Source organism: Sander vitreus, chromosome 10 (assembly GCF_031162955.1).
Source record: "Sander vitreus isolate 19-12246 chromosome 10, sanVit1, whole genome shotgun sequence".
Lineage (NCBI taxonomy): Eukaryota > Metazoa > Chordata > Actinopteri > Perciformes > Percidae > Sander > Sander vitreus.
In genome coordinates, this window is record NC_135864.1 from 14,636,917 (window position 1) to 14,759,576 (window position 122,660).

Genomic DNA, 122,660 nt, shown 5'->3' on the forward strand with positions numbered 1-122,660 from the left:
ATAGTAGGTCCAAGCTACAGTACGTTAATACTTCGGTTTTGAATTTCAATTAGAAAATGTTTCAAAACCGTATTGGGGACACAGAAAAAAAAATGATGACTCATGCTGCTTCTACTCAGTTTTATTAATTTAAGTTATCAAGAGTCATAAAGGAAGATACTGTTTTTTTGGTCAGAGCTATAGCTACCATTGAGGACACCAAGGACACATTTTCAGTATAGATTCTGGGAATAATGAGGTTTTATTACTTTAGGAGAAGTTTAAATCCTACAATTACACAGAAAGGACAAATAGTTGGTTTTGAAGGCTTTTTACATTCAACTTTGGGGGTTTATGGGCAAAAAAATGATTTAATCCATTTATTAAATTAAAATCCAATATATGAATGTAGTATTTCTCCACAATTTCTCCAGTTATATTCCTGGCAGCCTTTAGTTAACTGTAACCAGTCACCTCAGGCCTGTCAAACTGTGTATTTCTCCGCATGATGAATGCATGGGGCGAGTGAGAGCGATAAGTAGCATTTAAAGAGGTTTTTTTGCCTTTCCAAAACAAAACAAAATGTGCAGAAATCATGGATCATTGTGTTTGTCTTTTCTAACATTAGCTGCAATCGTTAGCATGTCTGGCTAACTAGCCTACAGCTTTACTTCAGGGCTGAGGCGCATTTCACATGACATTATTTTGTGGGGTTACAGGTTAAAAAATAAAAGCCCCATTCATGACCAGGACTGTTATATTTTCCCACTGTCTGGAAGCTAACATTCATCCAGGTTATCAGAGTTTATGGTAATTTTAGCAGCTCTGTGCTGCTCTTAATAGGATTAAAGTAAGTTTAACCAGCCAGCGTTAACCAAGAAAGCACTACGTTTACCAAACACAAGCTGCAGTCAAAGAGGGGTATGTAAAAATGTACAGTTTGATGTTACGTTATTCGTCATTATTCTTATAATATAGGACTAACTAGGTCTATACTGTAATACAAGAACAATGCTGTTTATTAAATGTTAGGTCTTATACATCAGTCATCAATTACTATGAATTTTGATGGGTTGGAACACGGTGACTTATTGGGACTTTGTCTTATTCACCGTGTCCCCCAGAGTTGGATAAGTCCATACATACCCTTCTCATCTCCGTGCGTGTCGTAAGTCTGTCTGACACCCCCACTGCTAGCCTAGCTTAGCACAGATCCTGGAAGCTTAGCACAGATCCTGGAGGTAACCGGCTCCATCTAGCCTACTGCTCCCAATAAGTGACAAAATAAGGCCAACATTTTCCTATTTACAAGTTGTGATTTGTATAGTCACAGCGTGTACAAATAACGTCACATGAGACGCAGCCATCTTCTAACCGTATACATACTGGGAACTATATTCTCAGAAGGTGAAACCTGCTACTTCTGCTACTTGGGTGGAGTGATTTGCTAGCGACACCTTAGAAGCCCCATGGTGAGGAGCAGAGAGTAACATCGGTGCTTTTCAGATATGGGTGCTAATCAGTCCGCCCAAGTAGCAGTGCTTCGCCTTCTGAGAATAGTTCCCAGTATGTATACGGTTAGAAGATGGCTGCGTCTCATGTGACCTTGTTATTTGTACACGCTGTGACTATACAAATCACAACATGTAAATAGGAAAATGTTGGTGTTATTTTGTCACTTATTGGGAGCAGTAGGCTAGATGGAGCCGGTTACCTCTAGGATCTGTGTTGAACTAGGCTAGCGGTGGGGGCGTCAGACAGTTACGACACGCACGGAGATGAGAAGGCTATGTATGGACTTATCTAACTCTGGGGGTTACGGTGAATAAGCTAAAGTCTCAATAACAGCACGTTCCTTCAATCTGCCAACATTGTCATTGTAAACTGCATATGTGTTGAGCAGAACAGAAAGTTTGACAGGGGTAGCAACAGTAACTAAGGGAGGTGGGGCTTAGTGAACAGTCAAATTGAATGAATAAATAAATTAATGAATGAATAAATAAATGTGAACAAAAGAACAATTTATAGATATCTGAATCCTAGCTACAGCCTGTTTCTGGCCCACATTTGATCAGAGGTTTTAATTTAGATTCTTCTGTCTCCTCAGCCCGACAGAACCTATGACCTGAAGATTGGCCAGCCCACAGTGTCTTACTTTCTCAAGCAAGCAGCCGGCATTGCGAAAGGGGCCAGCAAGACAGGTGAGATGTGCTGCTGCACTGATGTATCTGCTCTCACTGCCATCTGCACCCGCTGAGCCCATCCTGTAACGGACACACGTCTCTCCCTGGGCTCGGTTTTTAGCTTTGCTGTGATTGATGTTATATTCATGACATGCGGGGGAACTGCAGCAGAGGAAGGAAGCAGCAAAGGTGGCGTGTTAAGAAAAGAGAACTATGGATTTCCAACTTTTATGCTCCAAGCTATCTCCAACCTTGTTTCAGCAGTTGACTCGTAATACCACCTCTACACTGTCTCCAACACACACACACACACACACACACACACACACACACACACCCCACTTTGTCCTCTTTGGTGCCAAACTGTATTTTGTACAGTTATTGAATTTTTTTGAATTTAGTTTTTTTCTTCTTAATTTACACCCTAAACTCTATTTGTGTGTGTGTGAAGGCCACGAGACAGCGGGGATGGTGTCGGTGAGAGCGGTGTATGAGATTGCCCAGGTGAAAGCAGAGGACGAGTGCTTCAAAATGAGGAACTCCTCCCTTGAGACCGTCGTCAAAAGCATCATCGGCTCGGCTCGTTCACTGGGCATCAAGATCGTCAGCGAGTAAGTCTCGATTCTGCGCTCGGTGCACTTTTTATATTATTATTGTATTGACCTGAGATGCCATGAACCCACCTGTGTGCACGCAAGCAATGCTGTCAGAAGCTAGTCCTGTCCTGGACTTGTTTGTCGGTCTAAGTAGATTGTTATTATCATTTTGTATTAAGTTCTTTAAATGAACAAATAAAATGAACAAAGAAACACAGAAGATACGTAAAACGTCACACATTTTCCTGCAGAGTTACAAGGCAGCAGCAGGTGGCGTCCTCTGAAGATGCTGCTATGCCTCCTAACGGCCACTAGAGGTCAGATAAGATAATAGTGAAGTGACCACAGTGGCCACAATAACATGAACACCTACAGTAGCTTCAGTATATAATCAAATTCAATAAAATGGCCCTGCAGCAATAACTGTTGTAGAGTCAAAGGGCTCAGACAGAAATTGTGATGTCCCCATCACATTTATCTGTTCATGCTCTTGATCCCGTTCTGAGTCCTTTGTAGGGGTCGGTATGGAGCGCTCAAATCTACTCGAGGATCTATGACACACACCCGAGACCCCTTACAATACAATGGGACCCTACCTCTTTATGAGGAACCGAGTGGACCCGGGAAGAACCTCTAGTCCTTTTAATATTGAGCATCTTTCCAGACAGAGTCCTATTCAATATTTATCTTTGTAATATTTACGTTGATTTTTTTCCAATGTAATACAGCTTCATAGTGCTTATTTAGGTTAGAGTAAGCAAATAAAGTACAAAATGAATGTCAGTGTTATGAGCATTCTCGTAATCCAAACAATGTAATAAAGCTTTGACAACTTAGGCTGGGGGTGGGTGTTTAGGGTTTTAAAATGTGGTGGGTGCAAGGTATGAGGAGGGCCCTATTTATGTGTCTGTGCCCAGGGGCCCAGGGTCATCATTTCTCCATGAAAATAATTAATTGGACAGCTAATGTTTCTATTAATCTTTGCAGGTCCTATACAGTACCTTACCCATACTAATACATCATATTATACAATATCTTCTTTACTTGTACTGCACCAGTGTACCTTGAACAATCTGGAATTATTCAGTGTATATTTAGATTTGTTTATGGTGCAAGTTTAGTTTTTGTTTTATAGACTTATACAAGTTGTTATTCAAACGTCACAGTTTGATTGACGTGCTTCGATGCACATGTTGCATAATGTCCTGTTAGTATAAACCTGTTAAGTATGTTGACTTTTTTGATATGTACATACTGCAAAAACTTGTACTAAGACCCTGACAGTATATACTGTATACAATCAGTATGCAGTTTGGATTTGGGTTGACTAAGATGAATGCTATAAGCTTCACAAAGATTGCACATCTTGCTTTTATATCAGAATTCTTTAGATTTTACAGAAACTCCCCCCACTCCTCCTCCAACTTACTTGCGTACCCTTGAGGGGCTTTGCATCTTAACACCCACCTGTGTTTTCATTCCGATATTTATCATGCATTACGTGCACAGCATGAGCTGTGTTACAGTATTCATGCACAATCACAATCCCTCAACCTGCCGCATCTATTTCTTCTTCACATAATGATATTGTACTTTTCCCAGAATCCCTTTCCCCTACTTAAAGCTCAACATGTCTTGCAGCTGCAGTGCATTATGATTTATTGAGAGTACTGTCAGTGAAGAAATTGGTATCTCTGGCTCTTTTACAATGGATTTCTCCCTGGATGGTTGTTGAACACTGCTGCACTGTGCTGAGTCCAGAGAGAAGAGCGTGGTAGTTAATATTGCAGATAGCTGAAGGAACAAGTAGAAATGTCCGTTATTCAATATCACCATCTCCAACTAAATATAATTTACCTTCCCTCTCTCTCTCTCTTCCTCCTTTCTCCTCTTCAGTCTCTCAGCTGATGAGTACAAACTCTTCTTGGAGCAGAGGGAGGAGAAGTTGAAAACTGATGCAGCAGCAGCCGCAGCCGCCGCAGCTGAAGCTTTGACAAGCAAAAAGAAATGAAGACCTGCAACATTTTTAATTTTAACCCCCGCATTCCTATTTGTATTGACTCCATACATAAACCACAGTCATACAAAAACACTGTTAATGTTGTCTGTCAGTTAATAAACAGTTAGTTTGTAATTTCTTTTCTTCTGTGTCCTTATTCACGTCTGATATTTAGATTCATTACAGCAAATTGCTTCTGGTTTCAGTATTTAAGAATGATTTAAAAGATTTAATATCTAATCATTTTAACAACAAAAACATCCACTCAAATATTGAAAATATTTATGACCCCGAGTGTTTTATTTCCGCTGAGTCGAGCTAATGAAACTGTAATTGCTCTATTTTGGAAAGATTTGTATGTTTAGTCTCTTTGATGTTATTATCTATTATTAACACTTCTCGGAGCGGTTTGGCTTCTTGTCAGGTTGTGCAGATGGTTTCTTGTACATTTCATACACCTTATCAACTTAACTTTTTGTTTTGCACAAATAAAGAGTTTGGTTTCATGTACCACCAAACCAATGCTGAAACAATTCATTAACCAACAACTATTATGAAGTCATTTATCCACCAAAGTAGCAAGCGTGAACTGGTTATAGCCTGTCAAATGTGAGGATTTGCTGTTTTTTTTTTTAACATTGTAGGTTTTGACTGTTGGTCAGACAAAACAAGCAATTTGGAGATGTCACTTTGCACTCTGGGATCTTTGGTTGGCCATTTTTCAATATTTTGTGATATTTAAAGTAATAATCGCAAAGATTTTTATTCATAAATGTTAAGTCACTATCCATCGCCGAATGATGTAACACAATGGTGATTGAGCCTAGGGCCCACTGACGCTCTTGCATTTGCTGTTGAGACTTTCAACAATCACTGCTTATAGCTATAGGTGGCACCAAAGAGAATGAAACAGAGCTCTTCAAGATTGTAACAAAATTGTAAAACAAATAATTGACTGACTGAAAATATTCATTCGTTGCAGCCCTAAATAGAACATCACACTATTTTATGTGTTTTCCTGCATTTGCCATGTATCAATATATTAATATCAGAAAATATTTTTATTAAAGGTTAGATTCAATTTTTTCAAATCTGTCTTAAAACAATACTCACATGCCCATACATACATTCAAAGTGTTATTGTTCGCTGTAATTGTTCCTTCATGCCATACTGGCTGTGAAGATAATCCTTCCTAAGGTGATTTCAATGTCAGTCTTTTTTTTTTTTAAGATTATTTTTTGGGCTTTTCCCTTTATTAGAAAGTGGATAGATATGAAAGGGAGAGAGAGATGGGAAATGACATGCAGCAGGTCAGATTTGAACCCTGCGCCGCTGCAGGACTCAGCCAACATGAGGCGAACGCTCTTACTGGGTGAGTTAGAGGCTGCCGCTCAATGTCACAGTCTTCATTCTGTGCGAACTTCTAAAGTTCAGCTGACTCAGGGAATCATCCAGCATCAAAGGCTGGGGTGGCTGTGGCTCAGGAGGTAGACGTCGTCTATTAATCCGAAGTTTAGTGGTCCCCCTCCTAACTCATCTTGTGTGAACGTGTATTTGTATAAATTACAAATTTATTACAAAGATAAAAGCACAAATGTCCATCTTTGTGTTACTATTCCTTCTTCTGAGAAAATAGGACATGGACAGGAGGAACAATATCACCAACCAATAACAGTGTGCATGTGAGTATTGTTTTGTCAGATTAAAAATGTGAACCTATCCTTTACTCTAATGATCTCTGCCATATCCTCCAGCCCTACATGGACTTTACCCTTATGTAAGCTTTTAATAGTGTTATTTATCACAACTGTAATAATATTTGGTCCAGCAAGCATGAAGTATAAAAATATGTCCTCACCCCTGCCCTCTTCATAACCTTTTCCTAACATGGCCTCTTGCACAACACACACTATGCTCCTCTCTGGTGCAGTACTTGTCTTTGCCATAAGATGGCAGCATTCAGCTGAGCACACTTCCTCCACTGCACCTCCATCTTCACTCCATCACAGACACTGCAGCAGCAGCTAGTGATGGAACAAAATGTTTGCTTGCAAAAAAACAGTGTAATGTTTAAAGCTTTGCCTCCGTTAAATGTAATACATTCTGTATTATCTGTTATGTGGCACAGGTGATGAGATCTGGCAGAAAATTATCCATAAAACACATCTTCTATATTTTCTATTTTTGTTTTATCTATCATGATGTAGAGAATTATGTTATATTATATATTATATTAATCTATTTTTTCCCTTTGATTTTAATTATGTTCACCTCTCCATCCTGTGGCTACATAGCATCAGATTGTCCCACATCCCTCTTTACTGTACCTCTAATTTTAGCCTCCTCTCACTCCTTCTCTGTCTCCCCTCTCTCCCCAGCCCTCCCCTCTCTGATCCTTCTGAATGGAGGCTGAGAATAGACGAGAGGCTCTTTCAGTCAGAGCTCTTGAGCAGGAATGCCTATATATGGAGTCTTACACCACTGCGTGCGCTAATAGAGTCACAGGTACATCAAGTGAATGTGGGCTACTGTGATTTGTAAAGAGGGGTGGCTGGGGGGGGGTCACATGCCTACTATTATGTGTGTGTGCATCATCATAAGTGGGAGGCTCACTGTGTGTGCCTGTGTGCACATGCTCGCACGCAAAAACCTCGATGCCAAGAGTGCGTCAGTCTGAGTCAGATAGTGTCTCATTCTGTCTCGTCATGTGTGTGCGTCAGTGCTGTTGCTGAGCGAACCGAGGAAGAAATGGAGGAGAGTGTATGGGAGGGCGGAAAAGAGGCAGGGATGGTGGGATGATGATGATGAGGATGATGAGGCTGAGGGAGAAACAAGGGGCTTGACTATGACGACACAAATGCATCAGCTGCATTAAGTGCACTTTTAATATAAATGCATTTGTATGACAATCAAATACACTTATAAGCAACACAATAGAACACTGGTCCACAATGTCCATTCTGCAGGAAGTAAGATGTCTAGAATATATTCCATCTTATGCAATAAAAATCTCTTTCTTATATACACAGACCAATATTGTTCAACTGTACAAATGTACAAATGTGTACAACCTTTCTGAAAAGAACATATGCCTATATCCACAGACATAATGCATATGTAATAACAGCTTTTTCAAATATCACACATACAATACAGTAATTTTACACATGTATATTAACTTAGCCTTTAATAGCTAGAACGTAGGAATCAATCCTTTACTTGACCGTAGACAACTCTACGTGAGCATGTCGACACCATGGGAATAGTACCATTCTCAACCCGTGTCGCTTGGTAACTGAATAGAAATAGCACCCCATCCCTATTTTCATTTTTTTAAAACAAAACTTTTGTAATCTAACCCCTCTCAAAAAAGAAGAATCGCTCATTCACATAGTCAATTGTGCCTCACTACACCGCACTCCAGTGGAGCAACGATGTAAATGTCCATGTTGAATGGACATGATAAAGAGTTCAGAGTTCAGCAGGTCAGGGCCGTTTCAGGCACACAGGAGCCGCTATAAGCTGCCAGCATTGCAAATATTGATGCTGCAACAATATCCAGCCGACTGCCGTCAGGTCAGCAGGGACCTGAAGAGCCCACATTCAGAGTCTAATGTACAATACAACGTAGCAGTGGATTTGTGGCATGATCAGAGCTCCGGCAAACTTCCAGACAATTTCTTGTTTGGTGTTATATCTCGTAAAGCAATGGACGTCTTCAACATTCTTGAGATCTTCACATGCCAGGATCTCTTCATGTTTCCTTTTTTGTTTGCACATCACATTGATACACAAGATTTTAGATGGAGAGATAAATATGAAATGTTAAAGGTTTAAAGCTGCAAACTCAAAGCTCAAAGTATCTCTGGTTAAAAGTGAATTACTATTTTTGAGTTTTGATGTTGCCTTTAAGGCAAGAGTGCTATCGAATCAGAGCGGTACTGGCTCTGAAGACCGGATAGAAGAGCTATTGGCAGGAACTTATTTGGATGTACTGATAGTGGTCATCCTAAGGATGTAAAATATTTGTAAACATTTGACTTCCAATACATTTGAGGTTTGGGTTTGCGTTGCTGCATGTCAGGCAAAAAAGTGCTATAATTCATCTCTCTATTGAAATAGCAAGAAATGTTCTTTTTTTGTTCACAACAGATTTTTCACTACGAGTGAATACAAATGCGCATCTGGAAGTTAAACAGCGCTTCCAAGTTCAGAGAGGTTTCTCTGTCTGATCATATCTGAAGCTTGTGTTACAGAGAAGCTGAAAGACACCACATAGACTCAAAACCAAGTCAGTTATGGGTCCATGTGGTTTAACCATCATGTAAATGTTGCACCAGTTTTGTAAAGTATACAGATAAATAACTGAACAAAAATATAAAGCCAATCTTTGTTCTTAGGAGACATGTAGGAGTTAAAGTCCTTAAGTTGTATATACATTATGTATATTTATACACTTAATAATTTTTTACTTTTCAGTAAAAGGGGCTCCACAAAATATGACAATATGCCATACTTAATGAAGTAAGTCACAGACTTATTTTAGAACGGAGGAACACTTCCACTCCCATCTGAAAGACAAAAAAGGGAAAAGAGAGAAAGAGGACGTTAGTGATGTATTTTCAGAAATGTTTTTTCATCTCTTTTAACAAGACTAAGATAAAAGAAAAGAGACAGATTCTTACCTTTGTGGAAGCACTGTGGCGATGGATGACATTGGAGTTGATACAACTCAGGTTGTTGCCCTAAGCCAGGGGCGATCGAGGCACCTGCCCCAAACATGGGTTCCAGGACAGCCAGTTCCTCTAGGAGGGACTGATTGCAAGACACAGCAGGCATGGGCGAGACGATGGGCGTGGAGGTGGCAGGGCTGGGGGAGGCAGTGAGGATGAGGGGAGGGGAAGCTGGGATGGAGGAGCAAGAGGACACAGGAGATGACACCACCTCAATCTCCATTGCTTCCTCCGCTAGCCCCTCTCCTTCTGCCATTGCCCCGGCCTCAGCAGCCACAGTCACCCCGCACCCAACCATGGAGTTACATTGCGCCGATTGGACGCTACAGAAGTGGCCCACTCCCTCAAACTGGGAGGGTTGGCGCCAGCACACTGGGGTTTGAGGAGAGATTGGGCTGGAGGGATTGGGCATAGGGGAGGGGGAGGGGGAGCAGAGGCCGGGGGACTGAGGAGGAATGAAGTTGTCTTGGAGGAGGGTTTCTAGGATACTCTCTTCAAACAGAGAGTCATCATCGTCGAGGAACATGGGAATGTCCAGACCTCTCCATGCTTTGATGGGATAAAACTCCCTAAGCATGTGGACTGAATCATCATCAGCAGTTTCAACGGCGGGAGACAGGAAGGGGGAGGGAGGGGAGGATGAAGGTGACATGGAGGGAGGAGAGAGTTTGGACAGGAGTGGATCCAGGTAGAATCCCTCTGCCAGTGAGCTGATGTGCTGAGCTAAGAGGGATATTTCTGCCCTCTCCTTCTCCCTCTCTCTTTCCAGGGAGAAGAAGGAGAGACAGGGCTGTTTGCCGGGTGAAGCCTCAGGGGTGAGGAGGCCCTCAGGGGGATACTGGAGGTGCCCCATTGGTACATCTACATACAGTGGACCCCGAACCTCGGGCAGGGTCATCACTGTGCAGTCGCCGTCTCCAGGGCTGTCAGGTGTGGGGGGCAGTTTCTCATAAAGAGCTCCACTGCCATGCTCGACAGAGAAGAGGAAGTCAGTGGATAGAGTCGGTAGCTTGAGCGGGAGCTTGGTGGACAGGGTGGTGGGGGGGGAGGGGCTGGAGGTGGTAGTTGGTGGAGCTGAGGAGGAAGCTGAAGGGGCCATTGAGGTGGTGGTGGCGGTGGCTGTTGTAGCAGAGGGCGGAGGAGTGGTAGTGCCAGCAGGGTCGAAGCTGAAGAGGGGTTCACCGAATGGGAAGCTAGAACCAGCAACATGGGGAGTGTAGGGTGGCGTGCACACAAACTCTTTGGTCTGCTGAGCTTGTGAGGTGGGGACAGGGGGGAGAGGCAGAGGGAGAGCTGGCAGTGGAGGGTCAAGCTGGAAGGATGGCGGCAGAAGAATGTTCTGGGTCAAAAAGTCTAAGTCTGCTACTGTTTCAACAGTGACTGGAGTGGGAGAGGAGGCAGCTGAGGGGCTCTCAGTGGGATGTTGCTGAAAGAAGCTGTCTTCCTCAAGAGAGGAGATACTGGAGCGAGGGTCACCCTCCACCTGCATGGCCTCAGCAGCAGAGCTTCCTGGTTCATCAGAGGAGCCCACACTGCAGCCAGCAGTGCTGAAGTCAAAGGACTGGGCTGACAAGCCACTGCTGCCTGGGGTGAAGACTTGGTCTGGGCTGGACAGGGTTTCTGGAGACTGGAGGCTCAGACCCTCCTGCTGAGAGGTACCGCCACTTAGAACCAGGGTCAGCTGGGTGTGCTCTGAGCTGAGCTGCTGACGCACTGAACAGGCCTCAGACTCACTGAGAGAGAGAAGAAGAAACAAAGAAGAAACCGAAAGTTAGGATGGTATTTTTCTCAGTATTCATCATTCTTTTGTCCCCAAATTGATGATTGGTGTGTGGTTTGAAAAAAAGTCAGTAAATACCTGATGATATAGTTGTTGCTGATGATGGGGATTTCTCCAGGCTGCAGCTGAAGCACCATGTAGAGCCAAACCCACGATTGGTCCTGAGCTTGCACACGCACCACCATTTCAGCTCTGCCCTCTCCTCCTTCTCTTACTGTTGAACAACAGTCACAGCACAAGTTGGCATCTTGTATGTAATCATATTAATCATCATAGTGTTTTTCACTGTGTGGATGTGCCAGTGGGCACGATGTGTGTGTAATTGTGTGGGCATGGATGGTTGTAACTGGTAGGTATGTGTGAAGAGTACACTTACATAGGCTGCGGTGTTGAGCGGAGGCATGTGACAGATCCTGTGGGTGGAGGAGGCTGTACCAGGAGCAAGAGCGTAAAGCTGTCACATCAAAGCCGAGATAGGCGCTCACACTGTAGGAGAGAGTGGGTGGTGATATGTTAGGAGGATCATTTTTTAACCATTTAGTGATCTCATGAATAGACTAATATACCAGTAAATATTAAAGCAACAGGTGGAGGTGAGGATCAGCTATTTGTGTGAACTCACCTGTCCTGGGCAGTCTGCAGCCTCATGTCCCGGCTATGCTGGGAGTGGAAGCAGGCCAGAAACAAGTTGGCCTCAGCAAGAGGAGGGGTGGAGGTTGACTCCCTCTCTGCCCCAGGGCTGGAGCGGGCCGGGTGGGGCTCCAGAGGGGAGCAGAAACACACCCATACAGGGTTGGATGTCCAGTAGGACCCAGCAGCAGTAGAGGCAGCGGGGGGAGAGAGGCAGCGAGCTCGGATCAAAACCAGCTTGTTCCCAGCACTCTGCCTCCGCACGGACTTGGAGGTGTTAAAACGGCAGCGGAAGAGACGGTCTGTGGAGGAGGAGAAGATGAGAGGGGGGTTATTAAAAATCATATTCGGTAGTCAGTCCACATTAGACTTGTGAATTTAATGTTTGTCTTACCCATCTCAAGTGACGTGGTGCTTGACAGGTTGGTCCTCATGTTAAAGTGGTCTGAGGCGTCGATAATATCATACACACTGTCCCCCTGTGCCACAAGATCCACCTAAAAATTACAAACAGAAACGTTATTTATTAAGCCCAAAGTAGAGCTTGAATAGTACTACTGAACTACGAATGGAATCGGTTCCGTGTAGACTCACCATGGAGTGTCCGAGGTGGTCGGAGACGCTATCTGACAGGTACAGGAGCTTCCCTTCCCCAGTCAGCAGCATCAAAAAACCCGGCAGCGACTGCATCAACTCCGACAGTTCGAGGAAAGACAGAAACCCAGCGCTCTCCTCAGCAGTTTCCGCTTCTAGAGAGAAAAAATGGGACAGGAAAGATATTTGTTAATAAACCTGAACCTAATAAGAATGAACACAACATACCTGATCTCCGCAATAAGAAAAACAGTGGCCGCAGTGTGTTTCAGCACCATGGACAGCGACGCGGCTGTATTTATGGTGCTAAAGCATTTCAGCACCACGGACAGCGACAAACTTCTATTAAACGCGTTAACGACCTTGTATATCGACTATTTGCGAATAATGAATGACCCACAGCTCGAGATATGTATCAAGTCAATTGCCTGCGATGCCACTAAAACACTTGTTGATTCCACCACTGAGAGATTTCAGTCTGTCAATGCAGCACATGACATTCATCAACAGGTCGTTTTATTCAGAGTAAATTCATTCTTACCTTGAGTGAAGAAGACGGAGTTCCTGGTGTACATGCAGGCAAGTGACATGATGTGCAGGTATGAGAGCCGCGCTTTATCTGCATCGGATATGGGCAACAAGTCCTTCAGGCTCCGGATCTCCGCGTTGATCTGGTCCCGTCGAGCCTTGGATGCTCCTTTGGTTGAGCGGTACATTGTGGCCGGTTGTTGCGGTGAACTATCGAAATTCTTCCAGATGTGCGTTGGAGAGTTGAGAGCGGAGTGTTGTTTAACGCCGTGCCTCGGCTGGAGTCGGGGTGCCCTGTCTCCGAGATGTGTTAAGAGACAGGTTGTAAAAGTGGAAAAGCTCTGAGGTGTGTTATTGGACTTTCATCTCAGCTAGGTTTGTTTTTCAGAGAAAGGTTATAAAACCTTCTCCTGCCCTGTCTCTGTCTGCTTTAGCTCCGCCACAGCGTCCAGCTTGGATGCTGGCAGGCTGCTGGATGTCTGTCCACCCTCTCAGAGTGCAGGTGAATCGGCGGCTGTGGTAGCCGTCTCTCGCACAGAAGTCCGTAACCCGTAAATCTGGTTGAGGGACTCTGCTCGCCAGTCACTTATATAGTCTGGGACTCCACCGGAGCAGGGGGGCTCCCAACACACCGACACCGACGTAAAACGAAGGGAGGGGGTGGAGAAGAAGGGGGGGAGGGCGAGGCGAGGGTGATAGATATGTCTCATATCAGTGTAGCAATGGTGAAATTCTCCCCCTCCCTTTCCCGTGCCCTCTCCTTTCGGTGACACTTCATCGACGTCAGCGCTTCCCTCTCCTCGGTGATGACGTCGGTCTGAAATCGGGAGCTCCGGCGACGCAAAAAGCCCGATTTGGACAAAACCGAGTAAGGGGCGGAGCAAGCGTAAAACGTAAACGGAGTCACCGGACTCCGGTGTACTGGAGCAGGAGGAGGGATGATGGGAAGACTTGGTTGCATACGAAAGAAGTCTCTGTGTTTATATGTCTGGCACTTGGTAGGCTACCCGTCACTGCCTGTTTGCCCCGGACCTGTCAGTAAACACGGCAGGTGCTTGTTAGGTGCGATTCGATCATTTCACTTTGACCACATTTACTGTCAACATTTTAAACATGTGAGATTGATGATGCAGAGCTGAACACAACATGCTCATTCACCTTACAGGAGACGGACATGGATGCTGAGGCTGTTTCACATCGCTTCGTCTCTCCGTCGCCTTTTCTGAATGAAAATCATTCTTGAGCAGCTGAAAACACTAATGGATGCATAATCCTACACAGAATGTGCCTCCATTTTTAAAATGTTAGACATGAATGCTGCGCTTGTCCCGTGCCTTCATTGCAATTTCACATTTGTCTTGTTAAGAGGCAATCTTTAGCATTTTGTGAGCATTTTTTTCTTCTCAATACTGTCGATAAGAAATAAACTGAAACACTACATGTAAGGTTTGTTTTTATATATGCAGTGTGATCCACGTCAGAGCTAAATCTCCATTGCATTGTGATGGACAGTAACGTTTTTAGGGTTTAATAATTAACAGGCGAGAATAGACCAACTCTGAGTGACCGTGGATTTGCGTTGGAGGTTGTGGTTTTGATTGTAGAATAAAAACATGGACTCGCAGAAACAATCAGAGCATGATCAAATGCAAATCACTGAAATAAACAAACCAAACAGCTGGCCAGTTTGACTAGTAAGGCGCTCAAAAACCAGTTTAGACCATCAAACACCAGCAACGATCTTATTATAATTCTCTCTTATAACTGTTTAACGAACGACGTTTATGTGTGGTTTGGCGCTTTGGTCTCTTCCTCCGTTTAAAACTTACAAGGACGATCTTCATAATGAAAAGTGAAGTCATTTTAATGAATGACATTCATGAATAATGTGACGCGCGCGCAAATAGCAGCCGGCATTGAGCAACCTGCAAACCTGTCACCAGTCGCATGTGAGGTAAACCGTGCTGTTTCTAAAAATAGGTTTGGTGACCAACACAAGGACTGCGAGGCGCGCCCCCGCATCCCGCTCTGATCGTCCTATTTATAGATAAGATTTCACTTTTAACCTAAAATAGATCTGTAGTATGTGCTTCACATGTGGATCCGAGCAGACACACACCTGGATCTGTGTCGCTGCCCACACTGTTCATCCGGACAAATTACGATGCTGTGTGTGTGTGTGTGTGTGTGTGTGTGTGTGTGTGTGTGTGTGTGTGTGTGTGTGTGTGTGTGTGTGTGTGTGTGTGTGTGTGTGTCCATTTCTAATGGAATACAGAACCTGGTCTACATCTACTTCAGATTAATAAAGATAAATGTAGAGTCAAGAGGATGAGGCCTATTTGTCAAAAGGTATTGCTTACTTTGGCCCACTGTTTACCTACTTTGACAGTTTTGAATATGCAAAAGATAGCTCATTGATGAATCATCCTGCTTCTTGCTTTACTTGATTCAGTACCTGTGTGTGTCTTTTCTCCTTTGGAGTTTGTTTTGGTCTCATATTTCTTATTGGATGACTAAGCCATCTCTGCCTTTTCTCCTATAGTTGTATTTCCATCAGTGCTTCCTGTTCAATAATGACCCAAAAGTACCAGATTGTTACCAGACGATCAAAGAAGAATGGCGGATTTGCACATAGAGGTACTGATTAATTTACTTTTTCCACTAAAATGACCCATAGTCCTCACTTTCAATGTGTACAGGTTAAATTAGCTTCACTTGAGCTCTTGAAGCCGTACAAATGAGAAAAATGAGTTTGTCTTCTCTGCTCCACATCACATGGACGAGCAGCGCCTCCAGAGCAGACACACCAGTCTGTTTCTAGTGGGAACTATAATGTGTCATGACAGTGACATCAGTTTTCCTTTTGGCTATTCTGGATGCAGCGTTACACACATTCATTAGAGCAGTTTACTCAGAGAAGACATCAATGTACAGAGGTTGTGCAAATCTATTTTCTTTTTTAAAGAGCCCGACTAAAATGACTGAAATTGATTCATGCTTTTTCTTTCAGGTGCATCTAATAACCTTTCACTTGGTTTGATGTTGGCCCTGTTGTATGTTTATAGGTAAAAATCATCCAGATGTAATTCCTTCTCCTGGACTTAATGAACACAACAGGTGCCACATGTGAGTCCCCTAACCAGGAAAACGCAGTGAGAGTATGAGTAAGTGTGAGATATCTTGAGTTTAGAGTCTATTGTTCTCTCTGCCTTCAGAACCATTTTCAATTTCCAGCTAGAAAGTACAGACTAAAAAATAGTTGTTTTTAAATTAATATCAACACAAATATGCCAATGGATATTCATATATCAAGTCTACTACTACTACTACTACTACTACTACTACTACTGTGGACTGACAGTCACAGAAAATTAAATAATTCTCTCTAGAAAAAAATGCCAAGATTCCCTGGTTCTATATTCTTCGTTGTGAGGATTTGCTGCTGTACTAATAATGATCATAAACTGAAGGCTTCATCGTGGGCTTGGGAAATGGTGATGGACATTTCACACTATTTTATGACATTTTATTGAACAAACAAACTAATCAAGAAAATAATTAGTTGATTAAGCAATAATGACAAGAGTTGTTAGTTGTGGTCCTCATCTCCATACACTCCAACTGTAACAGCCTAGTTTAAAGGTGGGGTATGCAGTTTTTGGGAAAAGTCAAACAAACACACCAGAATTTGAAAATATAGCTCTCCTCCTGATGCTCTCCCCTCTATCTCCTAATCCCCTCCAACCAGACGAGCGCAGCCATATGTACACAATTTATACAGTAACCTATACGAGTCCTAGTCATTCATTTCAATCATCCTGATTGTGATTGTGTTCCCAATGTCATTATATAGCGGCAATTCTATGAGAATTATTGCCTGTTTTTTTTACAAACTTGTGGGCCTGTAAAGCCCTTTGAGATGCTGTGATTTAGGTTGTGTCAGTATTGGCAAAGTAATTCAGAGATTGAGAGAAAATGTTGTAGTTTAGCTTTCTGCTAACCGTAGCTGTGAGCTTTAGCCTCAGCTGTGAGCTTTTGGCTACGGTCAGCAGAAAGCTAAACTATTGTCAATGTTTTCTCTCTATCGCTAAGACACTTCTCAAATATTGTTTTATTGCGTTTATAGTCAGACACATTTTTAGACTCTCTCTCTTTGAGCAGTCTGTCTTTCTTTTGAGAGTTGCTTTGCAGTGTATTTAGTTGTCGCCAGTTACAACTTTTTCTGCAGGATTTTTCGCTATTGAATCAGGCTTTCACCATCTGAAGGCATGAGGACCCGCATCTAGAACAGCCAATAGGATCACCCTCTCTCTGAAATGGCATGTGATTGGCCAAAGTCCCCAGTCACAGGCTAGATATTCTAAAGCCTGAAAATGGAGCAAGGAGCAGGTGCAGCGCTCTAGTATTCTCTCAGACAACTTGAATTACAATATGTTAAAGGTTATTGTGGAATTTTTGTCCAATGATGCAAAACAAAACTGCCTACCCCAGCTTTAAGTCAGCAACTCCATGTGGACAAAACTGGAACATTTGTCAGCAGTGGCAATGTGTTCTTGTTGCTTAGGAATGATAATGAAAATATGATGTGTTCAGTTTGGTCTTGTGTAGCATATTCATAACTGTATCTTAGCAGTGTCTAGTCGCCACATATGCTTCAGTAGTGACAGTCTCAGCCCTTATTTTTACAGCATGGTGTCATATTTTATGGCTTTGTTTGTGCAAGTAATGATGTTGCATTACATTTGATACTTGCTACTGCAAAAAGGGTTGTTTATTATATCGACCCACACCACTTCCCATTCAGTAAAGCACTAAACTCTTATCCTGACATTCTCCTCAGGAATTACCTCATACTGCATTATGGCATTACCTTCCCCCAGAGTTTTCTTGTTTAAACAACCTCCCACCCTAACCAGTAGTCTGGCCGTTAAAATGCTTGTGTCCAAAAGTCTTCAGGTTATGGTCCTCTGCATCTTGGTGCCATTAGCAACATAACTACTCCAGCATTCTTGTTTAATGTAGAAAAAAAAACATAAAATTGAGCAGACAACACATTTAAGTCTGCTGCATCATTAACTAGCCTATGAGCAATTTGTGGCCTTGTCTTATATTGGCTATCATTACAGTAATTAATGATAGACAACAAACTATAAAAAAAGGATTATTTTCCAAATGACTGACTACAAAATTACTTTTTCCCTGGGTTTGACCTTGTAGGCTGTCACCATCAACCACAAATTAATTTGACAGTGAGTTATTTAGATTCCAACTCTCTCTTTATAGTGGACCATGCCAGTGTTTGAACACAATTTGTTTCATTTCCTAAACCACATATTCATTATTACTGACCATTTTCTAAGCCTTTTTTGTGATTTATGAATGTGTGAAACTTTCAGACTCTCAATCATATGTGCTTGGTGTTGTTGTCAACTGTGTTGCTCTCAAATGATGTCTCAGCTTTTAAATTATCATCTTGGAAAAGACATATTTTCCTAACAGGCATTAAAACTGCCAAAAATTGTTCTCTTTATGTAGGAAATCTCCGCACATGATTACAAAAGCCCAATCAATTAATACTTACCTTGATATGATTCATTTGGATCTTGGACACAAGGGTGCATGGTGCCAGGGAGGAAACCATTCTAGCCTGGCAATTTATGTGTTATAGTCATCATCTTTATCTGTGCGTTCTTTTTTGCTTTCTTATTGAATTCTGGTACATTTTTTCTGTAGAATTTAATATGAGATGCTCTGGATGATGAAGGGGGCAGGTTATTTATTCTTTCTTCATTCTTGTTGGTAACCAAAGTGCTTCACAGTTACTATTAAATACGATATGCTGATGACCTGAGAGGTCTAGATCTGGACCTGTATGGGATCAGCAACACACTGATTCAAACCAATTTGGAGTGCCCAGGACGCTGTGGAGTCTCTGTTCATAACTGTGCAGCTAATTTGAACTAATTGTTAACAGACATGCTACAGCTTCTTGGTCTAAACAAGAATATAGTGCATTACAATACTCAAGACATGAGAAGATAAAATAATGGAGGATTTGTTTGAGCTGTTAGCAACATAAGAAAGGACATAGTTTGGCAATATGTTTTAGCCATGCTAGCAGCGTGGATCAATGTCGTTCCACCACCTTAGTCCAGACTGAAATATCTCAACAACTACTCAATCAGCTGGCACAACATTTTGCACAAACATCCCATGGTTCCCAGGGGAAGCATCATAATGACTTTGGAGATCATCTGACTTTTCCTGTAGCACCACCATGACGTTGAGATTTATGGTTTTGAGTGAAATATATCAACTATTGGATGGTTTACTGTGAAATGTGGAACAGATAAACATGTCTGAGGAACATGATTTTTCATCTAGAAGCCAGGGAACCTAAAGTACTGTTGTAAAATTTCAGTTGTCCGATTTAGGGCATAATTTCAATGTTGTTGATTATGATTTCACTGCAGGCACTAATCTCTTGAAGACAATTATGTAAAATGGCCAAATTTGAAAGTTCCACAAATACATAAAACTATATTTAATAATTTCCATACCATATAAACCCCAGTGTATACACAGTGATTCATTATAACACAGCAACACAAATCCTCTTCACTCTAAGTAATATGAGCATTTCCAAGCAGATCAACGGGTAAAGTTGTTTGAATAGAGCACGACTATGAGTCTGCTGCGACACGTGAATCTCATTTTCACTGGATTTTTAACTAAGCACACATCACTTTCTTCAAGATGTGTTTTCAAAGATTGTCTTTTTTTATGGCGCTTGCAGACTTTCTCTGGGCAAAGATAGCACACATCTGTAGCCTATGCAGGAGCTTCCAGAACAAAAACACTCAAAGTTGTTTTTGTTTTTTTCCGTCCAGCAGTCTCGTAGGTACTTAGGCTGTCCTGGTGTCCCACACACTCTCTTGTCTCAAGCGCTGCCATTGTTGCAGTTGTCATGATAATCCCTGTCATTATGAGACAGGGTTGTGTTGGTATCATAGGTGGGTGGCAGAGAAGAACATGGCTGTGGAGAGGCGGATGGGTGAAGAGCGAGGGGTCGGAAGGATGAGTGCCTCGTCTCCCTGACAGCAAATGGACTCAAATGAATCCAATTAGTGGGCCGTCTTTGTGCCAGAAACTCCTGTTTGTCTCAGTATTCATGTGGAGGCTCATTTAGTCTTATAACACTCTTTAGCAAAATTATTCATCCTGGCACATTAAGCCGAGCACTCACTCATTCACTCACTCAGTAATTTTTCCGCTCAGTGAGTCATACATTTTTACACTCAATAACTCTTTTACTCAGTCACTCATTCACAGGGACATGTCTGGTACATTTTGAATGGCTGTCTGAGTTAGGTTTGGTTGTTTTCAAATGTAATTTATTATAAACTTTCAGACAGACAGAGATTAATTAATGCGTTGCATTAGCCCGACGAGCTAACGGTCAGTAATGGATGAACAAGATGCTAACAGCTCAGTGAGACTGTACTCAGGTACCGCTGTGCTTTGCTAACACGCTCATAATCGCAATGTTAGCATGCTGACATTTGGCAGATATAATGTTTACCATGTTCAACATCTTTTAATGTGTTAGTATACTAACATTTGCTATCAGCACTTAACACAGAGTACAACTGAAGCTGATGGGAATGTCACTTACTCACTCATTCACTCAGATTCACTTTCTTACTCCATTATGCTCACATTTATTCTTTCACTCACTGACAACACTTGGTCACTCATTCACTCAGATTTCTCACACATTCACACATTTTCTGTCCTATCCACACATTCACTCTGCCATTTACTTATTCACTAACTCACTCAGACACTGATTCATTTGCTCACTCACTCATACCTTGATCCATTCAATTAGATTTGTCACTAACTCACTCACTCATTTACTTGATTTCTCACAAAATCAGCCACTCTCTCTGTTATCCACCCATTTACTTTTTCACTCATTCATTCACCCGCTCACACCTTCACTTGCACACATTACTGTATCTCTGTTAGATACACATTCAAACACATTTCTCACACAATCACTCACTTTCTCTGTTATCCACATATTCACTTTTTTACTCACTTGCATCTTCACTCACTCACTCACATATTACCTTGCTCACCCTCAACATAACTCACTTTCTCTGTTATCCATACATTCAGTCTTTTAGTCACGTTAAAGCTGTGGTAGACAGTTTTTTTTGTGATATTGGGCAAAAACTTTATGATTATCTTTCAGCATATTGTAACTCAAGTGGTCTGAAAGAAAACTAGACCTCTACACCTCCTCTTGGCTCTGTTTTCAAGCTTTAGAATATCTAGCCCGTGACTGGGGGCTTTGGCCAATCACAGGTTATTTCAGAGGGTGTTCCTATTGGCTGTTCTACAAATGCAGATGCATATGTACACATGCCTTCAGATGGTGAAAGCCTGATTCAATAGCAGAAAATCCTGCAGAAAAAGTTGCTATTGCAGCACTTGCAACAACTGCAAAGCTACCCAACAAAGGTAGACGGACTTCTCAAAGAGAGAGTGTCTAAAGAGCGTCTAACAATAAACGCGATAAAACACGCTTCAATATCGGCAAAGCGTTTCAGAGATGGAGAGAAAATGTTGCTAAGTTCATGTTTATGTAGCAAGCTAGAGCCTTCGAATCACAGCATGTCATCTCAAAGGGCTTTACAGGCCCACAAGCAAAGAAAACAGGACAGTACAATGGCATCAGGATCACAATCAGGATGATTGAAATGATTGACTAGTACTCGTATAGGTCACTGTATAAAACGCGTACATATTCCCAAGCACGTCTGGTGGGAGAGGCTTTGGGCAGAGAGGAGAGCTGCAGGAGGAGGACTATATTTTCAAATTATGGTGTTTTTTTTGCCTTTTCCAGAAAACTGACTACACCCGCTTTAATTCACTCTGATATTCTATTATGCTCACTTACTTATTCCCTGTGTTTAACTTGCTTTCTCATTCACTCACCTTCACTCACTCATATTTTCTTGCTCAATCTCACTCATTCAATCTCACACAGGCCTCCTCACTCACTCACTCACTCAATTATTCACACGATTACACACTCACTTACCAACACTTCCATCACACACACACACACACACACACACACACACACACTCACACACACACACAAACACACACACACACACACTCTCACACACACACACACACACACACACACACACACACACACTGAGCAGATGTACAAAGCGCAGGAGTGTTCTGGCTCATTCTGTACACACACACACACACACACTCGTACAGTCGCCAACAGGTGTGACTTTCACAGCTTCGGCCGTTGGCATAGATTGAAACTGCGGATGAGGGACGAGCAGCATGTTCCTCCACAACCTTAGTCATCACATCACAGGGAACAGAGAGGATAGATCATCATTCTCTGCAGCAGCTCCATCTTTGTATGACTTATAAGAGTTTATTACAGATAAAATGTCAACACTTTACTGACAATGAGGGATAGATTGTGTTTATCTCAAATGTAAATGGGTTTAGAAAAAAGTTAATTATTTCTGGACCACTTCAGGGTGAAGTGTGGTATTAGATGGGGGGGGGGGATACTTCCAGGGTAAACAAACAAGAATGGATTTTAAGCCAAAGGTGAAAGATACTTGTCCTTTTTCCTCTAAGACTGTCTTTTCTTTTTTCTGTTTATTTTTACACCCAAAGAGTCAAGGTCTGTGCTTTGCTTCTTGAAAGGAAGGAGCTAATCTGTCGCCTAGCAACACCTCCCACTCCTGCATCGAAGCGGGAGCGAAAGAGAGAGAGAGGATCTGGAGTAAATAGGAGAGTTAAGAGATAGAAATGTAGAGACACAAAGAGGTAGAGGGGAACAGAAAGATGGACTTTAGTGTGTGTTATCTGAATCATAGAAGGAGATTGATTATCACATACAGTACATGTACCGCTCGATACTGCATTATGCTTACATATTCACACTCGTGCATCTATGTGTGAATACATACATAAATAAACAGACTGTTTCGTAGTTTTTTATCCTGAATCTGTTGTTTAACCTGAATTTGAAAGGCTGATCAGAGTTTGGAGACTGTACATTTGTTGTTGCTATATGTCTCATATACTGTGCATTACATCTGTTGCTCCCATGTAACAATGTTAACAAATAGATACATTTAAAAAAGGAGATTTCAATAGACAATTCTAGCATTGTCTTAGTTTTTGTACAAATGTAGAAGCTAAACCTTGATGGGAATGAAGGTTAACCCTAACCCTAACCCTAACCCATTATCATACAGTCTGCTGCATTGACAGTGAAAGGAAAAGACTTTACTTTTGGGTGTACATGCTGCCTTTTGTTAGCATTTTGCTTTTATTTGATAGTAAAGAAGCAGACACCAACACTAAACATGGCAAGAAAAAGAAGGTGCTATGACATGCTAAAAAGATCCTAGACTGGATCTAAACCAGTAATACTTTTAGTTGTTATGATAGTATGCAAGTCACCAGGATCCCTGTATATACTGCTTTTTGTGTATGAAATATCAGTTTTTTTTTTTCATTTTTTACATCATTACATCAGTTCATCAAATGGCTACAAGTATCCAGGGGGAAATCTGATCAAATAACTATTAATACAACCAAATACAGTGAAGTGGTACAGGAAATGATGGGGAAATAGAGAGGAAGGGACAACATGCAACAAAGATCCAGTTACGGTTACATGCTACACTTCTTAGACCTCTAGGCTTCCGTGATCCCCCAGCTTTTATGTCTTGCGGGAGATCAAAATGATTATGACAGGATCTGTTTTGGACTGAGAACCTTTTAAAAATGTATGCTTAAACAGCAAGTGGCCCTCTGGGTGCTTCTCCCACACTCTGGACACATCTGGGTCAAGTGAATTTGTAACTCTAGGTCAGTGGTGGTTGCCAATCTTTTTAAATAGTGACCCGTTACAACAAAGAAATATCTACTTGCAACCACCAAAGTAGGATTTCTTAGAGCTCCAAAGAAGTCTTAAAACTTAAAGCTCCCATATTATGCTCATTTTCAGGTTCATAATTGTATTTTAAAGTTGTACCAGAATAGGTTTACATGGTTTAATTTTCAAAAAACACCATATTTTTGTTGTACTGCACAGCTCTCTCTCACTGCTGCAGATCCTCTTTCCACCTGGTCTCTGTTTTAGCTACAGAGTGAGACCTCTTTTCTTCTTCTTCTTCTGTATTATCTTTGATTGCACATGCGCAGTAGCTCAGATGTAGATCATGTCAGCTAGCTAGCTCCATAGACAGTAAAAGAAAGGCTGTTTCTCCAACTTCGGTCAGTTACAAGGCAGGATTAGCTGGGAGACTTCTAAATGAGGGCGCACATGTAAGTAGTTTGTTTTTGTAGATTATGGTGAAGTTGTGTGTGTTGTAGCAGTGCTTTGCTATTGAGAATGAGGTAGCATGCTAGCGTTAGCATTAGCGTTAGCATGCTACGAGCTAACGGTTGCGGTTAGCCAGCTCGTTTCGGCTTGTGACGTCACAAGCCGTGCCAATTTTGAACAGCTCATCCGAAGACTGAAGGCAGGACACATTCAGAAACTGTATCTCACTAAAAACAGCATGGATGGATTTTTTTCAAAATTTGTATGCATGTGGAAGCACCAGAGACACAAAAGAACACCCCAAATCCCAGAAAAAGTGTTTTTTTCATAATATGGGCACTTTAAGAAAACCATTACAACAAGCATTTTCTTTCTGGTTTCCTTTTAATCACCTTGTGACCTCTCAAATGTATCTTGTGACCAGTTGTGAGGGTGCCGACGTCCCCAGGTTGGAACCACTGCTCAAGGTGAATCCTACCTCTTACCCAATGCATGCTGGGACAGGTTCCAGCCACCTCATGACCCAAGAACAGGATATGTGTTGTGGAAAAAGTAAGATTCATTAGTTTGGGCCTTAAATTGTGTCTCTAGACTCGGAAAATAACGTTTTAATGGCAGTAACTGTGAAATAAGTCTGTGGATGTAATGATTCAGTTCATTTCACATATGTGTAATCATAATGCCTACAATATCTTTGCAGTATTTGAGCGTATATGTTATCTGCTGCTCAGTTCACACACCAGCTCCTTCTGACTACATGTCACTCCTGTCAGATCTGTCAACAGACAGACGCAACCTGTGAATATAAAACATACAAACACCCACACATATCGCCGCCCACACTCCTGCTCCTCACCTCCCACCTGTATCCATCACTCCCTGCCTCCTTCTCTCGATATGGCTTTGTGAGCCACTAGCCTTGTACCTTTTCTCTTTGCCTTTCAATATCCAGTTTATTTTTAGCAGCCAGGGCATAGAACAGGGGGCAGAAGTTTTTCACTAGGGCTCTTTTGTGTGTTCAGAGTTCTATGTCTTCCCAAGGTCCCTCTGATTATACTTAGACTCGCAGGAGAACATGGGGACAATAACTCTGTAAATAGCCAAGATATTTCTGTTGAGGACAGAGTCTGCCGCAAGAGGCTTTATGATACCGCATAAGATTGAACATGTGTCTGTGCTCACAGATTAGGTCCGTATTAGAATACATTTAATAAAAACTATTTTAGCAAGTATTTATTTAACAGCTAATATTACTAATTATACATGTTTATATACAATTTGTTTACTGTAACATACCAGCACAGACACTGACTCTTTCTTCCCACAGTAAGTTGGTGCTGATGCGGGGTTGCCATGGTGACATGTAGATGTGTTACATCATGAGAGACCTCCTAGCAGCAGATCTTTTATTGAGACTCCCTCTCTACCTTTTCTCTCCCTGCTTCTCTTTGTGTGCGTCTTGCTCCCCTCAATTGACTCTCAGCCTCGATTTCAGACAAAAGGTCAAGAACAGATTAAAGACTAAAGAACAAAAGACCTGATATCTGCATTTTACATTTTACATTTTGGTGTTAGCTGAATTTAAACATGTGTCATCTAGACATATTTTCAAGATGAGCAGATAGAGTGAGTTGTTGCATAACAAAAGCAGAGAGTGGGTTGACGAGAATGAGGAAGGAACAGATGTGCTGAATGAGCTTCATATCAGCCAATAAACCATATTTGTACCTTGTTCTTTTCTTAGACTTGGCTCATTTGTCCTCTTTTCCCTCGATGTCCTCACTCAAAACACATCTCTACTGACCCGCGCTTTGATACTCCTCACATAACTATCATTACAGCTTACATTTTAGTTTTTTCCTCCCCTTCTATGTATGTATGTAATTTACTGATTCATTCATTTTGGGCTGATTCATGAATGGATGGGGTCAATTACTTGTCAGCTGTGGCTTGTTTATTTCTTCCCATTGAGGCCTGCTGTCTATCTATAGCGCTCCAAAAATACATTAAAACACAAACAAGACCTGTATGGTGTCAACAAGCTGGAAAATATGTAACAGGTTTTAGACTAATCTTTTTTCCAACCTTTTAAAATTAGCCTTTTATTGGCTATTATCATCACATTGGTTTGTTAATACAACACTGAATTAGAAATGCCTGTAAAAAGCAGGTTTGGAAATATTGTAATATTCTGGTCTCTTAATTGCCTGTTGAGAAGCCGGATTGTTGCAGGTATTAGAGGTCTGTTGGGTTTTTACTGGAAAGCGAGGTTTTATCCATTTTAGGAGAGGTTGTAAAAAAGTTATTGGGCAGATGTGAGGAGTCCATTTACTTGTTTACTCTCTGAAGCACCATTTTAAATTACTAGTATTTCTGCTACTATATATAATCATACACTGCATTTCAAAAGGAAATATTGTACTGTTTACACCACTACATCAAAAAGCTACTTTGCAGATTAGGATTTTACAGACATCAGGTTATAAAATGTAATGCACTGTTACAGATTTAACCACCTGACAGAATATAAAGTTGTTCCAATTAGCTCAACCTTAACCAGATGTTCATACATCAGTAATAATAATGTTATATTAGAATATAACTCTGACAGGGGCTATTCGGCTGCTTAACAAATATTTTTACTTTTGATATTTACACATTGGTATAATATGCTGATAATACTTGGGAAAATATAACTATATAATAATAATTGCAAAATCATCCTTTTTAAAAAAAAAAAAATGCATGTAAAGTATTGAAGTGGTAACCCTTCCTTTTGCCACAAACTGAGCTTGTACATTTGATCAAGGGTACAAAATATAGAAATTACCATAAAGTATTGTTATTACACCAATTAGGAAAATATTTCATGTTTTAAAAGTTATATTGACTATTCCTAAACAAACACATATTCCCTTTGTTTGCCAAAAAGTCATTCACAACTACAGTTACCGTACATAGTCACATTAGTTATGTTCAGAGTCAATACAACTCCATGTTAGATCTCTTTTAAGCAAAGGTTTAACAAAAGTTATGAGACTCCAAATAAATAAATTCTAATAGACTTGGGAGTTGTAATGTTATAGAAAAGGATACAAGAAGATACACAGATATAAAGCATATACATATCTATTGTATTTAACCATATTTTACAGCTGGGGTCTCTGAGTCCACAAACTTTTTCTGAAACATCAATCCCAAATCATGTTTAACCCTCTGGAGTCAAGGCTGATTTTAATTTTCCATGCATTCAGTACAAACTCAGCTATAAGTCTAGCATCTCATTTGTCAATTGAACAAAGAATAACGCTGCCAGGAACCCTAAAAATGTACATATCTTTAATGATCATTACTTAAAATATTATTATAGAACACTTGCAGGTTGTGAAAAACATTGTTTCACTATTTATACACACAAAGACAATAAAATGATGTGAGAAATCAAACCATGAAACTTATTTCTCCACATGATATGAAGTTGTGTTATTGATAATAAAAGTTAATGTATGAGTATCATGCTGATAAAACAAGGTTATGTATTTTAACATTGTTGTATTGATACTTAAGTAAAGGATCAGAATACTTCTTTCACCACTGTCTTCTCCTCAGATGAAAGTCACAGCCCAAAAAAGTTTGCGTTTTTGTGATTTACAAAAATCCTCTCCAGCTTCTGCTTTCTGCCGTTCACATACCATTCACTTTTTAATTTCTGTTTTTTTCTCAGGGCTGAATGTCTTTTCAGCATAGGTCCCTTTTGCCGCTATACACCCACACACCCATAGCAACACATTGTCGTTTCTTGGTAACCACATTTACGCAATGAGTAAAAAAATTAAAGGTAAAGTAGGCATGGGTTAGGTAAGGTCTATATACATATATATATATATATATATATATATATATATAAGGCTCTCATGTAATCCATACAGCTTAAGTTTTGTTTGTTTGAATGGCAAAGTTACATAAAGATGCTTTTCGGGGCCTCTGTGTCTTTGTTTGCAGAGTGCATTCTGTCATCCTCTCAGACACTTGCACAGTCATATCTTTAATTACATTGTTGTTAATCACTGACCCAATATCCTGCTTGCTGCACTAAATTCCCAGTGTGTTCGTAAGAGATTACTCTGACCCGAGGTAATGAACATGCCCAGCTACTGAACCTTTATTTGGACTGGACTGATAAGCTAATTATTTTACAGAGTAATAACAAGAAATGACTCCTGTTTGATTTCAGGCAGGGAATTTATAGAGCATATCACATGTAAGCTCCTGTGTGATATGTGGAGGTCTGGTTCTGATCTGACAAATGTTCAAATAATAATAAGAAAATCTCACAGGATTTATTTCTAAATTAACAAAAAAAAATTTGAAAATCATTAGGTTTGGAAAAAAAATTATACTGTTAAACATTTGAGTCCAAGTAGATTTAAATGACATTTTTGTAGCTTTGCTGGTGTCAGTTTGTTGGTCCACCATTTTGGTCCTGACAGAAATCTCTCAACAACTCTTGGATGGATTGGCATTTTGTGCGCACAGTCATGGTCCCCAGAGGATAAGCCTAATCACTTTGGTGATTCTGTGACTTTTAATATTGCACCATCATCCAATGCATGTCCAATACTTCAGTTTGTGGCCAAATACTTGCTAAACTAATGACATTCCCATCAGCCTCAGCTGTACTTTGTGTTTAGTGCTAATGAGCAGTGGTGGAAAGTAACTAAATACATTTACTCAAGCACAACTTGAGTATTATTTTTGCTTTATACTTCTACCCCACTACACATCAGAAGGAAATACTGTACAAATATAACTCTTTGAAAGGAGCCGTTCTGCATAATGAGTAGCCTACTTTTTCTTATGATACTGTAAGTGCATTTAGCTAATATTACTTCTGTACTTTTACTTCAGTAACATTTTGAATTCAGGGTTTTTACTTGTAATTAGGTATGTTTATATCAATGTATTAGTACTTTTACTTAAGTAAAGGAACTGAGTACTTCTTTCACCACTGCTAATTAGCAAGTGTTAGCATGCTAACATGCTAAACTAAGATGGTGAACATGGTAAACATTGTACCTGCGTAGCATCAGCATGTTAGCATTGTCACTGTGAGCATGCTGTTGTTAGCATTTAGCTCAAAGCACTCACAGAGCTGCTAGCATGTCTGTGGACTGTTAAATAGTTATTGCATCACAAGATGTAGGTTATACTGTAGAGTAGCCTTATACTGTAGGTTTTTCGCAGTGGTAATTAAGATGTAACACAATAAGATTCTCCTATTGGTTTCCTAGATTGGTGGTTAACAACCTTTTTTGTTTTGTCTGTACCACTCTCAGATGAGCTCAAGTACCCCATCAACACCAACCTGTTGTATTGCACAAATCTTTCAACTGATTTTAAACTGTTTTTATTAATACAATGAATTATATAAAAGTGGAAATTGTTAGAGTAATTTGTCACAGACACGGTAATCCTGGAATTGTTGTTTTTGGTCAAATTTATTTTCTTACTGCTACTATGTGAAGAGGCAGAGACGTCCATTACCATTTTTTGACTCTCAGGTTGGTGGAAGTGTGTTCTGTGCATTCAGTCTGTTACTGTAGCTGGTAGTTTATTGCTTATTGGAACAATAAATATTCAAGACCAACCTCACACCAATTTGCAATCCAAATTTTGTGTTTTTATTTTCCTTTTTAAAAAAAAGTGCAGTGTTTTCATTTTCTTATAGAGAGTCTACTAATAGTTTACATACTGAGATTAATGTATACTCTCCTCTATTTCTACTTAACAGTTTTTCTAAATTCATATTTAGAATCCTATTCCTATTTTTCTATGGGAAAACATAGTTTGAAACACATTTTTATTTATTTAATAATGTGTCTGTAAAAGCCAGTAGTGTCTTGTTTTGTTTAAATTAGTCCTTGATGTTTATGTAGTATTGTGTAATTGTCCTCCCCCTCTGATCACCCTCTCTCCATTTATCTGTATATACTGTATGCAAATATCCAGAAGAGAGAGCCATTTCCTGCCTCTTGCCCTCATTAATTTACACTCCCTGCTCACCTAGCCCTTACAGTATGTATTGTGCAGCCTGTTTTTGATGTTGCAAAGATTGCACTGCCCCCTCTTTTGGTTAATGAACTAATATCAGTGTTTGGGGGCTGTGGGTGTAGGGAAATGACACTCCACCTCGCTCTTTCATTCATAAATATAATACCTGTATTGTGGTATAGTGGAGGAGGTAGGCATTGAGAGCTTTGTGTAATGCAATAGGAGAAGATCAAAGCATTAGACCTGGGGAACAGATTGCTCCTCCTTCATGGCAGCATGTCTCAAACTGAGGGACAGAACCAAATTTATATAACATTGAAAGGTGTCTTTTCTGTCTACCATATTTGTTCCATCGTACTGGAATGGTTGGTGCACTCTGCCCCGCATGGGCCTTCGTTTCTCCGTTTCCGGTCCCACGCCATCCCCCACAGGGCACGGCTTGCCCAGAAATTAGATCATACTCCAGCAAAGGTGCCAAAAAAGAGGCCCAGGCGCTCCAGCACTCCCCTCTGCCACCCCTAACACTCCTCCCACCCGTCTGTGTGGGCAATGCCACTCTCAAACACATGCTCTCCTATGTAAACACCCACCCACACACACACACACACACACACACACACACACACACACACACACACACACACACACAAAAGCACAAACAAACAAACACAAACACAGACGCAGACCTACAGCACCAATGCACACTTTAAATACTTTATTTGAATCCTCCAATTACATTAATGCACACACACACACACACACACACACACACACACACACTCTCTCTCTCTCTCTCTCTCTCTCACTCTCTCCACTGTGTCCACTGTGCTAATCGGTGTCCATGGACGGATTTTGAGATAATGCACACCTGAGCACAGCTATGAAAAATGCCCCCCACCCCTCCTTTATACTAACAACACACCCAGACTGAAAACAACACAAAATGACGTCAAACGTTTGTGTCTCTTTCTGTTTGTCATGCATCCACATTTAGTAGTTTTGCGTAGATCTTTAGTCATTTTGTGTCTATTTTTAGTCGTATTGTATCTGTTTTCAGTAATTTGTCATTTAGCATCTTTTTGTGGTTATTTTAAATGCCTTTGTGGTCATTTTGCATCGTTTTGGTTGTGTGTGCGTCTCTTTGCGGTTATTTTGAGTGTCTTTGTGGTCGTTTGGAGTCTCTTTGAGGTTATTTTCTTTTCGTGGCCCGCTGACCCATTGGGCTCCTGGGCCTGTGCCTGGTAGGCCCATTGAGTAAGTCTTCCATGATAGTGTCATCCTGTTTCAGTCAGGTTTTTGTATTTTTATGTATTTGTATGCTGTAGTTGCTGTATTGGACATTATTTGTGAAAAGTAGACAAAGTTGCTTTCACTTTTTCCTCCCACAGGTGTATGAGTTCATGGAGAACTGGAGAAAATGTAGGCTCACTAGTCAATTAGGTTATAAAACCAACACTCTCCTTAGGTTGTTGCTATTCCTGGACTGCTGCTGTGGGAGATCTGTGTGGTCTGCTGCCCCCTTGTGGCTGAACGCTGTCTGCTCTGATTACACAACAGGGCTGTGTGTGTGAGTCATCACCCCCCAGTGAGGACAGATGGGAGGTGTGTGTTTGTGTGTAGGATTGGGCGGAGCAAACAGCAGTGGACTGTGAAATAAGGGCTTTTCCCTTTCTCTTTTTCTCCCTCTCTCTCTCTTTTTCCTTAGTTTTTTTTTTGTGGGTCAGGAGAATCAGTTAACACACAAGTGAAAAGCTGTGACAGTAGAAATAGAACAGAAGGCTGCAGAGCAACAGTCTTGTTTAATTTAAACTGCAGCCATTTTGCCTTTCCTCTCTAATTTCAGGATGTTAAGACGTTGATACAAGATTTTCCTCTGCTTCTTTCTGGCACAGCAATGAAACATTTTAGATTATTAGAGAAGAAGAAAGAAATCTAAATGGGGCCGTGATCTTTCTGTCTTTGTATTTTACTGATTAGCTGTGTAGCTTATAAGAGATTCCAAGCTGCAATTTAGGATTAGACAGAAACAGAAACTCCACAATTGGAGTTTTTACTTTACTGTACTTTTTATTGAACAATATAACAATATACACACGTTAAAATATACAAGTTTAGATGAAGTGTTAGATTGGAAATTTACATTTAATAAAAAAAATGTAAAAACTATAAAAAAAATATATATTTTGACTTTTCCCTCTTACTGGGTCCCCTAGTCGCAAATGGGCCCTAGGCAGGTGCCTAGAATGCCTATGCCTAAATCCGGGCCTGGATATAAAGCAGGGGCCTGGATAGGCAGGGTCACATCGCAGAGTATCTGCTCTTTAATTTGGTGGTGGAAGTTCGATTTAAAGGCAGCTTTAAGGTACATTAGGTCAGGGCTAGATATTGGTGTCGTCTATCAGAGAGCTCAGAATGGCGGCATACAGTCCCCGTTTTGGACTGTCTCATAGTCCTGGATTGTCCTGTAGATGAGCTCAGGGAAGCATCTGTGTGTTGCTCTTTAATGATGGTGAGGCACGATCCAAATTTTCTTCAAAGCCATTTTCTTGATCAACTTTTTAAAACCCAAATATTTTCAGTTTATAACAATAACAAACTGAGAAAAGCAGCAAATCCTCACATTGGAGAATGAGAAAAAAAAATACTTGAATAATAATAAGAATGACATTGTAATAACTTTCACTGTGACACAGAGGAAAAGGTATACTGTTTTATTTGGGTTTAAATCTTAGACAAAAAAAACAACACAATCAGCAATGTGACAAACCTACAAAAGGCAGTGATGAAGAGCTTGAACATAGGAATGAACAGTGGAGGGTGAAGGAGGAGCGTGGGATTGCTAAGGTTTTATCTTAGTGGTTACTGAATCACGTCTGTCAACAGGAAACAGGGATGACAAGAATAAAGTGACAAAACAGAGCAGAACCGAAGATAAGGATGTAAACTTGTGAAAACAGATTAATCTACTGCCACTGGGCGTGAATCACTCCACCTGAAGGCAGATGGAAAACATGTCACACAGATTTGTAATCCCCCTGAACAGATGTGAAGAAAAGAAAATCCCTGTTTTTACACATTGACCACAGAATGATGCTGTCAGATAGGTGATAAATAAAAAATGACAGTAAACATGATATTCAAGGAAACTGACACATTAAACCCAAGAGAACAACTGTAACTAGACTAATTATTTTAAGGCTCTTATGTATGTGTGAGACAGTACTGCTACGATGTATTTGTATACTGTACTGATTGCAGAAGTGTTGCTTTCTTTGGAAATACAAAAAGCTAAAGAGTAACATCACAGTGACTGGTTGAACTGCATCGACCACTTTTGTTTTACAGCTTTATTTTCCTTTTTTGCATCTGTGTTGCTCTCTCCCTCTTTCTCTGTGTCCCTCCACTCTTCTTCTTCTTCTACTTTAAAAGGTGTACGACCCGACATAGATGGAGAGTCTGAGGGCAGAGCTGGTCTGGTAGTTGCCCTGGTAGCTGAGCAGAGGGTTAACTGACACCATCTCCAGGTCCAACGTGTACTCTCTGGGCCCCGACACAGCACGGGCCAACACCAGCATGGCGCTGATATTATTGATTTGCTGGAGAAGACAAAAAATATATGACTGCACACATTTCTACATTCTTTTCACATGAAGAAATAATGTGACATTTTGGGAAATGCTGTATGCTTATTTCTTGCCCAGAGTTAAATGAAAAGATTTTCTCATCTAATTCTGCAAATAAGTGTATTTCCCAAAATGTTGAACTCTTTGTTTGACGGTATGAATTGTCCCACCCAAACATGTGATACAGGACAGTGAAGGAAATGTTAATCAAACAGTATGTACGCACAATCCTGAGAAGAGGTCCTAATACTTAGTCAAGGGGCTTTCTGTTTAAATTTATGTTTTAAGATAAAGGACAAATTCTCTGTTTTAATGCAAAAACCTTAAACACAGAAACACAGTTAGTGGGACCATGATTAATCTTGTTTTCAAAAATAGACAAATTAGATATTGAAGTTAATGTTTGGCGAGAAAGTAAATGGAAAGCATAGTTTATGATCCAATTTTTATCAGTTAAACATGTAAAGATGTCTGAGTATATCCTGTGAACCTCATGATTATAAAAAAGAAAGAAAATGTATTATGTTTAGAAAATCATTGCCCACTTTGACTGTGAGAAGATGCAACAGAGAGGTTAGTTTCTAAATTTTAAACCTATCAGTGTGGCTGAGCTATGAATGGTAGTAAACAACATTATTTTAGGTCTGCATTGTAAAACACTGTTGAACAACAGCATCTATAGCATCTTGTGACAATAAAACTCCTTTGACACTAACCAGCTTTTTTGGTAGTCTGACCTAAACACATATTTATTCAGGGGGAACAGAAAATGTAAGTATATTTGGCCCTCTTTTTTAGGAATTAGCTTGTTAAGGTGCACTGATATGAATGAATTAAATGTGGTGGGCGACGTTTCAAGTCAGGACAACACTACCTGAAAGATGTATTAATAAAACAAAAAGTTAGTCCGATATATCCATCAAACCCAAAACTAGACCTTTTTCTTACAGTCACTGCACTTTAAACTCCAAACAACCATCAATCATCAGTGATAAAATGTAACTAAGCTAAGATTTTCAGTTTATGCTACTTTATATTTCTCCACTAGATCTCAGAAGGAAAAACATTTTTTCCATTACTTTTATTTGACAACTAAAGTTACTAGTTACTTTGTGGATTTTGATTAATAATACAAAATATAAATCAGGTAATAAATTAGGATATATTATTATAGGTTAGTAAAGTAGTTGAAATGAGCTCCACATTTACAAGCTGCAACATTAAAGTGGTGTACACATTATTGCATCAATAATTATAGTTAATATAGTATACTTTAGGTATATTTTTATGCTAATACTTTTACTTAAGTAAGATTTGGAATGCTGGACTTTAACTTTTAACAGAATAGTTCCACACTGTAGTAGTATTACTACTTTTAGTTAAATAAAAGTTTTGAATACTATCCACAAATGGCAATCAAGCTCTGTAAGAGTTCTAACCCTGATGTAGAAGTCTCCATTTTCGTCTCCAGAGCGGATGCGGAAGGTGTTGTAAGCCCCCGGAGAGACGCTGGTGGCCTGAATCTGGAAGATGTCGGAGGGGACAGAACGCTCCGAGGTGATGCTCATGTAGCGGTGGACGATGGAGAAAGGCAGATCTCGACAGACGGGCTTGTTGACAGGACACACACAGCGACTGGATACATACACAGAGAAGTAAATCCACTTTAAGTACAATAACAGCAAATTGTAGTAATATTTGGTGCAGAAATTATTGACAGTAGTTCTTATATCAGCCAGCAGAGGGAGTAATATGATTGAAAAGAAAGTCCTAAAATCTAAAATATTCAAATATTGAACAGTAGCCATTTTTTCCCTCATGTTTTTCTGAAATCCATTTTATACTTCCAAATCATCTGGGATATGTTAGAAGTGACCTACACCTGTTACCAATCCAACACTTGTAACAGTGTAATGGTTTTCTTATTGCACTGGACCATGTTCAGAAGAAAAGGTTGTGAGTTGGACTCATATGTGGAAAAAGTAATTGGTGTAATCTTGCAGTTTGAGCCATACGCTATACAGGGGCTGATTATATTCTGAGCTGATGGCCAGCACATATTTTAGTAATTGGGAAAAGGTGTGTGAGTGTTTCACACACAGCTTTCATGAGGTGTCACTCACTTCTCAGACACCTGTACATAAGGCTCTTGGCACCGGTTTGAGTCCACACACTGGTATCGTCCGTGGATATTCACGCAGGTCTGTGTGTCGGTACACTGATGTTCACCTGTTTCACATTCATTTATATCTGCAGAAGAAAAACAGCTGCTGATGTTTGATTTGAACAAGAAACAGGACAAGAATAGAGCTGCTGTCCAAGAATGAATAAGTATTGACTCAGTGCAGCATTTGTGACTGTGAAAGCACAGAGAGGAAGGTGTTAGGAGGACGGAGGTAATGGAGGCGGGTGTGTTTACCCTGGCATAGTCTGGTGCCTTGCAGCTGGTATCCCTCTGGGCACACACAGGAGAACTTCCCTGGTTCGTTGACACACTGGTACTGGCACAGGTAACTGGAATAGCTGCACTCATCAATGTCTGTCAAGTTAAAAGTTCAGGTTTTATTCATTGTACGAAATTAAAGGTGGAACGGGGACAGAATACAGAGCGGATTGGCATCACTGAAACTGGGAAGTTTGTACTATCACTCATACTAATCCGTCTTTACAGACAGAGTGGGTAACTTACCGTTACAAGCAAAGCCATCAGGCCCCAATTCATAGCCCTGGTCACAGCGACAAAGGAAGGTGCCGTACGTGTTGTAACACCTCTGAGAACAAGGGGCACCCATATCACATTCATTCACATCTGAAGGGAGGAAAGGTAGATTTTATAGATAACCTTAAATCCTGTACGACAGAGTCAAAGAGCACACACATCCCAAAAATGTTTAGAGAAACTCGAAACTTAAGGCAGAAATCAGAATGATAGCTCCAAATATATTAAAGGCCCTGAAAACATATTTTCTCGATCAGCTTGTTTCTGTGAGAGATGGGGTCCAAAATTAACACATTAAACTGTTTTGTTTTCTTTCACACAATAGATTTCTGTCTGCTGTTTTTCTCACTGGTGTAAAGAGAGACAGGCTCTGTTGGAAAAAGGTAACGCACTGTACAGTCTGTGAACCAGTTAGAATTTATCAATATTGAATGACAGTTGTGGGATTGTTAGTATTGCCACTGTCACTGTCATCAAATGTGATCATTCCACAATTGATGAAGATCATTTTTTCCTTGAACTTTAACTGCTAACTATGTAGTCATGGACATCCAATGTAAAAGAGAAATGCTTAGAAGTGTACTCGACTAAATTAACATTGCACTGCTGTAACATAGTCAGACTCAAGATGGACAGGTTTTTTTTAAAAGATCAAAATTGATGCAGAAGCTATATCGTCTTTTTTCACACATTCTTCTTCCTTGCCAAAACTTGACGCCTACATTACCCATAATGCAACTCAACCGCTGACATCTCGTTGTATTATGCTAGTGGCAGCAGCTAATATAGTCCGTTGATGAGGCAGAGATGAGGAGCGGACTATAGAGGTCTCCCCACCCCTAGATTTTGGTTTCATTTCCAAACTTGTAGTCTTCAGCCTCACCCGGCACCAACTCACTTAAGGCAATTCATCAGACTTCACACAGCACCCTTTGAGCCACAAAAGGCTTCATACTACATGTTTCAAATATGCAGCAGCACTCCCCAAGACCTGTAAACAGACTTTGATGTGCAGAATCTGTTAAGTTGCCCTTTATTATTTTAAACCATATTTTCAAAGGCTTTAATTTTTGTCATTTGTGACAATGCCTGAGTAAGATGTAGGATCAAAATTGATTGAGGGTTATCAGTAAGATGTGCAGACCTTTTGCATGAGACATTGGCTGTAACTGTTGAGTCTTATAATCAGTTACAGAGGGTGTCACTCACCGATGCAAGATCGGTTGTTTCCTGCCAGCTGGAAACCAGGTTCACACTGACAGGAGAAGGACCCGGGGACATTAACACAGCGATGTTGGCAGTACCTGTACCTGCACTCATCGATATCTGAGAGAGAGAAATAGAGTCAGAAGAGGGATATTTTCATTCCTACATTTTTTTATTATTATTTAATATTTCCCCTAGGTCATGTAGCAAAAATACATTTAATTGCTATATTTAAACCTGCTTAGCTACACTAGTTAAAGGATAAATTCAGATTATCTCACCAATGCACTCTGTGCCAACCTTGCGGTAACCATCAGGACACTGACAGGTGAAGGCACCCAGTGTGTTGATACACTCCTGGCTGGGCTGGCAGTCATGTTCTTCTCGCTCACACTCATTGATATCTGTGTTTGTCGGTGATATGAAATACACATTGAAAAAAAATATGATTATTATTACATTATCATTGTTATTGTGAGCAAACACAGCAGCATTCATCATGACTGAAAGACACAGTGTGACTGTTGAAGAGCAGACGATGGTGACTCTGTTCCCCTCATTTGCACCCGACAGCTGAGAATATCATATCATGTTGAATCATGTTTGCTGTCTCAGATGAACACCTCGCTGTCCTCCAGCACAAATAGGTTTTAGCTGCAAGTCTGATTCTTAAAACACAGCAGCTGTCCTCGTGTGAAATCTTCCAAATTCCTACGCTGTCTGTCTGCACCCCATTGACTCATATTCACTCACACCCACACAATTTGCACCAACATGCAGCCTCCAGTCCCAACACCTGCTATGGCCACCTGTCCCTCGCAATCTGTGGCCACCGACAATAAACTTACACAATCACACACACACACACACACACACACACACACACACACACACACACAAACATGCTCAATGATCACTCATCCTGTGGCCACCTGTCCACCTTAAACCCAAAGACCTACAAACCAGACACCCACCCACACAGGTGTCTCCCTGCGGCTCGTAGCCCAGAGGGCAGGGGTTGGTTTCGGTGGGCGTGATGGGGGGCTCTGGGGCCGGGATGACTGACGCAGAGCGGGGAAGGCACAGGTAACCTCCATAGTGGTTGAAGCACTTCATTTCCCCTTTGCAGGCATCTGGAATGGTCTCACACTCGTTTATGTCTGATGGGAGACACAGAGACAAGACTTTAGGCACTAACCAAACTTGTTAGGAACAAATGAAATGGACAGGACAGAACATGAAGAGCAACAGGATGATCACAGCTGTTACTGTACATAAGAATTAGGTGGTGAAATGGAATAAATGCAGGAAAAAGAGTGCTTTACCTTTGCAGTGCTCAGTCTGATGGTCCCAATGATACCCATCTGTGCATTCCTACAAAAAGCACCAGAGAGAGAAAGAGAGTGTAAGAAAATTATGAAAAAAAAGATGTGAACAGGCCCTCTGAGCCAAGTAGTTGCATAATGTATTAATAATACACAATAAACCCCCAGTAGTGGGACTTTTAAAAAGAAGCAGAGTATAGATGTGTTTTCGTGAGTGCTTGGCCAAAAAGATGTTAATAAACTATTTTCCTTAAGCCAAATGTCACTTCAAAAACAAAGATTTTAAGGCCACTGTTTGGAAAAAGGGTCATTATCAGTCTGGAAAGAAATACGTTGCTGTGAGCTGCATGGAAAGAAAAAGTGAGGTCTGAAGAAACATGGAATTAAAGCTAAAATTACCCCCAGCTACGTCTACTATAAAATGTTGGAAAGGGAAGCTGCTGTGGAAGAAGATGAGGAAATAAGAAATGAAGCAAAGAGAGAAGAGGGTTTGAGGTCAACATTTCAACACAAAAAAATGTGTGACATATAATTGAAGAGAGGAAGATGGAAAGAAAGAAAAAGGAGTAAAAGAGGAAAAGCAGGCAGAGAGATTTGTCCATCCTTACCGTGTAGATGTCACTTTCTGTAGGTGGCTGTGAAATAGCACTGTGGAGGAGCACAGACACACATATGCACACGCACAAGATTGACACACAAGCACCCTGCATACTAATGCACATAAAACATGCACACACACACACACACACACTGCCACACACACACACACACTGCCACACAGGTAGCACTGCTTTAAAGATGAGAGAGGCAGCCAAGCGGTGGTATCTGTATTTCAGAGGGAAAGACATAAAAAAGCAGCATTAGAAACTCAGAAATCACAAAAAGGTTTGATCTGCTCCCACAGCTGAAATGGATATATCAACTCAAAGCAAAAAGCACTGGAGACAGTTTTTAAGTAGTCAGTCAGAACACAAACAGCGCCTCGGACTTCGTTCACTGTTTGTCAACCAAACAGTTCCCCGTTGATCGCAGCAGGAATAAATGGAATGAATCACTCTGCCAGGTTAAAACATAAACATTGTGACATACTCTATCCTTCAGCTGAAAATAAAAAAGTCAACATCACAGAAATACTTTAATATTAGCTGCTTACAGAAGGCACACTGTGTCTGCAGACTGGCAGACTACAACTCACTGGAATGATAGTCTTGCCGAGCGCTGCCTCCAGAGGTTCAGTTCACTGTGTATCAGAGCAGCATCAGTGGAGCACATACTGTAAATTATGGCTATTTGTTGCATATTTTACAACAGCATCTCCTGCTCATCTGCTTCCCTCTGTGAGATAAACTTCAATTTAATTAATAATCTTCTCTGTAGATACTGTGTTGTCTTTGCAATGTAAGAGGGCATCTGTCTTTGTCAGTGGTGGAAAGTAACTAAGTACTCAAGTGCTACTTAATTGTACAATAGGTATTGTAAAATACCTATTGAGCCTCCAAATAAACCAAACAACCTGTTAAACTAACTGGCCTGCTAAGCTAACTAGCATGCTAACACTGTGCTTAGCTAACAGCCACCAACTAGACCAAACAACAAACAGCATGTTTAACCCCAACTAGCATGCTAACCGCTAGTTAGCTTAGGGGAAAACATTATTTTTGTATCTGATGAAGACAGTGTGTGAAATTTGAGTCTGTTTGCACAATGAAAGGCTGCAAATCAATCAGTATTCTTCAGTCCCTTCTTTTCACTTGGAGGTTTGCTGTCCTTGAGCTGAGATGCACCTGGTTCAGCTGAACGCTGCTGGAAGATGCACAGACAACCCTGATTTAACAGAAATACTGTATTCTTTACTCCACTTTGTTGATCTGAGAACCCAAGTTAGTAGTTAAGCTACTTTGATTTTACATAATGTGATGGCAAATTTACATTTAAGCATGATTCTCTATATTATTTGTATAATTTCTGTATAATACTGGAAGGGAGTTTTTCTTATTCTCACATGTTGAAAGTAAGAGCCACAAAGTCTGGGAACGTAATGTGTACGCTGAACAGATAGGGGCTACAAGGTCACCCTAAACTATCTGTTATTTCTCCCTGAATAGTTGAGACTTCTCACATAATTAAGATAAACGGGATGTCTAAACCTTGGGGTAGAAAGTGGAACAGAGGGGAAGAAGTGAAGTGGCTTCTGAATGTCTGACTATGTTTGTAAGAAATGTTGAGTCATGTTTAGAAAGGGGGCATGTCTTTCTATCTCACTGGAGATGCATATATACTGTATGCTTTTTCTTATTCGTTGAACAGACCTTTCACTTAAGCGCTGCGTGTCTTTTGTGAACTGTGTGCTTCCTTGTAAACTTGCAAGTTTATAATAAAATACAAAAACCTAACTTGGTTTAGTCTTCGACTGTCCTTATTTTGTTTCACCTTCCTATTTTAAAACATCTACACCTGCTGTATCGAAAACTTCCACCACAATACAAAACGTGATAAAGTTGTAACTTGTCCTGCAACAAAACTAACAGAAGAGCCCCTTAAAATTTGACAAGATAATAACTTTATTATTACAGAAATATAATTTTGTGCTCGTAATCTTTCAGGACCTCATATTGAAAGTGTCCATTAGGCATAATGTGTACTTTCACTTTAGATACTATAAGTTCATTTTGCTGGTAATACATAAAGTACTTTTACTCAAGTAGAATTTTGAATGCAGGACGTACTTGCAATGGAGTTTACACTGTGTGTAAAGGAACTGAGTACTTTATTACAACGTTATATACAGTGTGTATTTTTTAGGCAGATTCGTAGCGTATTATGTTTGCTGAGTATTCTAAATATTCTGATGGACTGGGCTCTTCTCCCAGCAGAGACACAGCCACCCTTCAGTTAATGTTCCTGGAGAGCAGCTATAAGTGTTTAAGCTGACTCTAAACATAAACAAATCACCTTCTCCAGCTCCCGTAGACCAAAAAAAGTAGAAAAAACAGGCCAATTGAAGGAATGAAAGAAATTCTGAGCAAGTGCTGTTTGCAAAGTCAGTGAGCTCCAGTTAAAATATATGACAGGAAAGTTATAATCACTGCCTGTCTACGTGCAGAAACACACACTCTAATGTAAACTCCAGAGGCCACATTTGCAGGCAGTGCTTATTGTTGTATTTCATTTTGAGACAAACAGAAGGCCGCAGGGTGACGTGGACACCCTCAAATACTTGATGGATGACATCACAGGCCATTTGTGGCCTTTACGTGGTGAAAAGCAGCAAAACATGCCCCTCACCCTGTAAGCACTGACAGTAACACATACCACCATGCAATCAGACAGCCACAATACGTGACCTCTCTGAATTGGCCCAGCGGACACTTACAACCAGCAAGAATGTGAACCACAACCACCTAAAACAAACTGACCATCAGTCTGGGGTCCAGTCACTCACTGGCTACTAAGAGTGGGCAGCAGGGATGCATGGGTGTTGCCCTGATTCCGCTGGAAATCAAGTGGCGGTGGACCTCTGGAATGCCCGTGGAAAGGATGTGGGCGCCAGTTCCCAGATAGGATGCCCTGCCGTGGCAGTGGTTCCCAGAGTATCAAGTTCTGGGAAACCCCCCATGGTTCACATAAGAGAATTTCTAGTGCCAAACCTCCAGCCACTGCTCCCCTAACCTCTCATCTCTCCTCGCTATGTAGGAGGATGTCAGAGAATATGACCCAAGTGCAGAAATCATCGTCTTGGTTTTGACTGATGAGAGACGAACAGGTTGACTGTGATACCACATCACTATGAAAATAATCAGCAAGTATTTTGATTCATTGTTTTTGTCATTTTCCAATCAAAAATGCTAAACGTTTGTTGGTTCCAGCTTCACAAATATAAGGATTTGCTCATTTTTCTTGTTCAATATGATAGCAAATGAAATATCTTTGTGTTTTGGACTGCTGGTTTGACAAAACAACACATTTTAAGACATCACCTTGGACTCTGGGAACTTGTAATTGGCATTTTGTACTATTTTGACATTAACCATACAATATGATTAATAGAGAAAATCAGATCAGTCAGATCAATCAATAATAATAATAATCGTGAGTTGTAGCCATAGTAGAAACCTCCAAATATTACTGCTCTGACACCTGTTGTGTATCAACAATACCTCCAATATAATTACCATTTGGGGCTCGCCTTGGCCTCAGTAACAGCAGGCTGACCCATTTCTACATTTACAACAGTCAGCACAATTTAACAAGCAAGATGTCAGGGGGGTTATAAAAGTGACCACATAGGGACCAGGAAAAACACACGGTTGGACCACACACACACACACACACACACACACACACACACACACACACACACACACACACAGTGTAAACAATGTGTTGTAGTGTATACACAGCTAACTTTGTGTTGTTCTGCTCGGTTGTGCGTGGAGCAGCCTGAGAACATGGTGGCCCAGAGGTCTCAAGCTGCGCTCTGTTGCCACTGTGTCAGTGAACCTGCAAATCCACAACTAGGGGGTCACTATGACACACACACACACACACACACACACACACACACACACACACACACACACACACACACACACACACACAGCCTAACTCTTATTCTGGGAAACACTACAGTCAGTGATGAATAATGGCCTGTGGGAAAAATTTGCACTCTGTAACTGTAATAAATCCTTCTGAGGCAGTTCTGTTTTCCCAGTGGTGATACTGCTGTCTCCCTGTGTAAAGGGTGTTAAAGGGCTGTGATGTATGTATTAGTGTATGCATAAAATGTGGCACGAGATGATGGGTTGCTCTCATGAGAACAGTGCTTCCTTCATGTTGCCTTTATAATCCGACCTGAGTCATTACAGTGACGTTGGGCTGTCACATGTTGGCTATTAGGAGTATACTGTATAAACAGTTATAAAATACACTGTCAAATAGTAATCGGGCCGCATCCTACACTCTGTGATGTTATCCAAAGTGTTTTGTGTATATATTTATTTAGCTGCCACCTGTTTCTTCTTCTTGTTCAATAGAAGCTGCTGCTTTCTCTCAGAAATTCACCCAAATTTTGTTGCTGTACATAGTTTTACCCCTCGAGTGACTAAACCGAGATTGTGACACTGACTTTAAATGTTGTACAAGAGGGATGAGGTGGAAGAATTTTTGCAACATACTGTACAATAAAACATGATCTGTGACTCATTACCTCTCTTTCCGTCTATCCTCTTATTACAGTCTCTGAAACACTGAGACTATAATAGGAGCAAGAAGCAAACTACACAGACTGTCAGCCACATTATCTTGGCTCTGTTCAGAAGCAAAGTGTAGCTGGGAGAGCAGAGAGCAGAGCAGAGCAGAGCAGTGGTGCGATTGTGACGTGTATGGCCTGTACCAGAAAAGTGGGTAAGCGGTACATCTCACCTCCGATACTACTTCTTAAAACTCTTGCAAACATAAGTCATTTACCATTGTTTTTTTTAACACAAATCTCTTCTAACATGGATGTCAGACATTATAGAAACACAGGGAAACTCACAGATTTATCTTTTTGGATAGGTCCTCTCCCTCTGACCGCTGTGTCCTTCTGTTGACTGCAGTCGTCCCGGCTGAGTTGGCGTACAGAAGTGGTCCCTTAAACTCCTGCCTGTATGACCCTGAGAGAGTGAGTGGGGAGACCGACAGCTGGAGCAGCTGAACACATGCAAAGGGAGGGAGAGCGAGCAACAGACGGAGAAGGGAGAGAGAGAGGAGAGAGGGACAGCCCATTCTTTCCCCCCCCCACCCCACCCCTCTGGCCCCCTGCACTGCCATCCTTCACTCCCCAAACCCCCTCTCCCTGACCCCCCAGGATGCAAATTCCTCGTCTGCAGCCCAAATACCAAAATTCCAAATCCATCCAAATCGCAGGCAGAACAACAACTCACAGATTCACACACATGCCCCCACCCCTTTGCTGGTCCCACAACACACCTGGTTTCATTTAAAGTAAACCCCCGCAAAAGCCTCAAGCTCTCCCACCCTTTCCTCCCTCCCTTTTCCCATTTACCCCCCATCTATCTATACTTACCTCCCCCATCTTTTACTTTTTTTCTTTTTTCCATAAAGCAACTAAAGCCCTCGCTCTCGTCCAATCTGACATGAAGGATATTTATAGCCGGGGAGAGAGAAGTTAATGGAATGTGGACAAAAATTAGAGAGTGGAAGAGAGAGAGAGTGGAGACCTATTCGGAAAAAATCTGTTAACTTATTTCTCAGAATAGACTGTATTTTTTCTGGGGTGAAATAGAGAAAATATAAATACTATCATTATTCTTGACCAACTTTGCTGCGCTGTTTGTACATGATTTATCCATTATTGCACAATCGTTTTTCCGCAGTATTTTTCTTGCAAAATTAGCAGTCTTTTAAGTTGCTTAACCCACATTAGTTATTAGTTTAAGTCTGACTCATTAAACCCATTACAGAATGATTGCATGCATTTAAGTTTACAACCGAATATTTCATTTATTGACATACTAATCTTTATATTCTTAGAGTTCGCAAGTATTCTATTTTTAACAATATCGGAGCAAATCTCGTTTTTTTTCTCCTGATTTTTCAAAGTAAATCTTCTGTTTAAATATCTGTACTTCCCCTGAGATTGTTTATCTGTCCCATCTTTCTGGGTGGTGGCAGAGATGGCAGCTGTCTTTACGGGGAATGTTGTTAAAAGTCACACTGACAACCCCCGAGCTGGACCAACTGTGCCCCCCTGGCTGGTGCCTTATTCCCATGACCACACACAGACATGGGCAGAGGTCTCAATCCATGACGCATGTAATCTGCTGGTCATATTTAAAATTTAAAACACTAACACAGTTTAGAGTGATGAAACGGGGATTTACAGGTCTGCCATCTTTTTCACTTTTGCACATGATTTGTGTCTCTCTCTCTCTTTGTCTTTTATCTCCATCCAACTATCACAAGATCAGTAAATCTTGTCCCTGGAATGGGTTAATGATTCTTCCATATAAACACAACATAAAACAGAATGACATTTTGATGTAAATATGTTAATTTTATTTACAAACCAAATTTACAGACACTGCAGGGACAATGGGTGCAAACAGGGAGGCTGAAAGCAATAATGGGCCTTAAATGGCAGAATTTTTATCACCGCTGACTAAACGAAACAGAGGAAGCACAAAATGAAGGGTTAAGATAACGGCTTCAGCGGGGGGAACAGCCAGAAAACAAACCAAGGGAAGAGTGGGGAAAAATGAGGGACGAGCCGCAAAAAAATGCTTCAGTCGTGATACATTTTGAAGATACAGCTTTTGATGACGACCATGTATCTGTCCCACACAACCTGATGTCTGAGGGGCAGAAAACAGAGAGACAGAAAGAGAGCAAACCATAAGTAAATGGAGCAAGAGGTACTGTAAGAGTCATGACAAACTGTAATTGTGAAATCTGGGTGAAGAGATTAAATGAGGCAAACTTTGTCCACTCAGTGTAATGGGGGGGGGGGGTCTATCTTTTTATGAATATCTCTTTGTTACGCATGTAGTGGTGCAGGGCTGTGTAAACCCTTAACTACATTCCAGAGTGTTTGCATGAGAAACAAGGTAACTACAGTTTAAGAAATCAGGGGCGAGATAGGGTGACACCCACTGGTAGAACAGAGACGGCAATATTAGAGAGGATTTTAACATACAACTTTATGCTTGAGCAGCTTTAATGACTGCCAAAATGTATATAATATTCAGTCTATTGGTTAGTTTTCTCAAATAGATAAAAATAAAAGCACATTAACTCACTTGAATGTGTCAAGTATGTGTGCAGAGTTGTTGTAGTGAGTGAGGTAGAGTCTCATGTCTGCAGCTGTCCATCGGTCTGAACGACACGGCTCAATAAACTGGGGGAGAAAAAGGAGGGGAGGAGAGGTTACATCACACCGTCTCAAAGGCTGACTTTAAAACTAGCCTCAGAAAAATAGGTTGAATGATCTTCCTTTGCTTAAAACACCTGGAAAATATAGAAACTACATTGTGTAGAAGTACACACCTTCTCTACAAGATCAATGAAGAAATCTCTGACATCTTTTGTGTTGGTTAACTTTGCGGCGATGTTGACAAGGCCTCTGGAAAGATTCTACAAGAAGAAGAAAAGAATTATATTACTTTCATTGTAGAAGTTGGTGACATTTTACATTTCGGATATTATGAGGGCGTATCACCTTGAAATTAGCCTCCATCTCATTAAAAGCTTTAGTCTTTCCTCTGAGTGCTGTACAGACCAGACTGAACAGAGATGAGGGAAAGGAAAAAGAGAAATTGTCAATAAGAGTGTGGACTAAATTGTAATTAAAGGCTAGTTAAAAGTTCAGTAATTAGCAAAAATGTGTGTTTCTGTTACCTTTTGTGTTGATCCAGCAGATCTTTGTCAGTGATTAAAACCTTCAGTTCTTTCAGCTCTTGTAAAAACTCTTTATCGAGATCCACGTCCATGTCTTCCACCATGTTATCTACAAAGCAAACTCGAGTCAGACACTGTCAAATCCGTTCAAAGGATGTTCTTAACTATTATCCTTGCTTATTATATGTGTTACAATTATTATCCGACTCTGCCTAACCCAATTAAAAATGTTAACTTTACTAATTGGTAACTTACAAAGTTGAATTCATCTTCATTCTAATGAGGCTCTGCAAAACCTGAAGGACCTCTGGTGGTCAGTGGGCCTCACTGAAGGAGGCAATGCTCCAAATGTTCCTTATTGTATAATAACCAACATCAACAGCATACCTTTTGTTCTTATGTGAGAAATTTATTTTAAGCCCTTTGTATATTTTGTCTCACAGTTTCCAATGTGTTTTTTTTCTGTTTTTGTTGTTCTTGGATTTACCACTAATGCTTTATCTATCTGTAAGCCTCAAACTAAGACACAATAAGATAGTTCAAGATTAGAGATATATATGTCACATAGCTGATTTAAATGTTATACATGTCCCTAACATCTCAGATAAAAATGGCAGCAAACGGCCAAAGGAAACAAGACAAATGGCTCACCAACAGCCCCAACGGTCCAGTTGCTGATAAGCTGCCCAGCACAGAAAGCAAAGTCCTGGAATGTGAGATATTGCAGCTTTCTTTTCCCCGTCTCAAAGCGATGGTTGGCAAAAAAAACAATGGCAGCATAATCCCTGAAATAAGCAGAAGACGCATTATTGGAGCTAACAAAAAAAACGAGTTAAACAAAATACAAATCCATGTAGTAATTCATCATAAAAATTACAACAAAACACTATTGAAGCAATACCAATGCTTTGGAAAATAAATATTGTACTCTGCTCTTCACACAGATTACCTTGCAAGCTTGTCAGAAAGAAGAAAGTGGTGACGTATGTTCTCCACCAGGGGTCCCTTAAGCTCTTCCACAACTTTAAAAACACGTTTGAAGTTGTCAAACTGAAATTAAACACACAATGCAGGAGACTTACTAAAGTTACAACATGTCTTGTATAAAACCAGCACAAAAAATATATTAGACAATAACAGATGTTAATATAAAATGTTAAAAGTGCCAGAAATTCAGCTTGTCACTGAAACTCAAAACAAATATAAAGCAACTACAATAAAGTTACTTAGTCAATCAAGGCATCGCATACAATAGCCAGTACAAAACTGAAAGTCAGATTAGGACCAGGAATAAATCATGGTGGTTTCACAACTAAAATGATCTTTTAAAACTACTGCAGACTCCTCTAATACATAGTGAGCCCAGACCATTTAAAAACTAGATGAACAGTCGTGGTGTTCAGAATGCTCTTACCTGTCGTCTGCAGCTCTTCAGTGTCACACCTGTCTTGGCACCAATATCGTCCAAGTCTTTCTTGGTTCCTTTGGAGAGTTTCTTTCCCAGGACCTCACGGACAAATGCATCATCAAAGGCATAGTATCTAAACAAGAAGACAAAAGAGGAAACTTGTAAGTATAAAATATTCTCATCTACTATGCCAGGAAACAAAAATAAAGTAGTGGTGTTTAATAACAAATACATGCCATGGTAATATCTGCCTTGACAGGAGAATAACATGTTTCAAGGAAGGGGCATATTCCAAAGATAGAAAAACAATGAGATGTGTAATATACCTTCCCATCAGACACTGGAAACACGTCAGATAATTGAAGGAGAATTAATGAGAGCATCATTACTGCACCTCTCTATGAGCATGGCTTGTCGATTAGGTGGGATCTGGAACAGTAGCTGGTTGGCTAGTTTAGATGGACTGTGCAGCAGACGCTCACACATTTGGAAGGTCCTGTACTGGTCCATGGTGTCACTCAGCAGAACATCTGCACTCGCCTCACACTCCTCCATCACTCCTCCTTCCATTCGCACCTTCACTGCATCGTTCACTGTCAGATAAATCAGACATGCTTGGTGATCCAACCATGGCTGTAGTTATGTGTAACAACACGTACTAATAAAGCTACTGGATAGGTGTGACTTAGTCTATATCGACGACGGTTCATTTACAGGATAGTTCTGGTGCTGCCGGAAGTTTAACTTTCCTTGAGTTAACTTTAAACTCTGATCTGATCAAGCAGCATTAGCCGGAACATCTCAGCAATGTTACAGGCTGAAAATGGCAAGATTCAAGGAAAATTTGGATCGTGCACCAAGGCAGGCCTACTTGGCTCATTCGGGGAATGGTTGTAAAGATTTAAAAAGAATGTGTTTACGGCATTTACTCTCTAACTGGGACGTTTTAGGACCAATTGGTGGGGATGTCCTATGGACAAAATACACACGGCGATCCACTGGTAAGAGCAAATTACATTTAACCATCCAGCTATCCATAGCTCACGTTACTGTGTGAACAGTTAACTTCATTTAATATTGTATGTGGCGTTTTCTTTGCAGGGTGCAAATGTTTCATCTAAACAAGTTCCTTCCCGAGACCATTTTACAGAGCCACACTCGCTGCGTCCAGAGCTTAGTGCCGCCCAAGACAATTGTGAGTGGTTTAAAGAAATGCCAATAAACAAGAGCATGTTTTTCATCTATCCAGAAATGTTGTGTGGAAGGGCCAGACCTTCCTCCGCAGTGCTGTGGAGATAGGTCTGGCAATGCGAGGCTAGGTGTGAACATACAGCAGCATTGAATTGCCACTCCATCATTATGTGCAAGATGTGGACAAGATGCCAAATATGTGTGCAGCTCATTGTAGCTTGCATTATGTGTTTTCCAATTCTGTCACACACAACGAAAGTCAGTAAAAAATGAAATGTAACATTGTGTGGCAGCAATATGTGCTCTTCTTTATTTACAATGTTTTAATCATCTTACTGTACGAGCCCTCAGATTTATCTTGTGATCCCTTGGGTGGTCCTGACTCCCACTGCTTTTTTTGTATGGTGTTTTAACCAAACTCCAGTAAAACCAACACTGTGTGGATCTTTGTAAGATAACTCCAACAAATCAGGACTCAATAAAAGCACTCCTACTCATCAGTATGTCTCCTGGAGTACATTGTGACTCAGAGATCCATAAATATGTGGTGTGATTCATACCTGTGTATCCATCCAACCAGAGCTGGTAAACCTCCTCATCCATGATAGTGGTGTTACCCACGAACACATCCAGCTCCATTGCCATCTGCGTGGAAGCAAAGAAGTAAAAGCAAGTGTGTCAGGAGTTGTTTAACGTTTGTTTAGCCATCAACAATCAGCTGTCAGATTACCTCAACGCCATTTTATGTACCAACACACACATTATACCCTGATTATACCTTGTTTTGAGTGTTGTCCCAACCAGTTTCAAGCACCAAGCTACAATAAAAGCTGAAATGCAAATATACTGTTAAATTCTATTGGATTAACTTAAATCTTCTTTCCATGGCGTCCTAATTAGCCAACTAACGTTAACGTTACCTCTATTAAAGGCTAGCCTATTATGCTAGCTAGCTACGTCGCAAAGTTAGCAGCTTCAGCGGAGACGAAACTGACAACCAGACAACAAAACGGTAAATTAAGACCAAATTATCAAGACGGCAAAATCAGGTAATTAGCGCACGTGGTTTAAAACACGAACATCTACCAAATGTTAGCATTACTGTATTGCTATGGATGCTCAGTGTCAACAACAGCAGTCATGCTACTCTAACTTCCGGTTTGTTACGTCACAGAAGCAGCATAGACTGTAAAAAATAATTAATAAATTAAATATTGTTTTGATTAGCAGATGGCTAATGTTCAATATTTTGTCTCATACTTTGTCTGTTTTATTATTTTCATAATATGTGTAGCCTACCTCTGGCTATGTTGAACTTGTGTTATTCAGTGTTTACTTTTGTAATGTTCATTAACGTTTGACAACATGCTGTCATAGGTTTTATAATAAATGTGCATATATTGTTGAAGTGCAGACCAGAGCAAGTGCTCTCACACGCAGTATTTATTGTGCAGTAGCCTACCAATAAAAGACGCAGTGTGTGTGTAAACCAAAACCTGCATCCGTGCATACATTTAAAAAAGTTTATTACCACATAGCGTATTTCTCAGAATGCATAATGATTTTTGTGGGATTATGTGTTTCCCACAAAATGTAAGATTTTTTGTCAAGTAATCTATTTGTAGAAAGTATGCTTTTATTTTGAAACTATCATAGCGGTAGAGTCATCTTTGCTCTAGCATCCACTATCCACTTCCAGTACCTCCCCTGTCAGAGCTTCTTCAACATTATTTATCTGCGTTACTTTTCCGCTTTTGACGCCTTCGTACAACACTGAACGTTCCAACGTTCTATTATCGCAACTATTCTTCGTTCGACTGTTGCCATTCAGCTTGTTCCACTGCTTCAGGCACAGTAGAGCCAAAGCAGATGTCTCTCCTTTATGGGTAAAATGTGGCACAGAGACGAATAACGCCCATAAAGTATGAATACTGATATGTATTGATTATGCTAAAACTAGAAAGTGTTACGAGAAGGAGTGAATACGGTGCCGACCAAATTGCTGAAACATTTAACAGAACATCAATCAATAAAAGCATTAGGCCTAATGGACAGCATGTTGTTTCTATCAATGAAATGACATTGATTTTAATTAGGGATAATGTATTAATAATACAGTAATTTTTCAGAACTCCATTAGGGCCTAGGCTATCGAAAGAATGTTAACCAGTTTCATCATGTTGCTGAATTGATAGGGCTAGCCTACAGCTTGTTTTATTGGGGCCTACTCTGAACGTATAGGTCGTGAGTTACATCGCCGAGTGCGCCTGATGCATAGTAAATAAATAATATATAATATATATAATAAATAATGCACAGAAATCCTATTTCTTGCCAGCTGTATAGGCCTATACCCTTAAGTGACGGACGGTGCGATGCAAGGAGATCACTCAACATAATACCATTCATTACCATCATTTTAACTAAGACTCAGCGCATTTGTCATTTTTGCTCTTAGTTATTTTAAAATGTTGTCGGATCAGAAATAGGCCTCTGTGTGAGCACCAGGCGCTCGTGCTTTAGCTGCGTGTACACACTCTGCTCTCTTTTCCTCCGGCGATTAATCTTCATAAATCCCTGCAAATCCCTCAACTCGCCCTCCCTTTCTGTGTTTCTGCATGTGTCCTTCAAAATCACAACATAAGGGAAAACATGTCTTTTTGTCGGATCTCTCGCTGCACATCAATACTCTCATTTCTAACCCCACATGACACCCTGATTCCATTCCCAGCTCCCCCTTGCACGGTTAACACCCTACATTGTTATGGCCTCAATGAAACAATGGAGGTGGGACAGAGAGCGGAAGGATGTGGCTGAATGCCTCAGCATAAACCCATGGAAAAAAGCCTGCAGTCACACCCGCCAGTGTTCATTGAAAAGAAAGAAGTAGGCCTACAACCAGGAGTCACTTATGATAACTGCATTGTACTGTACATCTTCCTATGTAGTGAACTCCAAGCACGTAGAGCCTATTTAGACATCGTTCATGTTTTGCAAACGCTTGGCGAAAGATCTGGTCATGTCTTCAGTTTTGAGGATAAGGCCATTCAAATGAACAGAACCCCCCACCCCCAGGGGAAGTGTCTCCACACAGGCCTTTCCTACTCATTCCCTGTTTGGATTGTGCTTATCCATGTTGTTTCGGTTTCATAGCATGATAAAGGTAAAAGTATGTTTTTGAATCCAAATGGGGGTGCACACGTTCCTCACTGAGAGAGCACATGGAGCAGATCTTCACCCTCACATCTTAATGTTTTTCATAATGTAGCTGAGATGGCCAGAGTCAGTTGCTGGATCACTGAGCTGGTCGATTCTATGTTGCCATTTACTATCATGCCATAAGTAAGGTATGTGAATAGCCACTGTAAACCTCAGAGGAAACCACAAACAGGCTATGTCTGATTACTGTCAAACCGAAGTGTCAAGCCAGCAGTCATCATAAAAAGTGAGAAATCACCCAAAATAAAACCAATGTTGTTGAGGAACATGATTGCACTGAAACCCGAGGAAGACTCCATCAGTAAAAGTAAACACTGCGTAAAGTAACACATCTACATTGTAGTTAAATACAATAGGCTACTATCACTTCTTTCATTAAAATGTAACGAGTCAATGATTTTATTTTGAAGGCTGCAAAGACTGACTTTCGGTAATTCTCCAACTTGACACGCAGCTCGCTGCTCAGCGGAGTCACAGCCGTGAAAGTGGCGGAGGCGGACATTGTTGTGGTAACAGTCCAGCCCCAGTGGATGAGCAGAGATGATGCACTTATTTTGAACGGATAAAGGGCGAGATTGGATTTTGATTTATTTTGTTTGTTTTTTTTAATCTAAAGAATGAATCGTTTGTAAAAAGCTGCTGCACTGTACGGACTCATCCTCCAGCTAACTGGGAACGGTGTTCATTCAGCCAAGGCGATCGGAGCACAGCCTGATGAGACGATGCCAGCGACGTAAAATCTCAACATCTGCTGGGTGTGTATCCGAGGCTGCTGGATTAAGCCTCCGTGGATCGACCGGGCCTTTGTACATACAGTAGGCTACAGACGAGTCCACGGGGCTGATGTTGCCTTCAAAATACTGCGAGCGGAGGTAAAATAAGGACAGTTATATTCCTATAGGCCTTTGGAGAACACAGCCTGCTGTTGAGAGGATACCAGATTGACATTAATGGAGGTTTGCGCTGCATTTTCATACACGACCTCATTAAGGCATCTTCCACGGAGAACAGACACTGGGTTCAGCACAAATTAGGACTCAAGTCCATCTAAAGAAAGCCATCTAAATAAAGAAATCACATGTTTATGCAATGATTTGGCCTCCGGTGATTGCATAGACTACATGACATCTGGAAAACACTGTATGCAGAGGAAGAGGATGTGATGACTCTGTGTTGAGCATTGAAGCATCCAGCTACATCTCAGCGCTTTTAATAGATTCTCAGGTACCCTCTAGGTGTAGGCTAGGTGTTTAATAGAAAATGGGCAGCGAAGGTGAGATTATAAATAGAGAGCTGTCAAAGATGTCTGACGAGGATTTGCTGGCGTGCTCCAAAGAGGAGCTGGTGAGCCGGCTGCGTAAAGAGGAGTCGGAGAAAATCTCAGCTCTCATCCAGCGAGGACGGCTGATAAAAGAGGTAAATAAACAGCTGCAGGGACACCTCCTTGAAATCAGGGAACTGAAAGTCATCAACCAGCGCCTGCAGGAGGAAAACGGGGAGCTGCGGGACCTGTGCTGCTTCCTGGACGACGACCGACTCAAAGTGAAGAAGCTGGCCAGGGAATGGCAGCTATTTGGGCATCATGCGGCTAAAGTGATGCGGGAGGACCTGGGCGGTTACTTGAAAAAGCTCGCCGACCTGGAGCGCATGCAGGACGGGCTGGTGAAGGAGAATTTGGACCTGAAGGAGCTGTGCCTGGTCCTGGAGGAGGAGTGTGTCAGCAGGAGTGACTCCAGCCCCGGAGGGTCCACCGAGCTCAACCTGCCCTGCATGGTGGCCCGGGACCTGGGGGACGGAAGCTCCAGCACAGGCAGCGTGGGAAGCCCAGACCAGCTCCACCTGGTGTGCTCACCTGATGATTGATGGCAGGTTTATGTCAGCAGTCAGGGCTTCAAATAAGGAATCTGTAGACTAGGTGTGATGTGTTTGACAGAACTGAGACACAGAAGCTTTGTCAGACAAATCAATTTGGTGCAAAGCATTAGGGCTTTCTGAATGCTGCAAAGATGTGTGTCACTAGGTTTTGACTTGACAAAGAACCCGCCACTATAGACATTTTCAGGACTTTACAAAGACATTTAATAGATGTTTGCTAGATGAAAATGTATCTACATTTTACAGTGCTTTTTCTAATGATTCCTCTGTTTTGGGGAATTCTCTTTTTCAGTGGTCTGTTGTTGAAAAAAAAAAGAAATGGGACCAAAAAGGTGGGTCACATATATAAATTTATCTCATGCACTGGACTAGCCTACACTGGTAGAAGCCTTTTTTCTATTGCACTGGACAGTGCTACCATGGATCTTTAAATCACAGATATAAAGATTCATTTCAATCCAGTTTTGAGCCATATTTAGTCCACTGAATTCCAATAGCACTGAAGTAGACGAGTTGTGATAAAAGAAAAAAATGAAACTATTTGATATTTGCTTTTGCTAGATGCCCAATAATGTGTAATATTTTATGCACTCTCTTCCTCAGGACAGGATTGGAGTGCCATATGTGCATGATGATTGTCACAATTTGTACAGGCCTGTTAACTAGTCTGATGTCCCTTCAGGTTTACTTTAGGTGGGGCTGCTGTGCATAATGTACATGTGCGAGAGCCGGGGCAGAGCCAGCACACGTGTTAAGGTTTTGGATCAGACATGATAGATGTCCTTGGACCTCACTCAGAGCTGAACTAAACAAGTTATGTCACTTTTTTTTAAAATCCAACTGGAAACTCTTTGTATCAAACTGGAAGGTCTACACGTTTTAATGATTTCTGTTCTTTTTAAACCAAGCTGTTTAAATTCCCTTCTATTACATTTTTTATTACATTGTTGTTGATGTTCAATTAGCATATCACAGAGTTTGTTTAAGTTGGCAACTGTCAGCTTTGTCTTCTGTAACTCATGCTTTGTATTTACCCTGTAACATTAGGGATAATCTTAACTTTGACCCTTCTTTATCTTGATTTATCTGTATTAACTAGCATTACTAACCAATTTCAGTTTAAATCATAGATAATGCACATGGATTAGAAAAGACTTATTTTGTTGTTGGCTGTTTATTGGTGGGCTATGCTCGTAGTGCATTGAAGAGCTTTAAATACAGTGGGTATGACACTTTGTGCTGCTGTTCTGACCTTTCTTTGCATGTTTGACTTTGCAGAAATGAACATTTACACATTTACATGATGCAGAATGAAGGATTGATTTCTGCACTTGTTTTGACCTTCGTGTCTGAACCAACTGCGCTTGATTGATGCTCCCGTCATGTCACGCAGACTGACTTTATGGATGTTCATCAGTTTTATTTTTTATCCCTATTTGCACTGTCTGGAGAGCTGAAGAGAGCAGTAATGCTTTTAGCCACTTAGTGATGCACAGACAGCCTTTGACAGCAGCATACATACTGATTTTCTTCTCCCTCGTGCTCTCGAGCTCTCAATCTGACTCTCATTCATCTCTATTTCTCTCTCTAACCCCATTTTAGCGGAGCAATCTAATGCCCTCTGAGCCATGTATGTATTAGCAAGAGATTTGCTTCATTTTTGGGAAATGGAATAACGGTAACACAGTGTTCACAGTTGAGGGGTATAGAGCAGTCATAAGAGTGTGTCAGTATATATTGCAGCCATCCAACCCTTTGACTAAGTGACACTAAAAGGGTTGATTATTTTCATTATAAGTTATTTTCTTCATTAGTCGTTTTATGTATGAAATCTTTTATAGCCATTGTAATTTCCCAGGGTCAAAGGTTATGTCTTCAAATTGCTTGTTTTTTTCCCCCAACCATCAGTCCAAAACACAAAGATATTCTGTTTACAATTATATAAAAAACAAAGGCAATTCCTCACATTGAAGAAGCTGCAACCAAAAAATATTTAGCTTTATTTTTAGTCGATAAAACACAAAAAAATAATCAAATACTCTGTCAGTCCTACAGTATTTATGTTTCAGTTTGGGTTATTCTGGTGTCTCAGTGTTCACAAACATTTTTTAAATGATTTATGCTCAATTGAATCTGATTAATGTGTTGTTTTTAAGATGCATTTCAGTCTAATCATATCCTCCTGTTGTTTGTTTTTAATAATAATAATAATAATATTACACCATGACAAATTTCACATTGTTATGAACCTTTGCTCTTTATTGTCTGTGAAGTAGTACAGCTTTGACAAAAGATCAAAGTAAGGTACTGCCCACAAAAACTGTTTTTTTGTCAGAGACAATAAAAACGTTAACAGAAATATATTACACTCTTAACAAATAAATATGTGACGATATAATCTCTATTAACTCCTACGGCCCAGCCTTAGTGGTCAATAATTTCCATAGACAATATTAGGATTCTTAAAATATTCATAAAAAATAAAGACACTTTATTTATAAGTACTCTATTTCCCTTGGTGAGGACGTTTATAAAGTGTTACATAACATGACAATGTAACATAGTCATTAAATGAAATATACTATATTTTGACTTTGACTATATTTGACTATATTGGTATAAATATATTATTTGATGGAGTTATCAGTTATTTCTAGAAAGCTTGTAGAATTCTATAATTCTGCATGCAATGCTTTCATAATAAACCTCAAACATACTCATTCTACTTGATAGGTTTTAAAATGAGGAATATAAAAACTTTATATCATATCAATACTAAAAAGACATTCATATCCTTATAGTACCACTAATTTGCATATTATCTAAGTAAAGAATCAACTTTCTAAATAGAAAGTGAAGAGAAGAGAAGAACAAGAAGAAATGAAGCAGATGCACGCAGCTCCTTTTGAAATGGTTATCATCATCTTCATTTCTTTCATGTTTCCCACAGATTCTTTTGATCACACGTGATGAAATGAGCATTAGTGTTTGGCCAGGATGACATGGCCGTCAATCACAGAGTGAGGATGGTTGGGGAGTGCAGGGAGTGATCCGATTGGTCTCCACTGCTGCTGCTGCGGCGATGAGCTATCCCACAGGGCTCTGGGGCTTGAGACTGGTTGATGTTTCCATGATGTGTTGTAGCATGGGATGTGATGGAGGCGCTGGTGTCTAAAGAAGCAGAGGGGTAGGTGAAAACCATACCAGCTGTGAAGGATGTGAGAACTGGGGTGTGGAGAGACTCTGATTCAGTGGCAACAGCAGATCCAGTCGATTTCACAGGGTTGGTGGGGATGGTTATCTTTGGTTTAGGCTTCTCCATCTTTCTTGGTAGTTTGGTTGAGGGTCCAGGTCTGCTGAAGTCCTGTGGCTCCAGTTTAATTCCTCCCAAAGAGGAATTTGATGGATTTGTGTCTGAATCCGAATCTGATTCCTCTATTTTACAAATGGGACGGTGAGCCTCCAGGACCAGCTCAAGCTTTTCTTTCTCCTTTTGTAATTCCGCTATTTCCTTCTGTAAATTGGACTTTTCATCCTCCAGCTGGTCTGTCTCCTACACCAGGGGAAAGCAGAGAAAGACAGACATATGTTAATTCATACATATTTTAAGTATTAATGTTATGACAAATGTACAATGTTCACTCACATTTTGCAGTGTGTCTGTCAGCTCCCGGCGGCGATTGCGACATTTTGCTGCTGCCAGTTTATTCCGCTCCCTTCTTACTCTACGTCGCTCCATCTCCTCCTGGGATAACTTTGATGAGAGAGAGAAGAATAAAGATTACAATATATAAAATAGGTTAACCTGACACAGTGAGTCAAAACTCTAAACCCTATTTAATGTCTTAAGTTAGATTGTGAAACTTTCTTGCTTTGGGCAACAAACTCAAACTATCAAATGTATGGGGTGACATGTTGAGAGTCCACCATAGACTACATGACAAATGAAAAATACTACCACCATGTGTGTGCACTGAGTCATCACAGTAATGGCGTCTGAATGATTTTGAAATGTCTGCTTTTGTACCTTGTAACACCCTAACTCTGACTTCGTCCAGCGCCCTACTGAATAATTGCCGTTGATCCAATATTTCCCGCCCTTTCAGGGTGATGAGTCACGCTCAGACCCTCAGCAGTGACTCGGGTGTGAGTCACAGAACATGACTTGCCCCTGTGAGTCACATGACAGTCTACTTCCTGTACCATGAAATTACAACTTCAAGAACAAAACTGCAACGGGGATGTGTGCCAAGGTGCGCCAATGGCGAAACCAAAAAACAACACTGTAGTGGTGACAAACATGATGGTTCTTAAGGTTAAAGTTCTGTTGAACTGGGTCACTTAACATCTATGATATCTTGTTTTGACGTAACATTGCTCTTCTAACAAAAAGCAGATCTTTGCATCATTTCACTGAGTCAACATCGACTCACCATCAAAGAACATAAACACTGTGTTTGTCTCTGAAGAGCAAATTTTCCTCTTTTTTTTAAAACTTATTTAAATAATGTATTAAATTAAATCTCTTTATCTTACCCTATAGCTAAATGGATTCATCTGATGTGTACTAAGTCTTTAGGAAATGACACAGAGAGTATTACAGGATATTACACACTAGTTACACAGGAATGATTGAGCTATTGTCCACATCTCACTATCTGCATCCCCTCTAGGGAAAATATGACTCCCAAGAGAGCTTTTTTATCTTCTCTCAGGTTGACAACTCTCACTTTTCAAACAGCAGAAATGCAAGAAATCCACAATTATCAGTGTCTATATCAGTATACCAGTGTACAGTATATATGTTCATCAAGTTTCAGACTCTGTTATTTAAGGACTACTTTCTTACATGTTCATCGTTCCTGCGCCTTGTTGAAGGAGTAGTGTTTGCAGCTGCTCTTATGACCCCTGGTCTGAGAAAATGGGAAGGTGGTGGACCCAGAGGCCGTGCCCCTGAGAGGGTTGGGTAGGGAGGTACTGGAGATTGTGAAGGGCCCAATGGATGCATGAGGGAGGGCTGGACCAACCACTGGAGGTCCTGGTTGGTTGTGATGGCATTGAGGCTTGGTACAAACTGACTGCTGCCAGCCATTGTAAACTTCTGGAAGAATAGATTAAAAAGAAAAATGTGGATAAAGTTAGTGGAAGTAGGCTACTGTAATGGGATCAATAACAAACGCATGGTTTCTGAGGTCTAGTTCAAATTCATTAAAATAAAACTGAACATAACTAATGATGAAGATTATCATGTTTGTTAATATATGTTGAGTTTGAATAATTACATACAGTATAATAACTTGTATAACTACACAAAAATGACACATAATGTGACATTAACAGTATTACAGGTGTACTACTTTAAAAAAAAAAACTTTTTAAAACTTTTACAGTTTAGTTTACATTCTGTTGGACCGATTTTACCCCAAACTGCCTGGGATAACCTGTAGCTTAGTTTAATGAGAGTACCAACCTGCTCCTGCTCTGTGGTTGAAGTGCTGGTGCTTCCCTGGGGGTTTGACCCAGAGACGCTGCCTGTGTACGCCGGATTGCCTCTCCCTTGACTCCCAAAGTTTCGATACATCCTTTCTGTTTAAATGAAAATAAGACTGAATCCAGCGGAGGCTACAGTAAAAAGTCTTCAGGTCCCACGAAAGTACTTTCAGATGAATCTCGTGTGTCAATTCAAACTCTGGGTAAACCCACCTTATTGCGGTAAATCGGTCAAATCGGTCGAGTCCAAACGAGTATGTCTTCAAGGGGGAATAAGAAACAAAATATCGCCTCGCTTTTTTTCAAATCGCCTTAAAACTTCCGAAAACGACTTTCAGTACATCCTATCGTCCGTAGTCATACATTTAAAAGCCAAAGTCTGGGAATGATTGTGAGGTTGTAAATTCTTAAAGCGGCACTATAGGTTCACCACGCCCCTCTGTATTTACGGGAAATAGTGTTGTCTGGAACCTAGCACGAATCAAACCATGCGTAGTGACGTCATTGACCATATATGGTGAGAGTTTCCTCCTCAGAGTAGCACACGGTATGGGGATTCCTCACACAGAAACTACTACTACAATTTCCTACTCCGGTGGAAGTACAGTCACTCGCATAATATAAGTAAAAATCTACCTGGGCAAAGTAAAAAGTAAAAAAGTATGGTTACATAAATTCTACTTTACCGTAAATATACCTTCTTTTTTTTACAGACAAGAACACTATTTGATGTGATCATTACAATTCCAACAAGCAAAATGAATAGAATAACACTTGACTCGTTTTAACAAGTTTATCACTATTTCACTTTATGAAATTACAAAATAAAAGCAGATTTAGGATTTTGTAGCAGATATGAATTACAATTTACAGAACACTTGACTTAGACGTTTAATATATTATTTTATTCTTGTTGGCCATTGGTGTTTTTTTTATATTTATTTAGGCTATACCTATTTTTTCACATACTTGTGTAGGCTTACAAAACGGTCCTGTTGATTCTACCTATTCAGCTTTGTTGTCCTTGTTCTTAGCTGCATGTCCATTTGTGTTTATTTCTGTTTAAGTCATTGTCATGTTATTGAGAGCAATGTAAAACACCACAGTTAAATTCCTTATACTTGTCCAATAAAGGAGATTCTGATTAGTTTTCTCTTTATCACCACAAGTAGACACACTGTCCATTTCCAATGCTTATGGGGAGTTTGTTTCTGATTTTGTACTGTTTGTTTGTTGTTTGTTTGTGATTTAAGTAGGCCTATACTACTTAAATAATAAACAAAGTAAATGTCAAAGTGAAACTACTGAAATTAAATTTTAATGTAAAACATCAGGGGTTTAATTAAACTAACTCATCGTTTATCATTAACTTAATGTTAGGCTAATTAACTTTATCAATTTCAAGTTAAGTTAACTTAGAACCACAAATACCTTGAAATGATGAAAATATTTGTATTCAGTAATTAATTAATTAATTAATTAATTAAAAGTAAACCATACTAATATGTTAACATGAAATTGTGGACTTACAAATATACTTCCAAAAGTATAAATACTTTTACATAACAAAAGTAAACCATTTCCACCTATTTTTTCCCCATAGCTGTCAGGACTGAGAGTTACTCTTATAACAAGAAAAACAGACATGAATTTCAAGGTTGCATATGAGCTACAGGATCAGTTATGAAATAGATTTTAAAGTATGGGTAAAGCTGGGTGCATTTGTCTAATTCTGTTGAGGTTTTTGGCAGTCACTCTCACTTTACAAACCACATCAATGTGCATGCATGCCTGTGGAGATGAGTCAGTTCATCGCCACAAAGCTGCTCAATTATACCACCATCCGTTTCAACGACTGTTTTTTACTCGCAAGCACAATATAGCACCTAGTAAAGATTCAAAAACTGCATGTTATAGATTCGGTAAGCTTAGTCAGTCACAACAGCTGCTGACCTTGCAGTCCCTAAGGACAGAATTCCCGGCAAGGGATGATTTCTCCTAGCTGCTGATGCACCACTGTCTCACGTTACTGCTAATTCTTCTCATAGGAATAAGGATTGTCAGTTGTTCATTGTCAAAAATTCACTGAAGTTAAACCCAGTTTGTAGTCCTTTTTTGGGGAGGAAAAAGAGAAAAAAATTGTGCAGATTAATGATCCTCATCTACATAGAAATGAAGACATTCAATTATGGCCTTCTGTCTCTTGATAATTTATGAATGAGAATAGAGACAATTAACAAAAACTGAAACTGCCAGGAGCATGACATTTAACAAAGCCTACCTGTGGCCCATTTCTCATATTTCAGATTTCAACAATACTACACCCTGTGATAATAAGGACACACACGCAGGTTTTTTTTTATGTGGTTGATGGTTACATATGAAGTGAAAATGGGGTAAAGGTGAGTGCCAGATGACTAAAGCTTCAGGAATGCTATGATGCCACACTTGACACAAATGTCTCTAATTGTGACATGTCCCGACATGTTGGCCACCTTCCCCTGATTACACCGTCATTCATCTACCAGCTGTTTCTTTCATGTCTTATTTGATAAGGAAATGTCTGCTCATCAGAGACCATTTTGGTGAATAATTTTTTTTTTTAAGTTTAAGTTAAAGTTTATGTATATTCTCAAGTGAGGGTGTGAGTAAGTTGTTATTTTTTGTTTAACTCCACATTTTACCCCACAAAAGTTTACAATTTTCTAGAAGGGATAAAGGAAGTTTAGATTCCATTACCAGTTACTCACCATAAAAAAACTCCCCCACACAGACCCACGCATTCATCCCACTTGTGTGCTTCACAGAGCAGCAGCCTCATGCCACATACACACTTAAATATATTTGGTTTAGTGGGTGTTGAAATTCACACATTGTCAATTCATGCTTAAGATTATCTTAATGTGATTGTACTGTGCGGTTTTGCACATGCCTGTACAAAGACAGTTCTGATCGTGTAGCTCATGGTTGATTGAGGTAATGTTCATATACTGTATGTATGTCAAGTCTACTAGTAATACTATCAATTAATGATGACTTCAATTTAATTAAATTGGAATAATATTAAATTACTATAATCCAAATACTGTAAATGGTGTGGGAAATATTATATAATGTATACATTTGTGTCAGCTTGGCATTAACATCTTTAAAGTAGATGCATTAGCAGTAAAATGTACTCAGGTAATAGAAGTAAGTACTCATTCTCAAGCACTGTCGGTTACAGTAGAGGTGGTAAAAGTGCAAATCCTTAAAAGTATAATACATCAATATAGTAAGTAAAACTATTGAAGTATTAGCAACCAAATGTTAAGTAAAAGTGAAAGTAGCAGTATCCAGATGGAGCTCATTGTAACTGCATTATATAGACTACTGTTTAATAGTTTAAGGTTAAGTTGTATATACTCATCATGTTTTTTTTTTTAAATATATATATATATATATATATATATATATAGGAGCTGGATAGTTCAGTGGGCAACATCATTGACTTTCATGCAGTAAAACCGGGTTTCAATTCCCGGCCGGGGGTGTGGTTAGGGCATGATAGGGCGTGGATAGGGCGGAGTTCGAATCCTGCTCAGGGCGTGGCTAACAGTGTGTCCTTCAGCAGGACCCTTAGGGGTCAAATCCGAAATTGGAGCTGTATAACATTAACACACATGACTCTTTTATTAAGATGAAGATGACAATCACACAAGTTAACATGAAGTGTGGCATATACCAAGGTGATGCTCTGTCCCTGAGTGACTATGAGCGTCACATTGACTCACTGATCCACATCACAAGGCTCTACAGCAATTACATCGGATTAGATAAATGTGGTCGGATGGTATCAAAGAAAGGTAAGATGGTCACAACTGTAGCTGATGTTCAGGACAGCTATATACCTTGGAATACCACAGGCAAATGGAATCCATGAGGAGGCTGCAAGGCAGTCGGCCACAGCCAAGTACCTACACAGGGTAAGGCAGATCCTGAAGAGCCAGCTGAATGGTAAGAACAAGGTCCGAGCCATCAACAAATATGCACTGCCAGTCATTAGATACCCAGCTGGTATAATAACCTGGCCAAAGGCTAATAGAAGCCACTGATATCAAGACAAGAAAGCTTCTCACAATGCATAGAGGGTTTCACCCCATGTCCAGCAGTCCAGCACCCTAAGACTATACACCAGGCGGAAGGAGGGTGGCTGAGGACTAGTAGGAGGCGCGTCAGAGCCACTATCCAGGATGAAACAATAAAGATCCAGGAGTAGCCTACATCAGGAAGATAGCCCCAAGTGACAACCTGCTAAGTGAATATCTCAGGCAGCAGAAATCCGGTGATGACGAGGTAGGGGAGAGGAGGAAACATCATGGAAGGACAAGCCCCTGCAGGGCACGTACCAACGACAGATAGAAGAAGTGGCTGATATCGAGAAATCATACCAGTGACTGGAAAAGGCTGGTCTGAAAGATAGCACAGAGGCACTAATCATGGCAGCACAAGAACAAGCTCTGAGCACAAGATCAATAGAGGCCGGGGTCCTGTCTACCATACCCGACAGGACCCAAGGTGCAGGCTGTGTAAAGATGCCCCTGAGACAGTCCAGCACATAACAGCGGGGTGTAAAATGCAGGCAGGTACGACACACCTGGAACGCTATAACCAAGTGGCTGGCATAGTTTAGAGGAACATCTGTGCCGAGTATGGGCTGGAAGTCCCAAGGTCAAAATGGGAGGCACCTCCAAAGGTGGCAGAGAATGACAGTGCTAAGATCCTGCAGGACTTCCAGACTGATAAATGGGTGATGGCTAACCATGGTTGACAAACAGCAGAAGAAGGTAGTATGATAGATGTAGCAATCCCAAGTGACAGCAACATCAAGAAGAAGAAACATGAGAAGCTTGAAAAATACCAAGGGCTTAGAGAGGAGCTAGAAGATGTGGTAAGTGAAGGCAATAGTGGTTCCAGTGGTAATTGGAGCATGTGGGGCTGTAACCCACAAACTGGGAAAATGGCTCCTGCAAATTCCAGGAACAACATTTGAGATCTCTGTCCAGAAGAGCGCAGTCCTAGGAACAGCTAAGATACTGCGCAGAATCCTCAGTCTCCCAGGCCTCTGGTAGAGGACCCAAGCTTGAAGGAAGAGGACCGCCCAGGATGGGGCGAGTGGGGAATTTGATATATTCTGCAAAGTAAGTAGTCATTTGAAAATGTGAACAGAGTAAATAAATACACATAAAGTACAATATGTAAAATGTAGTGGAGTGAAAAGTAAAACACAAAACACAAGGAAAGGTCCTTCTTCTGAATTGTCAGGTTTACGCCAGGTCAAGACAGGGTCTTTATCATGGTAGTGCCAATTCTATTCAAATTTACAGGGATATGCATTTCTCTTGTTCTAGTCTGTGACAGCAGGATGTGGCTCTCAACGCTGTTTAAACGATAGGTCTCCTTGTGTGGGGACAAGGAGCTTCTACCTTTATGCTTAATGACAGACATTACCTAATCAACACAACACTCTGTAGCTTGCAAGCTGTGAATACCTCTGTGAATAACTCAAAACATACAAGTACATTAGTATCAAATATTAACATTGTTTTAACTTTTTAAAACCCAACACCTGTAATGATAAAAATGGCGTAGGTGGTGTTATTATGAAAAAAATTGGTAAATTGTGTCTTAATTGTTCATGCTCCTGTTACGTCTGTTTTTTTTCCTGCTCAAGTGTATTAAGTTCGTGGCTCCTTGAAGTTAAAATGTAACGTTCCCTGCTATCCCAGACAGTTAAGCATCGATATTAGGAGACAGTAAGGAAAGTAAGATTTACACATGATTTACACACTTCGCTCTGTGCATTAGCTAGTAGCCTACAACTGTGTACTTTTATGGTTTGTGTACTAACATCGTTTTCTGCCACGCAGGCACACTGAAGTCAACCAACCGCAGTGGATCATGGGTGGGATCAGCCGGGCCAGTCTGGTATCCACGTAGCTAGCTGTGCAGGTAAGTGCTCTTCTGCCCGTTATTTAGCTACTTCATGATCAGAACATTATCCATCAGACAAACTGCGTGGACATTTGAAATGCCACTGTTGAATATGTGTTTATCACCGGTGCGGCTGCACTGAGTGTTACTTTAAAATATGATGTTATTAACTTAGCTCGCGAGTCTAGCTAGGTAGCTAACATTAACTGGTAACGTTAGCAGCAGTGGTAAACGTTTTATAATACGTTTATACGTAGGTTAGATTGCATAAAGAGTGTTGCAAGCTAGCCTCTTACTGATGTCATGTAACGTTACCTACTTTAATGCTATCAATGTAAGCTGTGGTATAATACCACAGTGTTTTAATCAGCTAGCTATCTGACCAAATATAAATCAATGTAACGTTAACTGACTAACGTTAAGCGTTCAATAAAATAAAATGTAGCGTTAGCTAACGTGTCAATGTTTTTATTTTAAGCTAACGTCAGCGAACGTCATAATGGACTTGCCACATCAGGGGTACCGAGCAAGTAAGTGGAAAAATTAATCACCGTGTTTTACCATCACTTATCCGTTCTGTAAAACTTTGCAAAATATCCGCCCATAGTTTTTCTACTTCCTATTTTCTTACTAGAGCTAGACACACAGAGCTCAGCAAACTGCTGTCAAGACTGGTGATCTAACTAACGTTACACTAAAATATCCCAGTTTATTAGTGAAACTAATGCAGTCTTATATACCAGTACTTGAATAAATCTTGCAAAACCTGCATTTGGGTTATGTTTACCCTAGTTGATATAAATGGGGTGGACAAAATATTAGAGACACTAGTCAATACAATCAGAATCAGCTTTAATGGCCAAGTAAGTGTGAACCATGTGAACACTTACAGTACAAGGAATGTGACTGCAGCTTTTTGTTGCTCTCAAAGTACCTACACAAAAATAGACATATGGCTAAAAACAAGGTTAACATAAATATTTGACTACAATGTACAGATATACGTTTGTACACATGTAAACAAACAGCACGATTAAGATTTTACTGTAAACAATAAGACAATACAATTTAACAGCACCACAAACTACCGCCTCCAAACTGTCCATGAAGTTGAACGAAGCTGTAGATCAGCAGTTTGGATCAGACTTTCAGCGGTTTATAGAAGAGACAAATACAAGATAATAAAAAAATGAATGATTATGACAGCAACAACGAAATGCAGTTCTCTATGGACACGATGACACATTTATGAACCGAGTATACAAAAGAATAACTTTTGCCGAGGGAGACTTCAGTGGAAAGGAAAGGGCTGTCTGATGTCAAGGTAAAGTGGTGAAAATATTCTAAATATAGCGTACACTTTAACGGATATTGATTTTTTTTTTTTAGGCGGTTAAAATACGCTTTTGCACCTGGCTTTGTCCAAAGTAATACACTGACTATGGATAAGTACCTCATACAACCCAACTTCAAACGATCAGAACTATCCCTTTAACAATGTCCTCATGTTATCTTGGTCATCAAAGAGTATTGTTTCTCTCTTACTTGGGGAAAGACCTGATATGGTTGGAATGTCTTAAGTGATTAAACAATTTGGGTGGATTTCAGTGTATGTTTATATTTGATAATGTGGATAATAAGCTTGTAACTCCATGAAATATCAACAAAGTCAGTTAATATAAATTCAAATGCCCTCTATTTACTCCGTTGTGTCCATTTTTTCCACAGCTAAACCGAGAGCTCGTGCAGCTCCCCCCACAGCAGATTCTGTCCTGTTTGATGACACCAGCTCTGTAGCACCAGCAATGAACAGTCAAGGATACTACACTCCTGGGTACAATATGGCAGAACCCTCAAATAACATGCAAGGAGGTGCTGGACCTGATCTGTTTGCTGACCCAATGGCCAACGCTGCAATGATGTATGGCTCCTCATTAGCCAACCAAGGAAAGGATATGGTGAACAAAGAGGTAAGGAAAGGTCATGATATGTATGGGGTTCCTTCAGATATGATCTGCTACTGTATGCGGGGATGGGGTGTTAACCCAGTAGCGTATAAAAAAGGTCAAGGCCTAGATTGGGCAATTGGCATGACTTTAAAGCAACACTAGAGAACTCTTCCCACTTCTGTCCCCCTACAGGTTGGAAGCAGAATTGTCCATTACACTTTAAACCTCCCACAAAAATGTGTCTTGTGTGATTCAATCACAAGTTGAGGGACCCATACACACTTTTACCAGGTTTTGAAGTTTGACCAGGCATACAGATCTAGACACAGACTGGCCCTTAATGTGATAAGATAATAGTTCTAAACAGGAGTACAGAGTAATGTAATATACAGCAATTTTCTTTACTGTGAAACGTCAAACGTTTTCCTTCATGCAAGTTTTTTTTTTTTAAGATTATTTTTTGGGCATTTTTAGGCCTTTATTTGAAAGGACAGCTGAAGACATGAAAGGGAAGAGAGAGGGGGAATGACATGCAGCAAGGGGCCGCATGTCGTCGAGGAGTAAACCTCGATATATGGGCGCCCACTCTACCAACTGAGCTATCCGGGCGCCTCATGCAAGTTTTTTTATGCCATTTAATATAATTTTTGTCCCAAAAATTGACTTTTAAGAAGTTCATTATTTGAAGTTTTTCAAGCTAGAGAAACACACGGATGTGTTCTTTCATTGACATTAGGGTGACCAGACGTCCCGAAAAATTTGGGACATTCCCGAAATCCAAGCAGTTGTCCCGAATCCCTAATCCTGCCCTAATTGTCCCGAAAGTCTCAAGAGCAGACTCTCGAGTAGTTATAGTCTGATAGAACATAAAAAACTGATAGCATAAAACAACACAATCATTATTAATTTAATATTTGAATTAATTAAATTAAAATTTAATTAATTAAATAAAAAATGGTATATCCGAATACAATACACATTTTCTACAAGCTCAGTCTGCCACACTTCCAGTGCTGGTTCCATTATATCAGAATTTGGATAGTCATTATCGAAACATTAATTGGTCATGTAACAAGGGCTGGGAAATTGGCATTAACAGGCAACCACGTGACAGTACTCTGATCCAATGGAAACCCCAACCCCGTGCCCCCCTTCTAGCAATGACGGTGCCGAAACTCCTAGTGCTCAATTGCAGAAGACCCGGAAACGCTGACCAATCAGAGCAGACTGGGCTTTACAGGAGGGGGTTTAAAGAGACAGGTGCTTAAACGGAGCGTTTTAGACAAAGACAGTATGAGGAAAATAGTGTGTTTTTTGAACATTAAAGCATGTTAACATTTGAAACACAAAACACAAGTAGGAAACTGAATACTGAAATATGTCCCCTTTTTAAAATGACTATGACTCAACTGTATTTATTAACTTTGGTACTCTTCATCTGTTACTTTAATGTTTGCCCTTCCATTGCCTTTCAGATCAGCAGATTCATGTCTGTGAACAAGCTGAAATACTTCTTTGCCGTCGACACTAGATATGTATTGAAGAAACTTATGATCCTCATGTTCCCTTACACACATCAGGTAATCAGAGCCATTCATCCAATCAGACTTTGTCCTACATCCACGTACAGGATGACACAAAACATTTTAATAGCGTGCATAACCTGCTTGATAGCTTTCTCTAGTTTTCTTGATAGTGTCATATTTTCACCAACCTATCACATTTTAACCATGCAAACAAGATAATCAGCCACTTAATCACCCCTTCAGGTTTATTTATGAACATCTGAATGCTGTGATTGCCAGTGCGGTTATAAAAACACACTGTATACGCTTAGTACACAACTTATTGAGATTGTAAATTATGTCAGCACTCCAAACATTCTGTGCCCTGATGATGTACGAACTGTACGGAGTACAAACTCGCCTTACAAAACCAGGGTCACAAAACGGCATACTAAAGACGCACCTGTCCTAATGGACTTTTCCCACAGCATGTTATTTTGCGTTAAGTGCAATATTTTACTCAGTATTTGCTCCATTCTTAATTAAAATCTACTACTACTGATACTCCTAATTTATCATTGAGCTCTAATCTTATCACATGTAAATTAACTTTTTTAATATAGTGATTGTCTAAACCAATTTTCAGGTGGAAAAAAATACATAATTTGCATATAACACTATTAGACTCTGCAGGGTGATTCTTACTGTATTTGTGTGTGTAGGATTGGGAAGTACGTTACCATAGGGACACTCCACTGACTCCAAGACAGGATGTGAATGCACCGGATCTTTACATACCGAGTACGTTTTCTATAAATACAAAATTATCCATAGCAGAGCTATGTATAATGTATTAAGTGTACTTTTTGTCTTTAAGCAATGGCTTTCATTACCTACATTTTACTTGCTGGAATGGCCCTCGGCATTCAAAAACGGTGAGCTATTCTTCCTTATCTAAATTTACTTCATGACTTGCATTAAATATTTTTTGAATCAATTAATAAGGAGTGTGTATTGTCTTTGTATAAAGGTTCAGTCCAGAGGTTCTTGGACTGTGTGCCAGCACCGCCCTCGTGTGGGTCATCATCGAGGTCTTGGTTATGTTGTTGAGTTTGTACCTGCTGACAGTCCACAGCGACCTCTCAACCTTTGATCTCATTGCCTACAGTGGCTACAAATATGTTGGGTAAATGTCATGGCACTTAAGATGAATATAATTCTATTTTACTGACAAAGCCAATCATTGTGAGGATTAGTGTGAGACCAAAGCTTAAAGGTGCTCTAAGCAATGTTGGGTGACATTACTTCTTGTTGACGTTCAAAGTTATTGTCAAACAAAGCTGAGGCTAGCTCGCCCCTCCCTCCTCCTCCTCATCCCGTCCCCTCCCCCTCCCTTCCGTGCTTCCACGCACTAACCCCCAGCCCAAAATCCATCTTGTCGGTTATTTTTTTATTTTATTTTAAGATTATTTTTTTTGGCATTTTAGGCCTTTATTTGACAGGACAGCTGAAGACATAAAAGGGGAGAGAGGCAGCAAAGGGCCATGGGTCAGAATCGAACCTGCAGCCGCTGCGTCGAGGAGTAAGCCTCTATATATGGGCGCCTGCTCTACCAACTGAGCTATCCGGGCGCCCCATTTTGTCGGTTATTGGCTGGTACGCTGGAATACGGTTTGTTATGTTTGGTGGTGCAGGTTGGCCAGTTTGTTTTTGTTGCCGTTTCTGGAGCCTGGGCTGTCTACAGAGACCGCGTTTTTTTACAGTGTGTTCAGGGGACAGGCAGCTAGCGGATAGTGAGGACATCGCTTAGAGCACCTTTTAAACTTGTATTATAACCAAACCAATTAGCTGTTAAATCAAAGATGTAGATACATTTATTCTGATTCAGCTCAGTGGAAGGCATTTTTAAATGTTACAAGGTCTTTGTTGACTGCATTAATTCATATTGAAGAACATTATAAATATATTTTTTATGCTTCTCCTTTAGGATGATCTTCACAGTGTTGTGTGGTTTACTGTTTGGCAGTGATGGGTATTACGTGGCTCTTGCCTGGTCCTCTTGTGCCCTTATGTTCTTCATTGTAAGTATTTTGAGTCATTGAACAGAAAACCAAATACATTGTAATTATAATTAATTATGTTCAGAGTAGGTCAGATATTTACATAGTTGATGCTGTTTTTTCCATCTCAATTGTTCTTTCCCTCTGTGTTTAAAAAGAGAAGACTGAAGAAACAAATATGCAGAATACACAAAGAAAAGAGGACAGCTAATCCACACAAATCCTCAGGTTTAGGATAGATGTCTAGTGCAACAACAAAATATCAGCTTTCTGCATTATTTAGCATAATGTACTGCATTAATACATGTAATATAGTACATGTAGTTACTACTATGTACTATGTACATATGTACTATGTCTTATGTATGCTATAATATTTTACTGAAAAACCTACTTTATGTTAGCGTGATATTGCAGGTTTAAAGCTGTTTCTTTCTTCTCAGGTTCGATCTCTGAAAATGAAGATCCTTCCCTCTCTCTCCCCTGACTCCATGGTAACTGGATCAAGTGCCAAACCTCAATTCCGCCTTTATATAACTGTGGCTACTGCAGTGTTTCAGCCAATCATTATATATTGGTTAACCTCTCACTTGGTCAGGTGACCATGAGGCATTAAATAACCTGAAGTCCAAGTGTGTATGACCCAAACATTTGGTTATTGAGTGTTTATACACCTGCCTTTATACGCTTTTTTGTCAGTAAACTCAAAACATATGAAGACCGTGTTAAACTGCAGCGTGTGTTGAACTTGTCAGATGGACATGTTAAAAATGAAATGGCTTCAAATTGTGACACAGAAAATGTCTCACTGGAAGTTGTTTTTTCACCATTAGTGTACAGTCACTCTGGCAAATGCTTATTTTGGCCATCTAACTTTGAACACAAGGGCTTGTTTAATCATAACTCAGATTCAGTTCAAGTTGCTCTACAATGTTTACACCGGACATACAGACAATACAAATACCACACAGACATAAAACGCACATACATACATGATTCAAGTACAATTTCTTTCTGGTATGGTAATGTTGCTGCATTATCTCCCTTTCTCTTGTGAGTCTTGGATTTTATTTATCTACATTTGAAAGAGCATGACAATGTTTGAATTTTTTGTAGAAAAAAAATAAATATATTTAGCTTTGTGTATTCAATTTAAACAGTTTGGGACATTTTTTATTATTATTTGTTGTATCTGATTTTTCTTTCCTTCTGAATAATGCTGATTTGTGTCAGTTAATATGATTTAATTTCTAAAGATGGTGCCAGAGCTCAGTATTTATCCAACAGTCTATGACATTGACATAAGTGTTGCAAAGTTTACAATTGTTCTCAAAGGGGGGGAAGTAGCTTAAATGAATAAACTTATAATTACTGTGCTTATGCACAAGTTTGATGTACTGGCATGTTGCATTAGAATTTTTTGTTGTTGTGGGAATTTATGTTTATTACATTTCAGAGAGATATTATTTTTACAGCAAGTGTCATCCATTGTATGTAATTATAAAGTAATAAGTGCATTATAAGGTGTTACATGCAAACATGCATTAGTAGAGCTGGCATTGTTCAGTAAGCTATTTGCAATAGTGGAAATTAACCAAGTTCATTAACTCAAGTACTAAACTTCAGTATCACTTTAAGTTACTTGTATTTCCCTTTTATGCTACTTAATTCACTACGTTTCTAAAAAAAAATAAAAATAAAATCTGCCTTTTTATTGTTTAAACCACCCAACAGAGTAAAAAAGTTAGCGTTGGTCTCAGCTCGACCTGCTACAACAATAAAATGCTGCTTAGACGTTATTGCATTAGTAATAATAATCAAATAGTATGATATATTATGTGACAAAAGCAGCCATTAAGCTGCTCTATGACAATTTGATATATATATATATATATATATATATATATAAAGATTATTTTTTTGGGCTTTTCAGCCTTTATATGATAAGACAACTAGGTGAGAAAGGGGAAGACATGCAGGAAATTGTTACAGGTCGGATTCGAACCTTGGACCTCTGCGTTGAGGCATAAACCTCTCAGTATATGTGCACCTGCTCTACCCATTGAACCAACCCGGCCACGATAATTTGATATTTAAAGGACATTTGGCTGATACTCGTTTACAGTTTTACAGGCAGGACATTTACTTGTAACACTATTTTTACACTGGTCATGCTAAAATCTGAATACTTCTTTGTATACTACTGGCAAATTTAGTAACTTAATACCTTATGAGGTATTTTACATTTGGGTAGGGTATTGCTATTTTTACTTTACTGTCTTGATGGATTTGGATACTGTCTCCCCTCTGTTGGTTGGTGTGAGACTGTCTTTGCGGGAGCGCGCCTTGGAACGCGCACAATGCAAAGCGTCCTTTCCGTTTCCATGGAGACCTCAGACGGTAACAGAACACGGAGGGAAAGGTGTCCGATTCCGAGTCTAGTTTTGAACACCAGAATTTCACCTTTAACTCTTGAATGACGTGTTTTGGACATTTAATGAACTCTGAATTCTGCCAAGATTATCGTTTTGGTAATTTGGTGAGTAACTAGTTAATATGCATTTTGAAGCACTAGCTCACATCACCTGTGAGCGGAAAAGGCGGCTTTCTTGGCTTAATGAAACTTTATATTGTTCCGCCATTTGCATCCTGAACTGCGTTGAGGAGCCATGCGGCATTACATACAAACTTTTAGAGCGTTATAAATTTGATTTTTACACGCAGTAAGTCTACTGTTAGTTTGTTTAACGCAATTAATCGATTGCACCCTCTACGAGTAACAATGACTTTCTAACAGACCTGCACCTGTCCACTGAGCACGTTTTGTGTGTATTAAAACGGGAGATGGTTACTGTGCCTAACATTTTGGACTTTGTACGTTTGGTGGTTAGGGGATGCTCATCAGAGGGGAACGGTTAGCTAACATTTAACTGAAATACTTTTACTTTCTCCCGCATTTCCCAACTATTTTAGTCTAAAACCTTGGATACGTAGCTATGTGATTATGGACTATATAAATAAAACTGACTCGACTTGATTTCAGTCTTGAGTGCAAATTGACAACTTTTAGATTGAATTAGATGAGATTCAGCTTTATCGTCATTACACCTAACAGGTCCTGAGAAATGTAGAGTAGCCTCTAACAGAAGTGCAAAAAGCAATAAAGTGCAAAGTAATGTACAAAGTAATAGAATAAACAGTATCTGTATCAACACACAGATATGTGTACAGTGTGGACATGTGCAGCAGTTAGGCAACTCTTAATCCTGATTTGCATGAATCATTCCTTTCAGCAGTAACTTTAATTGATTTCTGTCATGTCTTCCAGCCGTGGTACAGCTATATGACCCTGAAAGTTTCCTCCTGGGAGAGAAATGGAGAATAGCTCTCATACACTGCCACCCTCGTCACCATGTCCTACCACTTTTGGAGGGTCCCTGCCTTTCTCCTCCTCGCCGCAACAAACCTGCTCAAATGGCCGTGTTTCACTCCCACTTTCACCTATTTCATTCCCCCCATCTCCTACCTCACTTTCTCCAGCAACAGCAGAGTCTAATAACTCTTCCTCGCCTCTTTCACACTGCACAGCATCTCAGTGTTTCGAGGGACAAAACATACAGTGCCTCAGCCCAGGGAATATAACTGACCAGGATGACCTGACCTGCCTCAACTGGCTGCATCAGAGGGGCAACCTCCTACCGCTGCAGCCCCTTCCCAAAATGACACTACTGCCTCAGCTAGAGTCCACCGCACCTACCCAACTTCTTCCTCCTGCCTCGTCCAAGCCACCGTACTCCTTCAGTAGTCTGATTTTCATGGCAATAGAAGACTCACCTGACAGGAGGCTTCCAGTGAAGGACATCTATGTTTGGATTGTGAACAATTTCCCCTACTACAGAACAGCTTCTGGAGGCTGGAGGAACTCTGTTAGACACAACTTGTCCCTGAGCAAGAGCTTTCGTCGCATTCAGAGGGACAAGAGCCAGGTGGGGACATGACTTATGTTTACCACATTTAGAGCAACTAGGTCATGTAATGAGTAAAGAGATTGTGCTTAAATTATAGGACAGATGTTTAAGCATCCATGTCACTGAAATGGCCTTGAGCAACACTCTGGATTCAGTAGTCGAGTCAGCAACTAAACTGTCCTACAGGGAAATGATGTACTCCACATGTTTTTTGAGGTTGTTATATGGTCTACTGTGTCAGAGTTACATGGGCCACTGAAATGTTTCAAGTGTTTTTGTATGTTTGTTTCAGTCAGTGGGGAAGGGATCTCTGTGGTGTGTGTGTCCCGAGTATCGACCGGTGCTCCTCGAGGTGCTGAGGAAGACCCACAGTTATCACAGCACCAACATCAATCTGTTAAACAAGCCTGCATTGTGAGTATAATCACAGTTTGTGCAACAAGGCTGCAACAAATTCTTTTCATTATGAGTTAATCTTTTATATACAACATTAACTCCATAAATTGTTAGGTATACTGTATTTATTTGATGACTAAAGAAGTTATTCATTTTCTGTTGACTGCCTCTTTAGATGAGTTTGATAATAGATAAAAAGTCAATACTAAATATTAGTGGTGAAACGATTAGTTGGCAAAAAAAATGATTGGCAATTTTAATAATCGGTGTAGTCACTTATCCAAGAAAAAAGCCAAACTAGCACCAAACTTCTCAAATGTGAGAAGAATTGGGCTTTTGTAAATTGAAATGGGCATCTTTCACTATTTTCTGTTGGTTGGTTGGAAGAAAAATAATCATTAGACAGAAAACAAAATATTACTTTAGTGACATTGCTTTCTAACCAGTGAAGTAAAATATTATTTGTGTGTTCAATAATTTTACATTTTAATGACACACACTTGTACTGAGGTATACTTTAAACAAATGTATAAAACCTACATGTATGTAGTCTAACTATCTTGCCATATTGTGTGCAGGTTGGAAGGAGCTGAATTTGGGGTGCCTGCAGTGTGCGACTCTATGGAAATGTCAGGTTAGTGATAAGGGGAGACTCACAGCAGGCTCATGTCACTTAAATAGCACAGGAACTTACATATTTGACACATATTTTTATTCTGCAATATTTCATCAATAAAGTAACAGCCCTCTGTGATACTTTTATTATCTGCAGCTTTTCTCCCTGTCTGCAGCTTTCTCAACATGCAACATTGTTCCTGTGTTTGTGTTCTGTTGTCATGGCAACAACCTTCTATTACCTTGGCAACTCAGCAATAGCCTAGCTTACTCTCCTTTATGTCCCCTCGTTTTATTTCCGAGCCTATGCGCTATATGGGCCCACGTGCTCACTAAAGAATCTGACTACTGGTTGTTCGACCAGCCTGATTGAAAACAAGTTATTAATATTAATGTATTACTTTTTGACTCATATTCTGCTTGATGTATTGTTTTTCTCTCATGCAGATCCTCTCTCTCACACCCTCCTCCTCTCCACGCCCTCACCCCAAATCCTGACCACCGATAACCCAACTTTCTCTGAAAACCAACCGTGCCCTTTGACCCCGGATCACGAGGAGCTTGTCACCATGGAGTCAGTTGAATACCACCAGGGGGAGGTCAGCGAGGAGATGGAGAAGGACCCCCTGTCAGACAGTGGGTACATTGAGTTACACTATTACCAGTCTCACCAGTACCAGTACCTGGTCCTGCCGGGTGACACAGAGTTGGACCTGGAGACTGTGGAGATCCTTCAGCTCGATGCCGAGGCCCAGGAGGCTGCTGGGTCACTGCTGGACCTGGCAGGTGGCGGATATTAATGTTATATCCTGTTTAACAATTGCAACTGATGCAATGCTTCAATTCTTTGTAAGCAAATACTCCAACAAAGCAACATAAATGGGGATTTATGTTTTAAAGTCTTAAGTGATAATGGATGGAGTGATGATGTTTGGCATATCGGCTGCTTCTCCCTGAGACGTTGACACTACCCTAAGGCTTGTTTTGTAGTTAGGTAAAAATATAGATCAACATTTTGATGGACTAACAGACAATGGATCACATTACTTAATATGTGTTCAGGCACTTTCAATGCAGGAGCTGATTTTATCACTATACCATACAATACATATAATCACAACCAGGACAAAGACTTGAGAGTGTAATGTTGAACTGAAAAATGTGGACAAAATTGTTCTCTGAGATTTCAAAACTGAGAGGAAAGTATTAATAGAGTATGATCTTCATTACAGGTTTTTAGGTTTTCTACTGTGGTTTTTTAACACATTGAGTTCATTCTCAGGGGTGGAAAAAGTGTTTCCAACTCAAGTAGAAGTATGTTTCTCGGTTAAGATGTTTCCCAAGTTAGGGTTAGTTAAAAAATGAATGAGTTAAGATTAATATAGCGTTGAAACCTGCACAAGAAAAGTATAAAAGTAGCTCTTGACTAACATCCACACTATTACCATTTCAATATGAATAGGTTTTAACAAACATTTCTTCTCCAATTCTTTAAAGTGGGACCATCTTTTCTTTATGAGAAGGTTTTCATGGAGGTTACTTTATGAAGAAAACAAATTACAAACAAACCTAAGATGAATATCTTGCCACTGTTACTGTAACCTATTCTGAAAATGCTGCCTTGTTGAGTATAATACTTAATTAAAAAATACTTAATTTATGATGTAGTTGCAAATGTAGATTGTGCTCAAAAAGTGGGAAAGCACTACTCAGTTACAACAATATAAGTACTTTTGATTTTATTTCTTAATTGATTTCTTTACACCCATTGTCATTCTCCAGATAATGTTTGCTAGAATTGATTTTATGTACATGATTTCATGTTACTGAATGTCTTCACATTTTTTGTGGATTTTAAAACCTAGATATATGATCTTGTAAGCTAAGCTAAATTGTCTTCAATCAAGAATAGTTTGATTGGAATTTTGAGTTAAAATGCAAAATGAACTCACTGCCATTTAAATCACTTTACATTTCAGGGTACACTGAATTTCTGTTTGTAAATGTTATGTATTTTCAAACAATTTAGATTTTGAAATCTAACATAATATCTGTCATGCCGTTCTTGTGAATTAAATTACCTGTTTTTTATATTCAGTTTTGTTTAGGATGCATTGCAGTTTGTTACCATACAAATTGTTATAGGATATATTTGGGTATTTTCATCATGTATACAATGTTGTTGTTGTTGTTGTTGTTGTTTATACGAACAAGTTAAACTATTAGAGGGCATAACGATCACAGCCTCTGGACCAAACAGTCTGCTAGATATTTATATGTTATGTTCTCCATCAAAAAAAGGCTACAATGTATTTTTCATCCACGAAAATATTTTACATAAATTATGATTTGTGTACATGCAAAACAGCAAACTTCTGTGTGCCAATTACAGGGAGTTCCGTATTCGTAACTTCACACTTCACATTAAAAACTACATTTCCCATAGCTATGAGGCAGAGCAGGTACATTGGGTAGCGTAGTTCATAGACAGACTAAAGTACAAGCAAGGAAACCACACCAAAACTACATTTCCCAGACGACGTTGCGCAGGCTGAAGACGGAAGTGTGAGTTTCGTGGAGGAAAAGAAGTTCTCGTAGTTGTTTTCATGCCAGTGTAAAAAGTCACACTTTAGTCGTTTCTCGGCTCTTGAGATTGTGTTGAAGCTGTTTGAAGACACCAAAGGTAATATTACACTGTGTAACAGCAGCCAAAGATTGCTGCAACGTTAGTTTTCTAAAACTCGTTTTCTTTGACAACTAACAACGGATACGCGTTAGCGTTTTACTGTTTTTGTTTGAGTACACTCGGAGGTACACAGGCAATTAGCTAACGTTCAGCTGTTGACTAGTAAAATAATCTGTCAATAGTTATTAGCTTTAGCTAACGTTAGTTAGTTAGCTAGCTAGCTTTGAGCGTCTCGTATAGAGATTAACGATAGAGATTTGTTTAGCTTAGCCACACAAGTACTGCCAGCGTAGCCAACATCGCTGTTAACGTTAAGTGGCAGTTGCTAAGATCAAGCAACGTAAATTATAGAGAAGGTACTGTACAGTTAGCTTGTACCATGCGGTACTTTCTCATAACAAAGTGCAGGCAGATTACAAAATATGGTTTGGTCCCATATCTGCAGAATTGCTTTCTACATTGCAATACAGTCACTGCATAGAAATGCCTGGCATGTGCTGCTGAGTGCCACACCTTGTTGAGGTGTTGGGTTTTTGTTTAAAGGAGAGCGCGAGATTTGGGAATTCTAACCGCAGATACCCTGTTATGGAAGCACCTCCCTGTCCTTTGTCATCATGGGAGAAAGGACGTCCTCCTCAAAGAGCAACAACAATGAAGTTCATTCAGGCAGCTAAAATGAACAGTGTATTGGACAGCATGGTGAATCCACTAGCTGGAGGCAAGCAGCATGACACCCATAAGAGCATCCACAGTCGGCTTCACACAAAGCTAAATATTGTGTCTAATGGAAAGATCAGTGCTTGTCTAATTTTCAGTATGCACAGGAGAAATGGTATTAGTAAACAGCTTTGGGTGGGGTTATCATCCAAATCTCATGTTTTAGTGACACTGGAAAGAAAGTCACTTTCATGGCTCAGCAGAGAGACCTTTAAGGAATTTGCCCTTTAGGCCTACAACTAATGGTTATTGCCATTATTAATTAATGTTATTTTTCCATTAGTTTTCTTGTGATCATTTTATTTTGAATGATTTCTGCTCTGGATTATGGACAGACAATAACTCTATTGTTAAATGTCCATTACAAGTTTAACTAGAGCCTAAACAATGTCTTGCTGCATGTGACCATTATTATAAACGTTTTTTTATAACTTAAAATGCAGTAAAAGCAGGCACTTCTACACATTATCAAAACTGTAACCAGCAAATATTTGATGATTGTCAGAAAAAATGTCAAAGATGTATTATTCCTACTTTATCAAATGTATTTTGCTCCTTTTTCTATGCGCCATTGTCAAATAATATTTATTTGGGGAAGTTTGTTTTTGTGACAATTTATAGACTACACACTCTATCAAAGAAATCAAAAAATAAGTCAAAAATAAACAAAAACGGTAAATTGCAGCTCTAGGATTATTCCAGTACTAATATCAACCTGATGTTTTTGTCTGTGATGTTCACAGGGACCAGTACCATGATGGGGACTAAACCAGGCCCAGTACAGATCGTCACAGTGTGTAAGGAGGAACACTCCTTTGCTTTGGACACCGAGGCTTTGGCTCGGGTTCTACTGGCTCCTGAGGTCCGAGACAAACACGTGGTCGTGCTGTCAGTGGCCGGAGCCTTCAGAAAGGGCAAGAGCTTCCTGCTTGATTTTATGCTCCGCTACATGTACAGAAAGGTGAGTCGCACAGTAACATGATCTTTCAGTGTCGCACTATTCTAGACATTCCATCATGGTGGATATCATCAACTGCTCCTTGGAATCTGGCGTAGTACCCACCTACTTTAAAACTGCCTCAGTCACCCCTATCCTCAAGAAGCCAGGTTCGGACCCAGAGGATGCAAACAACTATCGGCCAATCTCCAACCTTCCGTTCCTAAGTAAAATCCTGGAAAAAGTAGTTGCCACCCAAGTCCATCAGCATATGTCCAACCATGAGCTCTATGAACCCCTTCAGTCAGGATTCAGACCGTATCATAGTACAGAGGCCGCCCTCATCAAAATCACAAATGATCTACTCACCACTGCTGACTCTGGACGCATCAGCATACTCGTTCTCCTCGACCTCTCCGCAGCCTTTGACACAATCTCCCATACCATTTTTCTCAACCGCCTAGCCCATCACCTTGGTATCACTGGCACAGCTCTCTCCTTGTTTCAGTCTTACCTCTCACACAGGCAAGAAATTTGTCACCATTAGCAACTCCCGTTCTGATCCAGCTCCGGTCAACCAGACGTGCCTCAAGGCTCTGTGCTTGGAGATCTCATCCTGGATGTTGATGGGTGCGCCATCTGCCCATCTTCTGAAGTCCGCAACCTTGGTGTGGTCCTCCATCCATACACCCCACACCGAAACCTGCGGTCCTCAGACCCTGGCCCCCTCTCCATTCCCCAACCCAGACTCTGTACCTTCGGAGACAGAGCCTTTAGTGTTGCAGCCCCATCCCTCTGGAACAGCCTCCCTGCAGATATCCAAAATTCTACATCAACAAAAAAGAAAAAACTCCTGAAACACCACCTATTTACCACAGCCTACAACCTCCTTTAGCTCAGCCACAGTAATTCTGTAAAGTGTCCTTGGATTTCTTGAAAGGCGCTATATAAATAAGTTATTAATAATGATAATTATTATTATATCTTACTCCTCATATCTGTCTTAGAGGTACTTAGAGGTCATGACCAGTCAAGGGGACTTAGTTGATGCTGAAATATTCTCATGTTAACTAGTGAGTGCTATTAATACTGGCTAGTTCCTCCACTTGTGTGGAAGGTGTGATAACTTGCAAAATCACTTATAGTCTGTGGTTGAATGTCACGTTAACACCCTTCCCTGCTTGAACATGTGAACTAACTAGTTTTGGAATATTTGAGAATTTAGTCATTACCTATTTTAAGGAGTTCAGTCCATCAGTTGTTTTTTTTGTACATATCTTGTAAACCTACCTCATGCTTGGCATAACATTTGCTCTGCTCATTGATAAATGTCATTGATTTTAGTAACTCCATTACCTTTGCTGCAGTCCCACCATCAGGCCAAGTGCTACTTTAATGTTTCTGTCGTGTAACCAGTGCAGTTAAATGAATAGCTAACTGGGGAGATAATTATGACCTGACTAAGGTGTTGGGATTGACACTGAAAAAAGTTATGAAAATAAAGATTTTATTTTGATATTTTTAGCATTCTGATGTGTTTTTCAATGACAGTCTTCTGATTCTTTTCTTCATTTCAGTCTCTTTTAAACTTATTTTCAGTTTTAAATTTAATTTCTGTCACTGTTGAGGGGAGAGGGGAATCAGAACGAACGTATTTAAAATTAAATCAAAGTTTACCCATTTTAAATATTAAAAAAAATAGAAAATCAATATGTTGATATTGTGGTGGGTTGCCACAAATATATCAATGTATGGGAAAGATTGACTTTGTGTTTAGATTGTGTGTAGATTATGCAGAACAGCTGGAGTTTCTATTAACAGTTCAGGGTAAAATGTCTGCAGCTGCTGTTATATTCTCCAGGATAATTGGACCTGGATAAGAGGCATGTTTCATTTTTTTTGAATAAGCACAGAGTTTGACAGAGAAGCCCCAGCCTGCCTCTGACTGATCTAGTGATATTTGTATTTCTGCAGGATGATGAAAACTGGCTGGGTGAGGATGATGAGCCGCTGACTGGATTTTCTTGGAGAGGGGGTTCAGAACCAGAGACAACAGGCATCCAGCTGTGGAGTGAAGTTTTCCTCATCAAAAAGAGTGATGGAACAGAGGTACAAGCTTAATATATTTGTTTATTTATGCACCGTATGTGTGTTGTCGGATGTTTACATGTAAATGAAAAACTACAGTAAAATCAAGGAACCTAGTATTTAGAACTAAGTTAGATAATTATGTCAAATAATATCTATGAAAGGTCTTCTACTTGTGTCATTATCAGATTTTTGTTTCCTCAAAATTCGTCCCATATTCTCCTTTTTTGACCCGTTCACCATTCATCTCTGTAACTACACTTTCTGATTTGTTAGTCTGATTTTCATGTGTGTTGTGCAGAAAAGATTAATTGGGTAGTCGATCTACAGATATCAACAACTGTTTTCATAATCAATTCATTGTGTAATACATTAATCAAGCAAATATGTTTAACATTTTCTGCTTCCAACTTCTTTAAATTGTGATTATTTGCTTTTTTTCCTCGGTTTTGTTGTTTGAATAAAACAAGCTATCTGAAGATGTCACCTTGGGTTCCGGGAAATTGCAACAAGCATTTCACACTAAACTTTAAATAAATTAATATAAAAATATAGTTGTAATATTGATATATTATTATAATTTAGAGAAAACCATTGTTTGTTGTAGTCCTGCATGTTAGACAGTGTTGCTCCACAAAGAGCGCTTATGCTACAGATTAGTGTGCAGTGAATGGAGCAATATACCTTTACCTCTATACAAGGCCATAATTAGTCCTGTAATTTACTCAACATCTTACATCAATGCAGATAATTTCATGTGTTATGGAGTTTTATGTTGCTTTTGTCTCACACCCTGGGTTCATGTCATGTGCTGCGTTTTGTCTCCTGTAGGTGGCAGTAGTGTTGATGGATACTCAGGGTGCCTTTGATAACCAGTCCACCGTGAAGGACTGTGCCACCATCTTTGCCCTCAGCACCATGACCAGCTCAATACAGGTGGCTGATCTCTGATTATCACGGATTATTTAGTAATTTCTCATTTTTCTTGTAATGTACGCTTACATAGTTTCTCTTTCTTAGATCTACAATCTGTCACAGAACATACAAGAGGACGATCTGCAGCAGCTACAGGTCTGTTTACATTAGTATAAAAAGAGTCAACCTCATGTATTTTTGTTGCAAAACACCTACTTTGATGTGATTAGTGAAGCATTTTTAAGACACAGGATATGAAATATAAAGGTGTTAAAAGAAGCCTTTCTGCATCTGACAAAAGGGTCTGTCAGTTATACCGCTTCTTAACATGTGGTGCTCGCCAGATTTTTGCATCTCCGTAACTTTGCATATTGGTCCTCCTCACAGCTGTTCACGGAGTATGGCCGTCTTGCCATGGATGAGATCTTTCTGAAGCCCTTCCAGGTAAGAGAAACCACAATATGTGATGCATTTGTTGCTGATGTTGCTGCTCTTTGTTGTGATTAATACAAATATATTATCTTTCATTCAACACCTTTTTAAATTTCCTCCTACAGTCTTTGATGTTCCTAATCAGAGACTGGAGCTTCCCCTATGAATATGACTACGGTTTTAAAGGAGGCAATAAATTCCTGGATAAACGGTTACAGGTAACAATTTCTGTCTTGTTGATTTGGCAGAAAATAATAAATACACTTGGCTGATCTTAAATACTGACTTTAGGAATTCACCTTACTATTGATTTTTAAAGGTGAATGAGTCCCAACATGAGGAGCTGCAAACAGTGAGGGATCACATCCATTCATGCTTCACCAGCATTTCCTGCTTTTTGTTACCTCACCCTGGGTTGAAGGTTGCTACCAGCCCTGTTTTTAAGGGACAACTTAATGGTAAGATCCCCTATTTTCCACGCTATTCTACTGTGTTTAAGGTTAGTATTTAGCAGAATGCCTAATATACTGAGTGCTGTCCTGAGTTTTGGTATATTTATTTTGTCAGTGGTTGCCCCGGAGTTCAAAGAGGAGCTGAAGAGCCTGATCCCCAAACTGCTGCATCCCAATCGTCTGGCTGAGAAAGAAATAAATGGAAACAAAGTCACTTGCCGGGGCCTGCTTGAGTTCTTCAAGGTACCAGCTTCATCTGAGTTTTCCTGTTAAACCCGAAACAGTTTTTTTTTTAAAAAAAATTTTTATATCTAATATTGGAATTTTTGGTTTACCAGGCTTACATCAAGATTTACCAGGGAGAAGACTTGCCACAGCCAAAGACAATGCTCATGGTATGTGCAGGATTAACATAAATTTAAATAAGCCACAATGTTTTACTGTTAACTAGGGGCATGGATCATTTAGTTTTTCACTCCAATACATTAAACATATACCTGTTTTTCTCGCCAGGCTACAGCAGAGGCCAATAACCTGGCAGCTGTGGCAACAGCCAAAGATCAGTATCACAAGAACATGGAGAAGGTGGGTTCACTTACATGTGAAAGACAGTGTTCCCCCTTTTCACTCTGTGTTTATCATTGTTGGCATTGTGGGACATGAGTGGTATTTTCATTTAATCCTGACTGCAAACGTTCTTTCTTACATCTCTTTTGTTTTTGTTTTCCTCTTGAAGGTGTGTGGGGGAGACTTGCCCTACGTGGCTCCTGACTCTCTGGAGGAAAAGCACCACTTCTACAGCCGAGAGGCTCTTCACAACTTCTCTTCGACCAAGAAGATGGGCGGACAAGAGTTCTGTCACCGTTACCAAGCACAGCTGGAAAAGGAGCTAGAGGAAATGTGGCATTCCCTCAGCAAGCACAATGCGGTAAGATACTACTACATAAACATGATATAACCTTTATGCCTGATTGACATTGAAATAAACATCTGAATCTTACGAAATGGCACTTGGTATATTCTCCAATTGTGTAGAGTTAGTAAAACATTGAAGTTGTTAATTCCCACTTAAAATGATTCTGACTGTAGTATATTATTATTATTGCATGCATTGCTGTGTATGGCAGTGATATTATTTATAAATCATCTGTTTTTCTCTTTGCTGTAAAAGTCAAAAAATCTCTTCAGTGCCTTCCGGACACCTGCAGTGCTGTTTGTCCTGGTGTGCCTCCTCTACGTGCTGTCAGGTGTGTTGCTCTTTGTTGGCCTGGCTACCTTCGCCTTGGTGTGTGACTGTACACTGGGTGTGGTTATGATGTCGATGCTGACGTGGGCCTTCATCCGCTACTCTGGTCGGTACCGGACTGTAGGGGGAGCTATCGACCAGGCCGCAGGTGTCGTCCTAGAGCAGGTAAGAATACGCAGGCTGATTTGTCTGTATGGCTTTCAGAGATTTTAGTTGGGTCATTATAGCCTTTTCTTAATGGATATACCCATAAAAGTTACTATAGGGAGCAATTGATGTTAGGAAGAGCAAAAATGGCATCCAGCAATCCCACAGTAAGAGAAATTAGTAGTAATCTATCTTTTGACTCACCTGCCAAAAAAATGGTAACTAAAACAACATAAATAATTGAATATGTAAATAAAAAGTTACATTTTGGTGCTAGTTTATAGAGTCATGTACTGTATGACACAAACTGGATATGAGCACAATAAATTAAAAAAAATTAAATTATGTTAACAACTTGAGAAACACAAGGGAAGGGGGGGCGGGGGGTATCAGAAACTGTTTGATCATCTGACAAGCACTTTTGTTGGAGTGTACTGGGTAGCATACTTATAATCACATTAGAGTCAGCCTGCTAGATGCTTGACAATGTTCACCAGCTATTTGCTAACTTTATTTGTCTGCTTCTTGGTGCTGAAAAGGATACATACAGTACAGCATACAGTGGGTTTATCAGAGCTTGTTTGCTTCTTGAAACAATGTCAATAAGAGTGGTGAGACTTAACCATACACAGTAAATGTGTATAAAAAACAATGGGCTAATAGAGGCGAAAAAATGTATCTCTGCAGAGTTGGATGATAATTATCTGTGGGTTCTTAAAAAAGTTTTATGTCAAAGTCCCTCTCCTTTCTCTTACTGCAAAGTGTAAAAATATTTTTGATGACTCATCTTGAACTTAATTAACTTGTGATTTGGGGCGACAAACTAACCCTGCCCATCGTATAAAACCACAGCTTGTGTGGGTAGCTAGCAGAGCAATAGTACAGCAGGTGGTGTATGTTTGGATTTGTGCTTTTACACCTGTGAAAACACAGAATGTGGAACATGCCGGAGTTAGCCAGAATGCTAATTTACATCCTTAGTACCTAGGCAGGTAACAAAAGAAAGAACGTTACAAGTAACAATATAAAGATACAAGTATACAATACACAAGTAGAAGAGGACAAAACATGCAACATGTCAAGATAAAAATGTTAATAATTAATTAGATAACAGACACAACTTAAGTATAAGCTGGATCAAACATTAAGAGAGCACAAATAGAAAATGAAACAATGGTGAGAGTTGAAAAGCCCTCGGAGGCCGTTGAGAGTAGATTCTCAAGTTCTAACTCTTACTTACACAAAACCTGAAGTGGTTTGAATTGATCGACTCCACTCTTCCAGACAGGGTTAAACATATGATGGATGAGGCTGAGAGGTTTCAGCCACAAAAAAAACTGGAAGTCAGTGACTGTTGCAAGAAACACTTGACACAGTATGCCATCACATTCATTGTTTTCCCTTTTTTGCCCTCTTTTTTTCTCAGGCCACCGTGGTGTTGAACAAGTCGAGAGGTACAGGCACCAGTAGCCTGAAGAAATCCAGTTAGAGGACCTCTGGACCTTCATAATCTCAATGCAATGCTACCAGTACACAACACAAGCACACATTCAGCACTAAAGCCTTATCATGCAACCCATTGGAACAAACACGCAGCTCAACCACATCGGCACAGGGTACAAACACGATGCCAATTCACCAGCATCTTTATTATGCACATTACTCTGCCTATTATAAGTCCAGGCTTATATAAAGGTGACTGGATTCACTGGTGGCAATAGCAGGGAGTTAAACCATCCAAATCCCTCTTATTGACACTTTGTCTTGAATTGACACTGCCATCATTTTACAAGTTTACAATTGGTCTTAATAGACAAGTCGATGTTTACCTTAAACTGTATATTGTTCAAACTGGGGTAGTCGGGGATTTTCAAGTAGAGCTTTTGCAGTATATCTCATTACCCTAAAAAGTGCTGGCTTTAAAGCTTATACATTTATACATATTTCTTTGTGGCTATATTTTTTTACTTTGTGGCCTTTAAAAACAATATAATACATCAAATGTATACAGCGCTTTTCTAGGTCAAAGTCCCTTTACATAGCAGAATAAAAGAAGAAATTCCATTATTTTTGTAGATTTGCTTTATATTTGATATAAACTAGCATTTCTAGAAGGGTGAACTGTCACGACTTTGAAAGGAGAAGAGGATATGCACTTTCTATATAGCACAGTAGATTTTGGAAGCTGCATGTAATGAGAGTTCAGTTGAATCGCATTTGTTTAAGTGCTTTGCCATTTATTCTTTGGTGGAAGCACGTTATACTTTGTAGATTTTGATACTAGACTCTTCTAGCAAAATTATATATAGGAATTTATATTCTGCAACATTTTCCAAATCCAAAGATAAGACACTATTGGAATACTTTAAAGCTGTTCAACGCACAAGATAATAAAACTAGCGACCAGTCAGCCAAAGAGTTAGCTTTAAATATTTGAATTATGCTTTGACCTTGTGCTCAGTGAGAAAACACTATGCCACTCAAACATTGCAAGTGTTAAAAATGCATGGAATAAATAAGCAGGGTGTTAAAACAGACACAATAAGCAGTAAAAACCTGTAGAAAATTGGACTGAGTGGCTGTTTGTACATAATGAAGCACTTGGATAGATTATGATCATATTTGGTAGTTGTCAAACATTCTTAATGTGTAGTCATGTTTGCACCTCAGAAACTAATTCCTGATATAATGCTTTTAGCGACTACTCGTAGCCTGTGCTATCAGCTCCACTGTAAGTAAACACTGTGATACATCAGTGTGATGTATTGTTCACATTGGTGACCTGGCTGCAGCTAAAATGGATATTTCAACTATTTCAGTTAAAGTTTTAAAATAATCACTATATGTGACTATCAATCTAGCTTGAAACCATTGTGTACTTGTTTGTCTTGGACCTGTTTCTTAGTCCTTGTTTACCTGCAGCCATTTAACCAATCGGCTGTATTTTTCCAAAATTAGTCATACAGGGAATTAAAAGAGTTGACTACTCAGTGGATGTATAAGGTTTTAGTTTTCCTTTGTGGGGCCAAGCAGGGCTTCTCAGGCTAACTCAGAATTAATCAGGCATTGGATTAAAGGACTCTGATTATTTGCAGCTTGGCCTTACATCTCTGAATATGAGAGGCCAATTCTGTCAGAAACATTGGATTGGAGAAGTGGAATGGCAAGAATTCAGTATTGTAAAATAGGCCTTTAAAATGCCATAAGATTGTGTGGCCTGAGAACAAAAATAGGATAATCTAGTCTGTAGTGTTTTTGCATTGTGCACTTCAACAACTAGCCATATGTTTCCTGTTTGAGCACAGGACAGAGTGGACACACAAAAAGCTGAAAAACAGTGCTTTCATTTCGCAGGGTTTTCATGATACTGTAGTCGTAAGAATACAAGGCCAAAAAAGAAAAGTGAAAATATGGAGGATGAGACTTTCTCAATCCATGATTTTTGACCATCATTTTGCACATTCGATGTTTGTTCAAGATGTTTTACAAGCACTTTCTATTGCACTCCCCCTCCTCTTTAGTGCTTTTTGCACACAGTTCATTCCAAGGTGAATAAATGCATGCAATATTGTAGCTACGGCTATTGTAATCATCTCTTGTGGGGGTAAGGTGGTCTTGACTTGAGAAATGCTGTTTTCAAAAAAATAAACAAAGCTTCAAACTGTTAATGTGCCTTTCCAATACATTCCTTTAACTGTTTTTATTTTATTTTTTTTAAAAGAAAAAGGAGAAAAAAAAAAGTGGCACCAGAGATGAAAAAAATAAAAGAGGATATAGGATCTTTTGAGGTCTACCACACAGACCCACCAGCAGGTTCACTATTAGAAACACTTGCTGTGTGGCAAAGCAGTGATCAAAACCACGTTATTTCTGATTTCACTCATATTTTACAAAATTGCTACTTATGTCAGTCTTTTATTTCATTTAGAATGTTTTATTTAATGTAATTGTGCAGACACAAAATGTTCTGTTTCAGATTACATTTGAATATTTGACTCAGATTAAATTTCATTGTCCTTGCAGAGTAAATTTGACTCAACAAAATGCAGTTTAGCATCTAACCAGATAGTGTAAACAGTAGCATAGTGCTTATAGATATAAATATGAATGATTGTACAAAACTAACAAACTAATATGGAATATGAATGGTATGATGTGATATAACTATGATATACACAATTTAAACAATATACAACATGTATTATGACAGTGTGAGTAAATGTAGCCATGTCCAGTAATCTAACCATTACACAGTATGTAATGTGATACTGCCTACTGTAACTGTATGCACATGTTTATACTGTATATATCTTAGCATATTCATACATACCCATTGATGTGTATTCTATTTATTATATATTACTCTGCACTTTACTGCTTTTTGCACTTCTGGTTAGATGCTAAATTGCATTTCGTTGTCTCAGTACTTTTACTCTGCAATGATAATAAAGTTGTTGTTTTGTTAGGCCACATAATGAATGTGGGTCATATTTTACAGGCTTTGTGTTTACAACCACAGCGCCCTTAAGCTATAACCCACATGTCCCACAACAAAAGAACAGCTCTGCCTCAGAATGGATTGACCTCAGTTGTGTTATTATAGCGTTTGTGTTGGGTATTAAGCTCCCTGCTTGATGTGTCATCATTACCGTCCCTCATCTTCCGCCCCTCGCTTCCCACTGCCGCTGCCTCTCATCCTCACACTGACCCTCTCTGTGTGTCTTTCTCTCTCCCCTTCAACGCGATGCCGTGTACAAAAATCTGCTACAGCGAAATTTCGTGTCCCTTGTTTCCTTATATGGTGATCAGCGTCGCGGCCCGACCCTCCTCGTGCTGTGAGCGAGGCGCGTGCACTGACCGCCGACGCTCACCGTTCGCTTCCATATTTGGAAGTGAGTCCAACAAAAACCGCACGGAGGGGAGGGAAGAGAGGAGGGGATGGATGACGGAGAATTTCCTCCCATCCTGAAAACGGCTTTGCGCCTGGCTGCCAGCTGAATGTCGGTAACAGCAACACAATAGCTTTAATTATTAATCTCTCCTCACGCCATTGGTGTAAAATGAATAGCACGTAAGCCTATTGAATTCTGGAATTACAGTGGTTACATTATACGTGTTACATTCATGTTTGTTTTTTTAAATAGGTTACAATGCAAAACAAATCAATTAAGGTATAGCTGCATTAAAACCTTGAAAGGTGTGGTCGACCACCAACGGCTTTAATCATAATCTTCGTCGTAACTGAATTGTAATAAAAGCACAATTGAGCACTATTTGATCCTTTCATAATTGTGTACATCGGATATATTAGGGATTTGTAGGTTTATTCAAATACTACAAAACACACATTCCCATAATGCTCTTCGCCACCCATTTGGTACGTTTGATCTGCTCACCATGGCTGACCGTCACCGCCAAACGAAATACAAATATTTGTAAAATATCACAGGGAAAGCAAGATGAAAATATAAAAAAAATACTAGAGGTAAGACGTAAAATATTGTTTCCCTCAAATGGTAGCCAATTAGTGTCACGTTTAATAACAGTAGTCAATAAAATGTTACAAGTGTAGGTCTACCTGGGGATATTTTATTGTTTTGTTGTATTACCCGTTTAATTTGTGCATATACAATATTGAACTGAAGCTGTTTAATAATTGGATTATATTTGCATCACTCTGTGTTATTACAAGTGATAAAACACACAAGGCAATGGTTAACACAAAGCAGCAAGTACAACTGCCGGACAGTCATGTTTAATAGACATGCGCTCCCGCTCGTGCACCTTGCTCGAGTCAGGGGCGCGCTTATGGGCGCGTTCACGTTGTGTATCCAGTGTGTGAGCGAGACCCACAATTCATCATCACAGTCCATTCAATTTGTACTCAGACGCTGACCCATTCAGAGCTTCAGCCATGGTAGGTTTAACATCTTTTTTATGTATTCTCGCTGGTTTAACAGCCGAATATAGACCCAATCTGAAGATATGGGGAGGTTTGTGGTCAATTTGGTTTGGTTTATTTTATAGATGATCGTTCGTTTTAGCATCAAACGTAGCAAGCCGGCTCTGTGCCGCAGGAGCCGCTGCTAGCACCGGGGCTAACGACAACTGGACAGCCAACAAAGCTTTCATACAGCGGGGAGGAATTTGTCGTGCATTAGTTGTTTTTACTAGCTAGATCTTGATAATAGACCAGAAAAACGACTGACACTCCCAAACAACTGGCGCCATTTCGTTCATCTCGCCGTGTTTCGCCGACAAGAAGCCATTGTCTGTGTTAACATGCACACCGCTGTCATGACGCTGTTAACGGTGTTTTCACTGCGTCATGTTTCCGTTATTTATCCTCTGCACGTCGATGCTTATAGCTACATAATAACAGCAGCGCTGACAGGTGCAGCAGCAGCCTCGGGGCTAACCTAGCTAACGGTATTGTTAGCTGGACTAGCTAACGTTATGTTAGCACAGGCAGAACATGACACCCAGTATGGCGCTTGCTGTGATTTTTTTGTTCTTTGTCTGTACACGGCTCCCTCGCTAGTAGTATTATAGACGCTGGTTGTCTAACGTTACGTGCTCAAAATCGGGTTACAATTCGCCCACAGTGATACTACATGGGCAATTTATAGGTTTATAGCCGAGTTGCGCTGCCACTAAATGTGTGAATTGTCAAACGAACAGTCCAGTCCGTGTTTGAGCAGAGCTTTGCCTTTATATAGCAAGCTAGCGCACACACGTGCGTGTGCTGCATTCATGGCCCCACCCTGAATTTGGTGCAAAGACCATTTTGTTTGGTGCTGTATTATAACGTGAACGGATCTGAAATTTTGTTTATGGCATTTTCCTTGTGGGAATTTTGTCATGTACATCTATTGGGATGTAGTAAATATTTAGCTACAGGAATTGTCACCATTTTGTAACGCCAGTTTTGCAGTGTTGGATCCACTATAGCTGAAGCTAACGGGCCGCTGCCTCTGGATCGCCGTGGTCGGTACTGCGCATCTTTTAGTTGCGCATCTAATTTGTACAACCGTTTATACACACTGCACGCCCGTCACGCCATTCAACTACTCTAACAAGAGGGAATAATTGACGTTTTTATTTATACATACCTACATACATAGTCAAACATTTATTTTTTGTGCAACACGAAACGTAAAATGTATAGTATCATATAATACATTTTTTGTTTTTGTTATACAGCAGTAGTAAGAGGGCCTGCTGCACACTTCCCCTTGGCTGTGTTTTATTTTTTTAAGTTTCAATATAAATCTATCAGACCTGCTGTTTGCTAGTGAAATTGACTCCTATGAGGCCTGTAATCTTAACTGTTACTGTGTGTAACAAGGAATCCAAGACTTGGATTGTGAGTACATTTATATTGAGTGACTTGAGCCTTGACTTCTGTAAAGAAAAGTTTCCCTAGTTAAGATTAGATAAGGCTAGAGCCTAGTGATCACCATGGTGATATTAGCTTGCTGCTAGAATAAAAAATTAACAGAAAATAAACGTGAAGAACTATGCCAAAGCATGGCAGTGGGAAGGTAGAAGTGGAAACAGATCATGTTTGTGCACAGAAAAATGAGACGTGCAAATCATATGATATAATAATTTCTCAGTGTCACCATGGAGGAAGAATGCCGTGTGTCATGTGATGTCTTGTATGTGAAGAGTAGGCCTATGCACATTTGTAAACCTCAGCACGTATTTTGGAGACTTGGATATTTTTCCCCATGTTCCTTACAGTTATGACAAAGTCCAATTATTTTATTGAGATATATATATATATATGGGGATTAAGGAAGTGAGTATGGTTGGTTGTTGGTTAATTATTACTCTAAAAGTCACTGTTATCTCTCATACATGTCTTTTACGCCCTGAGCAAACATACAGTGCCTGCCTTTGCTGCTTTGCAGTTGGGTTCCTTTTTCTGCCTTTCCTGCCCCAATATTTCCTTTTCATTGTCTTTTTTCCATTGACACATTGCTGGTAGATAGCAGTTTTCTTCTCCTGAGGCTGCATTTTCCTGTGATGGAGTGCCCTAAACAAAGTCAGAAGATCTGATTGAGTGAGTTATGGAGCAGCTGTGACTCAGCGATGTGACTTGTATTCTATATTTCTACAAAAGCCCCATTGTTTGGGACTGAACCCTGCCTTTACATGCTTAATTCCTGACCACACTCACATGGTCATCTTTATGGTAGAGATACATGGCTGCTCCTTCTGAAAGAACTTGCGTAATGTTTTATATCTACTGCTCACAGAAAGTTGAGACATCTGTCCAGCCGGACTTATTTATTTATTTGTTCTTCAGTATTCTTACAGTCTGACCTTATACATAATAAATGGAATCAAAAGGCTGTACTGACTCAACCCTGACTGACATTAGGGTTGATTTCATTTGGACCAACTGTGCTGACAATTAGATCATTTTCAGATTGCATTACACAACTTAACTCTTCTCCACCATGGCTAGAATGCTTGTCACGACCACACCTTTTGCATTTCAATCCTTCTTATCTGTGATCCTGGTAAGGAGCGTTACTGCTGTGTATGATAGTCACATGCTGTCCTCTCAGGCCTTTCTTCAGCCTTATGTCTATTTACTGTACTGAAGTCTACACTTCTGGCCTGTTAAACACAATGGCGACTGTTGCCTCGTTCAGGCAAAACTATCACTGTGGAGTAGGTCTAAAATAAAAACTTTAGTCTGTCAATTATTTTGTAGGTTAATTGTTTGGTCAATGTATCGCAATTTCCCAGAGCCCAAGTAGAGATATTCAAACTCCTTGTTTTGTCCGACCAGCCTTTCAAAACCTAAATATATTTAGTTTAATATCACAGCACATGTTCACATTTGAAAAGCTGAAACCAGTGAGTTTGTCGTTTTTTATTTTTAGAAAGTGACTTGAGGGATCAACTGGTTATTGATGTGGACCTTGTGTGTTCGTGTCCATTAACATGTTATATTTACGTCATGATATTTTCCCAAATCAATTCAGTGATTTAAATACATTTGACGTTGTAGCAATGTATTTTCTCCTTTATGTGTAAAACATTATTGAATTCAATTGTATTTACTTTATTTTGTGAAACCTGCATTAATAAACTGGTAGCTTTGTTTAGCCTGTCAAATAACTATTATGGGGGGGGGGGTATGCTGTACTAATACAATCTGGAAAAATGTACCCTTTACTGTGGCATCATTATCAGTTAAAAAAAATAATCTGTGGACAGTTGCAGAAATGGCAGAGGCATGTTAAACTGTAAATACATTTAACTCTTGAGTTAACCGATTTTTCTCTCTACAGGCCTCCGGTGTGAAAGTCACAGATGAAGTTATCGCGGTCTTCAACGACATGAAGGTGCGTAAGGCTCAGGCGAACGAGGATGAGAAGAGGAAGAGGAAGAAGGCCATTCTGTTCTGCATGAGCAAGGACCTCAAGAACATTGTTCTGGATGATGGTAAAGAGATCCTGCTCGGTGACTTGGGAACCACCGTCCAGGACCCATACCAGCACTTTGTGAAGATGCTGCCCCCAGATGACTGCCGCTACGCCCTGTATGACGCCACCTATGAGACCAAAGAAACAAAGAAGGAGGACCTGGTCTTTATCTTCTGGTGAGGGCTGCCATTATGAGACATTAAAGGGTTTATGGCCATCATTAAGATAACATTTGGCTTTAATAATGTTTCTCCCCCACTTGCAGGGCTCCAGAAAGTGCCCCCTTAAAGAGCAAGATGATCTATGCCAGCTCAAAAGATGCTATCAAGAGAAAGTTTGAAGGTAAATGGCAGTGTGTGTATATAGTTTTTGGTTTTGTTGGATTCAGAAAACCTACCACTATATATTTTTTTTGTATATATATATATATTTATGCGATAGAGGACTGTATCTTTAACATAATTTTGGTCTTTGTTTTTAAGCTTACTTGATGGTCTATTGACCTGAACCTTGTTTAATAAAAGTGATATAACAGTGGGATCCTATTTTTTTTGGGGGGGGGGGTCCTGAAAATGTAATCAAAATTGTAGTTCTGACATGTTTTTTAAACATGTTTTTATTTCAGGTATTAAGCACGAGTGGCAGGTGAATGGTTTGGAAGACCTCAAAGATCGGCACACCCTGGCAGAAAAACTCGGCGGCTCGTCAGTAGTCAGCCTGGAAGGAGCCCCTATATAAATATTGCCCACCCAACCCCTTCCTCTCTGGCTTCGATCGAGGCCTTTCAGACACATCTGTTGGGTTTAGTGTTCATTCCAGTGTGGTTTGGAGAAGGGCAAAAGCAGAACTAGCACCATTTGCGGGACTCTCGGGGTGAGATATTGTGGGTGGGTTTGGGGTCAAGTGACAGTTTAAAAACAAAAAGAAATTCCACTAATGCAGACTGTCATTCCAGTTCACGCAACATAAAGAATATGAACAAAACACACACAGGAAAAACATTAAGATACGAGGAAGGATGATGATGATGATGATGTTAAAACTAAAATACACATATTGTTCATGTTTAATACAGGGTTCTGTTCTTCTTTTGGGTTCCATTTGTATGATTGCAGAGAAAGGGACAGAAAATAGCCTTAGTTTTCCAACCATTGAATCCTGACAAATAATCGTTCCAACTACTTTTTTTTTCTTTTTTTTTTCTTTTTTTCGCCAAACTTCTAGTTAAGTTTTTTTAAATGTGTGTAGTTGAGACTAGTTGTAGTATGAACTAATTCACAAGATGTATCAAAACCTTCTCTGGCGGGGAAACATGGTTAAATATATATTGTTTTTGTTTGGTTATTTGTTTTCTTTTTGAACATGCAAATTACAAAATTTGAGTGATTCCTTTTTATTTCCAGTTCTGGGTCTGAAAACCATGGCATTTTATGTAGTTAAGACAACATTCCTTGTACTTGTTAAAACCAGAATCTCCTTGAATTAAAATCTCTGGTGTTATGAAGATCTGATGGGGAGCGATGTGTATATGAAAGACCAGCGGTCAAGAGTTTAGACTGAATATTGAATGGTGGATGTTTTGTATCGTCTCCTTATCTCTAATAAAAAGCACTAAACTACTGACTTGTTCTGCTCTTTTGACACTTCTTTATATATATACCTACTGTTTCAAATTCTGCTAATTTGCTAATCACATAGATTCTCTTCATGGTTGTGGTGGATGGCACCCATTGTAGAGTGTTATAAGGATGATGCTCAGACCTTATTGCATAAATGATTAAGTAACAACGAATCTGCTCATCCAATTTGATTAGGGATGCAACAAACGACTATTTTTTATCATACAATAACAACAATGTCATAACTCCCAAATTGAAATATTCAAACAATTTGTTTTGTACAATGAACAGTCTAAATCCCACAGATATTCAGTTTACTATCATGGAAGATTAAAAACCCCGCAAATACTCATTTTTTTCTTGAAACAATGGGCTTGTTGCAGATTGGTTTTCTGCCAGTCTGCTGATCAATTAATGGACCTTTTTCACAGCAGACATGTCAACATGTCTGCTGTGAAAAAGGTCTATTCAGCTCTAAATTCAATTTAAACCAAACGAGTATGCCTACATCCCTGCTGTTCAGTTCCATTGGTAGTGCAGTACCTGTTCTGGCCACAGGAGGGCACCCCAACACGACTTCTGAAACTTCAAAGTCAAGACCACTTAACCCAATCACTGTTATAAATCTCTGTTTATTAAAATATATCAAGCATTTTTCAAAAAAATAAAATTAACACTGTCTCTCACAGTCCACACTGAGAAGAGCATACTATCTGCTGAAACGTCAAGAAGCATCAGTGGTGTCCAAAATCAGTTTTTTATTCTGTGTATTATGTATGTGTGCAGATCAAAGGGAATAACCAAATGATCTTTAAAGACCTAAAGAAATACTAAACCATTTCCCCAAAATAAAGATGTAAAGATAAAATGTCTATAGATTGCTTTCATCCACAGTAGGAAAATAATCTGGTGCTTCTGACACACTACACACTAGGAAAAGTGTTTTCCCCTCTTATAAAAAGTGGCTTATGTTGATAATGTGGAAACACTGACTGTGTTATTAATCTGACTGTGGGCAAAAACATATTAAAAGATGCCGTGGTGATGATGATCTCACAGGCAGACTATAGGCCCAGAGGTTACAGGAAGCAAATTAAACACAGGAGAGAAATAATTTAATTGATCTGCTCTACTGCTGTATCACTCACTGAAGGGTGTTATTTTTGTATGGATTTTATTCTGTTTCACTCGTCTTTCATTAGGGGAAATAAGACATTTCACCCTGTATTTTTTGTGCTTTCTTGTATTGTCAGGCTATACTTTAAAAACCTCCTCTTTGTCCTTTTGTCTTTCTTAGTCCTGGACACAGTCTAGTCGGTTACCATGCACCCAGTAACAGATCTGAGCAAATTTCAGTGGAGTGATGCGCACAGCCACATTGTAATCCCGGTTCTCTCCATCTATCTCCAGCCACTGGTGTCCAGAGAAAATGCCGATGACCTTCCTTTCCCAGCGCTCTAAACTGTTGTCCCACACTCTTCCATACACTCCAGAGCCGCTGGCTCCAGGTCGGGCGTCACAGTGCTGGTATATCAGGTCGCTGGACTCTTCTTCCACAGGACAAAACCTGTACACCAGCTCCCCGGATCGGTCGCTGTCAAAGCCAGAGAAGTGGATGCGATTCCCTGCCAGGTCTTCGGAGGAGGGAGCCACAGAGAGGCGCATGAAGGGACGGCGGTGAGGCCAACGCAACTCCAGCAGAGCGTAATCAAAGTCCATGCTGACCTCCTGAGGGCCCTGGATCCAGCCTTTTGGCACACGGGTACGTTTCACCCTCACCCAGCGGACCAGAGGCTTCTTGGAAGAAGTGAGGCCGACTTTGGTGCCGTTGATGGATGGAGGAATCAGGAATCCCACCCTGAGCTTTCGCGCCCCCTTGACATAATCCTTCCCATCATGAACACAGTGGGCAGCTGTGAGGACGTGCTGCTGAGATACAAGAACGCCGGTGCAGCCGGTGGAGATCCGCACGGCTGTGGAGAAAGGGTAATCCAACAGGAAGTTGTCACCTTGGATGTTAAAACGTCCATCTGCTCCATATATCTGTCGCCTCACGCGTTTGTGCCTGGGCATCGCTCTTTGTCCTCTCTTCGGTGAAGGGTGAGTGAAGTGATCTTCTTCAAACTCCTCGTCGTCCTCCACATCTACAGTGGTGAGAGTGCGAGAGCCGTCAGCATACAGCGTCTCAAAAGCCAGTTTATCTGAGAGCTGCTCCTTCTGGGCCTCCTGCTCTCCTCTGTGGAAGCAGCTGGAGTTGCAGTGAGTGGTAAAGTCCAGCTGAGTCTGAGCGCTGAAGCGGGAGCGGATGAGAGGCATCGGTGCATGAGGAATGAGCGTGGGGATGTGGACAGCTGGAGGGTGAGGAGGGTGCAAAAGGGACAGTGTGAGAGGGAGGAGGACCTGGAGGAGCAGGTGAGTCAGCAGGAGGGAGCTCACGCGTGTCGTCATCATGGTGAAAGAAAACACTGCATCGACACAGAAAATAATCACATACGTGAGAAAAACAACTTACAAACTTATTTTAAAATTGCATGATTTTAAGATTTGCAAGATTACAGCCGTGAAAAACATTCCCAAACAAGCAGTCCTACAAACACACAAACTCTAATCCCCCATAAATCTCAACTCTTTAACAGTTGATTGTTGATTGTAAATCCAACAGTGATTTGTGAGGTCAGCTTGCAAAATCTAATGTTGCAACGCACGCCTTAGTTTCATCTGGTGTGGCTTGGCAACAATGAACCTCTTGTTCCTATAACATAGGTTACCAGACAAATAGGATTTCAGCCTGTTGGAAGCATTTTAATGTCTGTTTGGTACAAAAGTTGCAAACAAATTCCAATGGAAGAAAAAAATATTCAACTGAAAACTCAATTTAACAGGAAGCAAAGTGGCCACAAACATAGCTGAGAAGCCAGAACAAAGCAGAGTGGTTAACACTCTATAAAGGAAAAGAAATGCAGTGCAGTGCATGTTGTTTCCTAGACATGATGCACAAGACAGACATTCTACATTATTGTTGGTTAGGAGGTTACAGTAAAAACCCTCCCATCAAATATTTGTCAAGGCTCAGAGGTAAGAAGTTGTTTTCCATCAAACATGAACTACTTCACAGTGTATGTGGGGCTTTCAGGGCAGATTAGCAGCAACAAGGAGACACTTGATCCCTTCTAAAGACTGTGGACCTGGAGGCACTCATGGCATTAAAAGAGCAGGTGTGTAAAAGTGAAAAGAAACAAGTCGAGGCACGGCAGGAAAACATTATTCTTAACAAAGGGCAGGGTGGGGCCTGTCCATACACCTATGTGCTGTTTCTTATAACACTACTAAGAAGGCAGTTACAAAAAGGAGCTCCTGTAAGCAGGGAAAGTACAAACTTTCTTCCATTTTGACGTATCAGATACTTGACAACTGTGGCAGACAGTTACAGAGGATCTTAAGTGGTAAATTGGCTGGTGAAGAAGTGGTAATTTGACATAAACCTGTAGTACAACTTATTAAAAACAATAAAAGTGATATGTTTGTGACCACCGTTCACCAGGATGTGGTAAAACAGATGTGATGTCAGTGATTTTGGGATGTAAAGCCTGTGTTTTCAGAGCTGGTTTCAGTGTTGAAACACATTGTTTGACTCTTAAGACAAAATGTTCAAGCTCTAAACCATAAACCACAGCTCCTTCTGAGGCTCAGTCTGATGGAAACCACAGGAAAATGACCCAGAAGACAACCATGTGCAAAACTGACAACATACACTAAAGAGTGTTGATTTTTGGGCGGCTGCAGTAACATGGAGCTTGGAGATTATGGTGCATCTGTAAAGTAGTGCATAGAAATATTTTCAGTTATATTGCATATAAAAGGAGAAAATACATAGTCTACTCTTTCAGTAGAATAACACTGTCAGGTATCCAAAACACTCCAGTTTGCAGGACTGAAGCCTATAGAAGACTCCCTGTTCCCTGTTCAGCACATGTGATCTAATATTGTCTGACGTTTGCAGCAGAGTTAAATTAAGTTCTGCTCCCTCCTCAGTTTTATCTGGGAAGATGGTTGAAGGGATGTTTGGTACCAAGGAACAGTTTTGAACCATCTGAAACCTTATACAGACATTCCTCCTATTTAATCTTTGGTGATTATTTCCCACAAACATTTGGGTTGAATAATCACCTTACGTCTGGCTGCATAAGGATGTAAAATCCTGACTTTAATTTATGGAAAGACAAATGCAACAGTGGTGGTCTGTCCCAAACTGGACATTAAGGCATCCCAGTACAGACAGGGCAAGGGAAATGGGACCTTCTGACAATTCTCAATTAAATCAATAAATCGAATACATTACCTCCTAATTAGAGATCGAGGGTCCGTGTTTACATCCCAAGTTTTCCTCACCATCAAACGAGTCCCTGACGATCATTTCCCAGGTTTTCCCTCATCCTCTCCGGTGACAGGCAGGTAGTTCCTCCGCGCTCGTCCTCCAGAAGGAAACTCTGGCTCGCTCTTTTACAGCGTTTACGAATATAGCACCAGATACCGAGTCGCTCTGGATGTCCCAGCACCATCAGACCTTCTGAAACCTGCCCATTCAGACACAGAGGCACAAATAAAAGTATCTTGTCTGAAAAGAAGTGTTCACTCTCTCTGGATCGTCCTGCACGTCCTGCTCACTGTCCTAGCGCCCCGCCTTCCGCCTGCATGCTGGGGGGGGGGGGGGGGGGGGGCAGTTAGTTACTGTTCAGCTACCAGCCTCCAATTACAGTTTATTCTCACATTATATACATTTTTACATTTATAACGTGTAATAATAAGTGGACAAAATCCGTGGAATGTTTTAAGTTTTTTTTTTTTAAAGAAAAGTCATAGTATTGGTATGTCGAAAAAAATTCATATACAAGTCAAAGTATAGTATATCGAAAAAATTAATTTAAAAAAGTCATAGTATAGTATGTCGAAAAAAAAAAATAAAAAAGTCATAGTATGGCATGTCGAAATAAGAGAAAAAAGTCATTGTATATTATATAAAAAAAAAGTGATAAAAGTGATAAAAAGTCAGTATAGTACGTTGAATAAAGTGATAAAAAGTCATAGTATAGTATGTTGAATAAAGTGATAAATAAGGCATAGTATAGGCTAGTATGTCATAACAAGTCATGGTATACTATGTCAACAAAAGTCATACTGGGAATCAAACCTGGGTCAGAGTCTGCAGTTCCTACTTGCTGGTGCTATTTGGAGCGGTGTTAACCACTGAGGCACTGTGATAGCAAATCAAGAATGTTGAAAACAGTAATATCTTAGTATGTTGAAAAAAGCCATTAAAAAGGCATAGTATGGTATGTTGATAAGAAATTATTTAAAAAGTCATAGTATAGAATATCAGAAAAAAAATCATAGAAACGTATGTCGAAAAACGTCACAGTATAGTATGTCGAAAAAAGTGATAAAGAAGTCATGGTATAGTATGTTGAATTAAAGTCATAAAAAAGTAATTGTAAAAAAAGAAGGCAAAAATGGGAATTGAACCTGGGTCAGAGTCTGCAGTTTTTACTTGCTGGTGCTAGTTGGAGCAGTGCTAACCACTGAGGCACTGTGACACCAAATAAGGTATGTCGAAAAAAGCCATTAAAAAGTCATAGTATAGTATGTCGACAAAAAGTGGTAAAAAAGTAATAGTGTAGTATGTCGAAAAAAGTCATAGTATAGAATGTTCAAAAAAATCATAGTATAGAATATTGAAAAAAAAAGTCATAGTATGTTGAAATAAGTCCTACTGGGAATTGAACCTGGGTCAGAGTCTATAGTTCTTACTTGCTGGTGTTATTTGAAGCAACATTAACCAATGAGCCACTGTGATTCCAAATAGTGAATGTTGAAAACAGTGATAGATTAGTATGTTGAATTAAAGTCATAAAAATGTCATTGTATAGTATATCAAGGAAAGTCATACTGGGAATTGATCCTGAGTCAGAGCCTGCAGTTCCTACTTGCTGGTACTATTTGGGGCAGTGTTAACCACTGAGCCACCATGACAACGAATAAATATGTACATCGAAAAATGTCAGACTAAAGTGATAACAGTGATAACACAAAAACTGTAAAAGATATCGAAAAGTGGAATCATACTGTAATATCTAAAGGTTTTGTGAATGGTCTAAAGTTTGTATGATGTCTGTAGGAAGAATGCTAACTCAGCATTAACACAATAAGTTGTCAGGAAAGAGTTGCAAGAGTTTTGTCAAACATAGTGACAAATACCATTCACAAGCACAGAACAATGAGATGTCTCACTTTGACTGAGCAGCAAAAAAAAACCAAAGTATTCAATTTATAATCTAAACAAAGAGCAGCAAACAATTACTGGCGTTTCTAAAGCCAACATCAGCAAATATTTGGTTTTTTTTTTTAAAAGCTAAATGACTGAATTTGTTTTTAAAGTTGTCAGTCAACTAAATGAATAATTGGAAATCATTTCAGCACTTGTCAGCTTGACTAGACATTTGCTGACTGAGTCGGTTGTAAGGTCAGTCACTGAGTTCTATTACATTGAAGAACTTTGACCTGACTTTTCAGTTACAGTAATATGCTTATTCAAGGCTGCAAGAAAACTGATGCTTTTATACAAAAGTGTGATACTGTTGCATGTTTTAAGGCAATATACTGTTTTATTTTTCAACATGATAAGTTTAATGTTTAAACATTAACATCCAATGCAGCGAATCAGGCATTTGGCACTTTCATTGGTACCCTACAGTACACCCAAGCAAGAAAAGTCTTGTTTCTGGCATTACTGTGCTCTAATTATCACCTGTGCCAAAAGCAATGATAAAAGAAGTGAAGAGAAAATCCTGAATGCTCAGAGATGGCAGCTGGCAGGCAGAGGACTGTTGGGGCATGTTGGCAGCAGCGTTCACCTCGTCCTCTGCTGCCTGACCTTGATCTCCAAGAGATCTTTCATGTCTCATTGAGGTTCTCTCTGAGCGTGTGGAATTTAGGAAGCCGTGCACCGACGCTCCCATGGGGTTTGTTGTAAGCTTCAGGGGTGCCGAAACAGAGCTCCCAGTCACAGCGACAGTGCTTTCAGAAATGCTGAGGAATCTCCCAACAAGGGCACAAGTCAGGCTGTGGGCACAATGGAGCCGCTGTTGTCCTCGAAGCAAATTTCACCCCGGAGGGAACACCTACCAAACCTGCCTCTTCTCCTCTGTAATGAAATCTTCAGCTAGTGCTGTTCCTGCAGCGTGAACAGTGTAGTGCTGATAGATTAGATGTAAACTATATTCCCTCAGAAATATGGAGAAGAATCATTGTGGATGGGAAGAAAGGTAGCAGGCAAAAGGCCAGAGAGGTGTGAATGTGTAACTTTGTAAGCATGCTGTGTGAGATGATGGTATCACTGCCTGTCTGCTACAGAGAGTGAGCACAAGAGGTTTCCTTTGTGTGTGTGTGTGTGTGTGTGTGTGTGTGTGTGTGTGGCATTAAGCAACTTGGTTTCTGTTTCTCTCTTTCCCTTCCGCTCATATTCGTTTCCAGCACTGTAAAATTATACAGGACATAATATCCTTATTGAAGGAAAATGCTTATTTGCGTTTTTTTTACAGAGAGTGAGATGAGAACATTATACCACTCTACTGTTGGTACACTGGATATGTAGCTAGAGCCAATCAGCAGCTTTAGCTTATAGCTTAGCATAAAGAATGGTAACAAGGGAAAACATCAAGCATGGTTCCATCCAACTGTAACAAAATCAGTCTATAAACCAGTCTAAAGCTCACCAATTAGCACATTATATCCTGTATGTTTAATCTGTACAAAAACCAAAGTGTAAAAACCACAATTTGTAGTTTTACATGGAGTAATATGCCGGACTAAAGTGATGGCATCTGGCCAAGAAATATTTCACACATAATTTCTTGCAAAACCACAAATTGTTGTTTTTACACTTACATTTTGTACGAATTACAAAAAACTAGATAAGATCTGTTAACAAGTGAGTTTTTGAGGTGCTGGTATGTGGTCTAGCTGTTCTACCTGTTTCCAGTCTTTATGCTAAGCTGAGCTAACCGGCTGCTGGATGTAGCTGCATATTTAGCGTATAAGACATGAGAGTGGTTTTATTCTAATTATCTATTTCTAAGCAAGAAAAAAAGTATAACTATATTTCCCAAAATGTAAAATGGTTCCTTTAATTGAAAAATTCCATGTTATTAATTTTTAGTAGAGGAAAAAATACAAAAGATACATATTGATTAAATACATTCTTAATGCACTAAAACTGGTTAAACTGTTACATCCTTTCTTTCACAATTTATTTTTCTTTTTTCCTCCAAATTCTCAGTAAAACATTATAAGTCGTTCTCTGATTAAGAAAGCAAAAAACAGTATTTTCCAAAAAGTCTAACTATTCCTGTATTTTGGGAAACTGTATCAAAGCTTTTTAAACATGATGGAAAGTTTCCAGTACATTTTTCTCAATTTGTCAACCTGTGTAAATTGATGCGTACGGTGAGAGGTCTGGTCAAGATAAAAAAGCCTTTTGGGTCCAGTGTCCCACCTGTCTCCGGTCTGTCCTTAGCGGTAGATTAGCAGTTCCTTGTTTAACACGTGTTATAAGGTTTATTCATGGTTCAGTTTTCAGACGAGTCACCTGCAGTATATTTGATAGCTTAAAGGAAAAACCTGCCTTCAAACTGTTAAAAGCAGCTGTTGGTCGTACATCTTTCATTTCAGAAAACCATTTGTTTTGTCTGACATGTTCATTCAATTGTTCAGGCTTTACTGCTTATTCCTGTCATAGGCCACATAGGGCTGGAGCCTCGAAGCTCCCAGCATACTTTGGATGGTGGAAAAGTATAAATAAATACTTTGGACAGGTCTAATACAGACACTCACTGGTCACATTTTAGACTATAAACTCGCCTGACTTTGGCATTTGGAAGGACACAGCATTGAAAGCAGGGCAAACACGTTGACTCCAGATGAAAGAACATTCCCGGACTGAGAATCGACCCTGTGACTCCTACACACTGCTGCCTCTGTTTGATGGTGTCATTCTTTCCCCACTGCACTGCAGACTATGAGCTCCACATCACACATTGTGCTCATTCATACATGGACACCAGGTGGTATGGTCACTTTAATGATCACCCTTTGGTTATGTAGCGTCAGGTCTGACTGAGCGGGTCTTCTGGTCAGTGAACAGACCAGATGTAAACATGAGAGCTTTTTCCACAAGTGATTTATTAGAACTGCACAGAGAACACAACACATGCTTGCCAAAGACTTTGATTTTACTGCGTGAAAGAACATTTTTACAGCCATTTTTTAAATATTTGCTGGGATTAAATGGATACTTCTTTTAAAAACTCTGCTTTCCTTGAAGTAAGTATAAACTTTTGCATCCGGCAGCCCAGAAGACAGAGAGTCTACAGCCATGCTAGCAGCTCTGTGAGGCTTGTTCTTTCTCTTCATCTTATTATCTTTTTCTTGTGAAATACTGGATACTTTCACCGCCTCTGGGCTACAGCATAGGCACTCTATGGAACGAAATCTTCTTCTGTCTTATTCTTGAAGATAACTGGCCTAACTAACTCAATGACATATGTTAACATATTTTCATTATATTGATGCTCAAAAAATCTAAACATGCATCTTAGATGAAATAAAGACACCAACCCAGAGCAGCTAAAAGGGAGATTTGAACAGGTGCTGCGAGTCACTTAAACATGTATAAATACCAGATGAATACTTCAAGTTCGCTACTGCTTTTGGTGGTCATCAAAAACTATTTAGAAAAAAGTAGAGAGATGGAAAAACAAATTACCCCTTTACAAAACAACTCTGGAAATACACTGAACACTTCATATATTTAACAGAGTGAGGAGTTTTTCTTCTACATGAAGTTCCTCTTCTTCATGTCAGTCTCTTTAACACTGAGGTCCTGAAGCGACCTTGCTCCTAAACCCCTGACCCCCCCAATCCTCAACACTCTCTGTCACTTTCTCTGACCCATACTTTCATACTTTCCAAGATGATTCATTTAAGAAAACCAAAAATATGCCTCCTAGACCCTGCTCTCTTCCCCCCTCTGGGGAATCTGCTGTCATGTTCATTAACATCTAACCATTTTACAGGGAAGTGCGTTATTAGTCTGTCAATGTACGGCGGGGAAGAGTGGAAAACAAATAAAAAGAAAGCCACCAAATTACCAGCTGCATGTGTACTTGTGTCTTACTTTCTTCATAAGTACTCAGTGTTTGTGCAGGATTCCCTAATATGTGTCACTTCTGGTATCTGTCGGGGCTGAGCTTGTTCAGCCTGGAGGATTCCAGATGAGTTCACACTGGGTTCATGTGAGCAGGCCATACCTTAAATTTCCATGGAAATGGTGCTGTGGCACTGAGCACAAGTCAAAGCCTGTAAAAACGCCATATAGTACAGAGTTCATCCCTTACATATACTTCCTTATGTGCAAATTAGAGTTAAATACATTTGTACATTAGGATGGTGAACAAAGACAAAGATCATGGTGGGCCAAGGGATCAAGACTTGTGTGACCATTCAGCTGACATGCTGTGAGGGCCCCAAGACAGTTTCTGTAAGCAAATGAGGATTTATTAACTGGATCACAGGGTTTTCTCTGGACTCTCTAATCTGATAATTGGTGTCAGATTCAAACAAGCCATCTGAGCCTTAAAACAGTAGAGTGAACCTTTTATAACAATCCTGCTTGACCCACACTCAGCCAAACCCTCTCGTCACTTAGGAACCGCAGAAACTGGAGCCTTTTTAGAGAGCAGTTCTTTAAAGAGGGGGACTGTGAACACAAAGAATGTCCCCTTTCTCCTCTCCAGACTCAGTGTTTTATGTCCCCTCTTTTTCCATCTGGATATATTTATTTCTTCTTCACCCCTTTTCATCCCTTTTCATCCAACCCCCCCCCCTGTCCCATCTGTCTGTCCTCTACTGTATCTCTCCTCATCATCAAGTCACAACAGAGGGGACATTTTCCACATTTTCAGTCCACGTGTTGTTGCAGCACTTCAGGCGTTATATTTTCCTCCCTGATAAATATCTCATCCTCCTGTTGAGCAGAAATCCCTCTCGCCGTTGCTCTCTGGTTCTCCTGCAGGGCCTTGTGGGTACGTATTCAGCCCAACTTCCCCTCGGCATGATGTCATTTCAGTTTGGCTGCATGAGCTGTAAGAGAAAAAGAAAAAAAAGGAAAAACACAGCAAAAACAGAACTAAGGAATGCAAACTGCGATGAAATCCATCAGGAGAGAGGTTGAGAGTGTGTCTCCTCATATCTTTAACCAGTCTGGGCAGAGTGAAGTGTGTAGGAGAGAGGCTGTTGCTGAGATTGGAAGTCGTCCCAAAAGGTATTCAGTCGCTCCAGCCTCCGGCCTCCCATAACAACCTTAAAACATCTCTTTGGCCTGGGTGGATATATGGAACGGAGAAGGGCATCTGTTGGGGTAATCAAGTGATATAATGGTTACAACAGGAATTATGGTTGCAAAGGGCAAAATAAATTCACTTATCGCTATTAAGTCACTTCACAGATTGTTGTCAAATTAGTCGAAATTCCAGTTCTCTGTAGAAGAATGTTGTTATAATATATATTATAATATTGTTATAATATATGTTATATTAATAAGAAAACGTAGCATTTCCAACTATTGTTTCATTAGCACAACAAGTGATGTTGACGAAAAACAGTACAACATAGATATAAACTGGTGTATAATGTTTTATGAGAACCAAACCCTACGATCTTTGACTCTGTTTTTAGTTTTATTTTTTATCACTAATATTATTCTTGTTATGTTAATCATGACCCTGAACACATCTTGATCCTGAAAACAATGCTGTGCAATAAGGGAATTAACAAAAGCAAACACAATTTTATGTTTCCAATTCCTCATGAAAAAATACTTCCCACATAAACCTCCCAGTATGATGAGAAGATCTGTGCTAAAACATTTGATAGAACCTTAAGAACAATAGGCACGACCCAAGCGTGGGTTGAATATTTGGGTAATTTTAACTGAAACCAGAGGGGAAAAAGAACTCAGGGAATGCTAGAAATCTTGTGAGATGTTGTTTGGTGAGACTATAGATAATACAGAAGTGTCTCTCCATCTGTGATCAACAGTGACAAATGAAGTGAAAGAGTCTTGAGAGTCTTGAGCATGCAGCTGTTATACATTGTGGAAAATGTGTGAGCCTCAAGTAGAATGGCAGGCCGAGTCAAAGCAAAGCCTTCATCAGACCATATGGTTTGAATATCGAGAAATTATCAAACAAGGCTTTGAAAGAAACACAACACGGTTAACTGCAAATCATCTGATTACATGAGATGGATCAAACTTCCTGAAGCCGTTTCTGTGAAAGAGACGGAGACAAAGAGCATGCAGGTCATTTGAGTGAAGAAACAAATCGGCTGTAAAGGACTCTGTAAACAGACCCAAATATTTACAGCCTCAGAACGAACATTCCCACTGACACTCTTCTGTGTGAATTTCTCCTTCGACCACAGAGACAGTTGAGATTCATTGATCAGTTTTCTACTGAAAATATAATTTTACATCCCACTTACATGTCCCCGTTTTACCCTTTAAGTATGTGAGTCTAATCGCACTAAAATGTTGGTGTATTTTGTCCCACTCAGGAAACTCCAAACATATTTCACCTATTCTTTTACAAGCTTATACATTTCTTTAAGAATATAAAGTATTCCATGACAACCTAAATTGTCACCTCATCACAACTGTAATCAATTATGGGACTCCAAACCCAGTTAATAACGTTCAGGTGTAAAGGTATCTTTAACAAGTATCTCCAATCTGTATGTGATCAATCTCAGGGGGAAAAGGGCTAATTCTTATTAAATGATCATAATATATAATCTTATGTGTATTCTATCACTGAGCAATAAGTTGGTCCCCAGAGTGAAATATGCAATTCAATGGTCTAATTTAAAATTATATAATTTAAAGCTGCAATAGATTTTTGGGGCCTTTTGTGGGCAGCATAACAAGCTACAAACCACATGAAACTGTTGTCACCTTTAATGTTGTTATGGCTAATGTGTTAGCAAATAGCTGCAATTTTACATATCCAGCTGTTACGGAGCAACATTAGCATCCATTTGGAGTCGTGTTTCTGGGCTCTATGGTGTTTTTCGCCCTCAACTGCTCCTTCCAGGTAGCGCTGCGACCGCTGCCTTCAAGGCACCTAACCCTAACCTTAACCCTAACCCTAACCAGTGCCTAATCCTAGTGCCTTCGCCAGGTGCCGTTGGGGGCAAAAAACACAGATAAACTGTTTCTGGCCACCTGAAAAATGCAAGTCCATTATTCTCTACTTTTAGCTTTGTTTTTGGTCCACACCAACTCCTGAGAGAAAATAGATCTTTTTAGCTTGCTAGCTGCTGTATAGCTAGTTTGTTCAGCAGCTAGTCGCTAACTTTGTCTGTCTGCCATTTGTTGCTGGGCAGGTAGCAAACAGTGGGTTTTTGGAGCTCTTTTGCCGCCTGCATTGTTTATATTGAAAATACTGATTAGTGCTTTAAGTACTCTTGTTACCTGCCTCAATAATAACTTTTTTGCACAGATGTTTCTTCCAATAAGAGGTTAAAATAACCATTCCTCCAACAGACTAAAGTCACCTAAATATATCCCAGTTAAAAATGTAAGACAGGGCACTTTAATAACCATGTGCACTCTCTTGCCTCATGTAGGCTATCAGAGTAAACAGTTCTACAATCCACTAAATCCAGACTGAGAGGGGGCACCCAAGTCCTGACATGGATGTATTAACTGAGTGGAAGGTGGAATGTTCCGGAATGTTATCGAACTCACATTAGGGCTCGCCCACAGGAACAACGCAGTTGCTAGGTAACGAAGAAGCTTTGATAACAGCCACAAAGTGGTCTGTTAACTGAGGGGTGTGTGTGTGTGTGTGTGTGTGTGTGTGTGTGTGTGTGTGTGTGTGTGTGTGTGTGTGTTTGTTTGCGTGCATGTGTGTTTGTTTGCATGCGTGCATTTACTCAAGCCCCCAAACACAACAAAAAGCACCTTTAAGGAATAAAGCCTTTCATGATTGAGAGTAATAACCAGGCTGGAAAATGGTTCTTTTAAATGATTCTGATTTCAATTTAGGTGGATAATTTAATTTAGGTTTATATGTATATTTCTTAATTTCTTATATTATTCTGTCCTTTTATTTCTTTAATTAACCTAATAATTTAAGGCACTTTTGGTTTTCATCCTGCATTAAGCAACTGGAGATGATCCAGATGCAGCTTTAATAAATAGAGCTGGGAGACTGCCAGATCTCTTCACTCTGCTGTTATCTGCCGCTGCTAATCCTCGCACTTACATGCAATATTAATTTGGTGACACTGCTCTCAAACAAAACACAGCAGCAGCAGCAGTGTACATAATCACTGTCAGGCTTGCTAAGCAGACATATCCTACACTTAACCCTTGTGTTGTCTTCCCGTCAACCTTGAAAAAAATTTAAAACGGGCCTTTTTCTGATATAAAACAAAAATTTAAAACAGGCCAATGTAACCCGAAGTCAACACAAGGGTGGATAAAGAGAAACAAGTACTTCTTTTTAGCCCACACACACCCTGCTACTCCAACAAACAATTTAAAGTTCCTAACAAGATTTAAATTATCAGTGCATGAGTTCCCTTAGTGAAATTAAAGGTTTTTTTCTCTTTCCCTCAAATATCTACTACATGGCTTTTTTTTATAATTCTAACTCTGCCAGAGCTGCAAGTGAATGAAGAGCTGAGCAAGCCAAAAGACTGCACTGGGAGGTTTTCATGGTTCTAAAAGAAAACATCTAAGAGGGGAGAGAGAGAGAGAAGGAAGAGAACGTGGCTTCACTTGGTGCATTCTTTCCTTCATCAGGAATTCACTGAGGTTTGGCCGTGCACTTTTTACTGGAGCCTTTTCCTGTTCGCCTGGGAATAACAAGGTCGTCCTTTTCTTGTCCCTGTGCACTTTGAACAGAGCTGTCCAAGTGCTCATGGCAACTTTACACCCAGAGTTTAATCCTTTAAACACCGCATATCACACAGAAACAAAGCAAGCCCCCACTCCTAGTATCCGAAATAGATCCCTGAAAGCTGTGGAGCTAATTTTCCTGAGAATAATGCTCTCTATGCAGATAAGCCACAAGCTCGGGTTCAGGGTTTTGTCCCCCTGGCTGGTTCTCTTTTCAGCTGCGGACAGACTGATGAAGCAAAGACGCTCATAATTGGATTCCAGCATGGCACATCTCTGCTCTGTGCTCAGCTGGAGCTTATTGTTTTTGACCAGCATTTAATCCACGGCTGATTGGGGACTATAAATTCAACAGACAGGAGATGGCACAGAGATTTACAGCTCCAAAAAGACTTCAGGGCTATGACAAAACATTCCAGCGACAACTGTTTAATTGTAAACTTATCTAAAGGTTATCCGTTGCCAGATGAACAAAAAGCCCTGAGGACATGAGTGCCTGAGAATCTGGGATGATCACAAAAGCTTTGCAAATGCATGTCTGTTTATAATAAGCAGTAGAATCCAAAACACTCCATGCAGAGCCAAGGAAAACTTGGAGAAAAACCTCAAATGTGTCTGACACCAGGGACTCAGTTGGAGGAGACTTTGAAAGAGACGTCCTGTACCAGCAAAACCAATAAAAACAGTTCATAAATGTCTCAGTTGTCTCCACTTGTCATACTTTTCCTGACTAACCAAATATTGATTATAGGCCTACTTTTTTTAATACATTATGCTTTCACTGTCTTCCCCTATCTCACTTAATAATACGTTAGGGAATTAATGATTGTGTAACCCCGATTTAAAATTTCAACCTGTTGAATGACTTTAGCACCATTTCTCCCACAGCTTTAAGACACAATGCTCCAATTGCACCAATTGTTCCTGTTTTTCCCCGAAGCCTTTGCAAGGCAGCGCAAACATCTGGTAGCTCAGTGCAGGCAGTGGGACCGGTGACAACAGTCTGTAAGAGAAAGAGAGAGAGGCGGCTGAGGTGGCCACAGTCTGATCTCAGTACAGACAAGGCTGGGCGGCAGCTGTGTGTCCTCACGTTCAACTCCTATCTAGATGCAGAATAGTAACACTATTACTCAGCCAGGACTTGCTCCCACTGACACTTGGACATAATAGGCTACACTGGGACATACACTTACATAAGGTCAAGCTCTTTATCTGTCTATCTATCTTTTGATACATCTGCAGTATCTATATATCTACTCACAATTCATAAACAGCTGTACTAGTCACTGACCTTGTGTCCTTTGCGGTTACAACAATTAAATTAATAATTGAAGTGATTCCAAGCAAATTGTAATTAAAAAGTACCTTGATTGAACATAGTTCACAGCAATGTAGTGTAATGTTCCCATAAAATATGGTTGAAAGCTTCAGAAAAAAGACTTTGAGTTAATTTAGTCAGTTTGACTGTATTGTGTGATTTTGAATATTGTGAAAAACTTTAAAAACATATATCATGCTACTGAATGTAACCGCACACCATAGTGTGAACAAAGCAGGTTTGAAAACATTCACAAGAAGGTATTGCAAATGTTCAATGAGAAAGGAAACTCATTCGACGTGTCCACAACAAACCAACTGAAAATCTTGTTTTTACTGAACTCAAGTGGTTTAACTTCCCACCTTGTTGCAGTGATGTGGAATTGCACTCCAGGGTGTCAGCACACCGTGACATCGCTGTTGGGTGTGGTTACAGGTGCAACAGGCAGAAAACTATCCAAGGTACCTCTAATTTAGTATATTTTCTCTCTTTTTTTTCATCCTGTGCAGGCAATTTTATGTCTCTCTACGTGATTCTTTCCTGCATACAGTATGTGTTGCTGTCACTCTCTCCTCTCATGCGGGGGCCATCTATCCAGAAGGTATTGGTGAATTATGAGCCTGTGACTTGGCAGGGTGTTGAATGACTGTCAGCTTAAAGAGCGCCGGTTCACCAACTCCCTTGCAGAACCAAAGGAACTCCAGTCATCCGCCAAGTCCCAGATGCCCTCTAGTCACCCACAACAAACACCCCGAGGATACATGAAAGCCTCAGAGGTTTTAACCTGAGCTGTGCTGTCATTAGGTCCCCTAATATATTGATTATTTTACTTTTTTGCACAAAGAATTTGCCCAACCATTAAAGTCGTTGAGGCAGGAACCGCAGAAACTGTTGGTATAGAAATAGCAATTTCTTTTTACTTTACCCATGCCCCGACGACTAGCGTTATAAGCTAGTCACATTCGATTAGCATGAAAACAAATCCCAGAGAACGGTCGACTTGGTACACATATGTTATTAACCCCTAGGTTCATTTTGCACCGGATCTGTCCTTTAATGCATTTTGCACAAAATCACCTCGTAAAAACTAAACCAATTATGTGTGGTCTTTTCCAGCTTCCTGTTTCATAGTGTTCACTCTTGACAGCTGCTTGTTACAGCTCCAGAGTGTAATAAGAAGCTTCACTGAAGCAGTGTGAAAGATAATTACCTTGCTCAATATTATTTCTGATTTTCTCTTTTATTTTATTTTATTGTATGTTGAATATTTCTGGCGTTTGGATTGTTGGTCGCACAAAACGAGACACATGGTGACTTTAGGAAATTCTGAGGGGCATTTTTCACTATTTCCTGATATATTTTCTGCCCTATTTGTACTCTACAGTGTCCTCAGATTGCATTTGCACCAGGAACAGAAGTAAAAGTAGTGCATACTGTTCAGGACACAGTCTGCAAGCTCTTTCCCATTTAAATCATATCCTTTTCTTCCTGTATATGAAACAAAAATATGGAAACAGTGAGTGAGTTAAACGGTGTGAACCTGCTGCCTATAAATCAGACACCTGACAGCTCTATAACAATGGACTCCACCTGACCTTTCCTTGTTGCTGCTCTCAGCACCAGAGCTGCTGCCGGGTGGTGCGAGTCCCCAGCAGGGCTGCAGAAAAGATCACCGCTATTTCAACACAAAACAAAGGGTGGGGGGGCAAATAGCAATCAATTCTAAGTGCATGTCAGAGTAGGCTTTATTACATCTGGTTGTTTAAGTTGTCATTATCACAGAGGTGATCAAAAAGCTTGATGAAGAACATTGAAATAAACAAGACCCAAACACGTTGGAGGCGTGTGAGAGGTGGTGTTGGTGGAGGAGTTGATTTCATGTGGTTACTGAGCCGTGTTTCTTTTAAAGAGTCGCCCAGACGCTATGTGATAGACAGATGGGGCATCAAGTCATGACTCAGACAGACACTTGCCTTAGCACTGCAGTAACCAAGCATGATGAAGGTTTGAAAGACAGAGTACAGAGACAAGCCCCTACACTGTCTTGTCTGTTATAATATCTTGATAAAATATTTTTCAGCCAGTTTCCCCACTCCTCTTTGTAAAGCCTTCACAAAAAGACGTGGGACTTATTCCACCCTCATTCTTTATTCATCCTCCAAGTTATGGTTTTTCTCACTCCGTCCTCTTTCTTCTAACTTTGGCTGTAACGCCGGGAAACTCCAAAACGTATCCAACAATGTCATTCAAGTCATGCAGGGTACAAAGTTAACATTCAGCTTTGTCTCGTCGGCCTGAGCGTCTGCCAGCTCTCCATCATCTGATACTCTCTCGTTGGGTTGCAAACGGTGTCAGATTCAACTGGGTCAAGGCGTGGAGAGACAGAAATGCTGCAACTGTTTTATGGAGCGGCTGAATACAAAGACACATCTCTGACAATCTGGGTGTGAACACACATTTATTATCCTCAAAATGCTGATTCCTGTGGTTTCTTTGTGTAGCTAGAGATGTAAAGGTTGCTGCAGCAGCATGTGCAACATATTTGCTGCGCCCCACATGGTAAATGGCACGTGGGAGCAAGGCCAGGTATCTTAATCCCCATCACCCTTGGGATTCCCCACTAAGAGATCCCATTAGAGAGGATAAAAGCTGTAATGTAGTCCGGAGAGGCTCGGTGGACTTGGTGCGCTGCAACCCCCACAGGCCAGCGGTGACCTCCATCTGATCTCTCACTAACTGGAATTACAGCTCTGGCTCCAACAGGCAGTGTAAAAGAGCAATGAACTGTAAAGCATTTTGATGTCTTAATGAACAACATACACACAGCAACAAGTCCAATAAAGGACACCTATAAATTTGAAAGGAGCAGCAGCATTTGCACCGTAGAAACCGCTTCAAACACTTGATGGCTTGCAGTGTGGAGGAGAGGGATTTTAACACTTAAAAACTCTTTGAAAAATAGTGTCGGTTGTTTGGAATGATGCTATACAATGGCAGAAATAGAAGCTATGTTTGTCTAAATGTGCTTTTAAAAGAGAAAAACACAGTATTGCATGTTGAAAGTGAGGAATCAGAAGGGAGAAAACATGTCTACATTCTTCTCAGACATACAGTACAACACATAGCTCTGGGTCAGCATCTGGTGTCACTGAGCAATAATCACACACAATGTGAACACGTGAAGTAATTCAACGACTAGATCCGGTGATCAGGAAATTTATTCACTTTAATGATGTCTGGAGAGCGATCAGAGCGGGTGTTGGAGCGTGAAATCAGAAGAAATCTGAGACACCTGAACATAAATCGCAAACCTTCATCCTGAACGTAAACAGGGATGAAAAGAAAGGGCTGATCACGTGACAGAGCAAATGGAGTCAGTTAAAGATCAATTTTCCTGATTGCCAAAATATAAATGATGGTAGAGTTACATTAATCAACATTAAAGGGGAAACAACCCGGGGCTGAGCAGAAGAAAAAAACTGATTACATCAAATATAAGGATCGCTATTATAAGCACAAATCAGGTTTGAGATCCAAGTTGTGACATCATCACTGGTAGGCTACACAAACAAAAACAGGTCTGTGTCGTTTGTGACGAGTGAGTCTGACTTTTTCTGGATCACATTCGCTCCACGTTCTGGCCTCAGTTTTGTGTGTAATTACTTTAGCATGTTTTCCTTCATAGTTTATTTTGTGCTTTTCATTTCAAGTGAACTAGAAGAAGGAAAAGTTTTGGTCAGAAGCCAGCGCTAACTAACCAAACAATGAAGACACAGTTTCCTGAGCCAAGACTTCGCAGAGAAATGTTACTGTAAAAGAAAAGATATGTGAATGTTTATGCATCATGTTTATGCATCATCTGTGAGCTATGTGGCTAAACAGAGGTAACAGTACCCATTTGTGTTTTACTATCACATATTGAACTATTGGCACTTTACGATGTGCTGATCATTGCTGTCACCTTTAACCTCTTGGGCTCATGTTGAGCTTTAATTTTGATAATTATTTTTTGTAACATTTTAGATAATAACCCACAAATTACAGTGTAAGTACTTAGTACATACATTAGTAGTATCAATACAATACTCACTGGGAACCTATCCTTGGACAAATGTGTAGATACAGGGGAAAAAACAAGGGGTTAGGGAATAAGAAGACAACCATTTGGGGTTTTTAGAGGGAATAAGAAACATTGTTTGACCGCTAAAGGACATTTAGGCTGAGCCTGTTGGTCCCTGTCTGTACACTGTAATGATTTGATATGTTGTTTATCTACCCTTGCACATATAAATACCCAGTATATTTACTGTAAATATAAATATTTCATTGGTACAAAATACTATTCTCCAACCTCTGCAAAGATTATATTAGGAATTACAAAACCCAGATTATATCACATTGTTATTATGTAAGTGAGACATAAAATTCACTTGGAGATTTGTTCAACAGGAAGTATACCTGCAGTTTTGGTTTATTCTTTGCAGTTTACCTGGTTCCGTGAACTAAAGGTGATTTTTACACTTAGGAGCTGTAAACACAAGTCATAAATGGTTATGTGTTCCTGTTTTCATGTATAAATTTTACGACAAATTAAAGTGCTGCTATTGTTAATATAAAGGGATGAGCAAAGCGCATAAAAAATAAGCATGAATTTATTTTTGTGATTGTGGACACTCAACTCTCAGATTTTGCACATTGAAGTGGGCCAGTTTGTCATATGGATAAAATGAGACTTATGTTAAGTACTTTCATTTGTTTGTTGTGTAGGATAATCAAGAATGCAAATGCATGGTGAGAGAATGGTTTTACATTGTACTTTACAGAAAAAACATCTTTCAAGTATTTATTTTGAATAATGTTTTCCTTAAAAATATGTTAAGATTGCACCTTGGTAACAAACCCAAGATGTCATTCCTTTGTGAATGACATTTGAAACCTTAGGTTTAAAAGATAATATTCAGGGATTTAAAGATTTATTTGTCACATACACACGTAAAATGTGTAGTCAAATCAAATCCAACATGGTGTGCTAAAAGTTAGAAAAATAAGGATTAGAAAAAATACATATAAGATGATGATGATATTTTTTATTTACGTGTCATGCCACTAAGTGGCCCATCCCACATGGAATTACATGACACCAATACAACAGTAATTAATTCAACAGCTTCCGGTCCAATACACAACATACTCTACTTTGCACGAAATAAAGAATAAATAAAACATATTACAGCAGCCACAACATAATAATGTAACACATAAATCCAACTAAAGCTAAACATGTCATACATAAAACAAAACTATAGACACAAAAAATACAAAATAAAATAAATAAATAAAAATAACAGGGAATGTCACTTCCAGACAGAGAATCATCGATACAAAGCATCTTCCTTTTAGCCCACGCTTGCTCTTGTTGTTTTATGTTTGAACAACCAAACTAACAGATCTATATCCTGCCTCATCTCTTTTACTTTAACATTGTTAAATAATTGCAATCTTAAATCATGATAATATGGACATTAAGCTCACATAAATAACAGTCTTTCTTCCTCACTAGTACCCAACCAACATTCTGTTTCAATATGGAGAGGGAATATTCCAGACTAATGAGTATGTATAAGTAAAATGTACATATGCCACAAGTGCAAATATGCAATGTGCATGGCAGTGCAAAGGATTGCAGACAATGTGCTTGACAAGATGTAAAGGGGTCAAAGGTCACCATCTTGATGGCCTGAAAAAAGAAGCTTTTACTGAGTCTGTGTTGAACTTGTGGTTACAGAAATGTTGCTGGAAGCTACAATAGTCTGTTGCTGCAGTGGTGATATAATAAAACTTATTCATTCTTTATGACCCATAGGGTTTGGTCATTTCTGCTTCACAGAAAGCAACAGAGGACTCTGATAGCAGTACATTTTGTTGACCCTACATTTTTCATCCTCTGATCCTCAGTAATGTTGAGACTGAGCTCTGGATGTTTTGTTCCATCTCTCCCTGTCTTGTGCAGAGCTGATATTGTTGTGCACGGAGCTGATATTGTTGTCAAAGCTGAGGCTCTTTACAGTGGTACATTACAAGGAACTGAGGAGCCATCTGGTAAAATAAACGGTCAAATAAAGAGAGGTTAACTGGCCGCGCCCTCAGTCCTTTTGTTACAGCTTGGTTATGGAAACATGTCCTCCTCCTCTACACACACCTGGTCAAAAGTCCACGTCCTGGTAATGATCCTTTCATCTGGAAACAAAGAACCACATAAACAAGTGTCGTTTTCCCAATTAGGAGCAGAAAGGAGGTCCTGAGATGAAGAGAGACAGCAGCAGCTTCTGGAGTCAGCATGAAAGCTGCTCATTTGCTAACAGCCTGCTGGGTTAATTCAACCCCTGCATGAGTCTGTATGTTTTCACACTGGCCTACTGAACTCTTTCATTTCGTGCCATCGGAGAACCTCTTGTGTGGACAAATAGACTCAAAGGAATGCACACATGATAATACACATGCAGAGTCATGACCGCACATTCACACTCTTCTAATAACTTTTCTGTTTTTAGTTTTAATTTAAATTCTTTTCTGTAATTTTAAATGTCAAATCAAGACTTAGTGGTATCAGAAGACTTTCCTCCTTTTACTGTATGTGCTTTTGTGTGTGTGTGTGTGTGTGTGTGTGTGTGTGTGTGTGTGTGTGTGTGTGGTCTTGTTTAACTATATTCGTGGGGTCCAGACACTGGGAATACAGTATACTTGTGGAGTTCGGACAGCTTTGTGGGGCCAAAATGCTGGACCCCACAACTTTAAAGGGCTGTTTGAGGGTTAAGACTTGGTTTTAGGATTAGGGTTAGAATTAGGTAATGGCTAGGGTTAAGGTTAGGCATTTAGTTGTGATGGTTAAGGTTAGGGTAAGGGGCTAGGGAATGCATTATGTCAATGGCGGGTCCCCATAAAGATAGTGAAATGCACTCTGTGTGTGTGTGTGTGTGTGTGTGTTTGTTTTCTATTGCTCAAAAACGCCTATTTGCTTTCTTGCAGAGCATTAGATGAGAAGATCGATATCAGTCTCATGTCTGTATGGTAAATATAAAGCTACAGCCGCCGTTATTAGCATAGCTTAGCATAAAGACTGAAATCAGGTGAAACAGCTAGGCTGGCTCTGTCTAAAGTTCACAAATAAGCATACCAGCACTTCTTAAGCCCACAAATTAACATGCTCTCAATGGTGTGTCCCAGCCTAGCCGTTTCCCTCTGCTTCGAGTTGTCATGCTAAGCTAAGCTAACAGTCTGCTGGCTGTAGCTTTGCAGTAATGTGTTATTCTATTAACTATTCTTTAACTTTGAGCTTTAAAGCTCATTCTTGATCTAGGAAACAGCAGTTGATAATCAAACTATCTTACCTGAATGTTCATTTAGTAGCTGTTCTGGAGCATTTGATCAACTTCATCATCAAAAATCGACCTCCAGGTGAGATTGTTATTTACAAGGTCAAGAATGAAGCTTCAATCAATGAAGTTTTAAGCCAACATGACCGAAAAGTGCAGATTAAAAAATGTGATCAAACAGAAGACCTGTTATGTCACTTAGTTTTACTCAAAAACAAACGTAAACATTTCAGTTACTTGGAATATATTGAAGGAAATATTGTATTTTTGTTAATCCAGTACATTTATTTATAGCTACTGTAACTTTCTCAGGTTACATGCTAAATTCAGATATGATGTATTGCTAAACATGTATTTATAGTACAGAAGTAAAGCACTTTCATGCAGGTCAATTTAACAATAATTTATGACACTCTTAAAAAGGAGTTTTTTCAGCAGATACTTTTTTTTTGTTAAATTAAATAATTTTACTAGTAATGGCTTTTAACAATGTGTATTATTACCTTTACTTAAGTAAACACTTGATAACTAATTAACCCCTCCTCAGATCAGTCTTCAAAAGAGCTACTTTATATCATACTTCTATCATACATAATTGTTTTCAACACAAGCAATCTCACTTAAGTGCTGTTTAACTCTTGTACTCACAATACTTCTACTTGAGCAGGACTCTTAAACTGTGGGACGTACTGCTGCCAAAGTGGGAGTTAAGCACTCCATATCAGGACTATAGGGAGGCAGCTGAGAGTGCAGACAGCTCTCCAGGGACAGACAGTGAGTATTGGTTGGACCGCAGCCCACCGCAGCACACCCAAGAAACTGGCTGCACGCGTGCTTTGAGTCATGTCGACCGCAGAAAGCAATTCATCCTGCAGGAGCACTGAAT

General features: G+C 39.9%; 11 protein-coding genes across 11 annotated transcripts in view; 6 read left to right on the forward strand and 5 right to left on the reverse strand.

The window, feature by feature from the left end:
* mrpl11 (mitochondrial ribosomal protein L11) overlaps window positions 1-4,892 on the forward strand; it is a 36,731-nt gene extending 31,839 nt beyond the window's left edge. The window contains exons 4-6 of the mRNA XM_078260423.1: window positions 2,087-2,180; window positions 2,614-2,773; window positions 4,655-4,892. Coding sequence (XP_078116549.1) covers window positions 2,087-2,180; window positions 2,614-2,773; window positions 4,655-4,769 — 369 coding nt within the window. The 3' untranslated portion in view covers window positions 4,770-4,892. The remainder of the gene's footprint in view (window positions 1-2,086; window positions 2,181-2,613; window positions 2,774-4,654) is intronic.
* Window positions 4,893-9,300: 4,408 nt separating this feature from the next.
* On the reverse strand, window positions 9,301-13,211 carry npas4a (neuronal PAS domain protein 4a). Its single transcript, XM_078261413.1, has 8 exons — window positions 13,037-13,211; window positions 12,496-12,650; window positions 12,296-12,398; window positions 11,894-12,203; window positions 11,648-11,757; window positions 11,350-11,485; window positions 9,444-11,224; window positions 9,301-9,329 (listed from the first exon to the last, which is right to left on the reverse strand). Exons 1-8 carry the CDS (start codon window positions 13,209-13,211, stop codon window positions 9,301-9,303), a joined length of 2,799 nt encoding a protein of 932 aa, XP_078117539.1.
* A 19,948-nt stretch (window positions 13,212-33,159) lies between these two features.
* efemp2a (EGF-like fibulin extracellular matrix protein 2a) lies at window positions 33,160-45,053 on the reverse strand. The gene is made up of 11 exons (XM_078260424.1): window positions 44,873-45,053; window positions 39,945-40,161; window positions 39,337-39,385; window positions 38,986-39,171; window positions 38,293-38,415; window positions 38,015-38,131; window positions 36,776-36,895; window positions 36,506-36,625; window positions 36,210-36,336; window positions 35,526-35,721; window positions 33,160-34,059 (listed from the first exon to the last, which is right to left on the reverse strand). Exons 2-11 carry the CDS (start codon window positions 40,056-40,058, stop codon window positions 33,886-33,888), a joined length of 1,326 nt encoding a protein of 441 aa, XP_078116550.1. The 5' UTR covers window positions 40,059-40,161; window positions 44,873-45,053; the 3' UTR covers window positions 33,160-33,885.
* Window positions 45,054-46,372: 1,319 nt separating this feature from the next.
* Window positions 46,373-51,493, reverse strand: fibpa (fibroblast growth factor (acidic) intracellular binding protein a). The gene is made up of 11 exons (XM_078260425.1): window positions 51,111-51,493; window positions 50,893-50,977; window positions 49,536-49,734; window positions 49,148-49,274; window positions 48,683-48,783; window positions 48,385-48,518; window positions 47,734-47,842; window positions 47,555-47,618; window positions 47,383-47,469; window positions 47,136-47,233; window positions 46,373-46,691 (listed from the first exon to the last, which is right to left on the reverse strand). The coding sequence occupies exons 2-11, from the start codon at window positions 50,975-50,977 to the stop codon at window positions 46,622-46,624; spliced, it is 1,074 nt and encodes a 357-aa protein (XP_078116551.1). The 5' UTR covers window positions 51,111-51,493; the 3' UTR covers window positions 46,373-46,621.
* A 2,538-nt stretch (window positions 51,494-54,031) lies between these two features.
* On the forward strand, window positions 54,032-56,661 carry ccdc85b (coiled-coil domain containing 85B). Its single transcript, XM_078260427.1, has one exon. It carries the CDS (start codon window positions 54,812-54,814, stop codon window positions 55,412-55,414), a length of 603 nt encoding a protein of 200 aa, XP_078116553.1. The 5' UTR covers window positions 54,032-54,811; the 3' UTR covers window positions 55,415-56,661.
* A 737-nt stretch (window positions 56,662-57,398) lies between these two features.
* Window positions 57,399-61,341, reverse strand: fosl1a (FOS like 1, AP-1 transcription factor subunit a). The gene is made up of 5 exons (XM_078260426.1): window positions 61,130-61,341; window positions 60,897-61,012; window positions 60,276-60,527; window positions 59,073-59,180; window positions 57,399-58,979 (listed from the first exon to the last, which is right to left on the reverse strand). The coding sequence occupies exons 2-5, from the start codon at window positions 61,005-61,007 to the stop codon at window positions 58,440-58,442; spliced, it is 1,011 nt and encodes a 336-aa protein (XP_078116552.1). The 5' UTR covers window positions 61,008-61,012; window positions 61,130-61,341; the 3' UTR covers window positions 57,399-58,439.
* Window positions 61,342-66,825: 5,484 nt separating this feature from the next.
* yif1a (Yip1 interacting factor homolog A (S. cerevisiae)) lies at window positions 66,826-73,800 on the forward strand. The gene is made up of 9 exons (XM_078260428.1): window positions 66,826-66,907; window positions 67,368-67,419; window positions 68,618-68,859; window positions 70,314-70,418; window positions 71,066-71,144; window positions 71,221-71,278; window positions 71,374-71,529; window positions 72,331-72,424; window positions 72,847-73,800. The coding sequence occupies exons 2-9, from the start codon at window positions 67,389-67,391 to the stop codon at window positions 73,003-73,005; spliced, it is 924 nt and encodes a 307-aa protein (XP_078116554.1). The 5' UTR covers window positions 66,826-66,907; window positions 67,368-67,388; the 3' UTR covers window positions 73,006-73,800.
* A 550-nt stretch (window positions 73,801-74,350) lies between these two features.
* On the forward strand, window positions 74,351-79,439 carry LOC144524851 (uncharacterized). Its single transcript, XM_078261366.1, has 4 exons — window positions 74,351-76,389; window positions 76,664-76,785; window positions 77,346-77,401; window positions 77,830-79,439. Exons 1-4 carry the CDS (start codon window positions 75,778-75,780, stop codon window positions 78,180-78,182), a joined length of 1,143 nt encoding a protein of 380 aa, XP_078117492.1. The 5' UTR covers window positions 74,351-75,777; the 3' UTR covers window positions 78,183-79,439.
* A 496-nt stretch (window positions 79,440-79,935) lies between these two features.
* LOC144524284 (atlastin-3-like) lies at window positions 79,936-90,670 on the forward strand. The gene is made up of 14 exons (XM_078260430.1): window positions 79,936-80,065; window positions 81,529-81,746; window positions 83,697-83,831; window positions 84,642-84,746; window positions 84,831-84,881; window positions 85,113-85,169; window positions 85,283-85,375; window positions 85,477-85,615; window positions 85,725-85,852; window positions 85,948-86,004; window positions 86,123-86,194; window positions 86,346-86,537; window positions 86,781-87,020; window positions 88,429-90,670. The coding sequence occupies exons 2-14, from the start codon at window positions 81,540-81,542 to the stop codon at window positions 88,489-88,491; spliced, it is 1,539 nt and encodes a 512-aa protein (XP_078116556.1). The 5' UTR covers window positions 79,936-80,065; window positions 81,529-81,539; the 3' UTR covers window positions 88,492-90,670.
* Window positions 90,671-92,809: 2,139 nt separating this feature from the next.
* cfl1 (cofilin 1) lies at window positions 92,810-98,068 on the forward strand. The gene is made up of 4 exons (XM_078260432.1): window positions 92,810-92,919; window positions 96,314-96,624; window positions 96,714-96,790; window positions 97,074-98,068. Exons 1-4 carry the CDS (start codon window positions 92,917-92,919, stop codon window positions 97,184-97,186), a joined length of 504 nt encoding a protein of 167 aa, XP_078116558.1. The 5' UTR covers window positions 92,810-92,916; the 3' UTR covers window positions 97,187-98,068.
* Window positions 98,069-98,679: 611 nt separating this feature from the next.
* Window positions 98,680-102,749, reverse strand: prss23 (serine protease 23). The gene is made up of 2 exons (XM_078260431.1): window positions 102,407-102,749; window positions 98,680-100,532 (listed from the first exon to the last, which is right to left on the reverse strand). The coding sequence occupies exon 2, from the start codon at window positions 100,516-100,518 to the stop codon at window positions 99,361-99,363; it is 1,158 nt and encodes a 385-aa protein (XP_078116557.1). The 5' UTR covers window positions 100,519-100,532; window positions 102,407-102,749; the 3' UTR covers window positions 98,680-99,360.
* Window positions 102,750-122,660: the final 19,911 nt, after the last annotated feature.

What these genes read in the sequence shown, in the direction of transcription:
- fibpa (XM_078260425.1), bottom strand. Translation starts at nt 50,977, where the DNA reads ATGGCAATGGAGCTGGATGTGTTCGTGGGTAACACCACTATCATGGAT. An exon ending in CTGGTTGGATGGATACACAG is followed by an intron (nt 49,735 to 50,892) that starts GTATGAATCACA and finishes TTTATCTGACAG; the next exon opens with TGAACGATGCAGTGAAGGTG. An exon ending in CTGCTGGATCAACACAAAAG is followed by an intron (nt 47,619 to 47,733) that starts GTAACAGAAACA and finishes ATCTCTGTTCAG; the next exon opens with TCTGGTCTGTACAGCACTCA.
- LOC144524284 (XM_078260430.1), top strand. Translation starts at nt 81,540, where the DNA reads ATGATGGGGACTAAACCAGGCCCAGTACAGATCGTCACAGTGTGTAAG. An exon ending in GCCTGCTTGAGTTCTTCAAG is followed by an intron (nt 85,853 to 85,947) that starts GTACCAGCTTCA and finishes TTGGTTTACCAG; the next exon opens with GCTTACATCAAGATTTACCA. An exon ending in ATCACAAGAACATGGAGAAG is followed by an intron (nt 86,195 to 86,345) that starts GTGGGTTCACTT and finishes TTCCTCTTGAAG; the next exon opens with GTGTGTGGGGGAGACTTGCC.
- ccdc85b (XM_078260427.1), top strand. Translation starts at nt 54,812, where the DNA reads ATGGGCAGCGAAGGTGAGATTATAAATAGAGAGCTGTCAAAGATGTCT.
- npas4a (XM_078261413.1), bottom strand. Translation starts at nt 13,211, where the DNA reads ATGTACCGCTCAACCAAAGGAGCATCCAAGGCTCGACGGGACCAGATC. An exon ending in CACCACGTCACTTGAGATGG is followed by an intron (nt 12,204 to 12,295) that starts GTAAGACAAACA and finishes CCTCCTCCACAG; the next exon opens with ACCGTCTCTTCCGCTGCCGT. An exon ending in GCCACAGTGCTTCCACAAAG is followed by an intron (nt 9,330 to 9,443) that starts GTAAGAATCTGT and finishes TTTGTCTTTCAG; the next exon opens with ATGGGAGTGGAAGTGTTCCT.
- prss23 (XM_078260431.1), bottom strand. Translation starts at nt 100,518, where the DNA reads ATGATGACGACACGCGTGAGCTCCCTCCTGCTGACTCACCTGCTCCTC.
- cfl1 (XM_078260432.1), top strand. An exon ending in GACCTGGTCTTTATCTTCTG is followed by an intron (nt 96,625 to 96,713) that starts GTGAGGGCTGCC and finishes CCCCACTTGCAG; the next exon opens with GGCTCCAGAAAGTGCCCCCT. An exon ending in TATCAAGAGAAAGTTTGAAG is followed by an intron (nt 96,791 to 97,073) that starts GTAAATGGCAGT and finishes TTTTTATTTCAG; the next exon opens with GTATTAAGCACGAGTGGCAG.
- yif1a (XM_078260428.1), top strand. Translation starts at nt 67,389, where the DNA reads ATGGACTTGCCACATCAGGGGTACCGAGCAA. An exon ending in TGTTCCCTTACACACATCAG is followed by an intron (nt 70,419 to 71,065) that starts GTAATCAGAGCC and finishes TTGTGTGTGTAG; the next exon opens with GATTGGGAAGTACGTTACCA. An exon ending in AGTGGCTACAAATATGTTGG is followed by an intron (nt 71,530 to 72,330) that starts GTAAATGTCATG and finishes CTTCTCCTTTAG; the next exon opens with GATGATCTTCACAGTGTTGT.
- fosl1a (XM_078260426.1), bottom strand. Translation starts at nt 61,007, where the DNA reads ATGTATCGAAACTTTGGGAGTCAAGGGAGAGGCAATCCGGCGTACACA. An exon ending in CAACCACAGAGCAGGAGCAG is followed by an intron (nt 60,528 to 60,896) that starts GTTGGTACTCTC and finishes CTATTCTTCCAG; the next exon opens with AAGTTTACAATGGCTGGCAG. An exon ending in GGCGCAGGAACGATGAACAT is followed by an intron (nt 59,181 to 60,275) that starts GTAAGAAAGTAG and finishes CTCTCATCAAAG; the next exon opens with TTATCCCAGGAGGAGATGGA.
- efemp2a (XM_078260424.1), bottom strand. Translation starts at nt 40,058, where the DNA reads ATGTGCATTAGTATGCAGGGTGCTTGTGTGTCAATCTTGTGCGTGTGC. An exon ending in AGGCACCAGACTATGCCAGG is followed by an intron (nt 36,337 to 36,505) that starts GTAAACACACCC and finishes TTTCTTCTGCAG; the next exon opens with ATATAAATGAATGTGAAACA. An exon ending in ATGGAGACTTCTACATCAGG is followed by an intron (nt 34,060 to 35,525) that starts GTTAGAACTCTT and finishes TGTCTTCTCCAG; the next exon opens with CAAATCAATAATATCAGCGC.
- LOC144524851 (XM_078261366.1), top strand. Translation starts at nt 75,778, where the DNA reads ATGGAGAATAGCTCTCATACACTGCCACCCTCGTCACCATGTCCTACC. An exon ending in TTCAGAGGGACAAGAGCCAG is followed by an intron (nt 76,390 to 76,663) that starts GTGGGGACATGA and finishes TGTTTGTTTCAG; the next exon opens with TCAGTGGGGAAGGGATCTCT. An exon ending in CTGTTAAACAAGCCTGCATT is followed by an intron (nt 76,786 to 77,345) that starts GTGAGTATAATC and finishes TATTGTGTGCAG; the next exon opens with GTTGGAAGGAGCTGAATTTG.